The 144,179-nt window shown below is 43.2% G+C and overlaps 2 protein-coding genes across 4 annotated transcripts in view; both read left to right on the forward strand.

The window, feature by feature from the left end:
* The window catches only part of bco2l (beta-carotene 15, 15-dioxygenase 2, like), a 21,338-nt gene extending 2,144 nt beyond the window's left edge, over nt 1-19,194 (forward strand). For 2 of the 3 annotated variants that reach the window (XM_052461313.1, XM_052461312.1), the window contains exons 2-14: nt 2,749-2,841; nt 3,257-3,431; nt 3,694-3,905; nt 5,055-5,170; nt 5,368-5,470; nt 8,443-8,580; nt 10,963-11,123; nt 11,430-11,600; nt 15,104-15,189; nt 16,208-16,325; nt 17,122-17,304; nt 17,449-17,559; nt 17,671-19,194. In XM_052461313.1, coding sequence (XP_052317273.1) covers nt 2,799-2,841; nt 3,257-3,431; nt 3,694-3,905; nt 5,055-5,170; nt 5,368-5,470; nt 8,443-8,580; nt 10,963-11,123; nt 11,430-11,600; nt 15,104-15,189; nt 16,208-16,325; nt 17,122-17,304; nt 17,449-17,559; nt 17,671-17,787 — 1,734 coding nt within the window. In that variant the 5' untranslated portion in view covers nt 2,749-2,798 and the 3' untranslated portion in view covers nt 17,788-19,194. Of the gene's footprint in view, nt 1-2,748; nt 2,842-3,256; nt 3,432-3,693; nt 3,906-5,054; nt 5,171-5,367; nt 5,471-8,442; nt 8,581-10,962; nt 11,124-11,429; nt 11,601-15,103; nt 15,190-16,187; nt 16,326-17,121; nt 17,305-17,448; nt 17,560-17,670 lie in introns of all 3 variants that reach the window. The other variant, XM_035755683.2, reaches the window with a different exon arrangement.
* Nucleotides 19,195-23,516: 4,322 nt separating this feature from the next.
* Nucleotides 23,517-111,657, forward strand: LOC118394041 (GDNF family receptor alpha-2-like). The gene is made up of 9 exons (XM_052461314.1): nt 23,517-24,104; nt 25,364-25,672; nt 68,639-68,725; nt 76,173-76,536; nt 96,062-96,174; nt 97,812-97,952; nt 101,492-101,658; nt 104,728-104,778; nt 110,037-111,657. Exons 1-9 carry the CDS (start codon nt 24,068-24,070, stop codon nt 110,175-110,177), a joined length of 1,410 nt encoding a protein of 469 aa, XP_052317274.1. The 5' UTR covers nt 23,517-24,067; the 3' UTR covers nt 110,178-111,657.
* The last annotated feature ends 32,522 nt before the right edge of the window (nt 111,658-144,179 follow it).

Genomic DNA, 144,179 nt, shown 5'->3' on the forward strand with positions numbered 1-144,179 from the left:
CATTATTGGGATTTTACAATATTTATTATCATGAACTGATGAGCATCTTCATTTATTCATGTGTAATCATAGTGATACATACTGTATGTATACGAAAAACCATCAAAGATAACACAGCAGTTTATGTACCTCAATGCACCTAAGAATCTTTTCCAGAGGAGATCAATGTTATGAGGTCATTGTGTTTTGTCTTTGATCGTATTTGAAGGACTATACACATATTGCCTGTGAGAGGCAGTGTCTTTGTGATGATATGGTTGTATACTGTGTTGCATACTGTATACCGTTGTCTTCTGTTTGGTACCTAATAATCACTCGCTACTACTGTCCTCATTATCGATAGATTAAGGCCTCTGTACCTGTTGATAATCTCACACCTATATGTGTTAAATAAGACAACACAGATGGAGGAGTATGTCTCCACCACCAATATCACCGTCAGGGGATCACCTCACGATACCTGAAGACAGTTATGTAATGAGAACTCTTATGTAAAGACCTTTGTTACTTTCTCTTGGTTCTACAATCTCTTGTATAAGTAGCTCTACTACCTTTAGTAGGTCAAAGTGCCCATTTACACAGCCAGCTCAATTCAGATTATTTGGCAAATCAGATACAGATCCCTTCTTTTTTCCCAAACGTATAAACAACAAAACAACTACATTGAATCTGATCTTTGGAGTTTTAATTTGTAACATTAGTATTTGGTTCTAAAATCCAATACAATTACGGTGCTCTGCATGCGAGTCTGGACATCAGATCAGTTTGTTTCCATTGCTGGAGTCAACTTTTTTCCATTGCTAGCAAACTCACACACACACACACACACACACACACGCGCGCGCACACACGCACACACAACCTTCCGTTTCCATGACAACCACCCCTGAAATGTTATGCAAACTCCAGAATTACAACCGCACGTCGCCTTCTAAGCAAACCCATTACGACTGCTTATCGAATTCTAAGCAAAGCCCTCTAATACTTTGTTTTAAGAAGCCGCCGCCAATATCTTTCAAACTGTCACAATCTGCTGCAACCGAAGCACCCTTTTCACTCTTTATTTATTAAGTCTTCAAAATGATTACTTCTAGGACGCCAGGACCTTGAGGACATTCATTCATTATGGTTAAGGTTAGGGCAATGGTTAGGAATAAAACAGAAAAAACTCAACTTAAAAAAACAAGTGCCTACCCAGCAAATATTTAAAGGAACACTGACAGTAAATGATCATTGTGTCTGTGTGTTATTTCAGAGACAACATCAGTGTGAATACGCAACTCTGACATGGGTCTCATTTCAAACTGAGTGTGGACAGTCAGACATAAATCGGATTTAAGAAAAATGCTGTGTAAACATAGCCTAAATGTGTAACCCCAGCAGAGCATTCCTGTCTAGGGGGGTGCTAATGTTTCACATGCTTTTTGAACTATCATTATTGATTATTTTTTAATTTTTTATTTTAATTGTTTACCCCTTTTTCTCCCCAATTTCGTGGTATCCAATTGTTGTAGTAGCTACTATCTTGTCTCATCGCTACAACTCCCGTATGGGCTCGGGAGAGACGAAGGTTGAAAGTCATGCATCCTCCGATACACAACCCAGCCAGCCGTACTGCTTCTTAACACAGCGCGCATCCAACCCGGAAGCCAGCCGCACCAATGTGTCGGAGGCTACACCGTGCACCTGGCAACCTTGGTTAGCACGCACTGCACCCGGCCCGCCACAGGAGTCGCTGGTGCACGTGAGACAAGGACATCCATACAGACCAAGCCCTCCCTAACCCGGACGACGCTAGGCCAATTGTGCGTCGTCCCACAGACCTCCCGGTCGCGGACCTCCCGGTCACGGCCGGTTACGACAGAGCCACCCGGGAGGCCTATAATTGAATTGTTAACTTAAGCAATAAGGCCAGAGGAGATGTGGTATATTCAAGCAATAAGGCCCGAGGAGGTGTGGTATATGACCATATACCACTGCTAAGGGCTGTTCTTACGCATGACACAACACGGAGTGCCTGGACACAGCCCTTAGCCAAGGGGTGGCAGGGTAGCCTAGTGGTTAGAGCGTTGGACTAGTAACCGGAAGGTTGCAAGTTCAAATCCCCGAGCTGTCAAGGTACAAATCTGTTGTTCTGCCCCTGAACAGGCAATTAACCCACTGTTCCTAGGCCGTCATTGAAAATAAGAATGAACTGACTTGCCTAGTTAAAAAAATGGTATGTTGACCATATATCATTCCATATATATATATATATATATATCATTCCTTATTGCTATTACCAACGTAATTAGAGCAGTAAAAATAAATGTTTTGTCATACCCGTGGTATACGGTCAATCAGCATTCAGGGCTCGACCCACCCAGTTTATAACAAGTGATATGTAGCTGATATCCTGTCATTGTAAATTAGAATTTGTTCTTAACTGACTTGACTAGTTAAATAAAGGTTAAATCATTTAAAATATATATATATATATTTATGTTAGCCTTTTGGATTACCATGTCTGATATGAGTTCACAGTCATGATGTACTGTACAGCCACTACCGATGACAACCTTATATAATGATGTTCCCTGACCTATTTCTCAACTCGACGGATTCATACTCGTCCAAAGACCCATGTAGCCATAAAACATCAGATGACTCAACATCCTGTGTGTGTGTGTGTGTGTGTGTGTGTGTGTGTGTGTGTCCTATGTGTGAGCACAACTGTATAAATTCTGGTTGGTCTGTATCTTCCTCTAGCAAACTCAGGCTCAACACTGCACCACCAGGCTCAACACTGCAGCCCAGCCATGAGCAACACCAAACAACTCAACAACAGGAGCGGAGGCAATGGTGAGGTCACGTTCCCCTGTTCACACTATGCATGCACCAACCAATGGTTATGTGCCACATCATCGACTGCACAATCGGGCACTAGATTGGTATAACATATGATGTGGTTAGCTACTACGTAAAATACCTATCCAGGCGTTGTAGGATCTGCCATGTGTCAGCAACGTCTGAACAGAGGAACGTGCCCCTTGTGCTTGTGTATAGCATGTAATAACCCATCGTGCAATGACGTCACATTCTCTGAGACCTGAAGTGTCGACTTCAGGACGAAATGTTGATGTGAACGCAAGATCGAACCCTGTGTGTGTTGATTGACTGGGTGGATAACCTATCTCTTCCTCCAAACATGTAAAAATGCCATTTAGGATCTGTGATATCAGAAAGCTTGAACATTTGTCTTCTCACTCCATGGAAGCATCCAAGAAGAAGTGCCCCTTGGCCATGGGGCTGGAGGACATTGCCCCCCTGGTGCGCACTGTTGAGGAGATCCCTGAGCCCATCACCACGGTGGTCAAGGGGAACATCCCATCCTGGATCAATGGAAGCTTCCTGCGGAATGGGCCCGGAAAGTTTGAGTTCGGAAAAGACAAGTACAAAATAAAATAAATTAATACATTGTACACACCCACACCACTTATAATCAACACATACACACACACACAAAGAACATGCACACACTCATATGCACAGACACTCACTGTTACACCCATAGACTCAACCTTACACCCATAGACTCAACCTCACACCCATAGACTCACCCTTACACCCATAGACTCACCCTTGCACCCATAGACCCACTCATACACCCATTGACTTCCCCTTGCACCCATTTGTCTTTGTCTCTGTCCTCAGCTTCAACCACTGGTTTGACGGAATGGCCTTGATGCACCGCTTCTACATCCATGACGGTGAGGTGACCTACAGCAGTCGCTTCCTGCGCAGCGACTCCTACGTGCATAATTCTGAGAAAGACCGCATTGTGGTGTGTGAGTTTGGAACCATGGCCATGCCTGACCCCTGCAAGAACTTCTTTTCTCGATTCTTATCCCGCTTCAAGATTCCCAGTAAGTGTCTTCAGAGTTGTGCCCCTCTGTGTGCAGTACAGTACATTCCCCATTGTTCTGGTTGCGGCTGGTGGCATTGGCCAGGGCTGTTGACTGTATGCATTGTGTTGCTCACAATGTATGTATTGTGTTGAGATTATAAATATGATGGTTGAAACCTAGTGCATGTTTCTGAGTGTAGGAATGCTTAGAGATCAGGAGAGCAGATTGTTGTGTGGGCTACCTGAGCAGATAGAACGAGAAAGAGAGATAGACAGAGAAACTTCAGTATTCAACCATTTCTGTAACTAAACTGAAGAGCCTTAAACATTGATCTAGAGAAGTATTTTGCTGCTTCAAAGCATAACCGATTGTAAACCAGTACAGTGAGATTAGGGTCAATAGAAAAAATAGCATCATTGTAACACACCACATTTCTGAAGACTCAGATTGTTTGTGGCCCTCCCCTCAGCTCCCTCCACTAGCACTGCCCCAGTATCTGTGTGTTACAGATGTTGATGATGAGTATGACAGGTCTCCTCTCTAATGCCCAGAAAGCTTTGATTCAAACTCCTATTAGACAGCTCTGCAGGTGTTTTAATGTCAAAATACGTTAGTTACTCACCAAATATGGGGTTTCTTCATTTACTCCTCTTACAGCCGGTATGTACTTCCAGAAAAGGTCTATAAGAATTGAATGTCCATCTTGTCATTATTGTACTGCCGTATATTGTTCATATGGTCTGTCTTTAAGTTTAGTTGCTCAGCGAAACCCCATATTTGGTGAGTAACTAAACAATTTTGACAATAAAACACTTACATAGCTGTCTAATGGGAGTTAGAATCTGCACTTCCTGAGCATTAGAGAAATCTCCAACGCACAGATACTGGGGCAAGTCCACAGATACTTGTGCCACAACAAGTGACTTTAATAGTCATACAACGTCTGTGTCCACTCCTTCCTGTTTAGGTGAGTGTGATTTCTAGCCTGACCTAAAAGTAAATTGACATTGTCCTGTACTTACCAAAAAATAAACATATTGAAAAGTATTGGAAGGTGTTGCTGTATAGTTTCTCTACACATATTCTTGTGATCACTGAGAAAGAAACAACAGCTGATTGGCAACATGTTCTGTATGTTCCAGTCCTGATATCTGGATTTGTTAACAGAGGCCACAGACAATGCCAGTGTGAACTTTGTGAAGTACAAGGGTGACTATTACGTAAGCACGGAGACCAACTACATGCGGCGGGTGGATCCACAGAGCCTGGAGACCAAGGAGAAGGTACAGCTATTGTCTATGACAACTATCACACCAAGGATGGAGTTGAACATATTTTACAGAATTCAGGGGGGGGGAGAGATGCAGTTCCTTAGACCGCTGCGCCACTCGGGAGCCTGATCTTACTGTTATGAGGATGTTTGCAGTGATGATGATGAATATCGTGACTATAATGATGATGTGTGTCCTTATGTTCATAGGTGGACTGGTCTGAATACATTGCAGTAAACTCTGCCACAGCCCATCCTCATTATGACCGTGAAGGGGCCTCGTACAACATGGGCAACTCCTATGGCAAGGGCGGTATGTTCTCTACCTACTTACTTACGTACCTACCTAGCTACGTACCTACCTACAGTATCTACCCCTACTAACCAACTTACCTACCTCCCTCCCTACCTACCTACCCCTACCTACCAAATTAGCTGCTTACCTACATACCTACCTACCTACTTATCTACCTACTTACCTACCTACAGTTGAAGTTGGAAGTTTACATACACCTAAATATTCCTGATATTTAATCCTAGTAAAAATTCCCTGTCTTAGGTCAGTTAGGATCACCACTTTATTTTAAGAAGGTTAAATGTCAGAATAATAGTATAGAATAATTTATTTCAGCTTTAAATTCTTTCATCACATTCCCAGTGGGTCAGAAGTTTAAATACACTCAAATAGCATTTGGTAGAATTGCCTTTAAATTGTTTAACTTGGGTCAAATGTTTCGAGAAGCCTTCCACAAGCTTAGATGTTACTGAGTCAGGTTTGTAGGACTCCTTGCTCGAACACACTTTTTCAGGTCTGCCCATAAATTTTCAATAGAAGTGTGGTCAGGGCTTTTTGATGTTTGTTGTTCTTAAGCCATTTTGCCACAACTTTGGAAGTATGCTTGGGGTCATTGTCCATTTAGAAGACCCATTTGTGACCAAGCTTTAACTTCCTGACTGATGTCTTGAGATGTTGCTTCCTGCAGCAAAGCACCCCCACAACATCCTGCAGCAAAGCACCCCCACAACATGATGCTGCCACCCCTGTACCTCACGGTTGGGATGGTGTTCTTCGGCTTGCAAGCCTCCCCCTTTTTGCTCCAAACATAATGATGGTCATCATGGCCAAACAGTTCAATTTTTGTTTCATCAGACCAGAGGACATTTCTCCAAAACGCACAATCTTTGTCCCCATGTGCAGTTGCAAACCATAGTCTGGCTTTTTTATGGCTTCTTCCTTGCTCAGCGGCCTTTCAGGTTATGTCGATATAGGACTCGTTTTAATGTGGATATAGATACTTTTGTACCTGTTGCCTCCAGCATCTTCACAAGGCCCTTTGCTGTTATTCTGGGATTGATTTGCACTTTTCGCACCAAAGTACTTTCATCTCTAGGAGACAGAACACGTCACGTTCCTGAGCGGTATGACGGCTGCGTGGTCCCATGGTGTTTACACTTGTGTACTAGTGTTTGTACAGATTAACGTGGTACCTTCAGGGGTTTGGAAATTGCTCCCAAGGATGAACCAGACTTGTGGAGGTCCACAATTTTTTTCTGAGGTCTGGGCGGATTTCTTTTGATTTTCCCATCATGTCACGCAAAGAGGCACTGAGTTTGAAGATAGGCCTTGAAATACATCCACAGGTACACCTCCAATTGACTCAAATGATGTCACTTAGCATATCAGAAGCTTCTAAATCCAGTACATCATTTTCTGGAATTTTCCACGCTGTTTAAAGACACAGTCAACTTAGTGCATGTAAACTTCTGACCTACTGGAATTGTGATACAGTGAAATTATAAGTGAAATAATCTGTCTGTAAACAATTGTTGGAAAGATAACTTGTTTCATGCACAAAGTAGATGTCCTAACCGACTTGCCAAAACTATAGTTTGTTAACAAGAAATTTGTGGAGTGGTTGAAAAACGAGTTTTAATGACTCCAACCTACTGTAAGTGTATGGAAACTTCTGACTTCAACTGTACCGACCTACTTACCTACTTAATTACTGTCAGCTGGTCGGCTTATTATCACACCAAATTTGCACATTTTATACATGCTGATGAACTACGGTAATACAAACACAAATGTTTCACAATAATTTAATCACTTGATTTAATAATTATTATTGTTATTATTTAAAGCTGCAATCTATGATTGCTTAAGACATGTTTTACTTTGAAATGAATTATATATACTGTCAGGTTCAAAGTTATTGACACCCTTGATAAAAATGAGCAAAAAAGACTGTATAAAATAAATAATACAAATATTGAGCTATTACATTTTTTACAAAATTACATTATTTTATACTAATACATCTGCGCAGAGAAAGAGATGTTGCTTAACAAATTACACAAAAATACATCTAAAAAAGTTGTCAAAATTCTTGCCACCCCTGTCTTCAATACTCCGACACCCTCCCCTTGCGAGGATAGAGTTTCAGCCTCCTGGCAGCAGCAACCAGGTTTTTGGCTGACATGTCCTGGTGCTTGGTAGAATTCATGATGCCGTCGACCTTATTAACAAGGGCTGCAGAACCAGTGGAACCAAACAGCCCCATAACATCAAAGATCCACAAGCATATTTTACAGTAGAGATAAGGTACGTTTCTGCATATGCATCCCTAAATCGATGCCAAACCCCCCACTGGTGTGCGTGGCCAAATAGCTTTATTTTCGTGTCATCTGACCATAGCACCAGTTCCAATCCATGTGCCAATGCACTTAATGCAATCATTTTAGTACTTGTTAAACAAAATCATATGTTTTAGCAACTGTATTAGTATAAAATAATATAATTTCCCGATTTTGTTTAGCATACAAATAGCTCAGTGTTTGTATGATTTATTTATATATTTTTCTAATCTTTATCAAGGGTGCCAATAATTTTGGAACTGACTGTATATACCCATTGATTATTGAAGAATATAACGTATAAATGCCCAAAGATCTTAGTTCAACTGTCATGCCCCATCATTCCTCCAATGTCTGTAAACAAACACTGTGTTGCCTCTTATCCAGAGCAACCTACAGTAGTGACTGAATACATTTTAATACTTTTTTTGTAATTCATGTGCAAAAGAGACATTGGTCTCAGTATGACTCCCTGATAAAATAAAATCTATAGCCCCATCCCTCAACTGTTTACCAAATCAGTGGCAGGATGGCTGCTTTGGCCGATTAATGATAAACACTATTATCATGTATGATATGATGCTACCTCTGATATGTTGGTTGGTAATGTAAATTGACCCTCTATTGGCCCATCGTTGTGTCTCACCCCAGGCTTTTTCTACAACATCATCCGTGTGCCCCCGCCTGAGAAGGTAGCGGGGGAAGACAAGGCTGATTTCAGTGGAGCTCAGGTCCTCTGTTCCATCCCAGCCTCTGACTCCAGGAAACCATCCTACTACCACAGCTTCGGTCAGTATCCATCCATCTGTCTGTCTGTCTGTCTGTCTGTCTGTCTGTCTGTCTGTCTGTCTGTCTGTCTGTCTGTCTGTCTGTCTGTCTGTCTGTCTGTCTGTCTGTCTGTCTGTCTGTCTGTCTGTCTGTCTGTCTGTCTGTCTGTCTGTCTGTCCTGACTGTCGTCTGTCCTGACTGACTGGGAGTTAAACAGTCTGAGAAGGAAGGGAGTCACTGACGACCTTTGAAGCGTGGGACTGTGCTGAGGCCAGCCTCTGACACTGTTGCTGACACCCTCTTTGACATGCCCCGGCTCTCAAAACATGAAGCATGTTATTGGAGGTAAAATCTATTCGCTCACAATATGAAGTAGGTTGTTTGAAACAGTGGTGAATACATGTTGCTTGAAGGGCAGTAGACCAACATAGCTATAGTACTTTTGATGCTTTTCACCAGCCCTAATATAACTTAGCAAATTAAAACCTAGTTTTGGGGATTTAATAAAATACAGTATATTCAGAAAGTATTCATAAACCTTGACTTTTTCCACATAAGTCATTGTGTTACAGCTTGAATTCAAAATGGATTAAATATTATTTTTTTCACCCATCAACACACAATACCCCATAATAACAAAGTGAAAACAAGTTTTTAGACATTTTTGCAAAGGTAAATAAATATCTAATTTACATAAATATTCACACCCCTGAGTTAATAAATGTTAGAATCATCTTTGGCAACAATAACTGCTGTGAATATTTCTGGGTAAGTCTCTAAGCTTTGCACACCTGGATTGTACAATATTTGCACATTATTATTTTTTTAATTCTTGAAGCTCTGTCAAGTTGATTGTTGATCATTGCTAGACACCCATTTTCAAGTCTTGCCATAGATTTTCAAGCCGGCTGTAACACAGAAAATATGGAAAAAGTCAAGAGGTGTGAATACTTTCTGAAGGCACTGTATTGTATGTTACCTGCCCAGGAGACAATGTATGTTGCCAGTTGGAGGCCAGTATTTTTAGCTACACATAATACCCTCAGCTCTACCTCTATCCCTGTGTTGTGTGACTGCAGCCATAATACCCTCAGGTCTACCTCTATCCCTGTGTTGTGTGACTGCAGCCATAATACCCTCAGCTCTACCTCTATCCCTGTGTTGTGTGACTGCAGCCATAATACCCTCAGGTCTACCTCTATCCCTGTGTTGTGTGACTGCAGCCATAATACCCTCAGCTCTACCTCTATCCCTGTGTTGTGACTGCAGCCATAATACCCTCAGCTCTACCTCTATCCCTGTGTTGTGACTGCAGCCATAATACCCTCAGCTCTACCTCTATCCCTGTGTTGTGACTGCATCCATAATACCCTCAGCTCTACCTCTATACCTGTGATGTGTGACTGCAGCCATAATACCCTCAGCTCTACCTCTATCCCTGTGTTGTGTGACTGCAGCCATAATACCCTCAGGTCTACCTCTATCCCTGTGTTGTGACTGCAGCCATAATACCCTCAGCTCTACCTCTATCCCTGTGTTGTGACTGCAGCCATAATACCCTCAGCTCTACCTCTATCCCTGTGTTGTGACTGCATCCATAATACCCTCAGCTCTACCTCTATACCTGTGTTGTGTGACTGCGGCCATAATACCCTCAGCTCTACCTCTATCCCTGTGATGTGTGACTGCAGCCATAATACCCTCAGCTCTACCTCTATCCCTGTGTTGTGTGACTGCGGCCATAATACCCTCAGCTCTACCTCTATCCCTGTGTTGTGTGACTGCAGCCATAATACCCTCAGCTCTACCTCTATCCCTGTGTTGTGTGACTGCAGCCATAATACCCTCAGCTCTACCTCTATCCCTGTGTTGTGTGACTGCAGCCATAATACCCTCAGCTCTACCTCTATCCCTGTGTTGTGTGACTGCAGCCATAATACCCTCAGCTCTACCTCTATCCCTGTGTTGTGACTGCGGCCATAATACCCTCAGCTCTACCTCTATCCCTGTGTTGTGACTGCAGCCATAATACCCTCAGCTCTACCTCTATCCCTGTGTTGTGTGACTGCAGCCATAATACCCTCAGCTCTACCTCTATCCCTGTGTTGTGACTGCAGCCATAATACCCTCAGCTCTACCTTTATCCCTGTGATGTGTGACTGCAGCCATAATACCCTCAGCTCTACCTCTATACCTGTGTTGTGACTGCAGCCATAATACCCTCAGCTCTACCTCTATCCCTGTGTTGTGTGACTGCAGCCATAATACCCTCAGCTCTACCTCTATCCCTGTGTTGTGTGACTGCAGCCATAATACCCTCAGCTCTACCTCTATCCCTGTGTTGTGTGACTGCAGCCATAATACCCTCAGCTCTACCTCTATCCCTGTGTTGTGTGACTGCAGCCATGTCAGAGAACTATGTGGTGTTCATAGAGCAGCCCATCAAGCTGGACCTGCTCAAGTTTATGCTGTTCAGGATCCAGGGCAAGAGCTTCGACAAGGTCATGACCTGGGAGCCACAGTATGACACCATCTTCCACGTGGTGCACAGACACACAGGCGAGGTGTGTGTTAATGACCCAAACAATCTACGTGGTTACAGTAAATGTATAAAATATGGAAATCGATGCATTACCCAGGAAATCGTCTCAATCCCCAAAGCACTGGTAAATGTATAGATTCTGTGGAATATCTGTACATTAACCAGTGCGATGGGGAATGTATAGATTTATCGAGGAAATCCATAATTCTTTTCAGATTTTACACATTTCCAGGAGCATTTGAACATATAGGACCAGCCCATTTCATCTCTAATTGGCTTGTTTGTCACCAATATGTCTAAAGACTTTTTGGTCTGTTTCATCCAATAGCAAAGCAAGGTAAAGTACAGCGCCCCACCCATGTTCACCCTTCACCAGATCAACGCCTACGAGGACAAAGGGTTCCTTGTAATGGACATGTGCTGCGGGGACGATGGGGACGTCATTGGAGACTTCACACTAGAGAACCTTCGAAGGGGTCCAGGGGAGGAGATGGACAAGGTTTGTTGGTACAACGAACACACACACACAGTTGAGGTTACATACACCTTAGCCAACTACATTTAAACTCAATTATTCACAATTCCTGACTTTAATCCTAGTAAAAAAAATGCCCTGTTTTAGGTCAGTTAGGATCAGCACTTAATTTTTAGAATGTGAAATGTCAGAATAATAAAGAGAATGATTTATTTCAGCTTTTATTTCTTTCATCACATTCCCAGTGGGTCAGAAGTTTACATATACTCTATTAGTATTTGGTAGCATTGCCTTTAAATTGTTTAACTTGGGTCAAACGTTTCGGGTAGCCTTCCACGAGCTTCCCACAATAAGTTGGGTGAATTTTGGCCCATTCCTCCTGACAGAGCTGGTGTAACTGAGTCAGGTTTGTAGGCCTCCTTGCTCGCACACACTTTTTCAGTTCTGCCCACAAATGTTCTATAGTATTGAGGTAAGGGCTTTGTGATGGCCACTCCAATACCTTGACTTTGTTGCCCTTAAGCCATTTGCCACAACTTTGGAAGTATGTGTAACAGTATAACTTTAGACCGTCCCCTCGCCCATGACCGGGCGCGAACCAAGGACCCTCTGCACACATCAACAACAGTCACCCACGAAGCATCGTTACCCATCGCTCCACAAAAGCCGTGGCCCTTGCAGAGCAAGGGGAACTACTACTACAAGGTCTCAGAGCAAGTGACGTCACCGTTTGAAACACTATTTAGCGCGCACCACTGCTAACTAAGCTAGCGTTTCACATCCCTTACATCTGCTTGGGGTCATTGTCAATTTGGAAGACCCATGTGTGACCAAGCTTTAACTTCCTGACTGACATCTTGAGATGTTGCTTCAATATATCCACATAATTTCCCTACCTCATGACGCCATCTATTTTGTGAAGTGCACCAGTCCCTCCTGCAGCAAAGCACCCTCTGCAACATGATGCTGCCACCGCGTGCTTCATGGTGGGATGGTGTTCTTCGGCTTGCAAGCCTCCCCCTTTTTCCTCCAAACATAACGATGGTCATCATGGCCAAACAGTTCTGTTTTTGTTTCATCAGACGAGGACATTTCTCCAAAAAGTACGATCTTTGTCCCGATGTGCAGTTGCAAACCGTAGTCTGGCAGTGGATTCTTTCCTTGCTGAGCGGCCTTTCAGGTTATGTTGATATAGGACTTGTTTTGCTGTGGATATAGATACTTTTGTACCTGTTTCCTCCAGTATCTGATCCTTTGCTGTTGTTCTGGGATTGATGAGCACTTTTCGCACCAAAGTACTTTCATCTCTAGGAGACAGAACACGTCACGTTCCTGAGCGGTATGACGGCTACGTGGTCCCATGGTGTTTACACTTGCGTACTAGTGTTTGTACAGATGAACGTGGTACCCTCAGGCGTTTGGAAATTGCTCCCAAGGATGAACCAGACTTGTGGAGGTCCACAATATGTTTCTGAGGTCTTGGCTGATTTATTTTGATTTTCCCATCATGTCAAGCAAAGAGGCACTGAGTTTGAAGGTAAGCCTTGAAATACATCACAAGTACACCTCCAATTGACCCAAGTTATGTCAATTAGCCTATCAGAAGCTTCTAAAGCCATGACATCATTTTCTGGAATTGTACAAGCTGTTTAAAGGCACAGTCAACTTTGTGTATGTAAACTTCTGAACCTTAACCTAAGTGAAATAATCTGTCTCTAAACAATTGTTGGAGAAATTACTAATATCATGCACAAAGTAGATGTCCTAACCGACTTGCAAAAACTATAGTTTGTTAACAAGAAATTTGTGGAGTAGTTGAAAAACGAGTTTTAATGACTCCAACCTAAATGTGTGTAAAGTTCCGACTTCAACTGTACACAAACACACACAAATATACTATATTATACTGGTACTCTGTGTAAAAGTAGGTTGTTTGAAACAGTGGTGAATACATGTTGCTTGAAGGGCAGTAGACCAACATAGCTATAGTACTTTTGATGCTTTTCACCAGCCCTAATATAACTTAGCAAATTAAAACCTAGTTTTGGGGATTTAATAAATTACAGTGCCTTCAGAAAATAAATTGTCACATCCTGACCATAGAAAGCTTTTATTTTCTATGGTAGAGTAGGTCAAGGCGTGACTGGGGGATTGTTCTAGTTTATATTTTCTATGTGGGGTTCTAGGTTTATTTTCTATGTTGGTGATTTGTATGATTCCCAATTAGAGGTAGCTGGTTATCGTTGTCTCTAATTGGGGATCATACTTAAGTAGCATTTTTTCCACCTGTGGGTTATGGGATATTGATTATGTTTAGTTGTCTGTTAGTACTGCATTGTCGTCACGGTTAGTTTATTCTTTATTTGTTTTGTATTTGCTTAAGTTTCACTTTATTCATTAAAATTATGTGCAACTCGACGTACGCTGCGCCTTGGTCCGACCATCATTATTACGAGCAACGTGACAATAGTTTGCTATTTAGTTCGTAAAAATGTGTAAATTGTAACTCATTTTACACATAATGTTGCTGCTACCGTCTCTTATGACTGAAAAGAGCTTCAGGACATCAGAACAGCGATTACTCCCCATGAACTAGGGGAATATTTTTTCTTTCATGAGTCTGACGCGAATGATATATATTGCTTCCCGGAGAGCAGGCTCTCATCCAGTCATTCACTTGAAGAAAAGACGGAAATACAGAGGGCGGAAGCCTGGGTAACTTGTGAGAATTTGTCGGCGAGTGAGTAAACCACCACTACCCTCGGTATTATTGGTCAATGTGCAATCATTGGAAAACAAACTGGACTATTAAACTATTAAGAATATCCTACCACATCAACACCATCATGCCAGAAACCCTAGACCCACTCCAATTCGCATGCCGCCCCAACAGATCCACAGATGACACAATCTCAATCGCACTCCACACTGCCCTTTCCCACCTGGACAAGAACACCTATGTGAGAATGCTGTTCATTGACTACAGCTCAGCATTCAACACAATAGTGCCCACTAAGCTCATCACTAAGCTAAGGATCCTGGGACTAAACACCTCCCTCCCTCTGCAGCTGGATCCTGGACTTCCTGACGGGACGCCTCCAGGTGGTAAGGGTAGTCAACAGCACATCTGCCACGATGATCCTCAAAACTAGGGCCCCTCAGGGGTGCATGCTTGGTCCCCTCCTGCACTACCTGCTTGGCCACGCAGTCGTCGGTGAACACAATTCAAACACCATCAAGTTTGCTGATGACACAACTGATGTAGGCCTGGTCACCAAAACAATGAGACAGCCTACAGGGAGGAGGTCAGAGACCTGGCAGTGTGGTGCCAGGACAACAACCTCTCAATGTGAAACTGATCGTGGACTATAGGTAAAGGAAGGCCGAACAGGTCCTCATTAACATCAACGGGACTAAAGTGGAGAGGGCCAAGATTTCCTTGTTGTCCACATCACCAACAAACTATTATGGTCCAAACACACCAAGACAGTTGTAAAGAGGGCATGACAACCCCTTTTCCCCCTCAGGAGACTGAAACGATTTGGCATGGGTCCCCAGATCCTGAAAAAGCTGCACCATCGAGAGAATCCTGCCCGGGTTGCATTACCATCAGGTATGGGAACTGTTCAGCATCTTACCGGAAGGAAGTATAGAGGGTAGTGCATACAGCACAGTACATCACTGGGGCCAAGCTTCCTGACATCCAGGACCTATATTTTAGGCGGTGTCAGTGGAAGGCCCATAAAATTGTCAAAGACTCCAGTCACCCAAGTCATAGACTTGAGCCATAAGACTGCTGAACAGCTAAACTAATCAAATGACTATTTACATTGACTCCCCCCTTTTACACTGCTGCTACTAATATAATAATAATAATAATAATGCTACTCACTGTTTATTATCTATGCATAGTCACTTTACAAATGACCTCGACTAACCTGTACCCCTGCATATTGACTTGGTACCGGTACCCCCTGTACAGAGCCTCGTTATTGTTATGTACATTTCTTGTGTTAACTTGAGATTGATTGGAATGGTTTTACCTCAGTTGTTTTAGTAAATATTTTATTAACTCTATTTCTTAATCTGCATGGTTGGTTAAGGGCTTGTAAAGTAAGCATTTCACTGTAAGGTCTACACCTGTTCTATTCAGCCAATCTGACAAATAAAATTTGATTCAACTTTTTACTTAGCCAAGTTATCTTTACTGGTTGTGTATTTATTATTACTTTTATTATTACATGTTTTACTTCTCTATTATTTCTCTATTTTCTTTCTCTCTGCATTGTTGGGAAGTGCCCATAAGTAACCATTTCAATGATAGTTGACACCTGTTGTTTACGAAGCATGTGACAAATACAATTTGATTTGCTTTGATTTGCACTAGATCTCAACCACTGAGTAGTTATAAAACTACAAGAACAATTCACAATGATATCCTGCCCACTGCGATCATATGCAACAGATTAGTTGACATGCTGTTCACACATACTGTGGTTCGTTGTTACTTTAAGTTAATTTATCTTACTACAGCTGCTGACCGATAATGTGAAGAATAATAAGGCAATTGGTTTTGTTTTGTAAAATGTCTTTTGTTTTCTGCTATGTCAGTTTTATAACTCCATGTGCAGAAACCTTCCACGGAGATACGTCCTACCCCTGACCGTAACTGATGACACACCCAGTGACCAAAACCTTGTCACTCTGCCTTTCTGTCAAGCAACTGCGGTCAAGACTGGGTGTGGAAAGGTGTGTATACGTGTGTGTGTGTGTGTGTGTGTGTGTGTGTGTGTGTGTGTGTGTGTGTGTGTGTGTGTGTGTGTGTGTGTGTGTGTGTGTGTGTGTGTGTGTGTGTGTGTGTGTGTGTGTGTGTGTGTGTGTGTGTGTGTGTGTGTGTGTGTGTGTGTGTGTGTGTGTGCATGAATAAATGTGGGATATTTCCTGCTGTTCAATTAATTGTAATTTCAATTAATGATACACCCATTGATTCTTGAAGAATATAACATAAATTGATGAGCTTAGTACTTATCTTATAATGACACTATATATACTATTGTTTTACTCCATTGATTATGTTTTACTGAAATGTTCATACCAGTCTTTTTATAGCAAATTAAGGGCTATATTATTTTCTGTATTGCTGAAGCGTTTCAGTTGTATGATTGCAATATAAGAGCAATTTCCGATTAAGCCTAAATATGCAGTGTTTACTGTAAATGCAGTCTCCTCCAACATGGGAACATTGCCTTAAAATTTGAATTGGGCTTTAGTGTTGAACTTCCGCAATGCGGATTGAATAGGGCCCTAAGTGATGGGCTTGCTGTTTAGGCTGAAACACAAACTCTGTATTGTTGCTCCCAGAGGGGAAGCATAGCACTCAAGCACAATTGAACCAGCAACCCTTTACTCATAATTCTGTAAATGGCAACTGCGCCTGCTAATGCTAACCCCTGGCATTGTGACGCATGTGTTCTGGCTGATGAAAAGAAAATGTGTTTTTGTTGTCATGGCTACCTGACATGACTCTCTTTGGGGTGTGCTGCAGGTGCTTTGTACACACGAGGAACTATATGATGAAGAGCTGTTCCAGTACGGTGGCCTGGAGTTCCCACAGATCAACTATGCCCATTACAACGCGCGTCCTTACCGCTACTACTACGCATGCGGCTTCGGACACCTGTTCAGCGACTCCCTGCTGAAGATGGATCTGGAGACCAAGAAACTTAAGGTTTTTCTTTTTCCAAATCTCCAATTATCCACAGCTCAATAGCACCTTCAGAGTCAATGGTGAATCAGCTAGACTGCTAGGCCTGCTCTAGTGACCTACTGCTGTGTCCAATTTTAAGGACATATTGACATTTTCTCTGTGTAGGCATGGCGTCACCCTGGTCTCTTCCCATCTGAGCCTGTGTTTGTTCCTGCGCCCAACGCAACAGAGGAGGACGATGGTGTGGTCATGTCCATCATCATCACACCCAGAACTGTAAAAAAACACAATAACAACAACATAATCAACAACAAAAATGTATATTCACCATTGATTAATTACCTTTGACATAACATTGTATAACCATCTCTATATTTCTGTTTCCAGGAGAAAAGCACGTTCCTGCTGGTTCTGGATGCCAAGACTTTCACGGAGCTGGGCCGGGCAGAGGTTCCAGTCAACATTCCATTTGGAACTCATGGAGTGTTCAATGAGATGCAATGAAAATGCTAACGTCACAACCCCTTCAGCATTCTGCTTATGAAATGACTCCATCCATGGATGTCTTTTCTGATGCTGTTAAGATAACATCTCTAACTACTGCAGTACTCTTGGACCATTTTTGGTACAGCCAGAGGAGGAAGGCCCTCTCCTCTGAGTCTTGTTCCTCTTGAGGCTAAGACTCTCGAGGTTTGTTCCTTCTAGGGAGTTTTCCCCCGCCGCTCTACTTCTGCTGCTTGCTATTTGGGTTCTAGGCTCGGGTTCTATAATAATAATAACAATAATAATGAAGTAATACATTGGATTTTTATAGCACTATGAAGTATTTTGTACCAACTGCTAAGGCAGAAAGGCTTTATAAATACATCTAATTGATTTATTGATAACACAGAACTGAGGAGAACCAGTTCCTCAGATCCTTTTAAAATGTCAGTCTGTAGACACATCTATCTATGTCATATCCTTATCTAAAGGTGCCCTGCATTGTAAAGTAAATGTTGATGTTGGTGACTGATCTGGTGTTTTTTTCATGGACATTAACTGTAGACCTTAGACTAAAACTTGGGACGGTTTTTCACTACTTTGGTATTCACAATCAGTGTCAATATTTGATCAAATATTTCTGCGGCAACTAATTTTCTCTACAGCAAATTACAAGAAGTCAACTGAGGCTCTGAAGTGAAATGAGTTTTACTTGTTTAATTTCCGATCTTCAAAGTGTTTCATAACATGTACGCATTTGAAATACTATACTCCCATAGCCGTGCAGTGCACTTACAAAACATTAAAATGCCTCCAGGAAATGTAATTTCAGTTTAAGTAATGTGATATAAAATGGACATTGTCTAAAATGCCAGTAAAACAAATGGCTTTCAGCATTCAATAGCCACCACTGAGAGCCAAAGGAAGGTCACATTGACAACTCAGATTGCATTTCATCCCATTGGCATGGCCCACTGTAAGGGTGACTTACAAACACATTATTTTCATAGACTGAAACAGATTTAATTGTTACAATACAACTGTAGAATGCATTGCAAATGTATATTAGTTTCTCAATACTTTATAATTCTCATTGTCAATGTCATAATTTAGCTGCCAGCTGGATCACTGAAGGGAATGTAGTCCAGAGGGTTGCACACACATTAGTGGGAGCAGGAAGACTGAAAGAGCAGTGGAAGTAGCAAACGGCTGCCTATTTAATCATATTTTCCATTCAAGCCAGGTCTCCCTAGGTTACTTATTAATTACCCCATAATTCCTAATCTAATCAGTCATGCTTAACTACTCTTTATACTCAAATATTCAAATTAATTAGTGGTCTATCCAAAGGGCAGGAACATTGGTATGAGGGGAGGCCGCCAGGGACCGCCTGTATCGACATTTGAATAAATGTGGCACTAATTTGCATATTGTCAAATGGTTGGATTTTGTGAATAATATTTACGAAACACCGCATGTTCATTTTATATCACTCACACTTTGTGGTGGAGAAAAGTTTGAGAATAATTACTAATTCTCGTAATTAGATACATTTAATGCAGGGGTGTCAAACTAAATTTCTGGAAGGCCATGTGTCTCCTGGTTTTCGTTATTTCCTTTCAATTCGTGTGCCAATTTACCCTGCATTCATAACCAAGTGGGAAGGTGGTATTTACCACATACAGCTGAGAAAAATCCACTTGAGTGCCCCTCGAACTGATAATTACTAGTGTGAATCTCCTCTCTGAGCTCCAACTTCTCCCACATGCTGACCTCTGACATCACCTACTAAGGAAATGACCTCGAAAACAGCATTTTCAGCAGTTAAATGCAACAACAAAACATTGCTTTTAATAAATAATCTATTAATATGGTTTTTGAACACTTTAATTTGTTTGCGAGCATGATAGCTATGTTTAGCTTATTGTTGATGCAGCTTGTTTGCCATTAGCCAATAAGCGTTTCTCAATGAGTTCAAAGCAAATGAATGCATCCAACTCGTATTTACTACTTCACAACTGGAAATTAGCACCTTCCTTCTTGGTTATGAACACAGCATTAGACTTAGGAACTCCCCTTACCTGGTTGTCTAACTAATTAGTGACATTAATTGATCAATAATGTACAAGGGAGGAGTGAACTCACAGACCATCCACCCTTCAGTAGTTGAGTTTGATTTATGGCCTGTGTAGTAATGTTCCTGGTCGCGTTATGGGAAAGCTAGCCTATAAGTCTGGAAAACTAGGCAACATCTAGTATAACTCTGTTTTCTCTAATTGTACACACTGCAGATGTTTTGCGATGCTACAGTGGAGCAATTATATACCCATGGAGATAGCCATGGTGTACCATGTCAACAAGAACCAACTCCCACTAAGGAGTCTGATAGCCTGACAGAGCATTGCATGAAAAGGATTTGTGTGTGCAGCATTAGAAATTGATAATTTATGAGAGAAAAGATCATTCACAATTTTGGGGCTAAGTCACTGATTTGCATTGTGGGGCTAAGTCACTGATTTGCATTGTGGGGCTAAGTCACTGATTTGCATTGTGGGGCTAAATCACTGATTTGCATTGTGGGGCTAAATCACTGATTTGCATTGTGGGGCTAAGTCACTGATTTGCAATGTGGGGCTAAGTCACTGATTTGCAATGTGGGGCTAAGTCACTGATTTGCATTGTGGGGCTAAGTCACTGATTTGCATTGTGGGGCTAAGTCACTGATTTGCATTGTGGGGCTAAGTCACTGATTTGCATTGTGGGGCTAAATCACTGATTTGCATTGTGGGGCTAAATCACTGATTTGCAATGTGGGGCTAAGTCACTGATTTGCAATGTGAGGCTAATCCACATCACACCACTGGAAGTGGAATAAAGCTCTGAAAGGAGATCAGCCTTGCCAACAGGTCAAAATGAACCTGATTCTCAGATAACACACAAGCCTATTCTTTCTACATTTACATTACATTTAAGTCATTTAGCAGACGCTCTTATCCAGAGCGACTTACAAATTGGTGCATTCACCTTATGACATCCAGTGGAACAGCCACTTTACAATAGTGCATCTAAATCTTTTAGGGGGGGGGGGTGAGAAGGATTACTTTATCCTATCCTAGGTATTCCTTAAAGAGGTGGGGTTTCAGGTGTCTCCGGAAGGTGGTGATTGACTCCGCTGTCCTGGCGTCGTGAGGGAGTTTGTTCCACCATTGGGGGGCCAGAGCAGTGAACAGTTTTGACTGGGCTGAGCGGGAACTGTACTTCCTCAGTGGTAGGGAGGCGAGCAGGCCAGAGGTGGATGAACGCAGTGCCCTTGTTTGGGTGTAGGGCCTGATCAGAGCCTGGAGGTACTGAGGTGCCGTTCCCCTCACAGCTCCGTAGGCAAGCACCATGGTCTTGTAGCGGATGCGAGCTTCAACTGGAAGCCAGTGGAGAGAGCGGAGGAGCGGGGTGACGTGAGAGAACTTGGGAAGGTTGAACACCAGAAGGGCTGCGGCGTTCTGGATGAGTTGTAGGGGTTTAATGGCACAGGCAGGGAGCCCAGCCAACAGCGAGTTGCAGTAATCCAGACGGGAGATGACAAGTGCCTGGATTAGGACCTGCGCCGCTTCCTGTGTGAGGCAGGGTCGTACTCTGCGGATGTTGTAGAGCATGAACCTACAGGAACGGGCCACCGCCTTGATGTTAGTTGAGAACGACAGGGTGTTGTCCAGGATCACGCCAAGGTTCTTAGCGCTCTGGGAGGAGGACACAATGGAGTTGTCAACCGTGATGGCGAGATCATGGAACGGGCAGTCCTTCCCGGGAGGAAGAGCAGCTCCGTCTTGCCGAGGTTCAGCTTGAGGTGGTGATCCGTCATCCACACTGATATGTCTGCCAGACATGCAGAGATGCGATTCGCCACCTGGTCATCAGAAGGGGGAAAGGAGAAGATTAATTGTGTGTCGTCTGCATAGCAATGATAGGAGAGACCATGTGAGGTTATGACAGAGCCAAGTGACTTGGTGTATAGCGAGAATAGGAGAGGGCCTAGAACAGAGCCCTGGGGGACACCAGTGGTGAGAGCGCGTGGTGAGGAGACAGATTCTCGCCACGCCACCTGGTAGGAGCGACCTGTCAGGTAGGACGCAATCCAAGCGTGGGCCAACTCGGAGAGGGTGGAGAGGAGGATCTGATGGTTCACAGTATCGAAGGCAGCCGATAGGTCTAGAAGGATGAGAGCAGAGGAGAGAGAGTTAGCTTTAGCAGTGCGGAGCGCCTCCGTGATACAGAGAAGAGCAGTCTCAGTTGAATGACTAGTCTTGAAACCTGACTGATTTGGATCAAGAAGGTCATTCTGAGAGAGATAGCGGGAGAGCTGGCCAAGGACGGCACGTTCAAGAGTTTTGGAGAGAAAAGAAAGAAGGGATACTGGTCTGTAGTTGTTGACATCGGAGGGATCGAGTGTAGGTTTTTTCAGAAGGGGTGCAACTCTCGCTCTCTTGAAGACGGAAGGGACGTAGCCAGCGGTCAGGGATGAGTTGATGAGCGAGGTGAGGTAAGGGAGAAGGTCTCCGGAAATGGTCTGGAGAAGAGAGGAGGGGATAGGGTCAAGCGGGCAGGTTGTTGGGCGGCCGGCCGTCACAAGACGCGAGATTTCATCTGGAGAGAGAGGGGAGAAAGAGGTCAGAGCACAGGGTAGGGCAGTGTGAGCAGAACCAGCGGTGTCGTTTGACTTAGCAAACGAGGATCGGATGTCGTTGACCTTCTTTTCAAAATGGTTGACGAAGTCATCTGCAGAGAGGGAGGAGGGGGGGGAGGGGGAGGAGGATTCAGGAGGGAGGAGAAGGTGGCAAAGAGCTTCCTAGGGTTAGAGGCAGATGCTTTCTGGGATATTAGCCTGCCTGACAGTTTACCATTACTAGGCACTGGCTATGCAGTTTGTCAGTGTGCATGTCTCTAAATAGAGACTTTGTTTTCAAGATTTGTAAAAAAAAAAATACAAAAAAAATGGATGATGGCCAGGGCCTATTTAAGCAATGAAGCACAACCAAGTCATATCTTTGAAAGACTTGAAAATTCGAATATTTAGAAAAATGGAGCATCAACGTTTACTTCATGGCATCCTTGGCATTGGCACAATACAATACATTGTGTCCCTTAACCCTCTATGTTTGAGAGCAACATTCTAATGTGACATGAAATGAAATTATGGGATATAGCTGAAATGAATGACGCTTTTGTTATCATCTCTGCTATATGACAAGTCTGCATTTCATATATGTTTGACTGGTAGGCCTGCATTAGTTTCATGTGTAGCCCTACACGTTATGCGCTGGCATTGACATAGAAAACGTAGGGTAAAAATGTGATCTCATGAAAGTAGCTGACAAATAAATCAACATTTATTACGCATTTAGCGATGTGAAGGAAAAGGCACATGTCCTGCCTTGACTTTAAAAGAGGACATTCGTTTTATAGTGAATGAGCTAGCAGATTGTGGAAGCACAACATAAAATACTGATTCCCGAAATGTCACAATCCACTGAACATTATTTCCATGTGCAGACTATAAAAGAGTAGACCTAATCGAGCTGTGTCAACAGGAAGATGGACTCTCATAATAATTTGAGAGAAACCATTATTGCAAAGATAGCAGTGTTAATAGTTTTTCAGTAAACGAGTGAGTCAGCATCGCCCTCTTCTGGTTTTCCGAAGCTCATTAAATGAACTCCTGTGATTCCAGAACACTCAAAATGAAGCGCAGAGACTCGCACTAAAGTCAGACGCGCGCGGCTTTTGGAGAGTCAAGTCTGGTCAAGTCTGCATTCACCAGTGACCCTCCTGCGTAGGCTAGTAGCTGTAGTTTCCATAAACCTCCAGAGAAATGTCGATGTGAAAAGTTATTTGACATCAATATCGTTGCCGAATAATTTTCCTTGCATCTCGTTTCAAGCCAGGGAGCTCCGAACTGGATCAGTAGAGCTCTTGATGCGGAGAGATGCCACACTTCATCCGATATGTACAGTTTATACCTGAAATCATTTCTTAAAGGGATTTGAATTCCTTTTCCAAGAGGATTTTGACATTTTATTTTTTTGTGTTTTGAAATTGATGGATTATTGAGACGTGGAAATTGTAAAGCCGAGTTCGGTAATAACTGGAGTTTTTTCAGAGGATATTCAAATTCTCACACTTAGTTACGCCGGAATAAAACATTTGGAAAGGGATTTACAACACGTTTACAAGAGGAAAATAATTCAATTGGATCCCCGCTTTTACAGATTCTTGACTCTGAATCTAAAAAGGCTTTTAATTCGTCGTGATGTGGATTTATTTCTACTTCGTTCTTTTTCTATTAGGTGAGACATTCATATTTTTATGTTTCTTAAGTTTAAAATTAGATAAAACCATTAATTCCATAACATTACATGCGTGTGGATAGTTTAGTAATTGTTCTGAACATAATACATTCAGTAGCCTCTTTCATTTAATGCTATTTCGACTATAGCCTACTCATTATGAAATCAATCTTACATTTTAGCGTCATTAAATAAATTACATTGACATTATTTCCGTAATTACCCATAGAGTGCATGTTAGAGTTTATTAGGTGCAACATTTTACCTACTCCAAATAGTTTTTAGAGTAGATATGTATTGTCTCTTGGCATCTCATTCTCATCTGTTTATTTGATTAAGATTGAGATAGTCAAATAACCCACATAAAATGAATGAATAGCCTAAACATGATGATGATGATGAGGATGATGATGATGAGGATGATCTGTATGTGGTAGAAGATGTTCAATTTATCTGTTAGGATAATGGTTATTTGCATAATTTAGTTTTACTGCATACTCCCTCTACTTTATTGCAAAGTCTCTAGCAATATCCCCCCTCAGCAGTTTGCAGGTTTGAACGAACTGAAGGTTTTGCTCATATCATTCATTCCACCTATATTGGAGTTGGTGTTTGTCTACTCCATTCAAGAGATAAGCCTTTATTTTGCCTTCAATAGTTTGGTTTTATTGATTTGACTGTCATGTACAGTAACAATATGGTACAACGTTAATATTCCCAAGGTAAGTGCATTGAGATCAATGACCATGAAGCATAACAGATAATTGACTGAAGAATATCTCATAACTAGGGGATGTGCCAAATGTGTGTGTGCTATGAACTTATATTGACTTGTCAAACAAGTCTAACATATTTGGATCTGTTTCTGGCAGTGGAGGCTGCTGAAGGGTGGACGGCTCATAAAAATGGCTGAAACGGCGCGAATGGAATGGCATCAAACACATGGATGTATTGGATATCATTCCACTTATTCACACTCCAGCCATTACCACAAGCCCCCCACACACACAATTATGGTGCCACCAACTTGTGGATCCTGGGTGTAGTTGTCAAAAATCTTGCATGTGCTAATTCTGTAATATATTAAACACATGGAACAGCTGGGGGTACTCATGGAGAGGTTTTGGAAACACTACCTTACACCATATGAAATGTTTATACAGCACCAGTGGTATCTACAGCAAATCCATCAAATATGTCCATGCATGTGTAACTCTATTCAGTTAGACGAATGAGAGAGCCTCCTTTCTCTCCCTCAGACGGAGTTGCGTACTCCTCGGGCGGTTCCTATTCGGGCCTGGCTGGGATGGGTGCCCATGGCTGGGTGGATTGCGTGAGGGCCAGTGACATGTGCAACCAGAACCCCCAGTGCAGCTCCCGCTACCGGGTGATGCGGCAGTGCCTGGTGGGCAGAGAAAGGGACACCATGCTGGCCAACAGGGAGTGCCAGGCTGCCCTGGAGGTGCTGCTGGTCAGCCCGCTGTATGACTGTCGCTGTAAAAGGGGCATGAAGAAAGAGCTGCAGTGTCTGCAGAGCTACTGGAGCATCCACATGGGCCTGACTGAAGGTGAGACTGAAATCAATTAATTCCTGTTTGTGTCTGGTGCAACACACTCAGCTAGAGAGATACTTACAAATTGAGAACTGCTGTTATGTACAAAGATGACTCTGCTATTATGAATTGTACCTATATCACATTGATAAAAAACAAACATCATCAGATAGTTATCATGCAGGTCTTTGTACAATATGCAGAACATATGGAAAGAATTTCTCATGCATTCTATGCTGTATCTGCTACAGGATATAGTGATACCCTGAAACCCCTGATGAAAAATATATGCTTTCCATTCTCTGTGAAATAATGGAGCAATAATGAAATTACAGCAGCGAGACCTGTTATGAGAGCACTATTGGTTTTCACCACAAGAGTTCCATATTATCATATTATTAGGTTATAAACCCACCGTTCAATGACCTGGAGCCGGCCACTTGCACTGTACAGTGCAAGAGGTAATGTTTCACTTCAACCTTAACCCTTCAAAAGGCTACTTTACATTGTCATAAACGTGGTATGATGAATATCTTAAAACATCCCTGCAGCTGATGTCAAATCAGATCATAAGATCTAATGTAGTCAAAACGTTTGACATTTCATATGCTATTGGGCAGCAGGTAGCCTAGTGGTTAGAGCATTGGACTTGTAACCGAAAAGCTGCAAGATGAAATCCCAGAGCTGACAAGGTAAAAACCTGTTGTTCTGCCCCTGAACAAGGCAGTTAACCCACTGTTCCTAGGCCGTCACTGAAAATAAGAATTTGTTCTTAACTGACTTGCTTAGTTAAATAAAGGTAAAATAAAAATGTCAACCGCAGTTGGAGATGTCAGTCTCTAAGCCTATGCTTTATGATAGAAGGTTAAAGTGGAATGTTAGAACACTGAAGCAGACCTTCTTGAACAGAGTTAACATTTTATGATACATTACGCCTCAGTAAGTTGTTTGGACAAATACAGACCTCCCGTGTGTCCTTCACTGAGGATACTTAACCGAAGAATGCAACTGTCCCATTTAGGCACTGTCCAGGGAGATAAAACGGGCCTTAATGGATGCCAGAGTTCTTACAGTGCAGCTTTAATCTAATCACGATCCATTGTGCAGTCATCCAGGCTTTTGTTAACTGGAAAAAAATCTGTGTATAACATTGTTTTTTTGGAAACAAACACAAGGGCTGATTCCCCACAGACCCTCAAAAACGCTGAAACCCACTTAAAAAATTGTTGTGGACAAAAACCGGAAAAGTTGGGATATTGTAGGAAGAGCACCAGCTGTGAAAGGTTTTCTCAGCAGATAGGGAGATGTCTACGGGCTATGTAGATAAATCCTAAGAGCCCGCCTGTGTTGCTGTTGACTAAAGTGGCAAGTCAATAAGGGACTTTGAGGCAGATTTATTAAAGGCCCATCGCAACCCATTTTTTTCAATATCAAATCATGTCTGGGTAACAATTATGTGCCTTACTGTAATAATTTCCCATTAAAATGCCATACAGTGCATTCGGAAAGTATTCAGACCTTTTCCCTTTTCCACATGTTGTTACGGTACAGCCTTATTCTGAAATGGATTAAATCACATTTTAATTATTTTTTTAATTATTATTTTTTTGATAAATTTGTAAAAATGTCAATCTGTATTTGCTTTGTCATTATGGGGTACTGTGTGTAGATGAGGATAAAAATGGGGCTGTATAACGTAACAAAAATGCAAGGGGTCTGTCTACTTTCCGAATGCACTGTATATATTTTTTCATTGCTTTTCAGCAAAAATAATTTCTCAAATGTATTTTGCTAGGAGTGGTCTGAATGAGGCACCTAATTGGAGAGGCCTAATGTAATGAATGATATGTAACCTTAACTAGCTGTTATTGGCAGAGGTTTGGAACTCTTTGTTATTGGTCAAAACTGAATTTTGACTGCAAGGCCCTTTTAAAGGTTTGTATGTGCTTAATTGCAACAATTGCAGTTCTAGGCATTTTGCATAATGTATTGTAGGCAGGTTTAAGAGTTGAGCACCAAATATGGTTGGAGTATAGTGAAAGAGACAGGAGCAACAGGTATAAATTTCATGCAAGTATAGAATTTAAATATGACAAAACAAAAGCGAAGGTAAAAATCGTTTGTAAGTAGCCTACATGTCCTTGTATGATATTCATCTTCTATTTTGATACAGTATGTGAATTTTCAATAATGAAATGTTCTGAGTGTAATGTAGGGATAAGGGCGTACACTCCTTGTGCAAGGATAATCACACATCCAACCCAGTAGGAGCCTTCACATTGCTAATGAATTTGCTCTTATTTTTGGAATGGGCACTTTGCAATAAGCCGGCCAATTTGCTGTTTTCCAAGGTAATTTGGTGAGTGCTTAGACTGTTTCGCTGTGCATAGGATAGTTTAGGTGGCACACTCAAGGGTGGTGCCGCTGTGAAAAGGACAAGCTTTTGTTGGGCTACTCACGCTCCGTCTTTGGCAGTCGTAAATGTGACCCGTTAATTGAAGTTTTAAAATAAATGCCAGCTGAATTCAATGTGTCAATGTACCTGTCTTTGGCGGGTAATGGCTCGCCTTTTGAATAGGTCCTTCTCACTGTCGGACAACTGGGGTTAAGAGTCTGAATCTACAAAAGGCATGTGTGGGAGCATGCTCTTTACAAACATAAAGGCAGCTGCATTTCTCTTTCGATTGGGCCTTAAACCTCATGGGTTTGAGGCAGTTCCAACCAGTCAGTTAACAGTAAGTCCCATTCCTCACATATCGCTGGTTTGTTCTTTAAATTGAAAGTGATTTGAGCAGATAGCAAAGAGAATTGAAAGACTTTATGTGGGCGGTTTCCTTGCAGTTTAATTAGTAGAACAGACTTCTACAGCAGGAAGAATACGTGAGTCTGTCTCAGGCCATTGGGAGATCTTACATGAAATAACCAAAGAATCCATTTTTTTAAAAATTAATTATTCCCCTCCATTTTTATGAATGCCAGCATTCTTAAAGGTCAGGAGCCGAATTTGTCAGTATTCTATGATAATATCGCTAGGCAGCTAATTTAGAGAGGGGGAAATAGGAACCCTATGCCAGCTTGAGTATGTTATACTGAGGACCCAAGCAGAGTTAAAAGGAGAACACATATTGGGTTACAGAGGTACACAGTGTTCCTCAGTGAACCCATCATTACCATGAGCTATGGTAGTAGTCACTGGCCATTACCTAAGCCATCCACTGTCCTCTGAGGCAATGGGAGTTTGCCTCTGCATGCTGAATGTGTCCTCTATTTTTCCTCATCTGACCACGCTCACTAGGTGGGTGCTTCATCATCCAAGGAAGAAGACCTGTCAATATTTTTCTGGAACAGATCAAAACCTTTTCAGGCCCCCCAAAACTTGTGAAAAGGATCAGTGAAATATGATGACAGTGATGGTTCTCTATGTCCTTTCAAATCCCTCTAATGATTTCCTTTACTATATCTGAAGATCCACCAAACAGTTTTCAATATGACTAAAATGACACCCAGTGTGGCAGCTATTGTTGGGAAATTCTCCACTCTTACCCAGGCAGGAAGAGACAGCCTGTTTTGCCTTCTTAATACGGGCATGTTGGGATTTGGATTTGTCCTGCCACGAAGGTTTTAGGATGATTGAATGTGCATTATTGAAATCATGGGAGTGGACTAGCTATCATAGCCTGTGCAATTTTCTTCTCCACAGATAGTCCTCAACTAACGAGAAATACGGAATCAATATTCTACATTTATGCAAATAGACTAGGCCACCTTTAAACAAATAAGATGAATGACAGCTATTAAAATTGACTTTGCTTCAAGCCATAAGCTGTTTACCAAGACCGGAAAATCCATAGGACGCTTCCATCACCTCAGGAATGTACTCCTATTGATAATGAATACGTTATGGATTTGAGATTCTGTACAGTTTAAAACCCTGAGGCAGTCATCCCCGAATCCACTGAAGAGCAGAATCCCCTACAAGGGAGGCCTGATTGTCTGTGCCACTCTCGCCATGCGCAACACTGTCAGAACAAAGAAAGTCAAATAGTCCTAATTACCACAATAAGTTGTTGCCCTCTGGCAAACAATCGTACACTAAACAGCTGGGTTAGAATTTGTATTACTTGATTAATGCATAATTGATTGGGTGACTGTCAAATAGCATATTTCTTGAAAAACAGAGTGGCATGGCGAATGTGTTGCCAGTGTGAATCTTTTAACCCCCAAGCGAGAGTACAATTACGCTGTATTTGTGCAGTTCTAATTCTGTATGGCATGTGATAACATTGTAAAACACTTTCAAAATTAATTCACTACCTTTGTTCACGCTATCGTTTTATGTTTGACAATATTATTGTTAATTAAGTATTACTTCCTCTTTGACTTACATTAAGATGCACTGTTATTACTACACAACAGTAGAAGGCTTGATCACCAACAATGACGAGACAGCCTGTAGGGAGGAGGTGAGGGCACTCGGAGTGTGGTGTCAGGAAAACAACTTCTCAATCACCGTCAACAAAACAAAGGAGATGATTGGGGACTTCAGGAAACAGCAGAATTCCTCTGAGCACACATCACGGACAAAGTGAACTGTTCCACCCACACAGACAGTGTGGTGAAGAAGGTGCAACAGCACTTCTTCAACCTCAGGAGGCTGAAGAAATTCGAGCTTGTCACCAAAAACCCTCACAAACTTTTACAGATGCAAAATTGAGAGAATCCTGTCGGGCTGTATCACTGCCTGGTACGGCAACCGTATACGCCAACAACCTCCGCACACTGCATCACCGGGGACAAACTACCTGCCCTCCAGGACACCTACAGCACCCATAGTCACAGGAAGGCCAAAAAGATAATCAAGGACAACAACCACCCGAGCCACTGCCTGTTCACCCCGCTATCATCCAGAAGGCGAGGTCAGTACAGGTGCATCAAAGCTGGGACCGAGAGACTGACAAATAGCTTCTATCTCAAGGCCATCAGACTGTTAAACAGCTGTCACTAACACAGACAGGCTGCTGCCTACATATAGACTTGAAATCATTGCCCACTTTAACAAATACGGTTGGGCAAAAAAAGTATTTAGTCAGCCACCAATTGTGCAAGTTCTCCCACTTAAAAAGATTAGAGAGGCCTGTAATTTTCATCATAGGTACAGTTCAACTATGACAGACCAAATGAGAAAAAAATCCAGAACATCACATTGTAGGATTTTTTATGAATTTATTTGCAAATTATGGACCTTGCACAATTGGTGGCTGACTAAATACTTTTTTTGCCCCACTGTAGATTAGTCACTATAATAATGACACTTTAATAATGATGTATACATATCTTGCATTACTCATCCCTTATGTAAATACCCTCTATTGTATCTTGCCTATGCTGCTCGGTCATCGCTCATCCATATATTTATATCTATATATTATTAATCCATCCCTTTAATTAGATTTGTGTGTTTTAGGTAGTTGTTTTAGAATTGTTAGATTACTTGTTAGATATTATTGCACTGTCAGAACTATAAGCACAAGCATTTTGCTACACTCACAATAACATCTGCTAACCATGTGTATGTGACCTATACAATTTTATTTTATTTTATTACTATATGGGGATGAGGCTACATGATTTTTCTACTTGAATGAGAGGCAGGTACACTTTTTTTCTCGGCCACTTGGGTTAAACTGAAACAGTTTGGATCCATCAACTTCCCCACAACTTCTCCACAGTCCCCACAGACACAGAATAGAGCTTCATCATCCATGTAAGATGTCCCGGAGACTGGCCACAACACTTTCGATGCTAGAACATTTGGCTTTGTTTGAAGATTACACTATTTTACAATGTCCAGTTAGGATGGATAAACAGACTTCATGGCAAGTCTCTGGGAAAAATAACCTTTCTCAGTAGTATCAACAGTTTTCAGCTGTGCTAAGATACTTGCTAAAGGGTTTTCTAATGATCAATTAGCCTTTTAAAATTATTAACTTGGATTAGCTAACACAATGTGCATTGGAACACAGGAGTGATGGTTGCTGATAATGGGCCTCTGTATGCCTATGTAGATATTCCATTAAAAATCATCAGTTTCCAGCTACAATAGACATTTACAACATTAACAATGTCTACACTGTATTTCTGATCAATTTGATGTTATTTTAATGGACAAAAACAAGGACATTTCTAAGTGACCCCAAACCCAATGAATGGTAATGTATGTTATACTTGAGCTTTCTTGAATAAGTTCCTCCTGTTGGTACAGTTTTTGTTGCTATCGATCTGTACTGTTAGTCCTTCCATTTCCTTTGTTAATATGGACTCTTTTGACCTAAATTGCTTTTGTTTTAGAAATGACTACTAAATTGTGTGATTTAAAAGTGTCCCATACAATAAGGGGATCTGCTGTACCTATGTTAATTTTTCTGTCCTAGTTAAAAACATGTTATCATCCAATAGGATTTGATTGAATTTCCACCATGAGCCTCCACCATGTATATCTCACTAAGTCAGGATATTTAAGCCTCCATATATCCACTAGTGTCAATATATCCATGATATCCTAGAGGGGTTGAATGAGTCATTTGGAAGCTAGGGATGATAAGGTGGCCACACTTTAGTATGAGAAGCTAGAATTTAGCCCGGATACTGGGGTTAACCCCCCTATTATCTTGTACTGGGGTAGCCTCCTACTAGCCTGGACCCTGGGGTTAACCTTTTAGTAGCCCAGACATTGGGGTTAACCTTCTACTACCCATTGAGGCAGATGGCTTGTTCATAACAAAACCCTTTGATATTGCCAAACACTTTAATAACTTTTCTGTTGACAAGATTAGCTAATTTTGGCATGACATGCAAACAACAAACGCTGAGCCTTCATATTCATGCATATCGGACCAAGTAATGAAACACAAGCACTGTACTTTTGAGTGAAAAACAGAGTTTAAATGTATTTGGCTAAGGTTTACGTAAACTTCTGACTTCAACTCTATTCATTCCTTCTGTCCAGGTGGGTGAGGGCAGTTTGCATTGTGAGGGCAGTTTGCAGTGCAATGGCGATTGCGTTGTCATTGGATCTGTCGGGTGGTAGGCGATTTGAAGAGGGTTGAGTGTGTCGGGGAGGGAGGAGGGGATGTGGTCTTTGACTAGCCTGTCAAAGAACTTCATGGTGACGGATGTGAGTGCTACGGGTCAGTGGTTATTCAGTTCAGTTACTTTCCCATTTTTGAGCACGGGATGATAGTGGACATCTTGAAGCAGGTGGGGATAACACAATGTTAGAAAACACAGCAGCTAGCTGGTCTGCACATGCTCTGAGGGTGCGGCTAGGGATGCCGTCTTGGCCAGCAGCCGCGCGAGGGTTAACATGATTGAATGAAATACATACGTCCTCCGTGGAGACCATAAGCACATAGCCCTTGTTATCTTCAGAACCTTTCCTCTGCAGCTCAGTGTCGTTATGCTCAACCCTTGAAAAAAAGGGCTTTAGCTCATCCAGTAGGGCAGCGTACTGTACTGTTTAACCATACAATTGTCCCTGGTCTCCTTGTCGTGTTTATAAGCAGCATCTCGCTCCTTCAGTTTCCCGACAAGGCTTCCATGAAACCACTGTTTTTGATTTGTGTAAGTTTTGAAAGACACCATCGGTATCACATCATCTATACATTTTTTTATGAATACGGTGACTGAGTCGGTGTATTCATTGATGTTATCCCCAGAGGTGCCCCAGAACATATTCCAGTCCACATGGTCAAAACATTCTTGGAATTCTAATTCGTCAGACCAGCATTGTACTGACCTGACCACCGAAATTTCCCCCTTGAATCTTTGTTTATAGGCAAGGCTGAGAAAAATGGAGTCAGGAGTCGTGGTCAAATTTGCCGAAAGGAGGACCTTATACCCTTGTTAAAAAGGTGTGTAGCAGTGGTCAAGAGTGGAATTTTCATGAGTTGGACAGTCAGTGTTTTAACTTTAATTTAACCATGCATGTCACTTAAGAACACATTCTTATTTTACGATGACGGCCTACCCCAGCCAAACGACGCTGTGCGCCACCCTTTTGGACTCCCGATCACAGCCAGTTGTGATACAACTCGGGATTGAACCAGGGTGTATAATGACACCTCTAGCGCTGAGATGCAGTGGCTTAAACCGCTGCGCCACTTGTAAGCTGCATGTTTATAGTAATTCGGGAGCATGGACCTTTTGTTACAAGTACCCCGCAACAATTAATGCCACCCTCAGGTGCGCAGTCTCCAGTTTGTTCAGGGTCCAATGAAGATCATTGAGAGCATTTTTGATGTTGACTTGGGGAGGGATGTACACAGCTGTGGTGATAATCCCTGAGAACTCTTGGAATGTAAAAAAGGCGATCATTGATGACAAAGTATTCCAAGTCGGAACAGGAGAAGCTCGCAAATTGTGTATCCCCGATTGTACCACTTAGTATTGGTCATGGAGCAGACACCACCACCTTTGTTCTTGACAGAAAGAGCCCGCTTCCTATTCGCTCGATGAACTGTAAAACCCGCTGCTTGTACACCATCAGTTTAGATGTTGAGATAAATCATGTCTCAGAAAAACAGAGTGTGTTGCAGAATCTGATGTCCCTCTGGAAGCCCAGACACTGGAGTTAATATTCTACGAGCCCAGACACTGGAGTTAATATTCTACTAGCCCAGCCACTGGGGTTGACCTTTTACTAGCCCAGACACTGGGGTTAACCTCCTACTAGCCCAGACACTGGGGTTAACCTCCAACTAGCCAAGACACTGGGGTTAGCCTACTACTGTCCCAGACACTGGAGTGCATATTCTACTAACCCAGACACTGGGGTTAATATTCTACTAGGCCAGACACTGGAGTTAATATTCTACTAGCCCAGACACTGGAGTTAATATTCTACTAGCCCAGACACTGGGGTTAATATTCTACTAGCCCAGACACTGGAGTTAATATTCTACTAGCCCAGACACTGGAGTTAATATTCTACTAGCCCAGACACTGGGGTTAATATTCTACTAGCCCAGACACTGGGATTAATATTCTACTAGCCCAGACACTGGAGTTAATATTCTACTAGCCCAGACACTGGGGTTAATATTCTACTAGCCCAGACACTGGAGTTAATATTCTACTAGCCCAGACACTGGGGTTAATATTCTACTAGCCCAGACACTGGAGTTAATATTCTACTAGCCCAGACACTGGAGTTAATATTCTACTAGCCCAGACACTGGGGTTAATATTCTACTAGCCCAGACACCAGACACTGGAGTTAATATTCTACTAGCCCAGACACTGGGGTTAATATTCTACTAGCCCAGACACTGGGGTTAATATTCTACTAGACCAGATACTGGGGTTAATATTCTACTAGCCCAGACACTGGGGTAATATTCTACTAGCCCAGACACTGGGATTAATATTCTACTAGCCCAGACACTGGGGTTAATATTCTACTAGCCCAGACACTGGGGTTAATATTCTACTAGCCCAGACACTGGGGTTAATATTCTACTAGACCAGATACTGGGGTTAATATTCTACTAGCCCAGACACTGGGGTAATATTCTACTAGCCCAGACACTGGGGTTAATATTCTACTAGCCCAGACACTGGGGTTAATATTCTACTAGCCCAGACACTGGGGTTAATATTCTACTAGCCCAGACACTGGGGTTAACCTTCTCCTAGCCCAGACACTGGGGTTAACCTTCTACTAGCACAGCCACTGGGGTTAACCTTCCGCTAGCCCAGACACTTCGGTAAACGTCCTACTAGCCCAGACACTGGGGTTAGCCTCCTAATAGCCCAGACACTGGGGTTAACCTCCTACTAGCCCAGAAACTGGGGTTAGCCTCCTCCTGGCCCAGACACTGGGGTTAGCCTCCTACTGGCCCAGACACTGGAGATAATATTCTACTAGCCCAGACACTGGGGTTAATATTATACTAGCCCAGACACTGGGGTTAATATTCTACTAGCCCAGACACTGGAGTTAATATTCTACTAGCCCAGACACTTCGGTTAACCTCCTACTAGCCCAGACACTGGGGTTAACCTCCTACTAGCCCAGACACTGGGGTTAACCTCCAACTAGCCAAGACACTGGGGTTAGCCTCCTACTGTCCCAGACACTGGAGTGCATATTCTACTAACCCAGACACTGGAGTTAATATTCTACTAGCCCAGACACTGGAGTTAATATTCTACTAGCCCAGACACTGGGGTTAATATTCTACTAGCCCAGACACTGGGATTAATATTCTACTAGCCCAGACACTGGAGTTAATATTCTACTAGCCCAGACACTGGGGTTAATATTCTACTAGCCCAGACACTGGGGTTAATATTCTACTAGACCAGATACTGGGGTTAATATTCTACTAGCCCAGACACTGGGGTAATATTCTACTAGCCCAGACACTGGGGTTAATATTCTACTAGCCCAGACACTGGGGTTAATATTCTACTAGCCCAGACACTGGGGTTAATATTCTACTAGCCCAGACACTGGGGTAATATTCTACTAGCCCAGACACTGGGGTTAATATTCTACTAGCCCAGACACTGGAGTTAATATTCTACTAGCCCAGACACTGGAGTTAATATTCTACTAGCCCAGACACTGTGGTTAATATTTACTAGTCCAGACACTGGAGTTAATATTCTACTAGCCCAGACACTGGGGTTAATATTCTACTAGCCCAGACACTGGAGTTAATATTCTACTAGCCCAGACACTGGGGTTAATATTCTACTAGCCCAGACACTGGGGTTAATATTCTACTAGCCCAGCCACTGTTAATATTCTACTAGCTCAAACACTGGGGTTAACCTTCTCCTAGCCCAGCCACTGGGGTTAACCTTCTCCAAGTCCAGCCACTGGGGTTAAACTTTTACTAGCCCAGCCACTGCGGTTAGCCTCCTACTAGCCCAGACACTGGGGTTAGCCTCCTACTAGCCCAGACACTGGGGTTAACCCCCGACTAGCCAAGACACTGGAGATAGCCTCCTACTGGCCCAGACACTGGGGTTAACCTCCTACTAGCCCAGAAACTGGGGTTAGCCTCCTTCTGGCCCAGACACTAGGGTTAGCCTCCTACTGGCCCAGACACTGGAGATAATATTCTTCTAGCCCAGACACTGGGGTTAATATTCTACTAGCCCAGCCACTGTTAATATTCTACTAGCCCAGACACTGGGGTTAATATTCTACTAGCCCAGACACTGGGGTTAATATTCTACTAGCCCAGACACTGGGGTTAATATTCTACTAGCCCAGACACTGGGGTTAATATTCTACTAGCCCATACACTGGGGTTAATATTCTACTAGCCCAGACACTGGGGTTAATATTCTACTAGCCCTGACACTGGAGTTAATATTCTACTAGCCCAGACACTGGAGTTAAGATTCTACGAGCCCAGACACTGGAGATAATATTCTACAAGCCCAGACACTGGGGTTAACCTTCTACTAGCCCAGACACTGGGGTTAATATTATCCTAGCCCAGCCACTGGGGTTAATATTCTACTAGCCCAGACACTGGAGTTAATATACTACTAGCCCAGACACTGGGGTTAATATTATACTAGCCCTGACACTGGAGTTAATATTCTACTAGCCCAGACACTGGGGTTAATATTCTACTAGCCCAGACACTGGAGATAATATTCTACTAGCCCAGACACTGGGGTTAATATTCTACTAGCCCAGCTACTGGGGTTAACCTTCTACTAGCCCAGACACTGGGGTTAACCTTCTCCTAGCCCAGCCACTGGGGTTAACCTTTTACTAGCCCAGACACTGGGGTTAACCTTCTCCTAGCCTAGCCACTGGGGTTAACCTTCTCCTAGCCCAGCCACTGGGGTTAGCCTCCTACTAGCCCAGACACTGGGGTTAACCCCCGACTAGCCAAGACACTGGGGATAGCCTCCTACTGGCCCAGACACTGGGGCTAACCTCCTACTAGCCCAGAAACTGGGGTTAGCCTCCTACTAGCCCAGACACTGGGGTTAATATTCTACTAGCCCAGACACTGGAGTTAATATTCTACTAGCCCAGACACTGGAGTTAATATTCTACTAACCCAGCCACTGTTAATATTCTACTAGCCCAGACACTGGGGTTAATATTCTACTAGCCCAGACACTGGAGTTAATATTCTACTAGCCCAGACACTGGAATTAAGATTCTACGAGCCCAGACACTGGAGATAATATTCTACTAGCCGAGACACTGGGGTTAATATTCTACTAGCCCAGCTACTGGGGTTAATATTCTACAAACCCAGACACTGGGGTTAACCTTCTACTAGCCCAGACACTGGGGTTAATATTATCCTAGCCCAGCCACTGGGGTTAATATTCTACTAGCCCAGACACTGGAGTTAATATACTACTAGCCCAGACACTGGGGTTAATATTATACTAGCCCTGACACTGGAGTTAATATTCTACTAGCCCAGACACTGGAGTTAATATTCTACGAGCCCAGACACTGGAGATAATATTCTACTAGCCCAGACACTGGGGTTAATATTCTACTAGCCCAGCTACTGGGGTTAACCTTCTACTAGCCCAGACACTGGGGTTAACCTTCTCCTAGCACAGCCACAGGGGTTAACATTTTACTAGCCCAGACACTGGGGTTAACCTTCTCCTAGCCCAGCCACTGGGGTTAACCTTTTACTAGCCCAGCCACTGGGGTTAACCTTCTCCTAGCCCAGCCACTGGGGTTAACCTTCTACTCGCCCAGCCACTGGGGTTAACCTTCAGCTTGCCCAGACACTTCGGTTAACCTCCTACTGGCCCAGACACTGGAGATAATATTCTACTAGCCCAGACACTGGGGTTAATATTCTACTAGCCCAGACACTGGAGTTAATATTCTACTAGCCCAGACACTGGGGTTAACCTCCTACTAGCCCAGACACTGGGGTTAACCTCCAACTAGCCAAGACACTGGGGTTAGCCTCCTACTGTCCCAGACACTGGAGTGCATATTCTACTAACCCAGACACTGGAGTTAATATTCTACTAGCCCAGACACTGGAGTTAATATTCTACTAGCCCAGACACTGGGGTTAATATTCTACTAGCCCAGACACTGGGATTAATATTCTACTAGCCCAGACACTGGAGTTAATATTCTACTAGCCCAGACACTGGGGTTAATATTCTACTAGCCCAGACACTGGGGTTAATATTCTACTAGACCAGATACTGGGGTTAATATTCTACTAGCCCAGACACTGGGGTAATATTCTACTAGCCCAGACACTGGGGTTTAAATTCTACTAGCCCAGACACTGGGGTTAATATTCTACTAGCCCAGACACTGGGGTTAATATTCTACTAGCCCAGACACTGGGGTAATATTCTACTAGCCCAGACACTGGGGTTAATATTCTACTAGCCCAGACACTGGAGTTAATATTCTACTAGCCCAGACACTGGAGTTAATATTCTACTAGCCCAGACACTGTGGTTAATATTTACTAGTCCAGACACTGGAGTTAATATTTTACTAGCCCAGACACTGGGGTTAATATTCTACTAGCCCAGACACTGGAGTTAATATTCTACTAGCCCAGACACTGGGGTTAATATTCTACTAGCCCAGACACTGGGGTTAATATTCTACTAGCCCAGCCACTGTTAATATTCTACTAGCTCAAACACTGGGGTTAACCTTCTCCTAGCCCAGCCACTGGGGTTAACCTTCTCCAAGTCCAGCCACTGGGGTTAAACTTTTACTAGCCCAGCCACTGCGGTTAGCCTCCTACTAGCCCAGACACTGGGGTTAGCCTCCTACTAGCCCAGACACTGGGGTTAACCCCGACTAGCCAAGACACTGGAGATAGCCTCCTACTGGCCCAGACACTGGGGTTAACCTCCTACTAGCCCAGAAACTGGGATTAGCCTAATTCTGGCCCAGACACTAGGGTTAGCCTCCTACTGGCCCAGACACTGGAGATAATATTCTACTAGCCCAGACACTGGGGTTAATATTCTACTAGCCCAGCCACTGTTAATATTCTACTAGCCCAGACACTGGGGTTAATATTCTACTAGCCCAGACACTGGGGTTAATATTCTACTAGCCCAGACACTGGGGTTAATATTCTACTAGCCCAGACACTGGGGTTAATATTCTACTAGCCCATACACTGGGGTTAATATTCTACTAGCCCAGACACTGGGGTTAATATTCTACTAGCCCTGACACTGGAGTTAATATTCTACTAGCCCAGACACTGGAGTTAAGATTCTACGAGCCCAGACACTGGAGATAATATTCTACAAGCCCAGACACTGGGGTTAACCTTCTACTAGCCCAGACACTGGGGTTAATATTATCCTAGCCCAGCCACTGGGGTTAATATTCTACTAGCCCAGACACTGGAGTTAATATACTACTAGCCCAGACACTGGGGTTAATATTATACTAGCCCTGACACTGGAGTTAATATTCTACTAGCCCAGACACTGGAGTTAATATTCTACGAGCCCAGACACTGGAGATAATATTCTACTAGCCCAGACACTGGGGTTAATATTCTACTAGCCCAGCTACTGGGGTTAACCTTCTACTAGCCCAGACACTGGGGTTAACCTTCTCCTAGCCCAGCCACTGGGGTTAACCTTTTACTAGCCCAGACACTGGGGTTAACCTTCTCCTAGCCTAGCCACTGGGGTTAACCTTCTCCTAGCCCAGCCACTGGGGTTAGCCTCCTACTAGCCCAGACACTGGGGTTAACCCCCGACTAGCCAAGACACTGGGGATAGCCTCCTACTGGCCCAGACACTGGGGCTAACCTCCTACTAGCCCAGAAACTGGGGTTAGCCTCCTACTAGCCCAGACACTGGGGTTAATATTCTACTAGCCCAGACACTGGAGTTAATATTCTACTAGCCCAGACACTGGAGTTAATATTCTACTAACCCAGCCACTGTTAATATTCTACTAGCCCAGACACTGGGGTTAATATTCTACTAGCCCAGACACTGGAGTTAATATTCTACTAGCCCAGACACTGGAATTAAGATTCTACGAGCCCAGACACTGGAGATAATATTCTACTAGCCGAGACACTGGGGTTAATATTCTACTAGCCCAGCTACTGGGGTTAATATTCTACTAACCCAGACACTGGGGTTAACCTTCTACTAGCCCAGACACTGGGGTTAATATTATCCTAGCCCAGCCACTGGGGTTAATATTCTACTAGCCCAGACACTGGAGTTAATATACTACTAGCCCAGACACTGGGGTTAATATTATACTAGCCCTGACACTGGAGTTAATATTCTACTAGCCCAGACACTGGAGTTAACATTCTACGAGCCCAGACACTGGAGATAATTTTCTACTAGCCCAGACACTGGGGTTAATATTCTACTAGCCCAGCTACTGGGGTTAACCTTCTACTAGCCCAGACACTGGGGTTAACCTTCTCCTAGCACAGCCACAGGGGTTAACCTTTTACTAGCCCAGACACTGGGGTTAACCTTCTCCTAGCCCAGCCACTGGGGTTAACCTTTTACTAGCCCAGCCACTGGGGTTAACCTTCTCCTAGCCCAGCCACTGGGGTTAACCTTCTACTCGCCCAGCCACTGGGGTTAACCTTCAGCTTGCCCAGACACTTCAGTTAACCTCCTACTGGCCCAGACACTGGAGATAATATTCTACTAGCCCAGACACTGGGGTTAATATTCTACTAGCCCAGACACTGGAGTTAATATTCTACTAGCCCAGACACTGGAGTTAATATTCTACTAGCCCAGCCACTGTTAATATTCTACTAGCCCAGACACTGGGGTTAATATTCTACTAGCCCAGACACTGGAGTTAATATTCTACTAGCCCAGACACTGGAGTTAAGATTCTACGAGCCCAGACACTGGAGATAATATTCTACTAGCCGAGACACTGGGGTTAATATTCTACTAGCCCAGCTACTGGGGTTAATATTCTACTAACCCAGACACTGGGGTTAACCTTCTACTAGCCCAGACACTGGGGTTAATATTATCCTAGCCCAGCCACTGGGGTTAATATTCTACTAGCCCAGACACTGGAGTTAATATACTACTAGCCCAGACACTGAGTTAATATTATACTAGCCCTAACACTGGAGTTAATATTCTACTAGCCCAGACACTGGAGTTAATATTCTACGAGCCCAGACACTGGAGATAATATTCTACTAGCCCAGACACTGAGGTTAATATTCTACTAGCCCAGCTACTGGGGTTAACCTTCTACTAGCCCAGACACTGGGGTTAACCTTCTCCTAGCCCAGCCACTGGGGTTAACCTTTTACTAGCCCAGACACTGGGGTTAACCTTCTCCTAGCCCAGCCACTGGGGTTAACCTTTTACTAGCCCAGCCACTGGGGTTAACCTTCTCCTAGCCCAGCCACTGGGGTTAACCTTCTCCTAGCCCAGACACTGGGGTTAACCTTCTACTCGCCCAGCCACTGGGGTTAACCTTCAGCTTGCCCAGACACTTCGGTTAACCTCCTACTAGCCCAGACACTGGGGTTAGCCCCCTACTAGCCAAGACACTGGGGATAGCCTCCTACTGGCCCAGACACTGGGGTTAACCTCCTACTAGCCCAGAAACTGGGGTTAGCCTCCTTCTGGCCCAGACACTGGGGTTAATATTCTACTAGCCCAGACACTGGAGTTAATATTCTACTAGCCCAGACACTGGAGTTAATATTCTACTAGCCCAGACACTGTGGTTAATATTCTACTAGTCCAGACACTGGAGTTAATATTCTACTAGCCCCGACACTGGGGTTAATATTCTACTAGCCCAGCCACTGTTAATATTCTACTAGCCCAGACACTGGGGTTAACCTTCTCCTAGCCCAGCCACTAGGGTTAACCTTCTCCAAGTACAGCCACTGGGGTTAACCTTTTACTAGCCCAGACACTGGGGTTAACCCCCGACTAGCCAAGACACTGGGGTTAGCCTCCTTCTGGCCCAGACACTAGGGTTAGCCTCCTACTGGCCCAGACACTGGAGATAATATTCTACTAGCCCAGACACTGGGGTTAATATTCTACTAGCCCAGACACTGGAGTTAATGTTCTACTAGCCCAGAGACTAGAGTTAATAATCTACTAGCCCAGACACTGGAGTTAATATTCTACTAGCCCAGACACTGGAGTTAATATTCTACTAGCCCAGACACTGGGGTTAATATTCTACTAGCCCAGACACTGGAGTTAATATTCTACTAGCCCAGCCACTGGGGTTAATATTCTACTAGCCCAGCCACTGGGGTTAATATTCTACTAGCCCAGCCACTGGGGTTAATATTCTACTAGCCCAGACACTGGGGTTAATATTCTACTAGCCCAGACACTGGGGTTAATATTCTACTAGCCCAGACACTGAGGTTAATATTCTACTAGCCCAGACACTGGGGTTAATATTCTACTAGCCCAGACACTGGGGTTAACCTTCTCCTAGCCCAGCCACTGGGGTTAACATTCTCCTAGCCCAGCCACTGGGGTTAACCTTTACTAGCCCAGACACTGGGGTTAACCCCTACTAGCCAAGACACTGGGGATAGCCTCCTACTGGCCCAGACACTGGGGTTAACCTCCTACTAGCCCAGAAACTGGGGTTATCCTCCTTCTGGCCCAGACACTGGGGTTAGCCTCCTACTGGCCCAGACACTGGAGATACTATTCTACTAGCCCAGACACTGGGGTTAATATTCTACTAGCCCAGACACTGGAGTTAATATTCTACTAGCCCAGACACTGGAGTTAATATTCTACTAGCCCAGACACTGGAGTTAATATTCTACTAGCCCAGACACTGGGGTTAATATTCTACTAGCCCAGACACTGGGGTTAATATTCTACTAGCCCCACTGGGGTTAATAGAGCCCAGACACTGGGGTTAATATTCTACTAGCCCAGCCACTGTTAATATTCCACTAGCCCAGACACTGGGGTTAATATTCGACAAGCCCAGACACTGGGGTTAATATTCTACTAGCCCAGACACTGGAGATAATATTCTACTAGCCCAGCCACTGTTAATATTCCACTAGCCCAGACACTGGGGTTAATATTCGACAAGCCCAGACACTGGGGTTAATATTCTACTAGCCCAGACACTGGGGTTAATATTCTACTAGCCCAGCCACTGTTAATATTCCACTAGCCCAGACACTGGGGTTAATATTCGACAAGCCCAGACACTGGGGTTAATATTCTACTAGCCCAGACACTGGAGATAATATTCTACTAGCCCAGACACTGGGGTTAATATTCTACTAGCCCAGACACTGGGGTTAATATTCTACTAGCCCAGACACTGGGGTTAACCTTCTCCTAGCCCAGCCACTGGGGTTAACCTTCTCCTAGCCCAGACACTGGGGTTAACCTTCTACTAGCCCAGCCACTGGGGTTAACCTTCCGCTAGCCCAGACACTGCGGTTAACCTCCTACTAGCCCAGACACTGGAGTTAATATTCTACTAGCCCAGACACTGGGGTTAATATTCTACTAGCCCAGACACTGGGGTTAATATTCTACTAGCCCAGACACTGGAGTTAATATTCTACTAGCCCAGACACTGGGGTTAATATTCTACTAGCCCAGACACTGGGGTTAATATTCTACTAGACCAGATACTGGGGTTAATATTCTACTAGCCCAGACACTGGAGTTAATATTCTACTAGCCCAGACACTGGGGTTAATATTCTACTAGCCCAGACACTGGGGTTAATATTCTACTAGACCAGATACTGGGGTTAATATTCTACTAGCCCAGACACTGGGGTAATATTCTACTAGCCCAGACACTGGGGTTAATATTCTACTAGCCCAGACACTGGGGTTAATATTCTACTAGCCCAGACACTGGGGTTAACCTCCTACTAGCCCAGACACTGGGGTTAACCTCCAACTAGCCAAGACACTGGGGTTAGCCTCCTACTGTCCCAGACACTGGAGTGCATATTCTACTAACCCAGACACTGGAGTTAATATTCTACTAGCCCAGACACTGGAGTTAATATTCTACTAGCCCAGACACTGGGGTTAATATTCTACTAGCCCAGACACTGGGATTAATATTCTACTAGCCCAGACACTGGAGTTAATATTCTACTAGCCCAGACACTGGGGTTAATATTCTACTAGCCCAGACACTGGGGTTAATATTCTACTAGACCAGATACTGGGGTTAATATTCTACTAGCCCAGACACTGGGGTAATATTCTACTAGCCCAGACACTGGGGTTAATATTCTACTAGCCCAGACACTGGGGTTAATATTCTACTAGCCCAGACACTGGGGTTAATATTCTACTAGCCCAGACACTGGGGTAATATTCTACTAGCCCAGACACTGGGGTTAATATTCTACTAGCCCAGACACTGGAGTTAATATTCTACTAGCCCAGACACTGGAGTTAATATTCTACTAGCCCAGACACTGTGGTTAATATTTACTAGTCCAGACACTGGAGTTAATATTCTACTAGCCCAGACACTGGGGTTAATATTCTACTAGCCCAGACACTGGAGTTAATATTCTACTAGCCCAGACACTGGGGTTAATATTCTACTAGCCCAGACACTGGGGTTAATATTCTACTAGCCCAGCCACTGTTAATATTCTACTAGTTCAAACACTGGGGTTAACCTTCTCCTAGCCCAGCCACTGGGGTTAACCTTCTCCAAGTCCAGCCACTGGGGTTAAACTTTTACTAGCCCAGCCACTGCGGTTAGCCTCCTACTAGCCCAGACACTGGGGTTAGCCTCCTACTAGCCCAGACACTGGGGTTAACCCCGACTAGCCAAGACACTGGAGATAGCCTCCTACTGGCCCAGACACTGGGGTTAACCTCCTACTAGCCCAGAAACTGGGGTTAGCCTCCTTCTGGCCCAGACACTAGGGTTAGCCTCCTACTGGCCCAGACACTGGAGATAATATTCTACTAGCCCAGACACTGGCGTTAATATTCTACTAGCCCAGCCACTGTTAATATTCTACTAGCCCAGACACTGGGGCTAATATTCTACTAGCCCAGACACTGGGGTTAATATTCTACTAGCCCAGACACTGGGGTTAATATTCTACTAGCCCAGACACTGGGGTTAATATTCTACTAGCCCAGACACTGGAGTTAATATTCTACTAGCCCAGACACTGGAATTAAGATTCTACGAGCCCAGACACTGGAGATAATATTCTACTAGCCGAGACACTGGGGTTAATATTCTACTAGCCCAGCTACTGGGGTTAATATTCTACTAACCCAGACACTGGGGTTAACCTTCTACTAGCCCAGACACTGGGGTTAATATTATCCTAGCCCAGCCACTGGGGTTAATATTCTACTAGCCCAGACACTGGAGTTAATATACTACTAGCCCAGACACTGGGGTTAATATTATACTAGCCCTGACACTGGAGTTAATATTCTACTAGCCCAGACACTGGAGTTAATATTCTACGAGCCCAGACACTGGAGATAATATTCTACTAGCCCAGACACTGGGGTTAATATTCTACTAGCCCAGCTACTGGGGTTAACCTTCTACTAGCCCAGACACTGGGGTTAACCTTCTCCTAGCACAGCCACAGGGGTTAACCTTTTACTAGCCCAGACACTGGGGTTAACCTTCTCCTAGCCCAGCCACTGGGGTTAACCTTTTACTAGCCCAGCCACTGGGGTTAACCTTCTCCTAGCCCAGCCACTGGGGTTAACCTTCTACTCGCCCAGCCACTGGGGTTAACCTTCAGCTTGCCCAGACACTTCGGTTAACCTCCTACTGGCCCAGACACTGGAGATAATATTCTACTAGCCCAGACACTGGGGTTAATATTCTACTAGCCCAGACACTGGAGTTAATATTCTACTAGCCCAGACACTGGAGTTAATATTCTACTAGCCCAGCCACTGTTAATATTCTACTAGCCCAGACACTGGGGTTAATATTCTACTAGCCCAGACACTGGAGTTAATATTCTACTAGCCCAGACACTGGAGTTAAGATTCTACGAGCCCAGACACTGGAGATAATATTCTACTAGCCCAGACACTGGGGTTAATATTCTACTAGCCCAGCTACTGGGGTTAATATTCTACTAACCCAGACACTGGGGTTAACCTTCTACTAGCCCAGCCACTGGGGTTAATATTATCCTAGCCCAGCCACTGGGGTTAATATTCTACTAGCCCAGACACTGGAGTTAATATACTACTAGCCCAGACACTGAGTTAATATTATACTAGCCCTGACACTGGAGTTAATATTCTACTAGCCCAGACACTGGAGTTAATATTCTACGAGCCCAGACACTGGAGATAATATTCTACTAGCCCAGACACTGAGGTTAATATTCTACTAGCCCAGCTACTGGGGTTAACCTTCTACTAGCCCAGACACTGGGGTTAACCTTCTCCTAGCCCAGCCACTGGGGTTAACCTTTTACTAGCCCAGACACTGGGGTTAACCTTCTCCTAGCCCAGCCACTGGGGTTAACCTTTTACTAGCCCAGCCACTGGGGTTAACCTTCTCCTAGCCCAGCCACTGGGGTTAACCTTCTCCTAGCCCAGACACTGGGGTTAACCTTCTACTCGCCCAGCCACTGGGGTTAACCTTCAGCTTGCCCAGACACTTCGGTTAACCTCCTACTAGCCCAGACACTGGGGTTAGCCCCTACTAGCCAAGACACTGGGGATAGCCTCCTACTGGCCCAGACACTGGGGTTAACCTCCTACTAGCCCAGAAACTGGGGTTAGCCTCCTTCTGGCCCAGACACTGGGGTTAATATTCTACTAGCCCAGACACTGGAGTTAATATTCTACTAGCCCAGACACTGGAGTTAATATTCTACTAGCCCAGACACTGTGGTTAATATTCTACTAGTCCAGACACTGGAGTTAATATTCTACTAGCCCCGACACTGGGGTTAATATTCTACTAGCCCAGCCACTGTTAATATTCTACTAGCCCAGACACTGGGGTTAACCTTCTCCTAGCCCAGCCACTAGGGTTAACCTTCTCCAAGTACAGCCACTGGGGTTAACCTTTTACTAGCCCAGACACTGGGGTTAACCCCCGACTAGCCAAGACACTGGGGTTAGCCTCCTTCTGGCCCAGACACTAGGGTTAGCCTCCTACTGGCCCAGACACTGGAGATAATATTCTACTAGCCCAGACACTGGGGTTAATATTCTACTAGCCCAGACACTGGAGTTAATGTTCTACTAGCCCAGAGACTAGAGTTAATAATCTACTAGCCCAGACACTGGAGTTAATATTCTACTAGCCCAGACACTGGAGTTAATATTCTACTAGCCCAGACACTGTGGTTAATATTCTACTAGTCCAGACACTGGAGTTAATATTCTACTAGCCCCGACACTGGGGTTAATATTCTACTAGCCCAGCCACTGTTAATATTCTACTAGCCCAGACACTGGGGTTAACACTTCTCCTAGCCCAGCCACTAGGGTTAACCTTCTCCAAGTACAGCCACTGGGGTTAACCTTTACTAGCCCAGACACTGGGGTTAACCCCGACTAGCCAAGACACTGGGGTTAGCCTCCTTCTGGCCCAGACACTAGGGTTAGCCTCCTACTGGCCCAGACACTGGAGATAATATTCTACTAGCCCAGACACTGGGGTTAATATTCTACTAGCCCAGACACTGGAGTTAATGTTCTACTAGCCCAGAGACTAGAGTTAATAATCTACTAGCCCAGACACTGGAGTTAATATTCTACTAGCCCAGACACTGGAGTTAATATTCTACTAGCCCAGACACTGGGGTTAATATTCTACTAGCCCAGACACTGGAGTTAATATTCTACTAGCCCAGCCACTGGGGTTAATATTCTACTAGCCCAGCCACTGGGGTTAATATTCTACTAGCCCAGCCACTGGGGTTAATATTCTACTAGCCCAGACACTGGGGTTAATATTCTACTAGCCCAGACACTGGGGTTAATATTCTACTAGCCCAGACACTGAGGTTAATATTCTACTAGCCCAGACACTGGGGTTAATATTCTACTAGCCCAGACACTGGGGTTAACCTTCTCCTAGCCCAGCCACTGGGGTTAACATTCTCCTAGCCCAGCCACTGGGGTTAACCTTTTACTAGCCCAGACACTGGGGTTAACCCCCTACTAGCCAAGACACTGGGGATAGCCTCCTACTGGCCCAGACACTGGGGTTAACCTCCTACTAGCCCAGAAACTGGGGTTATCCTCCTTCTGGCCCAGACACTGGGGTTAGCCTCCTACTGGCCCAGACACTGGAGATACTATTCTACTAGCCCAGACACTGGGGTTAATATTCTACTAGCCCAGACACTGGAGTTAATATTCTACTAGCCCAGACACTAGAGTTAATATTCTACTACCCCAGACACTGGAGTTAATATTCTACTAGCCCAGACACTGGAGTTAATATTCTACTAGCCCAGACACTGGGGTTAATATTCTACTAGCCCAGACACTGGGGTTAATATTCTACGAGCCCAGACACTGGGGTTAATATTCTACTAGCCCAGCCACTGTTAATATTCCACTAGCCCAGACACTGGGGTTAATATTCGACAAGCCCAGACACTGGGGTTAATATTCTACTAGCCCAGACACTGGAGATAATATTCTACTAGCCCAGACACTGGGGTTAATATTCTACTAGCCCGACACTGGAAATAATATTCTACTTGCCCAGACACTGGGGTTAATATTCTACTAGCCCAGACACTGGGGTTAATATTATACTAGCCCAGACACTGGGGTTAATATTCTACTAGCCCAGACACTGGGGTTAACCTTCTCCTAGCCCAGCCACTGGGGTTAACCTTCTCCTAGCCCAGACACTGGGGTTAACCTTCTACTAGCCCAGCCACTGGGGTTAACCTTCCGCTAGCCCAGACACTTCGGTTAACCTCCTACTAGCCCAGACACTGGAGTTAATATTCTACTAGCCCAGACACTGGGGTTAATATTCTACTAGCCCAGACACTGGGGTTAATATTCTACTAGCCCAGACACTGGGGTTAATATTCTACTAGCCCAGACACTGGGGTTAATATTCTACTAGCCCAGACACTGGGGTTAATATTCTACTAGCCCAGACACTGGGGTTAATATTCTACTAGCCCAGACACTGGGGTTAATATTCTACTAGCCCAGACACTGGGGTTAATATTCTACTAGCCCAGACACTGGGGTTAACCTTCTACTAGCCCAGAGACTGGGGTTAACCTTCTACTAGCCCAAACACTGGGGTTAACCTTTTACTAGCCCAGCCACTGGGGTTAACCTTCTCCTAGCCCAGCCACTGGGGTTAACCTTCTCCTACCCCAGACACTGGGGTTAACCTTCTACTAGCCCAGCCACTGGGGTTAACCTTCCGCTAGCCCATACACTTCGGTTAACCTCCTACTAGCCCAGACACTGGGGTTAATATTCTACTAGCCCAGACACTGGGGTTAATATTCTACTAGCCCAGACACTGGAGTTAATATTCTACTAGCCCAGACACTGGGGTTAATATTCTACTAGCCCAGACACTGGAGTTAATATTCTACTAGCCCAGACACTGGGGTTAATATTCTACTAGCCCAGACACTGGGGTTAATATTCTACTAGCCCAGACACTGGGGTTAATATTCTACTAGCCCAGACACTGGGGTTAATATTCTACTAGCCCAGACACTGGGGTTAACCTTCTACTAGCCCAGAGACTGGGGTTAACCTTCTACTAGCCCAAACACTGGGGTTAACATTCTACTAGCCCAGCCACTGGGGTTAATATTCTACGAGCCCAGACACTTTGGTTAATATTCTACTAGCCCAGACACTGGAGTTAATATTCTACTAGCCCAGACACTGGGGTTAATATTCTACTAGCCCAGACACTGGAGTTAATATTCTACTAGCCCAGACACTGGGGTTAATATTCTACTAGCCCAGCCACTGGGGTTAACCTTTTACTAGCCCAGACACTGGGGTTAACCCCCTACTAGCCAAGACACTGGGGATAGCCTCCTACTGGCCCAGACACTGGGGTTAACCTCCTACTAGCCCAGAAACTGAGGTTGTCTTCCTTCTGGCCCAGACACTGGGGTTAGCCTCCTACTGGCCCAGACACTGGAGATAATATTCTACTAGCCCAGACACTGGGGTTAGTATTCTACTAGCCCAGACACTGGAGTTAATATTCTACTAGCCCAGACACTAGAGTTAATATTCTACTAGCCCAGACACTGGAGTTAATATTCTACTAGCCCAGACACTGGGGTTAATATTCTACTAGCCCAGACACTGGAGTTAATATTCTACTAGCCCAGCCACTGGGGTTAATATTCTACAAGCCCAGACACTGGGGTTAATATTCTACTAGCCCAGCCACTGTTAATATTCTACTAGCCCAGACACTGGGGTTAATATTCTACTAGCCCAGACACTGGAGTTAATATTCTACTAGCCCAGACACTGGGGTTAATATTCTACTAGCCCAGCCACTGGGGTTAATATTCTACTAGCCCAGACACTTCGGTTAATATTCTACTAGCCCAGCCACTGTTAATATTCTACTAGCCCAGACACTGGGGTTAATATTCTACTAGCCCAGACACTAGGGTTAACCTTCTCCTAGCCCAGCCACTGGGGTTAACCTTCTCCTAGCCCAGCCACTGGGGTTAACCTTTTACTAGCCCAGACACTGGGGTTAACCCCCTACTAGCCAAGACACTGGGGATAGCCTCCTACTGGCCCAGACACTGGGGTTAACCTCCTACTAGCCCAGAAACTGGGGTTGTCTTCCTTCTGGCCCAGACACTGGGGTTAGCCTCCTACTGGCCCAGACACTGGAGATAATATTCTACTAGCCCAGACACTGGGGTTAATATTCTACTAGCCCAGACACTGGAGTTAATATTCTACTAGCCCAGACACTAGAGTTAATATTCTACTAGCCCAGACACTGGAGTTAATATTCTACTAGCCCAGACACTGGAGTTAATATTCTACTAGCCCAGACACTGGGGTTAATATTCTACTAGCCCAGACACTGGGGTTAATATTCTACGAGCCCAGACACTGGGGTTAATATTCTACTAGCCCAGCCACTGTTAATATTCTACTAGCCCAGACACTGGGGTTAATATTCGACTAGCCCAGACACTGGGGTTAATATTCTACTAGGCCAGACACTGGAGTTAATATTCTACTAGCACAAACACTGGAGTTAATATTCTACTAGCCCAGACACTGGAGTTAATATTCTACTAGCCCAGACACTGGGGTTAATATTCTACTAGCCCAGACACTGGAGTTAATATTCTACTAGCCCAGACACTGGGGTTAATATTCTACTAGCCCAGCCACTGGGGTTAATATTCTACTAGCCCAGACACTGGGTTTAATATTCTACTAGCCCAGACACTGGAGTTAATATTCTATGAGCCCAGACCCTGGAGATAATATTCTACTAGCCCAGACACTGGGGTTAATATTCTACTAGCCCGACACTGGAAATAATATTCTACTTGCCCAGACACTGGGGTTAATATTCTACTAGCCCAGACACTGGGGTTAATATTCTACTAGCCCATACACTGGGGTTAATATTCTACTAGCCCAGACACTGGGGTTAATATTCTACTAGCCCAGACACTGGGGTTAACCTTCTACTAGCCCAGAGACTGGGGTTAACCTTCTACTAGCCCAAACACTGGGGTTAACATTCTACTTGCCCAGACACTGGGGTTAACCTTCACCTAGCCCAGCCACTGGGGTTAACCTTCTCCTAGCCCAGACACTTCGGTTAACCTCCTACTAGCCCAGACACTGGAGTTAATATTCTACTAGCCCAGACACAGGGGTTAATATTCTACTAGCCCAGACACTGGGGTTAATATTCTACTAGCCCAGACACTGGGGTTAATATTCTACTAGCCCAGACACTGGGGTTAATATTCTACTAGCCCAGACACTGGGGTTAACCTTCTACTAGCCCAGAGACTGGGGTTAACCTTCTACTAGCCCAAACACTGGGGTTAACCTTTTACTAGCCCAGCCACTGGGGTTAACCTTCTCCTAGCCCAGCCACTGGGGTTAACCTTCTCCTACCCCAGACACTGGGGTTAACCTTCTACTAGCCCAGCCACTGGGGTTAACCTTCCGCTAGCCCAGACACTTCGGTTAACCTCCTACTAGCCCAGACACTGGGGTTAATATTCTACTAGCCCAGACACTGGAGTTAATATTCTACGAGCCCAGACACTGGGGTTAATATTCTACTAGCCCAGCTACTGTTAATATTCTACTAGCCCAGACACTGGAGTTAATATTCTACTAGCCCAGATACTGTTAATATTCTACTAGCCCAGCCACTGGGGTTAATATTCTACTAGCCCAGACACTGGAGTTAATATTCTACTAGCCCAGACACTGGGGTTAATATTCTACTAGCCCAGACACTGGGGTTAATATTCTACTAGCCCAGACACTAGGGTTAACCTTCTCCTAGCCCAGCCACTGGGGTTAACCTTCTCCTAGCCCAGCCACTGGGGTTAACCTTTACTAGCCCAGACACTGGGGTTAACCCCTACTAGCCAAGACACTGGGGATAGCCTCCTACTGGCCCAGACACTGGGGTTAACCTCCTACTAGCCCAGAAACTGGGGTTGTCTTCGTTCTGGCCCAGACACTGGGGTTAGCCTCCTACTGGCCCAGACACTGGAGATAATATTCTACTAGCCCAGACACTGGGGTTAATATTCTACTAGTTAATATTCTACCCAGACACTGGAGTTAATATTCTACTAGCCCAGACACTAGAGTTAATATTCTACTAGCCCAGACACTGGAGTTAATATTCTACTAGCCCAGACACTGGGGTTAATATTCTACTAGCCCAGACACTGGGGTTAATATTCTACTAGCCCAGACACTGGGGTTAATATTCTACGAGCCCAGACACTGGGGTTAATATTCTACTGGCCCAGCCACTGTTAATATTCTACTAGCCCAGACACTGGGGTTAATATTCTACTAGGCCAGACACTGGAGTTAATATTCTACTAGCACAAACACTGGAGTTAATATTATACTAGCCCAGACACTGGGGTTAATATTCTACTAGCCCAGCCACTGGGGTTAATATTCTACGAGCCCAGACATTTCGGTTAATATTCTACTAGCCCAGCCACTGTTAATATTCTACTAGCCCAGACACTGGGGTTAATATTCTACTAGCCCAGACACTAGGGTTAACCTTCTCCTAGCCCAGCCACTGGGGTTAACCTTCTCCTAGCCCAGCCACTGGGGTTAACCTTTTACTAGCCCAGACACTGGGGTTAACCCCCTACTAGCCAAGACACTGGGGATAGCCTCCTACTGGCCCAGACACTGGGGTTAACCTCCTACTAGCCCAGAAACTGGGGTTGTCTTCCTTCTGGCCCAGACACTGGGGTTAGCCTCCTACTGGCCCAGACACTGGAGATAATATTCTACTAGCCCAGACACTGGGGTTAATATTCTACTAGCCCAGACACTGGAGTTAATATTCTACTAGCCCAGACACTAGAGTTAATATTCTACTAGCCCAGACACTGGAGTTAATATTCTACTAGCCCAAACACTGGAGTTAATATTCTACTAGCCCAGACACTGGGGTTAATATTCTACTAGCCCAGACACTGGGGTTAATATTCTACGAGCCCAGACACTGGGGTTAATATTCTACTGGCCCAGCCACTGTTAATATTCTACTAGCCCAGACACTGGGGTTAATATTCTACTAGGCCAGACACTGGAGTTAATATTCTACTAGCACAAACACTGGAGTTAATATTCTACTAGCCCAGACACTGGAGTTAATATTCTACTAGCCCAGACACTGGGGTTAATATTCTACTAGCCCAGACACTGGAGTTAATATTCTACTAGCCCAGACACTGGGGTTAATATTCTACTAGCCCAGCCACTGGGGTTAATATTCTACTAGCCCAGACACTGGGTTTAATATTCTACTAGCCCAGACACTGAAGTTAATATTCTATGAGCCCAGACACTGGAGATAATATTCTACTAGCCCAGACACTGGGGTTAATATTCTACTAGCCCAGACACTGGGGTTAATATTCTACTAGCCCAGACACTGGGGTTAATATTCTACTAGCCCAGACACTGGGGTTAACCTTCTACTAGCCCAGAGACTGGGGTTAACCTTCTACTAGCCCAAACACTGGGGTTAACATTCTACTTGCCCAGACACTGGGGTTAACCTTCTCCTAGCCCAGCCACTGGGGTTAACCTTCTCCTAGCCCAGACACTGGGGTTAACCTTCTACTAGCCCAGCCACTGGGGTTAACCTTCCGCTAGCCCAGACACTTCGGTTAACCTCCTACTAGCCCAGACACTGGAGTTAATATTCTACTAGCCCAGACACAGGGGTTAATATTCTACTAGCCCAGACACTGGGGTTAATATTCTACTAGCCCAGACACTGGGGTTAATATTCTACTAGCCCAGACACTGGGGTTAATATTCTACTAGCCCAAACACTGGGGTTAACCTTCTACTAGCCCAGAGACTGGGGTTAACCTTCTACTAGCCCAAACACTGGGGTTAACCTTTTACTAGCCCAGCCACTGGGGTTAACCTTCTCCTAGCCCAGCCACTGGGGTTAACCTTCTCCTACCCCAGACACTGGGGTTAACCTTCTACTAGCCCAGCCACTGGGGTTAACCTTCCGCTAGCCCAGACACTTCGGTTAACCTCCTACTAGCCCAGACACTGGGGTTAATATTCTACTAGCCCAGACACTGGAGTTAATATTCTACTAGCCCAGACACTGGGGTTAATATTCTACTAGCCCAGAAACTGGAGTTAATATTCTACTAGCCCAGACACTGGGGTTAATATTCTACTAGCCCAGACACTGGAGTTAATATTCTACTAGCCCAGCCACTGGGGTTAATATTCTACGAGCCCAGACACTGGGGTTAATATTCTACTAGCCCAGCCACTGTTAATATTCTACTAGCCCAGACACTGGGGTTAATATTCTACTAGCCCAGACACTGGAGTTAATATTCTACTAGCCCAGACACTGGGGTTAATATTATACTAGCCTAGCCACTGGGGTTAATATTCTACGAGCCCAGACACTTCGGTTAATATTCTACTAGCCCAGCCACTGTTAATATTCTACTAGCCCAGACACTGGGGTTAATATTCTACTAGCCCAGACACTGGGTTTAATATTCTACTAGCCCAGACACTGGAGTTAATATTCTATGAGCCCAGACACTGGGTTTAATATTCTACTAGCCCAGACACTGGAGTTAATATTCTACTAGCCCAGACACTGGGTTTAATATTCTACTAGCCCAGACACTGGAGTTAATATTCTATGAGCCCAGACACTGGAGATAATATTCTACTAGCCCAGACACTGGGGTTAATATTCTACTAGCCCAGACACTGGGGTTAATATTCTACTAGCCCAGACACTGGGGTTAATATTCTACTAGCCCAGACACTGGGGTTAACCTTCTACTAGCCCAGAGACTGGGGTTAACCTTCTACTAGCCCAAACACTGGGGTTAACATTCTACTTGCCCAGACACTGGGGTTAACCTTCTCCTAGCCCAGCCACTGGGGTTAACCTTCTCCTAGCCCAGACACTGGGGTTAACCTTCTACTAGCCCAGCCACTGGGGTTAACCTTCCGCTAGCCCAGACACTTCGGTTAACCTCCTACTAGCCCAGACACTGGAGTTAATATTCTACTAGCCCAGACACAGGGGTTAATATTCTACTAGCCCAGACACTGGGGTTAATATTCTACTAGCCCAGACACTGGGGTTAATATTCTACTAGCCCAGACACTGGGGTTAATATTCTACTAGCCCAAACACTGGGGTTAACCTTCTACTAGCCCAGAGACTGGGGTTAACCTTCTACTAGCCCAAACACTGGGGTTAACCTTTTACTAGCCCAGCCACTGGGGTTAACCTTCTCCTAGCCCAGCCACTGGGGTTAACCTTCTCCTACCCCAGACACTGGGGTTAACCTTCTACTAGCCCAGCCACTGGGGTTAACCTTCCGCTAGCCCAGACACTTCGGTTAACCTCCTACTAGCCCAGACACTGGGGTTAATATTCTACTAGCCCAGACACTGGAGTTAATATTCTACTAGCCCAGACACTGGGGTTAATATTCTACTAGCCCAGAAACTGGAGTTAATATTCTACTAGCCCAGACACTGGGGTTAATATTCTACTAGCCCAGACACTGGAGTTAATATTCTACTAGCCCAGCCACTGGGGTTAATATTATACTAGCCTAGCCACTGGGGTTAATATTCTACGAGCCCAGACACTTCGGTTAATATTCTACTAGCCCAGCCACTGTTAATATTCTACTAGCCCAGACACTGGGGTTAATATTCTACTAGCCCAGACACTGGGTTTAATATTCTACTAGCCCAGACACTGGAGTTAATATTCTATGAGCCCAGACACTGGGTTTAATATTCTACTAGCCCAGACACTGGAGTTAATATTCTACTAGCCCAGACACTGGGTTTAATATTCTACTAGCCCAGACACTGGAGTTAATATTCTATGAGCCCAGACACTGGAGATAATATTCTACTAGCCCAGACACTGGGGTTAATATTCTACTAGCCCAGACACTGGGGTTAATATTCTACTAGCCCAGACACTGGGGTTAATATTCTACTAGCCCAGACACTGGGGTTAACCTTCTACTAGCCCAGAGACTGGGGTTAACCTTCTACTAGCCCAAACACTGGGGTTAACATTCTACTTGCCCAGACACTGGGGTTAACCTTCTCCTAGCCCAGCCACTGGGGTTAACCTTCTCCTAGCCCAGACACTGGGGTTAACCTTCTACTAGCCCAGCCACTGGGGTTAACCTTCCGCTAGCCCAGACACTTCGGTTAACCTCCTACTAGCCCAGACACTGGAGTTAATATTCTACTAGCCCAGACACAGGGGTTAATATTCTACTAGCCCAGACACTGGGGTTAATATTCTACTAGCCCAGACACTGGGGTTAATATTCTACTAGCCCAGACACTGGGGTTAATATTCTACTAGCCCAAACACTGGGGTTAACCTTCTACTAGCCCAGAGACTGGGGTTAACCTTCTACTAGCCCAAACACTGGGGTTAACCTTTTACTAGCCCAGCCACTGGGGTTAACCTTCTCCTAGCCCAGCCACTGGGGTTAACCTTCTCCTACCCCAGACACTGGGGTTAACCTTCTACTAGCCCAGCCACTGGGGTTAACCTTCCGCTAGCCCAGACACTTCGGTTAACCTCCTACTAGCCCAGACACTGGGGTTAATATTCTACTAGCCCAGACACTGGAGTTAATATTCTACTAGCCCAGACACTGGGGTTAATATTCTACTAGCCCAGAAACTGGAGTTAATATTCTACTAGCCCAGACACTGGGGTTAATATTCTACTAGCCCAGACACTGGAGTTAATATTCTACTAGCCCAGCCACTGGGGTTAATATTCTACGAGCCCAGACACTGGGGTTAATATTCTACTAGCCCAGCCACTGTTAATATTCTACTAGCCCAGACACTGGGGTTAATATTCTACTAGCCCAGACACTGGAGTTAATATTCTACTAGCCCAGACACTGGGGTTAATATTCTACTAGCCCAGCCACTGGGGTTAATATTCTACGAGCCCAGACACTTCGGTTAATATTCTACTAGCCCAGCCACTGTTAATATTCTACTAGCCCAGACACTGGGGTTAATATTCGACTAGCCCAGACACTGGGGTTAATATTCTACTAGCCCAGCCACTGGGGTTAATATTCTACTAGCCCAGACACTGGGGTTAATATTCGACTAGCCCAGACACTGGGGTTAATATTCTACTAGCCCAGACACTGGAGTTAATATTCTACGAGCCCAGACACGGGGGTTAACCTTCTACTAGCCCAGAGACTGGGGTTAACCTTCTACTAGCCCAGACACTGGGGTTAACATTCTACTGGCCCAGACCCTGGGGTTAACCTTTTTCTAGCCAAGACACTGGGGTTAACTTTCTACCTGCCCAGACACTGGGGTTAATCTTTTACTAGCCCAGACACTAGGGTTAACCTCCCAATAGCTCAGACACTGGGGTTAACCTCCTACTTTTGTGACAAATGCCATGGCTATTTTAATGATCACAGAGATTCAGGGCATCCCATTTAATGTCTCATCTGAAGCAGGGCAGCTTATGCTGTGTAGTTTCATCAAGAACTCCCTTTCCCAAAGGGACAAGTACCGTATTATGGCCCTCCAACATCACATTTAGCATATTCTATTCTTAGAAAGCATGAAAGTCTGAAAGAAAGTCTGTCTGTCTGCGCTCTTTAACGCCGTTTATACCAAATAGTGTTGTTCCAGGTACGCCAGTATCACAACTGGCAATACTGGAAGAGATTGAGACGCGCACACTGGGTCTCCGTCTCATCCAGCATATTCTAGTCTCCCATCCAAGTATTGACCAGGCTTAGTTTCAGGGAGAAGCAAGCAATGGGATGTAGGGTGGTATGACTGCTGGCACCCCTCTGCAACACCTTACAACAGGTTGACTACTTTCCCAAAGCAATGTACACTACATGACCAAAGGTATGTGGACACCTTCTCATCGAACATCTCATTCCAAAATCATGGGTATTCATATGGAGTTGGTCCCCCCTTTGCTGCTATAACAGCCTCAAATATTCTGGGAAGGCTACCCATTAGATGTTGGAACATTGCTGTAGGGACTTGCTTCGATTCACCCACAAGAGCATTAGTGAGGTCGGGCACTGATGTTGGGCGATTAGGTCTGGCTCGCAGTTGGCTATCCTATTCATCCAAAATGTGTTCGATGGGGTTGAGGTCAGGGCTCTGTGCAAGTCAGTCAAGTTCACCGATCTCAACAGAACATTTCTGTATGGACCTCGCTTTGTGCACATGGGCATTGTCATGCTGAAACAGGAAAGGGCCTTCCCAAACTATTGCTACAAAGTTGGAAGCACAGAATTTTCTAGAACGTCATTGTATGCTGTCGCGTTAAGATTTCCCTTCACTGGAACTAAGGGGCCTAGTCTGAACCATGAAAAACAGCCCCAGACCATTATTCCTCATCCACCAAACTTTACAGTTGCCACTATGCATTGGGGCAGATAGCGTTCTCCTGGCATCCGCCAAACCCAAATTTGTCTGTCGGACTGCCAGATGGTGAAGCATGATTAATGCCTCCAGAGAACGCGTTTCCACTGCTCCAGAGTTCAACGGCGGCGAGCTTTACACCATGGTGATTTTAGGATTGTGTGCGGCTGCTCGGCCATGGAAATCCATTTCATGAAGCTCCTGATGAACAGTTATTGTGCTTACTTTGCTTCCAGAGGTAGTTTGGACCTCGGTAGTGAGTGTTGCAACCAAGGACAACATTTTTTACATGCTACACGCTTCAGCACTCGGCAGTCCCATTCTGTGAGATTGTCTGGCCTACCACTTTGCGGCTGAGCCGTTGCTGCTCCTAGACGTTTCCACTTCACAATTACAGCACTTACAGTTTACCGGGGTAGCTCTAGAAGGGCAGAAATTTGACCAACTGATTTGTTGGAAAGGTGGCATCCTATAGTATGACTGTGCCACGTTGAAAGTCACTGAGCTCTTCAAATCAAATTTGATTTGTCACATACACATGGTTAGCAGATGTTAATGCGAGTGTAGCGAAATGCTTGTGCTTCAAGTTCCAACAATGCAGTAATAACCAACGAGTAATCTAACCTAACAATTTCACAACAACTACCTTATACACACAAGTGTAAAGGGATGAAGAATATGTACATAAAAATATATGAATGAGTGATGGTACAGAACGGCATAGGCAAGATGCAGTAGATGGTATCGAGTACAGTATATACATATGAGATGAGTAATGTTGTCACGTCCTGACCTTAGTTACTTTTTATTGTCTCTATTTTAGTTTGGTCAGGGCGTGAGTTGGGGTGGGCATTCTATGTTTTGTGTTCTATGTTTTCTATTTCTATGTGTTTGGCCTGGTATGGTTCCCAATCAGAGGCAGCTGGCAAATGTTGTCTCTGATTGAGAACCATACTTAGGCAGCCTGTTTTTCCACTATGGGGGTGGGTAGTTATTTTCTGTTTAGTGTTTTTGTTGCACCTTGCAGAACTGTTTGTTTGTTGTTTTTGTTCCAATATTCATCTTTATTAAAATATCATTATGAATACGTACCACGCTGCTCTTTGGTCCTATTCTCCTTCTCCCGACGACAACCGTTACAAATGTAGGGTATGTAAACATTATATGAAGTGGCATTGTTAAAAGTGGCTAGTGATACATTTTTCATCCATTTTTACACTATTGAAGTGGCTGGAGTTGAGTCAGTATGTTGGCAGCAGCCACTCAATGTTAGTGGTGGCTGTTTAACAGTCTGATGGCCTTGAGATAGAAGCTGTTTTTCAGTCTCTCGGTCCCTGCTTTGATGCACCTGTACTGACCTCGCCTTCTGGATGATAGCGGGGTGAACAGGCAGTGGCTCGGGTGGTTGTTGTCCTTGATGATCTTTATGGCCTTCCTGTGACATCGTGTGTATGTGTCCAGGATGCTCTCGATTGTGCATCTGTAAAAGTTTGTGTGATTTTGGTGACAAGCCAAATTTCTTCAGCCTCCTGAGGTTGAAGAGGTGCTGCTGCGCCTTCTTCACCATGCTGTATGTGTGGGTGGACCATTTCAGTTGGTCCGTGATGTGTACGCCAAGGAACTTAACTTACTACGCTCTCCACTACTGTCCCGTCAATGTGGATAAGGGAGTAGCGGGGACCTATTGGGGCGATAAGCAACTTGGAGTGGGTCTAGGGTGTCAGGTAGGGTGGAGGTAATATGGTCCTTGATTAGCCTCTCAAAGCACTTCATGATGACGGAAGTGAGTGCTACGGGGCGGTAGTCGTTTAGCTCAGTTACTTTAGCTTTCTTGGGAACAGGAACAATGGTGGCCTTCTTGAAGCATGTGGGAACAGCAGACTGGGATAAGAATTGATTGAATATGTCAATAAACACACCAGCCAGCTGGTCTGCGCATGCGCTGAGGACGCGGCTGGGGATGCCGTCTGGGCCTGCAGCCTTGCGAGGGTTAACACGTTTAAATGTTTTACTCACATCGGCTGCAGTGAAGGAGAGTCCGCCGGTTTTGGTAGCGGGCCGTGTCAGTGGCACTGTATTGTCCTCAAAGCGAGCAACGAAGTTGTTTAGTCTGTCTGGGAGCAAGACATCCTGGTCCGCGACGGGGCTGATTTTCTTTTTGTAATCCGTGATTGACTGTAGATCTGCCACGTACCTCGTGTCTGAGTCATCGTTGAATTGAGACTCTACTTTGTCTCAATACTGACGCTAGCTTGTTTGATTGCATTGCGGAGGGAATAGCTACACTGTTTGTATTCTGTCATGTTTCCGGTCACCCTGCCCTGATTAAAAGGCTAATATTATTATATTATTATATATAAAAGCAGTGGTTCGCGCTTTCATTTTTAACCGGATGCTGCCATCAATCCGCAGTTTTTGGTTTGGGAATGTTTTAACAGTTGCTGTGTGTACGACATCGCCAATGCTCTTGCTAATAAACTCGCTCACCGAATCAGCGTATTCATCTATGTTGTTTGACGCAATGCGGAACATATCCCAGTCCACGTGATCGAAGCAATCTTGAAGAGTGGAATCAGATTGGTCGGACCAGGTTTGAACAGACCTGAGCGCGTGACCTTCCTTTTTTAGTTTCTGTCTATAGGCTGGGAGCAACAAAATGGAGTCGTGGTCAGCTTTTCCGAAAGGAAGGCGGGGGAGGGCCTTATATGTGTCGCGGAAGTTAGAATAACAATGATCCAGGATTTTACCAGCCCTGGTTGCACAATCGATATGCTGATAGAATTTAGGGAGTCTTGTTTTCAGATTAGTATTGTTAAAATCCCCAGCTACAATGAATGCAGCCTCAGGATATGTGGTTTACAGTTTACATAGAGTCAAATTAAGTTTGTTCAGGGCCATCGATGTGTCTGCGTGGGGGGGAATATATGCAGCTGAGATTATAATCGCCCTTCTTCTTACCGGAAAGATGCTTGTTTCTGTCGGCGCAATGCGGCGCAATGCGTGAAGATAGCATGTCTCGAGTGAGCCATGTTTCCGTGAAGCAAAGAACGTTAGTCTCTTATGTCTCTCTGGAATGCAACCCTTGCTCGGATTTCATCTACCTTGTTGTCAAGAGACTGGACATTGGCGAGTAGTATGCTCGGGAGCAGTGCGCGATGTGCCCGTCTACGGAGCCTGACCAGAAGACCACTTCGTCTGCCCCTTTTACGTAGTTTTGGTTCGCCGGCTGGGATCCGATCCATTGTGGATTGGCAAAACAGAGGATCAGCTTCAGGTAAATTGTATTCCTGGTCGTAATGATGGTGAGTTGACGTTGCTCTTATATCCAATAGTTCCTCCCGACTGTATGTAATGAAACCTAAGATTACCTGTGGTACCAATATAAAAACTAAATACTGCATAGTTTCCTAGGAACGCGAAGCGAGGCAGCCATCTCTGTCGGCGCCGGAAGTGAGGCCATTCTGCTGACAATGTTTATTTTTGGAGATTGCATGGCGGAGTGCTCGATTTTTATACACCTATCAGCAACGGGTGTGGCTAAAATAGCCAAATCCAGTCATTTGAATGTCTATCCACATACTTTTGTCTGATGTCCTGGTCAGGTTCCATGGTCAGGTCCAAACCCCTGTTGAGTGTGAGAAACCCAGCAGCATTGCAGTTCTTGACACACTGAAATTGGTGTACCTGACAACTACTACCATACCCCGTTTAAAGGCACTTAAAGCTTTTGTCTTGCCAATTCAACCTCTGAATGGCATACATACACAATCCATGTCTCAAGGCTTAAATCTTCTCCCCTTCATCTACACTGATTGAAATGGATTTAACAAGTGACATCAATAAGTGCTCACTGCATTCACAAAGATTCACCTGGTCAGTCCATGTCATGGAAAGAGCAGGTGTTTCAGGTAAGACCCAAGTGCAGACGCTGTAGAAGTAACAATGTTTATTGTAACAGGGGCAGGCAAACGATAGGTCAAGGCAGACATGGGTCGGTAATCCAGGCTCGGGGTCAGGCAGGATGGTCAGGCAGGCGGGCTCAGAGTCAGGACAGGCAGAGCTCAAAACCAAGAGGGCGAGAAAAGAGACTGGAAAAAGCAGGAGCTGAGACACAAAACGCTGGTAGGCTTGAACAAACAAGGCAAACCGGCACAGACAGAAAACAGGTATAAATACCCAGGGGATAAGTGGGGAAGATGGGCGACACCTGGAGGGGGGTGGAGAGAAGCACAAGGACAGGTGAAACAGATCAGGGCGTGACGGTACCACCCCTCTAGGGACGTCACCTGGCATCCTACTTGGGCGCATACCTGGTTGAGCAGGGTGCCGGCGCTGGAACTCAGAGATGAGGCCTGGGTCCAGGATGTACCTAACAGAGACTCAGCACCTCTCCTCTCTCTGGGCCATAACCCTCCCAGTCAACCAGGTACTGGAATCCCCTGCCCCAAGGTCGAACCCTCAGGAGACATCTCACCATGTGCTCCGGTCGTCCGTCAATGAGATGGGGGAGAGGAGTGGGCCTGGAAACCGAAGACAAGGGGCATTCAGTCATGGGAATGGAGAGGGGTTGAGTGGGGATGCCCAGTTCTGATGCCAGGGTAAGGTCCATGAGACTCACTTCGGCCCCAAGTCGATGAGTACCTGGAGAGACTTGGACTGATCGCCCCACGGCAGTATGGCATGGAGAGGGGGGTGAGCAAGGGGAGATGAGAAATGATCTGTGATGCCCACCAGAGTACTCACTCCAACGAATGAGCCAGGTCTGTTGAAGGGACAGGCAGACACATAGTGACTGGCAGTACTGCAGTATAGACAACTCTGGGTCTCAAGTCTGCGTACCCGTTTGGCTGGAGACAGCCTAGCCCTGCTGAGCTGCATCGGCTTAGGAAGAGCTGAAACGGCAGTCTCCGGAGGCTCTTGGAGGGACTTGGGTAAGCTCGGATCCTCTCGGGGACGTAGACGCCATGGACTTCCTTATTTCAGATGCAAGGTGGGATCCTTGAGTGAGCGATTGGGACCACAATCGGACCTCTTCTCCCTCCTACGTTCCCATAGCCAACCATCGATCCGGATGGTTAAAGTGATGAGTGAGTCGAGATCAGTCGGAAGTTCTCGGGCTGCCAGCTCATCCTTTACCTCCTCCGATAATCCATGCAGGAACGCGTTGAACAGCGCTTCCGGGTTCCAAGCACCATCCTCTGCTAGCGTGCGGAACTCCACCACATAGTCTGCCACACTGAGGGAGTCCTGCCAAAGCTGGAGTATCTTCCAGGCAGCCTCTCTCCCGGACACCGGAGCTTCAAACTTCTCACCTCCGCCACGAATATCTCCAAACTGAGGCAGATGGCAGATTGCTGCTCCCACACCGCCATGGCCCAGGTGAGTGTCCTCCCAGACATCAGCGTGATAATGTACGCTATCTTCGAGCAGTCCGAGGGGAATGAAGAAGGATGCAGCTCGAAAACGAGGGAGCACTAGGAGAGAAAGGCCAGGCAGGTTATGGAATCACCATTGTAAGCGCTCCGAGGGAGGTAAGCAGAGTTCCCGGAAAACCGGGGTGATGGCGCTGCTCCCAGTTGGGTTACTGAGGGGCTGGGAGGTTTCAGTCGTGGTAGGCTGCCTTGTAGGAAACACACAGAATTTCTCCCACAATGCGTCCAATGCTACGTCGTGACGTTTGGCCACATCCTGGAACCCTTCTATCAGACCGCGAAGCAACTCCTCGTGTCTACTAACGATGGCTCCTTGGGAGGAGATGGCGTTGCGTGACTTCCACCCCTGTCTTTTAGACATTTGGCATTATTGTAAACCATCTTTAGTTTGACTTCTATAAAGTGGTGTATTTCCATAGCTGTTTTACTGTAGTTTCTCCCTTTGTTCTTTAGGATACTAAGATAACGTATCGTAATACAATGCCTCGGTTTTGCTTTCAACAAACGTACTGTGAACCCACATAAGACTGTGTTATTAATTGGGGTGGCAGGGTAGCTTCGTGTTTGACTAGTAACCGGAAGGTTGCAAATTCAAACCCCTGAGCTGACAAGGTACAAATCTGTCGTTCTGCCCCTGAACAGGCAGTTATCCCACTGTTCCTAGGCCGTCATTAAAAATAAGAATTTGTTCTTAACTGACTTGCCAAAATAAAGGTAAAATAAAACATTTCAGTGAAATTTTCAAGGCTTTGTTTTTTATTCCGCCTGATCCGCAGCCTGATAATGAAAAATGCACCGTAGTGTACAACATGATCAACACATTATACATTTACATTAGTCATTTCGCAGACACTCTTATCCAGAGCAACTTACAGTAGTGCATGCAAACATAAGTGAAGCACACACTACCTTCCATTGAAGTAGCATCAGCACGGAGCAGTGTGATAAACAAAATGGTGATATCTATTGATTGGAGGGTTATCCACTGAGCTTCACATCTCCCCACAGATTTAGGATTTTCTCATTTGCTGCGGTGGGCTCCCTGTCTGTCCCACAACAGCCTTGCTGTGTTTCTGTTAAGATCAAAATGCAAAAGCTATTACACACTGGAGGGTTTGTCTGAATCACACCGAATGGCTGTGAATTTTAAACGCAGGATTAGGGGCTTCTGAGAGAGAGTCACAGGGGAGTAGTGCAGTCAGTTGAGTGCTAATTTGACATTTTTTACAAACATAGCCCTGGCAGTTCAGCGTTGGAGGCTGCCTTACCCAAACCACAGAACACCATGGCCAAATGTTCTTTCCAAAAGGAAATTATCTGACCGTGGTGAACGATCTGCTTTGCATATCACAAAATTAGCCAACTGTTCACACTATTGAAATCTTTAGGGTGTAAAATGTGTTATTGGTCAGACAGACCAATTAAGAGCCAAAAACCAAAGTTGACAACATCTGTAGAATTCAACCTTCACTGGTTTCTGTTATTAACATTTTAGGTACACTATACAGTAGATAATTGCTCATTGCTATAGCACAAAAAAACTGGTATTATCCTGTGCAATGATTCTAAAACCATGACTCCTTGCCTTAGAAACATGTGAAGGTCAACAACTTTTTATATATTTTGAGATCATACTGTGTCTGCATGTGTGTATTCCTTTATTTAATGCACCTCTACACATACCCTGTAATTCATGTGCCACTATATTATGTGGGTGTGAGCATACTTTCATTTTCAGTGTTATCAAAAACTTTTTCATCATACTGTATATTATTATTTTATTTTAAAAATATATCCGGCTTCTTGTCACTTTCTCCTAATCCCTGCCTACATGAACATATCTACCTCAAATACTCCAGTGTCCCTGCACATTGTACATTTGGTACTGGCACTGACCCTACAGTGAATTCGGAAAGTATTCAGACCCCTTGACATTTTCCACATTTTGTTACATTACAGCCTTATTCTAAAATTGATTCAATTGTTTTTTTTACCTCATCAATCTACACACAATACCCCATGATGACAAAGCAAAAACAGGTTTTTAGAAATGTTTGCAAAAAAATGTGTATGTCACATTTATATAAGTGTTCAGATCCTTTACTCAGTACTTTGTTTAAGCACCTTTGGCAGCGATTACAGCCTCAAGTCTTCTTGGGTATGATGCTACAAGGTTGGCACACCTGTATTTGGGGAGTTTCTCCCATTCTTCTCTGCAGATCCTCTCAAGCTCTGAAAGGTTGGATAGGGAACGTCGCTGCACAGCTATTTTCAGGTCTCTCCGGAGATGTTCGATTGGGTTCAAGTCCGGGCTCTGGCTGGGCCACTCAAGGACATTCAGAGACTTGTCCTGAAGTCACTCCTGCATTGTCTTGGCTGTGTGCTTAGGGTCGAGGAACTCTAGAGCTCTGTCAGAATGACCATCGGGTTCTTGGTCACCTCCCTGACCAACGTCCTTCTCCCCTGATTACTAAGTTTGGCCGGGCTACCAGCTTTAGGAAGAGTGTTAGTGATTCCAAACTTCTTCCATTTAAGAATGATGGAGGCCACTGTATTCTTGGGGACCTTCAATGCTGCAGAAATATTTTGGTATCCTTCCCCAGATCTGTGCCTCGACAAAAACCTGTCTCTGAGCTCTAAGGACAATTCCTTCAACCTCATGGCTTGGTTTTTGCTCTGACATGCACTGTCAACTGTGGGACCTTATATAGACAGGTGTCCAAATCATGTCCAATCAATTACATTTACCACAGGTGGACTCCAATCAAGTTGTAGAAACATCTCAAGGAGGGTCAATAGAAATAGGATGCACCTGAGCTCAATGTCGAGTCTCATACCAAAGGGTCTGAATACTTATGTAAATTAGGTTTATCTGTTTTTTATCTTTAATAAATTTGCAAACATTTCTAAAAATAATTGTTTGCTTCATCGTTAGGGGGTATTGTGTGTAGATTGAGGATTTTTTTCTTACATTTTAGAATAAGGCTGTAACGTAACAAAATGTAGAAAAGTGAAGGGGTCTCAATACTTTCTGAATGCACTCCGTTCATCTTTCCCTGATCCTGACTAGTCTCCCAGTCCCTGCTGCTGAAAAACATCCCCACAGCATGATGCTGCCACCACCATGCTTCACCGTAGGGATGGTATAAGCCAGGTCATGAGCAGTGGCTGGTTTCCTCTCTTATTTCTCCTTTTTTAATTTCTTATTTTTATTAGTTATAATATTTTATATTGAATACTTCACTGTTGGATAGGGCTTGCAAGTTAAGCAGTTCACTGTAGTTATGCATGTGACAAATTAAACTTGAACTTGACTGTTTTCCCAGGTCGAGAGTTTTATGAAACATCCCCTTATGAACCTGTGATGCCTGTTCGCCACCCTGATGCATTCCGTCTCGCTTCCATTATCTCAGGTAAGAGCGACCATTTTTATGTAAAACTAAATGACTATGCCATTTGAAAAGACTATAAAAATACAATGACATGTAATAAGTATAATTACAACACTAATACTCTTAAAGATACAAGATAGAACAGGAAGGATTTCTTATTTCATGAAAAAAAAAAAAAATGCTCATGGCTGAGGGAAGCGGTTTGCCCGTTTCTCTCCAATGAGGTAATTTATGGATAATATTTTTTGTCCATTTGGGCGACTCCTTTTGGCTCAACAGCCCCAAAGCCAAAAGTTCCATTCAGCCTCTTTAAGGCTTTTATTAAGTAAATATTATGGATTCCTCTTTATATTCCTTGGTTCTCCAAGGGGGGGTCTTGCTTACATAAACCCATGTATTTGCCTCCATATTCCCATCTATAGATTTTCCTTTCAGTTTGATTTCCTATTTGGTTTACTAATTACAAAGCAATTATTCAGCATGGGAACTATGGCTCACATTTAATTAACTGGTTGTTACTGAGAGGGCATTACTAATCAATGCAGATCTTATTATAAGACATGGCAAAAAAAATGAAGGTTAGATTGGAGGATCGCAGGGCCATTGCCACAGCTATAGGAGATATAGGCTATAGTCACTTGAAAATCCAATCATTTTCTTTCATCCAGTTCCTACAGAAATTGCCGGAGGATGATCCAGCCTCATTTGCCAAAAGCAGTATACAGCAGAGATGCCACATTTGCTTTTCCTGGCCGATGCCTCATGCTTTGTTTCATATCTTGGAGGTACAAGAAAGACATGCTTTTTGCATAATCCCTTTAGCTTGAAGTCAGCAAATGACATGGTTGTTTGAAAATATACTGGTTTGATATATCAAAAAAGGAGAGCACCAGACAAAATATAAATTGGAAGTTGCTTTGAATACCTTGGCGTTTTAGATTGTTAAGAAGGCCATCTGCCTTTCTTTACTCTATAGCACTAAAATTGTTGGAGCTCAGGTAGCTTACGTCTTGGTTATTTTTCAGCTCATTTGAAACATGTTAAAATTTGTCTGAGACTCATTAATATGTCCATTTTTGTTAAAAATGTTTCCTACACTCTTTCAAAGGTGAAAAATCTGATTTGCTCTCCTAAATCCATTTAGCCTCTAGCCCTAGGTTACTTATTATTTATCATTTCAGAGGACAGAATCATTGATTGTGGTAGTGAGAAAAGCCCACAGGCAAACATATAAGTAATTACACAGTTGTTCTCTGAAATAATTTTCCCTTTGATTTCAACTGCACAAAAGTGTGCTTAATCACTTATAAAACGGTAAACTGAACCGAAGCTCAGGGAATGTGATATCTTGCTGTGTTGATGAGGATAGCGAAAAACACTCTCCAGGAGGAAGGTTAGAAAATTGAAAAATAATCTCTACAACTTCAAGAGTTTATAGTGAGAGAGATAAGGGGGGGAAAACATTGATGAGAAAAAAAAACACTCCACTGTATCTCCAAATGAACACAGGGCAAAGCAACAAAGCAACTGACAGAGAGGAGAATGCCAGCCTGCTTTACCAAGTCAACTCTCACAAGTCCACCATTTTCTTACTTCGAGTTGTACAAGAACATAGTCTTACTCTTGGGCATTGTGATGGATATTGGGTAGCACTCGTATCATTTTTCCACCTCAACCGGTTGGCCCCTAATCAAAGCCCAGATGAAAATGATTGTCGTATTACGAAATATCCCATAGCATACAAGTATATAATTGACTGTAATTTCTATTTTATTTTACACAAATTATTCTGTCCTTGTGACCCAATTTTGAGTTAATTCACTTATTATCTATGCAGATTCCAGGATTTTTTAAAAACCAGCCCATACCGGCCCTCCAGAAGTTGAGTTTGACTCCCCTTAGTTAGACCTTACTCAGCCTAATAATCCTCTCACCTCTCTGTTCCACATGCCCATCAACTAATTCATTTCAGAAACCTATTTCTACAGCTGGGGAAAAGGGATCAGCATGCAGCCCAATGCTAGACGTCCTCACCTTACCCTCATAACAATGACTGTTTCATTGTCAAAGACAATGTTGCCCTGATGTGTGCTAGAGTACTGTTGTTGTTCAGCTGATGTACTATGTGTAGTTATAATCCGTTTACATTTACAATTAGCTCACAGTTGCCTCTTTGTTTTCTCCATGGACACTTAATGAGTGTTGGGGGTCTAAGGGTAACGTATTAGTTGTTTGTGCAGTCAGCTTTATTCTAAGAAGGTGGTATTAAATAGAATACTGAATAATCCTCCAAACATGGGCCTGGCAACCCTCATTAGTCGGTTTTGTTGGTACAATTAGACATTCTACACTAATGTTTGGGGAATACGTGAATCGACTCACTTGCATATTTCTGCTGCAATGATATTTGTCTCCGGTTTTATATGAATGATTGTCAAATTTGGAAAACATTTCTGAACTGGTAAAGCAGCCATTATCTTCTTAGAGCACATAATACATATTCTAAAACAGCTTTCCTACTGATACCATAGCAGATCCCAAACATGGGCAGTCAGGCATTCTGTAGGCAAATGTAGTAGCGTGTAGTCAAGGCATTCCCTGGCCACTGGAAACCTTGCTGTGACACAAGCCTGAGCTAAAAAAACGATGAATCCTTTGACATGGAAATGCTTGACATGCTCCCAGGGGTATGGACTAAAGACTTTCTAGCAAGCCCCTGCACACTCACCTAGGGCTATATTAAATCCAAACGTTGGCACCCATCCTAATTACAGTGAGCATACCTGAAGCCAAGAGCCCCACTCTAACCTGTACTGAACTCCTGCTCCCCGGAGTCCAGGATGATATATGAAATGCAGGTTTCAAATAATGGAGAGAGAGAGCAATTACTGTGGAAGGAAGATCCCTTACTCTGGAAAATGTGTAAATCCAGATCCCTTGACTGGGCTGTACTTACTGCACTGTGCTTTTCAGGAGATGGCCATCACATAGTTTTAATTTATGAGCACTGTGGACGAACGCCCTATTATAACCCTGTTTATAGCCCAGTCAAAGAGCGCGGATATCATAAAAGAAATTCAGTGTATTTTTTGTGCGAGCCAAAAACCAATTAAGGTCACACATGTTGCTACATAGCGTGCACTGCATGATAAACATGCCTCTGACTTGCATGCAAAGATGCCTCAACAGAGCCACAATGTAACAGTCACCACCAAAAAAATGTTTATTTCAATGCAGCAACATGCAGATAAACAGTTGTTGTCCCACAGTGAACATCTTCGATGAACTGGAATAATCAGGACACAGCACTCTATTTCCAGGATGACTTAATACAGCAGAAGTCTCTGGGTATTGTGATGGTAAGGCCATTCCAAGAGGTTTCCCAAGACTGGCTGTATCAGCTATGTGCAGCAATGGGACTACACCGAAAGAGATATCAGAATTGTGTGTTCATTAGAGCTCGTGTGAAGGGCTGATCGTGATGATGATTGGCCGGGTTAATTGAAAACACTTGAGCAGGTATACGTAAGTGGTGGTCCAATCATTTGGCAGGAGACGGCACATTGTTCCCTTTGTCAGTGATGACCTGCTGTGATCAACAAGCCTTCCATTTTTGCAAGTTGCCCATCACCCTTCTTGCATTACTGAAAGGTGTAGAGCGTCTGCTAAATGACTTAAATGTAAATGTAAATGTGTATAGGCAAAACCTTTCATAATGCACTAGAAATGTTTTAGTTTTCTGTAACAATATATCTTCCATCCAGCTACTCTCTCTGATTATATGTAGAGGGCCTTTGTGTCAGGATATCTCTCTGCTTTGAGTACCCAATTCAATCTCTTCTCCACAATCAGAAAAAGTAAAACCTCACTGTTTGGTCAGATAAATAAATAAATATTTGTGCCTCTTCCTTCTCTTATTTAGTTTTTATCCTGGAACCCCTTTTGCCCCACATTACAGGCTGCAGATGGCCAGAGGAGATTTAGGTGCTGCAATCCATCACTGTTATGTGTAGCGCCTTTGGACAGCACCCCCAAACCACCCCTCCAGCTGGACTGGCCTGGTTCTGGACCGCTTTGGCCAGGTTTGGCCCAGTTTGGCCTCATTCCCTGCTGCTAATATCAGCATTTCTTTGGAGTCCAATTTAGTATTAGTATATTATTAGGATCCCTATTAGCTGTTGCCAAGGTAGCAGCTACTCTTCCTGGGGTCCAAAAAGAGATAAAACATTATACAAAACATTGTGCATTATACAAATGTACATTGCTCCATTCTTACATTTCAATACTACATTACATTACTAAGAATAATGTGTGGGTGTGTGTAGAGTGGGTGTTTTAGAGTGTGTGTGTTAGTGTGTGTGTGTGGGTGCGTGCTTGTAGAGTGGGTGTTTTAGAGTGTGTGTGTTAGTGTGTGTCTCTCACAGTCCGCATTGTGCTGTGAGGTGTTGTTTTATCTGTTTTTTTTTATTCTGATTTTACTGCTAGCTTGAATTACCTGAGGTGGAAGACAGTTACATATAGTCATGGCTCTATATTACGGTGTGCTTCCTAGCCTCTGTTCTGGACTTGGGGACTGTGAAGAGACCTCTGGTGGCAAGTCTTGTGGGTTATGTATGTGTGTCTGAGCTGCGATTGAACAGACAGTTCGGTACGTCAATACCTCTTACAAAGACCTGCAGTGATGCAGTCAATCTCTACTCTAGTTTGAGCCAGAATAAATTGATATGCATGTTGTTGATATTAGCCCCCCGTGCTCTGTTCTGGGCCAACTGTAATTTGCCTATGTCCTTTGTTGCAGCACTTGACCATATAAGTGGGCAGTAGTCCAGCCTATGGGACTTGTTTGGTTGATTGTGAGGTCAAGAAAGCAGAGCAGCACATTATCTTGGACAGATCTCTCCATATTTTAGCAACTGTTGAATAAATATGTTTTTGACAATGTCAGCTTACAATTGAGAGTTACACACCAAGCAGTTTATTCTCCTCAACTTTCTCAATCGGAACATTATACTTTACTAGATTTAGATGAGGTTTAGGGTTTAACTAATGATTTGTCCCAAATACAATGCTTTTAGTTTTTTATTTATCACTTATTACTAATAATCCATTCTAAAACTGACAGTAGCTCTTTGTTAAGTGTTGCAGTGATATCACTTGCTGTGGTAGCTGATGTGTATGATGTAGATTCATGGGCGTACATAAAGATCATCACAGATCATCCCACAGCCCTTGACCTAGCATGTTCTCCTCCTGGAGGCAGCCTTGGTGAATGAGGGATAAAGACAAAGCTAACAAAGCAAAAATGTTTTCCAATCTTTACTAAATGGAATCCACTTTTTCATTTTCCCCCTATCGACAGGAAGTTGCGTCTATGTGTCCATGTGGTTGAAAAAGAGATAATTCGCTTTTTTGGGGTTCTGTTGTTGCTCTTTTGACTGTAACACCTGTTCCACTAGTGTATACACCCTATACACATCGAGAGCATCCTGACTGGTTGCATCACTGCCTGGTATGGCAACTGCTCGACCTCCGACTGCAAGTCACTACAGAGGGTAGTGCGAATGGCCCAGTACATCACCGGGACCAAGCTTCCTGCCATCCAGGACCTCTATAACAGGCGGTGTCAGAGGAAGGCTCTAAAAATTGTCAAAGACTCCAGCCACCCAAGTCATAGACTGTTCTCTCTAGTACCACACGGCAAGCGGTACCAGAGCGCCAAGTCTAGGTCCAAGAGGCTTCGAAACAGCTTCTACCGCCAAGCCATAAGACTGCTGAAAATCTAGTCAAATGGCTACCCTGACTATTTGTAGTGAACCCCCCTCCCCCACTCACCCTTGTTGTCATCTATGCATAGTCACTTTAATAACTCTACCTCCATGTACATACTACTTCCAATAACCGGTGCCCCCTTCACATTGACTCTGTATCGGTACCCCCATCTATATAGTCTCATATTGTTATTTCACTGCTGCTCTTTAATTGTTTCTTTTATCTCTTATTCTTATCTGTATTTTTTTTAAACTGCATTGTTGGATAGGGGCTCGTAAGTAAGCATTTCACTGTAATGTCTACTACACCTGTTGTACTCTGCGCATGTGACTAATAAAATTTGATTTGATGTTATATGTTATATGTTATACTAATGAAATTGTGTTTCCATAGCTAGGGGTGACAACAACCTCTGCATAATCAAAATGGTTGCTTTGTGAGAAGGCGTTAAAGTTAGCCATTGTTATGTAAATGCTGGCTGGAATGTACCAGCGGCCTGGCGTTGGCCCCAGGTGAGAGCAGGTCCAGTGAGACACGGGTGCCAGCCTGCTTAGATGGAAACAGAAAAACCTGAGCCTTTTGGGTAAAACATGTGGTTTATTCTGGACAGAAATGCTCCGTGTTTGTGTGATGTCCATTCTGTGTATGGCATTTCTAGGATTGATCATCTGTGATTCACCACTTACAGACAGTACAGCTGCTCATGCAGTCCATCGGAAAGGTTTTTCCTCATTGCTGCGTGATAGACACAGACTGAGATTGGTTCTGTTGAATAAGTGATGAATCTCCCTGGATGTCGCCAAGCCAGCGCACCCTCTGAAATACCATCATCTACAGGAAGAGGGAGGTTATGTTCTCTGATACAGTCTAAGTACAAGGGAAGCGGAATGTGAGTGAGTGTGATACTCTTTTATTAGTGATATCTCAAAAGCAGATGGGCATGTACCACCACCACCAGTCCAAACTGCTCTCAGACTATGCACATTTATTGACTTCTGTTTTCTACAATATCTAGATGACATGGTGTGATCACAGTAAGTAAAGGAAATGGTTCATCTGCCACTTAAACTGTCCAATAGGCCACAATACTGCAGCACAGTGAGCCTTTCCCATGTCCTTGAGCTCCTGTGTTTAATATTCCATACTCACAAACCAATTACACATGTCAATAAGCAACAAGACATCTAATTCACATGTTGTAAACAGTATCACGGTCTGTGTCATGGTGTTTAGTTACAGTGGTACATCATGTTCTTTCTTAGTGGTGGGAAGAATCCAGGGAGACATGAAGCAATCACATGAGCAGAATCAACTTTATTCATTCACATTTCACTCAAGGCCTCTCCAAATCAATTATTCAGTAAGAATGGATATAGGCGAGCTATCCAAGTCTCAGATGGCTTGGTGTTGGCTTGGAAAAAATATATGATATTGAATAACCCCTAGCATAGGGAGAGCACTAAGACCATCATCATGAAGCCCACTTTCAGCACTCACAAACTTGACAACATAAATGGTCATAAGTAGTCAGAGCACATCAATTTAACTTGTGTTATGTGTTATCATGATGGTGTCAAATAATTTTGTCACGAGCCAGTTAACAAATGCTATAGGTCAGACCCATAATAACAACACAGCTTTGCAATAGATGTTAAGTGCATATTATTTTTCCAATGCTCCCCTTCCCCCTTCTCTGCAGGGATGCACACTATCACCCCTAAAGCCAACACCTGCTCTGACCCCAGCAAGACTTGTAACCCGTGCCTGGACGCAGCGAAGGCCTGCAACCTCAACAACACCTGTAAGAAACAGCGCTCCACCTACATTGCCACTTGCAGCAAAGGGGAACCGTGTAACCGTAAGCGCTGCCACAAGGCCCTGAGGCAGTTCCTGGACCGTGTGCCCACAGACTACAGCCACCAGCTGCTCTTCTGCCCCTGCCAGGACCTGGGCTGTGCTGAACGGAGGAGGCAGACCATCGTGCCCTTCTGCTCCTTTGAGGATAAAGTCAAACCCTACTGCCTGGAGCTAAGGAAGAACTGCCGCCAAGACCCCCTCTGCAGGTAAGAGTTTTACGAGTGGGGATTTGTCTGTGTGTGTGTCCATACTTCCATATAAAAAAAGTAGTGACTCAGAGGGTTGAATACTGTTGTAATCAAAATATATTAGTGTTTTATTTTTCATATATATATTTTTTTACAAACATTTGAATTTTTCTTCCACTTTGACATTACAGAGTATTTTGTGTAGATCGTTGACAAAAAAAATGACAATTAAATATGTTTTAATCCCACCTTGTAACAAAACAAAACAAAACAACACAAAAAAAGTAAAGGGGTGTGAATACTTTCTGAAGGCACTGTATCTTAACGTGTAACATCAACACATTTTAACACACTGGTACAACTTTTTTGTCCATAAAAACTGAAAGGTTTATTTTTGTTCTTTAATTGCCAATCGTCCAGACACGACATATGACACACAAGGCTGAAAGAAGCATAGGAGCAGCCGAAGAGCAGCGCCTCTGGAGCAGGTTAGGGGTTAAGTAACTTGTTCAAGGGTGCAGCCGTTAGCCTAGCTTTTTGAACGGGCAACCCTCTGGTTACTGGCCTGCTCCACAACAGTATAAACTAGCAGCGCACATGCCCCACCCACCGGAGGATCTGTCTTTTTCAGCCATCTATTTAATGTGTTTGAGGGGTGCAGCATCCACTTATCAAAAAATATGTTTTCATTGTCACACACCAAATAGTAATACAGCACCCCTGAAGCAAATTAGGGTTAAGTGCATTCCTCACTGGCACATTGTCAGGTTTTTCACTTTGTCGATTCAGGTATTTGAACTAGTGACCTTTTGTTTGACAAGCCCAACGCTCTAACCACTAGGCTATCTGCTCCCCTACATGCATGTGTGCGTACGTGCCTCAGTGAGCGAGCTATTGGCCAAATGCAGGTATTGCTGAAATGAATTATCATACTCTTATACACCCTTATATATGGTAAATAGGAAAAGAAGATCAGATAAAGAATGTTGGACTGCAATCTCCTCCTGTGACATCCTAAAGTTTAGATTTCAGTGTTCAGCATCGCCTCAAGTTGATGTTGAGACTGGTGTTTTGTGGGTACTATTTAATGAAGCTGCCAGTTGAGGACTTATGAGGCATCTGTTTCTAAAACTAGACACTCTAATGTACTTGTCCTCTTGCTCAGTTATGCACCGGGGCCTCCCACTCCTCTTTCTATTCTGGTTAGGGCCAGTTTGCGCTGTTCTGTGAAGGGTGTAGTACACAGCGGTGTACGAGATCTTCAGTTTCTTGGCGATTTCCTGCATGGAATGGCCTTCATTTCTGAGAGCAGAAATAGGCTGACGATTTTCAGAAGAAAGGTATTTGTTTCTGGACATTTTGAGCCTGTAATCGAACCTACAAATGCTGATGCTCCAGATACTCAACTAGTCTAAAGAAGGACAGTTTTATTGCATCTTAGACCTGCTGCAAGGAGGCATGAGGACTGCAAATCTGGCCAGGGCAATAAATTGCAATGTCTGTACGTGAGATGCCTAAGACAGCGCTACAGGGAGACAGGACGGAAACCTGATCATCCTCACAGTGGCAGACCACGTGTAACGACACCTGCACAGGATCGGCACATCCGAACATCACACCTGCGGGACAGGTACAGGATGGCAACAACTGCCTGAGTTAATACCAGGAGCACACAATCCCTCCATCAGTGCTCAGACTGTCCGCAATAGGCAAGGAGAGGCTGGACTGAGGGCTTGTAGGCCTGTTGTAAGGCAGGTCTTCACCAGACATCACCGGCAACAATGTCATCTATGGGCACAAACCCACCGTCGCTGGACAAGACAGGACTGGCAAAAAGTGCTCTTCACTGACGAGTGGCGGTTTTCTCTCACCAGGGGTGATGGTCAGATTCGCGTTTATCATTGAAGGAATGAGCGTTACACCGAGGCCTGTACTCTGGAGCGGGATCGATTTGGAGGTGGAGGGTCCGTCATGGTCTGGGACGGTGTGTCACAGCATCATCGGACTGGGCTTGTTGTCATTGCAGGCTATCTTAATGCTGTGTGTTACAGGGAAGACATCCTCCTCCCTCATGTTGTACCCTTCCTGCAGGCTCATCCTGACATGACCCTTGACAGAACTTGACAGAGCTCCTCTCCCCTCCAACTCTTCTCGGGGTCCTTAGTGTACAAGAGAAAGTAGTGCACTATGGTTTTTCTTTTCCCAAATTATGTTCTCAGTTTTATTTTTCTTGGTTTGAAGTTTGTACAATTGTTCATAGAGAAACAACAAAATTGGATGTTCTGAGTCCATGTCAATGATTAAATCACATCAGAATACCTTATTTGGGGGGGTCTGGAAGAAAACAAACACATTTATTTTTCTTCGACATGGGTCCCATTATGCCAGGCGAAAACCAAAAACTGTATTCCACAATAATACCTCATACCAACAGTCAAGCATGGTGGTGTGATGGGTTGGGGCTGCTTTGCTGCCTCAGGACCTGGACAACTTGCCTTAATAGAAGGAACCATGAATTCTGCTCTGTATCAGAGAATTTTACAGGAGAATGTCAGGCCATCTGTCTGTGAGCTGAAGCTGGGTCATGCAGCAAGACAATGATCCAAAACACACAATCAAATCTACATGAAAATGGCAAAAAATTAACCAATTTTATGTTTTGGAAGTCAAGACCTAATCCCAAATGAGATGTTGTGGCAGGACTTGCAACCAGCAGTTCATGCTTGAAAATCCACACATTTTGCTGAGTTACAGCTGTTCTGCATGGAAGAGTCGGCCAAAATTCCTCCCCAGCGACATGAGACACTGATCAACAACTACAGGAAGTGTTTGGTTTGAGTCATTGCAGCAAAATGTGGCAATTGCTTTTTCACACAGGGACATTGGGTGTTGTATAATTTTGTTAATGAAATAAATATGTAATTGTGTTATTTTTTCACTCAGGTACCCATTATCTAATATTAGGTTTTAGTTGAAAATCGGAAGATCTGAACATTCAGTATAAAAAATATGCAAAAGTAGAGAACATTAGAAAGGGGGCAAATACTTTTTCACAGCACTTAACTCATGAAACCACACAATCCTTGACCATATAGAGTACCAGTCAAAAGTTTGGACACACAAAGTGTTAAACAAATCCAAATATATTTTATATTTGAGATTCTTCAAAGAAGAATGACAGCTTTGCACACTCTTGGCATTCTTTCAACCACTTTCATGAGGTAGTCACCTGGAATTTATTTCAATGAACAATTATGCCTTGATATAAGTTAAATAGTGGAATTTCTTTGAGCCAATGAATTGTGTTGTGACAGGGTAGGGGTGGTATACAGAAGATAGCCCTATTTGGTAAAAGACCAAGTCCAAATTATGGCAAAAACAACTCAAATAAGCAAAGAGAAATGACAGCCCATCAGTACTTTAAGACATGAAGATCAGTCAATCCAGAAAATGTCAAGAACTTTAAGTGTCTTCAAGTGCTGGAGGAAACGGGTACAAAAGTATCTATATCCACAGTAAAACGAGTCCTATATCGACATATTCTGAAAGGCCACTCAGCAAGGAAGATGTCACAAATTTGTGGGCAGAACTGAAAATTTGTGTGCGAGCAAGGAGGCCAGCTTTGTCAGGAGGAATGGGCCAAAATTCAACCAATTTATTGTGGGAAGCTTGTGGAAGTGTCAAACGTTCCGGGTAGCCAAGTTAACAGTTTAAAGGCAATGCTACCAAATGCTAATTGAGTGTATGTAAACTTCTGACCCACTGGGAATGTGATGAAAGAAATAAAAGCCAAAAGAAATAAATCTCTCTACTATTATTTTGACATTTCACATTCATAAAATGAATGGTGATCCTAACTGAACGAAGACGGGCAATTTTTACTAGGATTAAATGTCAGGAATTGTTTAAAACTGAGTTTAAATGTACACTGCTCAAAAAAATAAAGGGAACACTTAAACAACACAATGTAACTCCAAGTCAATCACACTTCTGTGGATTCAAACTGTCCACTTAGGAAGCAACACTGATTGACAATACATTTCACATGCTGTTGTACAAATGGAATAAACAACAGGTGAAAATTATAGGCAATTAGCAAGACACCCCCAATAACGGAGTGGTTCTGCAGGTGGTGACTACAGACCACTTCTCAGTTCCTATGCTTCCTGGCTGATGTTTTGGTCACTTTTGAATGCTGGCGGTGCTTTCACTCTAGTGGTAGCATGAGACGGAGTCTACAACCCACACAAGTGGCTCAGGTAGTGCAGCTCATCCAGGAAGGCACATCAATGCGAGCTGTGGCAAGAAGGTTTGCTGTGTCTGTCAGCGTAGTGTCCAGAGCATGGAGGCGCTACCAGGAGACAGGCCAGTACATCAGGAGACGTGGAGGAGGCCGTAGGAGGGCAACAACCCAGCAGCAGGACCGCTACCTCCGCCTTTGTGCAAGGAGGAGCAGGAGCAGCACTGCCAGAGCCCTGCAAAATGACCTCCAGCAGGCCACAAATGGGCATGTGTCTGCTCAAACGGTCAGAAACAGACTCCATGAAGGTGGTATGAGGGTCCGACGTCCACAGGTGGGGGTTGTGCTTACAGCCCAACACCGTGCCGGACGTTTGACATTTGCCAGAGAACACCAAGATTGGCAAATTCGCCACTGGCGCCCTGTGCTCTTCACAGATGAAAGCCGGTTCACACTGAGCACATGTGACAGACGTGACAGTCTGGAGACGCCGTGGAGAACGTTCTGCTGCCTGCAACATCCTCCAGCATGACCGGTTTGGCGGTGGGTCAGTCATGGTGTGGGGTGGCATGTCTTTGGGGGGCCGCACAGCCCTCCATGTGCTCGCCAGAGGTAGCCTGACTGCCATTAGGTACCGAGATGAGATCCTCAGACCCCTTGTGAGACCATATGCTGGTGTGGTTGGCCCTGGGTTCCTCCTAATGCAAGACAATGCTAGACCTCATGTGGCTGGAGTGTGTCAGCAGTTCCTGCAAGAGGAAGGCATTGATGCTATGGACTGGCCCGCCCGTTCCCCAGACCTGAATCCAATTGAGCACATTTGGGACATCATGTCTCGCTCCATCCACCAACGCCACGTTGCACCACAGACTGTCTAGGAGTTGGCGGATGCTTTAGTCCAGGTCTGGGAGGAGATCCCTCAGGAGACCATCCACCACCTCATCAGGAGCTTGCCCAGGCGTTGTAGGGAGGTCATACAGGCACGTGGAGGCCACACACACACTACTGAGCCTCATTTTGACTTGTTTTAAGGACATTACATCAAAGTTGGATCAGCCTGTAGTTTGGTTTTCCACTTTAATTTTGAGTGTGACTCCAAATCCAGACCTCCATGACTTGATAAATTTGATTTCCATTGATCATTTTTGTGTGATTTTGTTGTCAGCACATTCAACTATGTAAAGAAAAAAAGTATTTAATAAGAATATTTCATTCATTCAGATCTAGGATGTGTTATTTTAGTGTTCCCTTTATTTTTTGAGCATTGTATTTGGCTAAGGTGTATGTAAACTTCTGACTTCAACTGTATATAAAGCATAACAATCATACTTTACCAAACATAATCTCTTTAATCCCAACTGTCAGCCACTCTCGGCCCATCCCATCTATCACCATAGACCACCCTCGTTTGGTTTCCATGTGCCATACATGGTTCAATTGTATTGTGATGTTTTACATAATTTTCCATCCTTTCTGATCGTATAGTATCCACAGATTGTGAGCTAATGATGAAAACCTTTCCTACTAGTATTTTTATATTATATATTGACTGACTATGTCTTTCCAAATTGCCCAACACTGCTATTTGTAAAGTTAATTTTAAGTGCATGTTGTGTTTTTCTTTTTTAACCATTCGTGAACCTGTGACCAGAAACAAGCTACATAGGGGCAATACCAGAACAAATTATCTATTGATTCTGTCTCTTCGCAGCAAAATTTACAGAGCTGAGATTGTTGTATGCTCCATATATAGCATTCTGTTGATTGGAAGAATTGTATATAATAATTTAAACAGAATAACTCTAAGTGTTGAATCAAGTGTAGTTTTTTTGTACCAGTTCATTAACCAAGTGCCATGGAATTGGCATTTATCCCATTTATTTTGCAACTGTCTGCAACTGCAGCTGTCAACATTTTTGTCCTCAAATGAAACTGGTAAATTTTTATATTTAGGACAGTTCCATTCAGCCAATTTGTATCTTTAATACATTGCAGGTAAACAAGTTCCCTACCTTCCCCTTTTCCACTTGCCTCCTCCATTTTTGTGGTAGTGCTGCAATCAGTTGGTTGTCAAGTTGGATTGAGCAGATATTCCCATATATTTTCAATAACTGCATATGTGACACAACTCCTCCATTTCTATTCATAATATCATTAACAAATATAATACAATTTTTAAACACTTTTACCATAAAGAATGTTTTTGTATTAATCAGTATATTTGAGTTTAACCATAACATTAATTATAATATTTGTTCTATCTTTTCTGGAGGATTAAACTGAAATTGTAACCAGCTTGTATGGCTTGTAAGAAAGGGCGATCCTTTAAACAACATTCCATGCCTTCCTCCTGGCTACTCCAACTTCGGCCAACAGCTCCGCCCCCACCGCAGCTACTCGCCCAAGCCTCTCCAGGTTCTCCTTTACCCAAATCGAGAAAGCAGATGTTCTGAAAGCGCTGCAAAACCTGGACCCGTACAAATCAGCTGGGCTTGACATTCTGGACCCTCTATTTCTGAAACTATCCGCCGCCATTGTCACAACCCCTATTACCAGCCTGTTCAACCTTTCTTTCATATCATCTGAGATCCCCCAAGGATTGGAAAACTGCCGCAGTCATCCCCCTCTTCAAAGGGGGAGACACCCTGGACCCAAACTGTTACAGACCTATATCCATCCTGCCCTGCCTATCTAAGGTCTTTCGAAAGCCAAGGCAACAAACAGGTCACTGACCATCTCGAATCCCACCGTACCTTCTCCGCTGTGCAATCTGGTTTCCGAGCCGGTCACGGGTGCACCTCAGCCACGCTCATGGTACTAAACAATATCATAACCGCCATCGATAAAAGACAGTACTGTGCAGCCGTCTTCATCGACCTTGCCAAGGCTTTCGACTCTGTAAATCACCATATTCTTATCGGCAGACTCAGTAGCCTCGGTTTTTCTGATGACTGCCTTGCCTGGTTCACCAACTACTTTGCAGACAGAGTTCAGTGTGTCAAATCGGAGGGCATGCTGTCCGGTCCTCTGGCATTCTCTATGGGGGTGCCACAGGGTTCAATTCTCGGGCCGACTCTTTTCTCTGTATATGTCAATGATGTTGCTCTTGCTGCGGGCGATTCCCTGATCCACCTCCACGCAGACGACACCATTCTGTATACTTCCGGCCCGTCCTTGGACACTGTGCTATCTAACCGCCAAACGAGCTTCAATGCCATACAACACTCCTTCCGTGGCCTCCAACTGCTCTTAAACGCTAGTAAAACCAAATGCATGCTTTTCAACCGTTCGCTGCCTGCATCCGCACGTCCGACTAGCATCACCACCCTGGATGGTTCCGACCTAGAATATGTGGACATCTATAAGTACCTAGTTGTCTGGCTAGACTGTAAACTCTCCTTCCAGACTCATATCAAACATCTCCAATCTAAAATCAAATCTAGAATCGGCTTTCTATTCCACAACAAAGCCTCCTTCACTCACGCCGCCAAACTTTCCCTTGTAAAACTGACTATCCTACCGATCCTCGACTTCGGTGATGTCATCTACAAAATAGCTTCCAATACTCTACTCAGCAAACTGGATGCAGTTTATCACAGTGCCATCCGTTTTGTTACTAAAGCACCTTATACCACCCACCACTGCGACCTGTATGCTCTAGTCGGCTGGCCCTCGCTACATATTCGTCGCCAGACCCACTGGCTCCAGGTCATCTACAAGTCCATGCTAGGTAAAGCTCCGCCTTATCTCAGTTCACCGGTCACGATGGCAGCACCCACCCGTAGCACGCGCTCCAGCAGGTGTATCTCACTGATCATCCCTAAAGCCAACACCTCATTTGGCCGCCTTTCGTTCCAGTTCTCTGCTGCCTGTGACTGGAACAAATTGCAAAAATCGCTGAAGCTGGAGAATTTTATCTCCTTCACCAACTTCAAACATCTGCTATCTGAGCAGCTAACCGATCGCTGCAGTTGTACATAGTCTATCGATAAATAGCCCACCCAATTTGATCATTTATCACTCCAGTGTTAATCTGCAAAATTGTAATTATTCGCCTACCTCCTCATGCCTTTTGCACACAATGTATATAGACTCTCTTTTTTTTCTATTTTTTCTATTGTGTTATTGACTTGTTAATTGTTTACTCCATGTGTAACTCTGTGTTGTCTGTTCACACCGCTATGCTTTATCTTGGCCAGGTCGCAGTTGCAAATGAGAACTTGTTCTCAACTAGCCTACCTGGTTAAATAAAGGTGAAATAAAAAAATAAAAAAATTAACATTTTCAATTAGTCGGAAATGAGAAGTCATACAAAGTATGAGCCTTTCTTAATAATCTACCGCAGAATGGTTTTGGGTTCAAGTATAACTTATGTATGAGTGAAGATTTTAGTGAGAGGTTTAAAGCTTTAATATGTAATCGTTTTAGCCCCCCAAACTCATATTCATTATATAAAAAGGCACATTTAAATTTTTCTGGCTTTACACTCCAAATAAAATGAAATATGTTTTGCTAATATGATTTTTTTTTAAGAGTCATCTGGAGTAGGCAGTGTAAGTAAGTAAACTGTGAACAGACCAGAGAGTTAATTAATCAATGTGATTTTTCCATAAATAGACATGTTTGCAGAACCTCTCCATGGTTGCAGAATATTATCTATTTTTGCCAACTTTATATTGAAATTAATTGTGGTAAGTTAGTTCATATTTTTTGAGATGTGAATACCAAGTATGTCTACTTCACCATCCGCCCATTTTATAGGTAAACTACAAGGTAATGTAAACACTATTTTTTTAACAATACAATATATAATATAGTACACTTGTCGTAATTAGGCAAGAAAAGTGATCAAGATCTTCAATGAGACTGTGTAGGGATCCACAGATTGTGGATCCCTACACAAAAACTAGAGTCATCGGCATACATTTGTTGTTGTTTTTACCCCCTTTTTCTCCCCAATTTCATGGTAACCAATTGTTTTAGTAGCTACTATCTTGTCTCATCGCTACAACTCCCATATGGGCTCGGGAGAGATGAAGGTGCACTGCTTCTAAACACAACGCGCATCCAACGCACATCCAACCCAGAAGCCAGCCACACCAATGTGTCAGAGGAAACACCATGCAGCCTTGGCTAGCGCGCACTGCACCCAGCCCTCCACAGGAGTCGCTGGTGCGCGATGAGACAAGGATTTCCCTTCCAGCCAAACCATCCCTAACCTGGAAGACGCTAGGCCAATTGTGCATTGCCCCACAGACCTCCCGGTCACGACAGAGCCTGGGTGCGAACCCAGTACAGCGCCCTTAACCACTGCGCCACCCAGGAGGTGACACTTTTGTTTTTATCCCCAGGATTTCTAACACCTTAATGTTCTTGTTGAATGTAATTTTAATAGCGAGCATTTCAATGGCCATAATAAATAGATATGCAGACAACGGATAGCCTTGTTTTACTCCTCTTAAAAGCTCAATACTTTCTGAGAAGTAACCATTATTTACTATTTTACATCTGGGGTTGCTGTACATAACTTTAACCCATTGTATAAGAGATTCACCTAAATTAAAGTAATCCAGGCATTTATATATAAATTCCAGTTGTACTTTATCAAAAGCCTTTTCTAAATTTGCTATGAAGTCCAGATCTGGTATCTTCAGTGTTTCATAATGTTCAATTGTTTCAAGTAATTGTCGTATATTATCTCCAATATATTGTCCATGTGAAAAACCTGTCTGATCAGGATGAATAACATCTGGTAAAAACATTTTTTTCATTCTATGTGCTATGAATTCTGCCAGGATTTTCGCATCAAAACATTGAAGTGTTAGAGGCCTCCAGTTTTTTAAATGGACTGGATATTTATGCTTACCGCCTGAGTCCTGTTTTAGTAGTAATGAAATCAGACCTTCTTGTTGAGTACCTGAAAGTCTAGAATATTTGTGTTAGATTCATAGTTTGGCATGCTGTTTAACTCTTTAGTGTTCGTTCGCATGATGCCTCTGTGTTTAGCTCAAGTTTACTGTTTCAAACTATTCCTGCAGTGTCCAATTTTGAAATGTCACTTTACATTCATTCTACTTGAATAGAGGTTCCTGGCCTCCCAGGCTCAGTCGTAATAGAAAAAAACTCCCAATCCCTTTTCTTACAGTAAATCCATGCAGTGTGTTATTAGTGTGTGGAAGGTCCATCGTCTCTCCTCCAATTTATGATTGTCTTCATAATTGCTTTTCGTCAGCTTTGTGTAATCTATGGTCAGGTGAAGTTGCTCTGGGTGACCTTTTCACCCCCCATGTGTCTGCTGTGCACTTCCTTATTGTGACGCGTATGAAATAGTCTGTTAGAGGTTATTATCTTCCCCTGTTGTACGCCCTATGGAGGTCAATAGTGCAATGTGTGGAAATAAGATAGGAGTGGGTCAGTGTGACCGTAATAAGATACTGGACAAGGGTGCAATGCCCCTACTAAGAAAAATATGTCTGAAATGCAAGAGCATGACACTAAGATGCTCATTCAATTAGTCAGTCTTACTGAATATTCCCATTGTTTATTTCAACCTTGTGTCCATAAAAATTGACCACACAGTAAGGCATTCTGGTAGTGGCAGATCTGTCACCTCTATCTCTACCCACCTACCCATCTGTACTATGCCTGTGTTTTGATCCATCTAATTTGCACATGACCTGTTTGTGCTCGGTTTAGGATCTTAGACTCAAATTTTTCAAATCAGCTTTGATATCTGCTGACAATATTGGCTTCAGACTGCTGAAGGTACAAGGACCAAGGACAGGGATTGTTGCTGTTATTTTATCGTGTGACTTCCTGATGCTGTGAGATTCTCTCTGGTGTTTACAGAATACTGGAGCTCAGGGCCAGATCAGGGCCAGCTTAGATAAAGCATTGGGGAAGTAAATGGCTGTAGTATTGCCTTTAACATTGATGATGATTATGAGTGTATGATGCATGGAACTTTATGGTGTAAACATTTGAATGTGTGTATTATTATTTTAAATGTATGCACTTCTGTCCTTTGAGATGTTATTGTTTATTAATGTTCTGTATTATGTCATGTTTTATGTTTTGTGTAGACCCCAGGAAGAGTACCTGCTGCTTTAGCAGTAGCTAATGGGGTTCCTAATAAAATAGTACTAATACATTAAATAAAGAAAATAGTGGCTAATAAAATAGTAGCTAATGGGGTTCCTAATAAAAATAGATAATATGCCTTAATCTGCAAGTAAAGACAGTTGTAAAGCAGCCCTGCCTTCGCACTCGTCCTAGCCTCTTTACATCATTGAATATCTCAGGTCCTCTTCACTTTGAACAAGAACTAGGTATTGGCTGTTTCCTGCCTCCCCATACCAAGGATGGGTGGATACAGGATGGAAGAAGTGTATCATTGAACTACAGGCTTCCAAGAGTGCTGCCTGATTCCAAACAGGCCGATACATGAGCAGCCCCATTTCATCTGAAAGTTGACGGGTGGGGATAGAGAATCAATCCTGCTGTAGCTATGGCAGGAGAGGCCAGTGGTTTGGCCACAGTGGTATAGATCTCCAGCCATGTCTTCAGAGGCTAATCTGGAGGTGAAAGAAATGCACACATGTGTAGGTGAGGTGCTGGCTAGAGGAGTAGAACACTTGAAAAAGAAAAGGAGAGCCACACTCTAGGAGCTCAGATGCAATAATTGTCTAACCTGTCTTCAGAGGCCAACAGACATCCAGTACCAGCATAGTCGGATCTTTGGGGGAGCTACGTAGAGCTGAAGAGCTTTGTACAAGAACTAGGCATTGACTGTTTCCTGCTCTCACACCTGGCTTTAGTTCCGTTGCGGATGTTTTTTCATCAGTCTGCACAAACAGAGCATTCCTCCTGTGTTGCCTCGGCCTTGCTGATGGATACAGTGTTTACTCTGCCGTGTCTGCTGAGTGACGATAGTTATATTTGGATGTGCGCTGTGTACACTAGGTCCAGAACAGTAGGCCCTGCAGAGCTCAGTGAGTCTTGTATGTACACTATTGATTGGCCAAACAATCAATGCAACACTTCTATATTTGATTTATTTCCTCTGTTCCTCTTGCTTTACTGTGTGCTCTTTGATTGAGTTATTTGGCCAATAGGTTTCAAAGCAGGGAGCTGAGAGATTATCGATCACTGAACAGTTAGCCTGACCCAGATACTGTACATCTCGGGACTTTGCTTACAATACATCAGGCCCCCACCCCACCTCAACATCCAACTGAAAAGGCCAGCTCTGCTTTATAGGACAACAGAGGTTTCCACTGAGGGGGAATCAAAACCAGGAAAGTGATTGGCCCAGATGGCATTTCAGAAGACTGTTCAGGACAGAGGCAGCATTTTTCTTAGTTCTCCACTAGCCTTAAAGGCCTTTGTGTATTGCTTGGACACATTTCTATCTTTGCCTTACCTAAAATGAGACAAGTGATGAAAGCAATCAAAGTACACCTACTTGTAATACTGTAAATGTTGGCTTGCACAAGCACGGCAAACAAATGACTCATATACAGCAGTACACTGCTTTAATCAGATCTCTGCAAAAGCTAGGACGTGCTCTGCTTGTTGGCTGTACATAAGAGCAGGAATTGGAGAGAGGGCAGGAGAGAGCTGTGCAGATCATTTCAATACATGGATTACCGTATTCCCAGTTAGTGTACTGTAATCGCTGAGGGAACGGATAGAGGAAGCTACAATCATTACAGGCCAAGCCACCCCCATAGTCTCATCGTCATGGTAGAAATGTTATATAATATTTATGCTTCCAAAACTTATCATGTAAATAGTACACGTGGGGAATAAGGTGATTAAGCCTGACTCAAAGTACCTCTCCTATAAGGGCCAAATTCTGAATTTGAATTTGACACCTTTCTTAAGCACGACTCTTACTTCATGCAGGTGTGTAACGTGCTTTGCAGGCGTGGTTCCCTTGCGTGCTCTGAATAAATGTAATTCAACTGCTGAAAACCCTCCCATTTGCTGGCCAAAAGATTTTCTTGTGGAGTTTTCATTCAGTAGGGTTTTCAGTACATTTTATCTTAAGTCATTCCTTTAAATACAGTGTACCTTTTTAGTTGGAATTTTGGCAAGACTCACTAGAATATATATATATATATTTTAACTAGGCAAGTCCGTTAAGAACAAATTCTTATTTTCAATGAAGGCCTAGGAACAATGGGTTAAATGCCTGTTCAGGGGCAGAACGACAGATTTGTACCTTGTCAACTCGGGGGTTTGAACTTGCAACCTTCCAGTTACTAGTCCAACACTCTAACCACTAGGCTACCCTGCCGCGAGAGAACGGGTTCAGAATATTAGGGCTCAATGAAAGGAATACATCTCAATATATGCTCATTCGTCTCCGTTTCACCACCAATTGGTAGATTAATAAATACTCTGATTTTGTAGATTATTTAGGTTTAGGAAAGTATTTATGAATCATAAAAAAACAGTTTTGAAACCTTTATCCATGAAAGAATGAAAACGGTGGTTTGATTCATTCTGAATATTTCAACATTCAGTTCTTTAACCATGGTAATGTTGGAAGATTAATGTAGATAGAATAGTGTACAATAGTTGGCTATATCCTCCTCTATTGCCTGCACTAACCATGGAGCTGTGATGACACAGCCAAGTATTGTACCATTAGTCGGGTTCAAACTCTTATGGCTTGGTCTGCGCTCCACTCCAGAACAATTTAATTAGACGAATAAAATAAGAATAATTTTGTACGCCCAATTTTTCAGTTTTTGATTTGTTAAAAAAGTTTGAAATATCCAATAAATGTCTTTCCACTTCATGATTGTGTCCCACTTGTTGTTGATTCTTCACAAAAAAATACAGTTTTATATCTTTATGTTTGAAGCCCGAAATGTGGCAAAAGGTCGCAAAGTTCAAGGGGGCCGAATACTTTCGCAAGGCACAGTAGCTCTTATCAATAGCTGTTGTAAATTACAGTGCCCGGAGAATGCTGTTATTTCTATCAGAAAAAAAGAAAGTAGATGCTTTTTCCACTTGGAACCGGTACTGTAGGTTCACTAGACCTTATTCATGGTTTCCTTACACATGAAAGTGGTTGAATTATTAGGGAATGAAGTTAAGGTCAGAATACGGGGTATCTGTAAACACACATCCGCCACACCTTCTGTCAGAATCTCCCGAGGAGAGGTGGGTGTGGAGTCAGACGCAGGAGAGCAAGAATTCCAAGAAGGGCGTTTTATTTACTGGTCCACCAACACAACAGATACAGGACCACAAAAGGAGCCAGAAGAAAACAGCAACGCGGTCCAGTAAAGAACAGAGGAGAAACACTCCTCTTACTAAACTAACGTGCGGGAAAAACAGTCCCGAAAATAAACCTGCTTAACAGTAAAAGAAACGCAACCCAAACCAACGATAGTAACACAAACAATCCCGCACAAAACCTAGCGGGTAGGGCAAGATTAAATACCCCACTGATCAGCCAAACTAGACACAGGTGAACACAAGACAGACAGTGGCAGCTAGTAAGCCGGCGACGACCACCGAGTGCCGCCCAAACAGGGAGAGGAGCCACCTTCGTTGAAAGTTGTGACACCTTCATTTATTCAATCTCCACCCAAAACGAATAGCAGATGAATAGCATACTATTCTCATGCTTAAGTTCAAGGTCAGAATACGCATAGAGAGAAAAGTGCATGAAAAGTGAATTCCATTCCATTTACGTGCTCATAACTCGGGTCGGAATCGGGCCCTAACTGAGGAATGTTGTTAAAGTGTTGGATAATTATTTAATTATTCATAATCATTATTCTGTGTAACTCCCTTTTGTATTTCAGGGACAGTTCATATATTAATAGATTTGTTTACCCAAGTTTAAGTGTTTTGTTTACCTTGTTTGGAGACTATTAGTGCCAATAACCTTGAGTAATCTATTTACCCTCACCAAATAGCTTAGCCGTTGCTGCGTTTTGTGACAGTTAATTTAGCATTCATTCATGACATCACAATATATGGGGGTTGCAGGATGTCAGTAACGAACAGAGGGAGAAGGAAAACAAAGGTTGAACAGCCTGTGATTTCCTGGTCACCACAAAATAAATGTTTCATCAGACTTGAAGAAGAGCACCAAATTAAAAAGGATTAATGAAATAAAATAAAATCAAATGGTTAGCCTCATTACTTTGATTTCTCTGCAAGCAGTACTTATAGTGCACAGGCAACTTAAGTGAACTGCAGCAACACAGCAGTGCCTTTGACTGAAAGCCACATGCCCAAATGCCCTTTTAGGCTTGAGAACTTGTCCCAATGAATGTGTAGTCAAATAGCCTTGTGTTTCCAAATAAATGGGCCCTCTTGATGTTCCATCAAAGGACAATTGCCCGAAGGTGAAACTGTCCACTGACACTGATTAAATAGAGAAGGCCAGGGACAACAGCAACCAGCTAAAAGGCAATGCAAGAATGGCTTGTAAACACAGGACTTTGAGACGATGACATATATTTTTGAAGAAGCTTATTTTACTGAGAAGAAAATGGACAGTTATGATATGGTTGAAATGCTTTATTTTTGTACTTTTCTATCATTGTAGATGTGCATGCTTCATCCTTTTCTAGGTTGAATAGTCCATATGCAGTACACCAGATAAAGAAAAAATGGAATGGAGAACAACCCATCTATTGTCAGCTTCTATTATTTCAATCAGCATTTAACACCGATGAATTGACAAAAGACCAATGACCTTTGCCATTGATAAAGTTTAGGTCAAATTTCCTAACTGTGAGTTTGCACAAAGGCACAGAGCAAGTTTATCACCCTGTTTCTATGACTCAGCAAAGACACATCTGCAATCATGTGCCCATTCAATGTCAAATTGTTTGATTTATCGTCGCTAGACCTAAATGAAGGCTAGAGCCAGTATGGGAGAGTTATCTATGAGCAATACACCTCAAATGAGTGTTATATCAAGGTATGTAAAATGATAATGGTAGTTCTTATCCAGGAAATCAGAAATGATATGTCCAATATCACTGAAATGGTCAAACATGTCAGCAAATGTAGAGAGGATGTTTCCCAAAGATATCATTTCCCCAAGATATTCGCTGTTGAGAGGCTATTATAGCCACCACGTCTTAGCAGTTGATCATTTACATTTTCCCTTCCTTCATGAGGAAATGGTTTTTAGACATTCATCTGATTTGACTCAATGTTAGTCATCGGTGGCGATAAGGAATACAATTCCATGTTAAAAGCCATTAGTTTTCTATTACGGTTGAGCAAGATGGATAGGCACTCAACACTGACTAAATTACTGTGTTTAAAGCGTCAAATCTTTTTCAAAGGAGTCTACCTCTACGGGAGCTCCCTTTGCCACTTCCCAGGGCTGAGTGTCTGAAATGGCCATAACACTCTGAGAGGCAGACAGCCTGTCATTTCAGTAGTGAGCTGTCTGCCAAGGTATAATGGAAAAGCTGTGGCAGCCATAAAATGTGCTGCATCTCGATGTTGGAACACTATTGTCCAAACACTCCGGACACCTTTCTAAACTTGAAATGACTGTTTTTAAAATAAAAACATGCAGTCCGTCTCCACAGCCTCTACACCTGGTGCAGAAACATATTATTGTCCAAAGTGTTTTTGAGCAATGAACAGGTTGTCCATGGAAACATCCACATGGAATGTGTTAGTGATGACTGTTCGTTTTTGCAGATGTAGAACAGAGAGGATGCGTTATGGCTGAGAAGTCCCTCAGTCTCCACACACCTCAGTTTCTCTTTATCAAAGGCTGTGATGGGATGTTATAGGGAACAAGCAATTTGTTCCAGACAGAGAGGAAGAAGATGAGAGGCTTTCTGTAGAGAAGAGGGGGGAAGAGGTGCACAAAGCCCTTGTCCCTGAAACAAGGCTTAGATGTGATGTTCGCAACATGTCACTTTGAGAGCCACTCTGCGTGATTTGATAGGGAGCGGAAGGAGATGGAGCCAGAGTAATGAAGTGAGGAAGAGTGGGTTTGCTCGTTGGCCTATTCTGTGCATCCAGGCTGCAGAGAGTGTTACCTGATCATTTCCTCCAGACAAATCCTCAGCCTCTGCACTTCTCATTGAGATGTGGAGGATAGAATATAATAAGCATGGGACTGTTGTTGTCCTGTATTCTTTGATTATTCATTAACAGGGATATGAGATGGATTCCAACACCCCTCAACCATCTCAAGTCCCAGAAACATCTCACCTTCTGCTTAAGATTCTGCAGTAAACAGTATTCTGAAACAACTTTATTATGCTGTAAGGGTGTGGAGCAAGGGCTGCATAGTCAAAATCATTGGGGCGGCAGGTATCCTAGTGGTTAGTGTTGGGCCAGTAACCGAAAGGTTGCTGGATCGAATCCCTGAGCTGACAAGGTAAAAACCTGTTGTTCTGCCCCTGAACAAGGCAGTTAACCCACTGTTCCTAGGCCAGTTAACCCACTGTTTCCTGGAAGGCTGTTCTTGTAAATAATAATTTCTTCTTAACTGACTTGCCTGGTTAAATAAATAAAATTACCTTTGACCTTCAAGCCATTATTGTGTTATTGACTGTATGTTTGTTTACTCCATGTGTAACTCTGTGTTGTTTTTGTCGCACTGCTTTGCTTTATCTTGGCCAGGTCGCAGTTGTAAATGAGAACTTGTTCTCAACTGGCCAACCTGGTTAAATAAAGGTGAAATAAAAAAAAGAATGAAAAAAGAAGGGTCGGGGCAGGGTAACATGAATAAGTCCATGTTAGATAGAGAGGGCATGAGGGCTAGTGAATCACACCATCTTAGTGGGTGTCAGTGATTTGGAAATACAGGACAACTGTGCACACGCTTCTCCAATAAACCTACTTAACTGGATTAGTGATGCCACCCTCCAGGTATGAATACATTTAAGCTTTTATCATAAACACACATAAACAAAAACACAATATTTTTATCAGTTAAGAACCAAGTTGGGTAAATTACCCTTAAAAGCTGCATTGTCGACAATGTATTGAATCACAGGTTAAAATACATTACTATTTGACTATTTGTTATTTATATACTTACAGTGACTTTTTTTTACACCCCTTGACTTTTTCCACATTTTCTTGTGTTACAAAGTGGGATTCAAATGGATTTAAGTACCTTGCTGCAAACAGGATGCATGTTTTGGAATATTTCTATTCTGTACAGGCTTCCGTCTTTTCATTCAGTCATTTAAGTTAGTATTGTGGAGTAACTGCAATGTTGTTGATCCATCCATTATTTTTGTAGTGACTGGGTTTATTTATACACCACCCAAAGCCTAATTAATAACTTCACCATGCTCAGAGGGATATTCAGTCACGTTTGTTTTTACACATCCATCAATCAGTGCCCTTCTTTGTGAGGCATTGGAAACCTCCCTGGTCTTTGTGGTTAAATCTGTGCTTGACATTCACTACTTGATTGAGGGACCTTACAATTATCTGTATGTGTAGGGTACAGAGATGGGGTAACATTTTTATCACTATTATTGGAAACAGAATGAGTCCATGCAACTTATTATGTGATTTGTTAAGCACATTTGTACTCCTGGATATATTTAGGCTTGCCATAATAAAGGGATTGAATGTCTGAAGACCTTTCAGCTTTTCAAATTCCACTTGGAGATTATGGGGTGTTGTGTGTGTATCAGAGACACAAAATCTAAATGTAATCCATTTTAAATTCACTTTAACACAAACAAAATGTGGAAAAGGTTATCTGAAGGCACTGTATTTTCTCTGTATTTGAGTATTTTCTAATAATGTGGCCCGAATCAGCTTCGATTGGAAGTATTTAAAATTATTTTCAAATAAATTCCTATGAAAATATTTAATTCCAAATAAATGATTTTAAATATCAAACAGACCTGGGTTCAAATGTATTGGAGTATTTATTTTTATTTGAAAATACAGTGTGTGTTTAAGTATTTTCAAATACATGCCAACTCTTTCCAAGTGTATTTCCAAATACATTCCAATAGTGTTTTCAAATAAGAAATATCCAAATACTTAATTCCAATGTCTTTGAAAGTAGTTTAAATACCTCAAATAGCATTTGAACCCAGGTCTGATGTTGTGTGCCAACAATGTGAATGATGCACCCTCATGTGGGGATAAGTGAAAATGTGACATTTATTAGATGTTTCTTTAGCTAATTGGACATTTATTCAGCATATATGCTCAAATGTACACGTAGTAGTCTGCTGTTGAACTATGAGTGAATCAGTTCATTGGAAATATCACACTTCCAGGGTGTGTGTTGTTGATGTAGTCAACTGTGTTTGTGCGCAGGTCTAGACTGGCAGATTTCCACATGAACTGTATGGTGTCTCAGCATACGGTCAGCAGCTGCCCAAATGAGGACAACTACCAGGCCTGTCTGGCCTCCTACGCCGGCCTCATTGGTGAGTGCATGGGACTTTTATCTATACATACCCCGTGGAGGCATAGTGCTTTATTAGTATTATAAGCATGTATGAGCTTGTATAGTGGATTATTTTAAGGCTTAAGACATAAGACATTTTAGGGTGTTAAAACATGCTCATGGCTAGTCTAATAATTCATTATAACCACATTATAATGCACTATACCTGCATACTTTAGGTAAAGTGATACCCATACCGCTCCTCTTATTCTCCCCCCAAACACATTGCAGATCAATGGCTAAATGGAGGTGATGATCTAGTGTTTAGTTCATTTAAACATTTGATGACACATGTTCTTCAAATAGAACAAGAAAAATTGGTGCAGCAAAGACATTCTTCCATACCAGTAGACATTTGATAGCACCTTGGAAATGAGTTTACACTATTCAGTACGATCAATGAGGTAGACAAAAGGAGTTCTTTTTTGACTACTTTGAGTGAACCTACAATACCGTTTAGATACAGCATAGCGATAACTTTACCACTACCACCTGTCTGTAATTGAATTGTTGATAATTAATATAAATGTGTCAAACATCCTGTATCTCTAGAGTAAACTCCCTGGGTTTGTTTCCGAGTGGGTCAGCGGTCTAAGGCGCTGGCCAAGCATTGTCCGGCTTGGACTGGTTAGGCCGTCATTGTAAATAAGAATTAGTTCTTAACTGACTTGCTTAGTTAATTAAAGGTTAAATAAATAAGTAAATAAACGGACATTCCATTACCCTTGCCAGTGCTTCAGGACTACACAGTATGAGGTGTCTTTCCACAAATAAAGCACTCCTCTCCTGAAGGCATTATCGAACAGAATTGCTGTTTTTGGTTCCATCTTTCTAAACTAATATGACTAGCTCATTCCAGATGGACACTCCACGTCTGAAACAAGAATCAATCAGCATACTACTGTTAGCTGGCTTCATCTTACCTCTGCCTCCATGGTACAATAGTCCCTGTTGCCATGAGTAACATACTGTAAGCGTTACTCTTTATAGTAAATGTAGTCCATTATTATCCATTAGTGGCCTGTGAATGATCTGTAACTGTAGTGTTACTCTTTATAGTAAATGTAGTCCATTATTATCCATTGGTGGCCTGTGAATGATCTGTAACTGTAGTGTTACTCTTTATAGTAAATGTAGTCCATTATTATCCATTGGTGGCCTGTGAATGATCTGTAACTGTAGTGTTACTCTTTATAGTAAATGTAGTCCATTATTATCCATTAGTGGCCTGTGAATGATCTGTAACTGTAGTGTTACTCTTTATAGTAAATGTAGTCCATTATTATCCATTGGTGGCCTGTGAATGATCTGTAACTGTAGTGTTACTCTTTATAGTAAATGTAGTCCATTATTATCCATTAGTGGCCTGTGAATGATCTGTAACTGTAGTGTTACTCTTTATAGTAAATGTAGTCCATTATTATCCATTAGTGGCCTGTGAATGATCTGTAACTGTAGTGTTACTCTTTATAGTAAATGTAGTCCATTATTATCCATTGGTGGCCTGTGAATGATCTGTAACTGTAGTGTTACTCTTTATAGTAAATGTAGTCCATTATTATCCATTGGTGGCCTGTGAATGATCTGCAACTGTAGCGTTATTCTCACCTTTTATAGGGACAGATATGACTCCCAATTACGTGGACGGCAGTTTCACCAACTGGACTGTCTCCCCATGGTGCACCTGTAAAGGAAGTGGGAACCAGGAAGAGGAGTGTCAGAGCTTTCTGAAGGACTTCACAGAGAACATGTGCTTGAGTGAGTCACACTTTGCATTTCAAAAAAAAATTGTAACACATACGAGACGGCAGTGTGTTTCCCTCGAAACTGAAAGTGAACTGTCACATCTGATGTATTTGAATTTTTCTGAGTTATATTTCAGATTTGGGGTCTGTGTTTTTTTTTTAAAGGCGATGTCTCGCGGCACTCTGTGAGGTGTGTGGTGTATGGGTAATATTGACTGGCTGGTCTTGTAGCAGTTATTTCATTCACATTAGATCAATGTTCCTTTCTTTCCACAGCTCATTGTTAGAATCAATCTCTATGTCTGATAACAAACCAACCAAACCTCTTTGACCATTTATTGTGTTTGGTTTGAAATAACAAGATACCTCTAAAGCCAGTACACCTCAATACCCCAACATTTGGATACAAATTGTTCTACAGATTATGGGATAAGGCCATTATTTTAATGTCATTTCCACATTTTCTGTTAGATATTAGTGTTTATCAGTCTATGACAAAAATATAATCTAATGAAAAAACTTGTCATGGGAATGCGAAAGAATAGGAAATGCATCCTAACGGCACAATTTAGTAGTCAAATGGCAGGTGTACCGCCTCACCATTATGATGTACCATACAATGTCATCAGAATTACAAGATACCATTGCTTTTAACATGTTCCATTGTGTGGATAATGCTTTCAGACCATTTCAATAGATTGCCATGGTGCACTTTTAGCTGAGTCTGCAAGATGAGGGATGAGGCTTGTTGTTGAGGAGGCGTCTTGGAAAATAATACAACATGCAGCATCTCCTCTTTGCATTAAAAAGGAACTGAAGAAGATAAAGTGAAATAGATTAAGCGTTGCTCTTATACACTAAGTGGGGGGACATAACAGTCCACAGAGACGGTACGTATTATGTAAAATTAGATAACAAGCTAATCGTATTCAGCCTCCTCCCTGCAGGCAATAGCAATAGGGTTAAAACAACGTATCTGAAGTCATTAAAACATTGAATTGCTGTCGGCAGTGAGCTTAATCACTCGGTGGAACATTTGGGTGCAGTAAAGCATCCGCTGAAGGAGCCCTCTAGCCAACTTTGGTGATTTATATTTTTATTCCACCAGCACCTCTCTGGGTGATCTTACCACCCCAGCAAACAGATGCATGAAAACAACACTCTTCTCTTGACTTGACCAGCATCTTATTACAGACCTTAAGATACTTTACTAGACTTTCAGAAATCACAAGCATTATATTCTTCACAGATTTGCCATTCCTCCTAGATTTGTATTGTAACCGACCCAAGGCCAAGATATCCGAGCACCCATGGAGTGTCTTCTGAAGTCAATATGTCTTTACAACATGCTGTGTGTGTACACTATGTGTGCATGTGTGTCAGGTGAGTGTGTGTGTGTGTGTGTCGGGGGTGTGTGTGTGTGTGTGTGTGTGTGTGTGTGTGTGTGTGTGTGTGTGTGTGTGTGTGTGTGTGTGTGTGTGTGTGTGTGTGTGTGTGTGTGTGTGTGTGTGTGTGTGTGTGTGTGTGTGTGTGTGGGGTGTATGTCAGGGTGCGCGTGAGGGTATATGTGTCGGGGTGTGTGTGAGGGTGTATGTGTCGGGGTGTGTGTGCAGTATTTGCTTTGTATGAGAATGTTCTGAGTCTGATCAGTCACAAATCTATTCAAAGTCATCTCTGTGTGGTGACCTTATAATGGAGGTGGTTGCCAAGCAATTACATGGTTTGCCTTCTTTCTGCCTGAACAGAAATAAACACGTGGTCTGTTAAAATGGACAAGCAGAGTGAAAAGGTACTTTGTCCTGGTTTACCCATCAGAAAAGCTGACTGGAGATGTATTTGTCTCCCTCCCCCTGAAAGTATTTTGTGTTCATTAATTTGCTTTTAAAAGACTCCATCTCATGGTGTGTCTTTCTGCTGGACATTACTGACAAACAAACACAGGACTAGTAGGTCATGTTGTTGTTGTAAATTGGTAAAAAAAAGGTTCAAGTGAGTTCCCTTATGAGTCAAGGGCTTTGGCCGTGGTGTCTGTGGATGAACATCCTGCATGTGGCTGATATTTTCTCTCCGCTCTAAAATAAAGATTTTTGTTATCCAAAATGATACAGTGAAAATCAGATGATGTAGATTGTTGTAGAGAGATGTAGGTAAGCTCCAATAAAAAACAAAGCCAGCTAAATACTTAGCTTTGGCACTCTCAAAAAACAAAGCCAGCTAAATACTTAGCTTTGGCACTCTCAAAAAACAAAGCCAGCTAAATACTTAGCTTTGGCACTCTCAAAAAACAAAGCCAGCTAAATACTTAGCTTTGGCACTCTCAAAAAACAAAGCCAGCTAAATACTTAGCTTTGGCACTCTCAAAAAACAAAGCCAGCTAAATACTTAGCTTTGGCACTCTCAAAAAACAAAGCCAGCTAAATACTTAGCTTTGGCACTCTCAAAAAAACAAAGCCAGCTAAATACTTAGCTTTGGCACTCTCAAAAAACAAAGCCAGCTAAATACTTAGCTTTGGCACTCTCAAAAAACAAAGCCAGCTAAATACTTAGCTTTGGCACTCTCAAAAAACAAAGCCAGTTAAATACCTTATACCACCCACCACTGCGACTTGTATGCTCTAGTCGGCTGGCCCTCACTACATATTCGTCGCCAGACCCACTGGCTCCAGGTCATCTACAAGTCCATGCTAGGTAAAGCTCCGCCTTATCTCAGTTCACTGGTCACGATGGCAACACCCATCCGTAGCACGCGCTCCAGCAGGTGTATCTCACTGATCATCCCTAAAGCCAACACCTCATTTGGCCGCCTTTCGTTCCAGTACTCTGCTGCCTGTGACTGGAACGAATTGCAAAATCGCTGAAGTTGGAGACTTTTATCTCCCTCACCAACTTCAAACATCAGCTATCCGAGCAGCTAACCGATCGCTGCAGCTGTACATAGTCTATTGGTAAATAGCTCACCCTTTTCACCTACCTCATTCCCATACTGTTTTTATACTGTTTTTATTTATTTACTTTTCTGCTCTTTTGCACACCAATATCTCTACCTGTACATGCCCATCTGATCATTTATCACCAGTGTTAATCTGCAAAATTGTATTATTCGCCTACCTCCTCATGCCTTTTGCACACATTGTATATAGACTGCCCATTTTTTCTACTGTGTTATTGACTTGCTAAATTGTTTACTCCATGTGTAACTCTGTGTTGTCTGTTCACACTGCTATGCTTTATCTTGGCCAGGTCGCAGTTGCAAATGAGAACTTGTTCTCAACTAGCCTACCTGGTTAAATAAAGGTGAAATAAAAAATAAAAAAAAACTTAGCTTTGGCACTCTCAAAAAAACAAAGTTAAGCTAAATAGTCAACTGACAAAACACTGTTACCTTGCTTGTTAAGGAACTGCACATGGACTAACTGACCAAAAAATAGGTAGATCAACGCCCACACCCAAAATTGGGCAAAGGACCAAAAAGTTGACTTCGAGCTGACTGTTATCTGCCCCAACAATGGGAAGACAGTCAAGACAAATTACTTTATCTCTTTGTCTCCACAGGAAATGCCATTCAAGCATTTGGTTATGGAACAGACAGTCTCTCCCACAAAGCTGAGTCGGTCCCATCGACCCCCTCCATGAAGCCTGGATTAGAGACCTCAATCAGCACCTCAGAGCCTCTAGATAACCCCAATGATGTCCAGCCTGAGGATGAGGCCAACGGGAAGGTACATTACCAGCTACTATAGCACCTGCTGCCACATTCCAATTACCAGGGTCATGTTCATTATTAGGGCATGCGATGGAAAACGTTTAAAAGCGTTTTGTAGCTGAAAACGAATTCATGTTTTTTAATGGACAATACCAGGATGTCTCTCCCTGTTCAGTAAAAAAAAATCCTTTAGGTGCCTAATGAACGTGACCCATTCATCACCTTGCTATAGATTCAATGAAAACTGGTAAACATGGGTATATTCAGTGGGGTGAAATATTTTGAATGTTGCAGATATTTCATAGAGCTGACAATAATTGCTGTTCTACATTAAACAGAATCATGTCAGTCATATATGCGGTGGAGTATATAAATCCAAATGTGCGTATGAAGATGTTTTTGACCTATCCCATAGACCCAGTTACTGTGTTTGATCGAATACTGAATTGGGACCTTGGTATGGCTTTAAACAAGAACAGTAATTGGTTTTATTACATGAGTTATATATAATTCCATGTTTCATGCATGGCTGAGAAACAACATAGTTTTGGCATCATTATTATATATGGAAAGACTCCTATAAAGATGTTGAATGCTGAGCAATTTCAGGCTTTCAAATCCATTAAATGGTCATCTCTTACACTGTTCTGTACATAACCCACATTGTGATAAAGACAGCAAATTAATACCTTAAAAATGGTGTGAGGGAGAGAATGAATGAATAAGCCACACCGATAACATTAACAGTAGGAGGTAGAGGGGAGCAGTTGAATTGCTTTCTCCAAAGGTTCTGTATGTATGTCAGTATTGATGCACCGCTCTGTGCCTCTCTCGCTGCAGTGCAATGCTTAATTTATTGTAAAAATGGTAATTAGGAAACAATAAGACGTGTGATTACTCAAGCAGGAAGTTTATAATTAGAGAGGGAGCCGGTGGGGACATTTTGGGTGGCCCTTCATTCTGCAGCAACTATGCTTGGCAATTAAAACTTGTCAAACTTCCATCGTAGATTAGCTGGGGGAATGCTGATATGACTCCTCTTGGAAAAAGACTGGCTGTCTCGCCTTGTAAATCTCATGTGTGCTCAGGACCACACGCATGCTGGTGTCCAGTTAGTGGAATTGTTATGCAAAGGAAATTGCGTAGTCTGCTGTCTGTTTGATGGCTGGACAGGCTTTCCCAGACACTTGATAAGTAATCTGAAGTTTTGATTGATAAATGAGGCCCATGGAGAATTACACCCAATTGGGCTGTGCTGCTCAAGCTTAATTCCCTCTCAAGTCAATTTCCCTGTATTCGGTATCACCAGTAACAGGTCAATTGTGCTAGTTTGTTGACTTGTAAAGCTTTATTCTTCCTTGAATAATGTTAGCTATGGCCTAATGTCCTGGAAATTCTACCTTATTCAGTCAATATCTATGTGCTCAAAATGTGTTCTCAAAAGATCGAAGGAGAGGAGATATCTAGGTGACATATCACTTTGTCTTATCGCTGTTAACAACTTTTGTATTTTCAACCCTCTGGAAAGTTTCAGGAAGTGAAACTGTTGAGGGCTGTTGAATGTATAGGGGAATGAATAATGTGGATAAGACGCCATTTTCCCTACCAATCAGGATTTCAATTAATTCAGTGGACAGGCCTTAAGAGTGGTGCTAACATTTATTAATGGAGAGGTTTGGGAAGAAGCATTTCACTAAATTAAACTTAATTTAGTTTAGGAAAATAATTCCATTTAGCCTACAGAGGAAGTAGGATAAGCAAAAAAACATTTCCCATTGAACATGTTATTATATGAATTACTATATTGATTCTACTAACGTTCTCTACTTCTGTATTTTTCCACAACATTTTTGTAAGCATTTCAGTGTATTCAGATCTATTTAAGAATCCATTGTGCCGTAACCATTGGGATAAATGTGTGGTCCAATAGTTGTAAATACTATGTTGGTGCAGCCTTTGCATAGATATGTGCAAGCACTTTAACACGACCTGAAAATACCAACTCTGTCGTTGCCCTTGTCATTGCTCACTGCCTGGCGGTGCTGTGTGTAGAATAGAGCCCCTAATGTCACTGCCATTTCAGCTGTTTGTAAATGGGGATCAAAAGGTATTTTAAATGTTCCATTGTAATTGTCTGCCTATGTACAAGTGACTCAGAAAATGACAAACTCACTATGATGTCTTTGTAGCACTCACAGTATGGGAGTTCCACATATTGTCTTTCTGTGTCTATGTTCCTGCAGAAACCTGATTGGAATTTAAATGACACATCTTAACAGGTTTTTTAAATCAGGAAAATAATGCCTTTTTGTATTCTTTTTGGATAGTCGTGTTATGTAAGTGGACCATTGTATAAGTGAGAATTAGCCCCCTCTTCAGAGTCAATTTCAGCTTTTGTGCCCTTGACTGTACAGTACATTGTGTTGATTTTCAACTCAATTGAATGTAATTGATTGTGGACCAACCCTGGGTTACCTAATAACCAGCCCTGAAAAACACATCTGAACATTACTGTTCGACAAAGCTCTGATCAATTGTAAAACGTACTCCTGCTACATGTTTAGCTACTTTTTCAAAACAAAATTAATAATATCCTGTTATCCCCAAAAACATGTTGTGTGTGGCTGTGTGAGTATCTGTGTGTGCATGCGTGTTTGTGTGCATGTCTATGTGTGTCTGTGTGTGTGTAAAAATATTGGCTGCAGACAAAGATCTGGACCGATGTCAACAGACTGCTGCCACACATCACTGCACCTGCTAATTAATTGGCTTTTAGTTGCGGATGTGTTTGCTGCATTGTCAAGCAAAGATTGCTTTTTTGGCAACTGTCGTTTAACCATTTCTCTGTACAGTCACACATCTGAAACCAAGCTCTTCCTTAATAAATAAAGCCTTTCTTTTCACCTAAAGCCCACACAAAAACATCTCTCAGTGCTTATATAACTTGACCGTTTACTATTTATTATCATTATTGTATTTTTCTAAAACAGTTTGGCCATGTTGTGTTACCTTGTTTTGTATATACTGCTGTTAGAACATGAGGAGTTGGAAGATAATATCTGACTGTGTTTTTCTCTGTGTACAGGGAAATGTACCAAAGTGGAATCTCTCAAAAGGCTACATTGGTGGAGATGAGGTAAGTAAGGAGGGAATATTTCATGTTTCTGTTGATGTGCTATGGTTTTTCAGGGGGAAATGGCGCCTCTGTAAACCGAGGAAGCTGCACTTACTGAGCCTTCATTAAGTATTCACACCCCTTGACTTATTCCACATTTTGTTGTGTTACAGGCAGATTTTTTTTGTCACCGTTCTATACACAATACCCCATAATGTTGAAGTGAAATTGTTTTTCAAAATCTTTACAAATGAAAACTATCTAGTTAGTAAGGGAGAAAGGGGGATACCAAGTCAGTTGTAGTGCTGAATGCATTCAACTGAAATGTGTCTTCTGCATTTAACCCAACCCCTCTGAATCTGAGAGGTGCGGGGGGCTGCCATAATCGACATCCACGTCTTCGGCGCCCGGGGAACAGTGGGTTAACTGCCTTGCTCAGGGGCAGAACGACAGATTTTTACCTTGTCAGCTTGGGGATTAGATCCAGCAACATTTCAGTTACTGGCCCTTGAACCACTCGTATTCAATCCCTTTGTTATAGCAAACCTAAATCAGCTCAGGAGTAAAAATGTGCTTAACAAAACAGACAATAAGTTGCATTGACCAGGGAGGTAAAAAAAAAAGCAGACACTGAATTTGCCTTTGAGCATGGTGAAGTTATTAATTACACTTTAATTGGTATATCAATACACCCAGTCACCACAAAGATACAGGCATTCTTCCTAACTCAGTTACCGGAGAGGAAGGAAACCACTCAGGGATTTCACCATGAGGCCAGTGGTGACTTTAAAAGAGTTACAGAGCTTAATGGCTGTGACAGGAGAAAACTGATGATGGATCATCAACATTGTAGTCCACAATACTCCACAATACTAACCTATTTGAGTGAAAAAAGGAAGCCTTTAGAGAATAAAACTATTCCAAAACATGCATCCTGTTTGAAACAAGGCACTCAAGTAATACTGCAAAAATATTGGCAAAGCAATTCATTTTTTGTCTTGAATACCAAGTGTTATATTTGGGGCAAATCCATTACAACACATTACTGAGTACCACTCTCCATATTTTCAAGCATAGTGGTGGCTGCATCATGTTATGGGTATGGTTGTAATAAGGGATGCACGATATATCGGTAAGCATAGCGAAATCGGCCGATATTAGCTGCAAATTCCAACATCGGCCCGATGTCTAGTTTACCGCCGATGTGCAAAACCGATGTCAAAGCTGATGTGCATACCTATATAACGTAGGTAGATGACGTGCATACCTATATAACGTAGGTAGATGACGTGCATACCTATATAACGTAGGTAGATGACGTGCATACCTATATAACGTAGGTAGATGACGTGCATACCTATATAACGTAGGTAGATGACGTGCATACCTATATAACGTAGGTAGATGATGTGCATACCTATATAACGTAGGTAGATGACGTGCATACCTATATAACGTAGGTAGATGACGTGCATACCTATATAACGTAGGTAGATGACGTGCATACCTATATAACATAGGTAGATGATGTGCATACCTATATAACGTAGGTAGATGACCTGCATACCTATGTAATGTAGGTAGATGATGTGCATGCCTATATAACGTAGGTAGATGACGTGCCATACCTATATAACGTAAGTAGATGATGTGCATACCTATATAACGTAGGTAGATGATGTGCATACCTAAATATATATTTAGGTAGGTGAATAATTACAATTTTGCAGATTAACACTGGAGTGATACATGATCAGATGGTCATGTACAGGTAGAGATATTGGTGTGCAAAAGAGCAGAAAAGTAAATAAATAAAAACAGTATGGGGATGAGGTAGGTAAAAATGGGTGGGCTATTTACCGATAGTCTATGTACAGCTGCAGCGATCGGTTAGCTGCTCAGATAGCAGATGTTTGAAGTTGGTGAGGGAGATAAAAGTCTCCAACTTCAGCGATTTTTGCAATTCGTTCCAGTCACAGGCAGCAGAGAACTGGAACGAAAGGCGGCCAAATGAGGTGTTGGATTTAGGGATGATCAGTGAGATACACCTGCTGGAGCGCGTGCTACGGATGGGTATTGCCATCGTGACCAGTGAACTGAGATAAGGCGGAGCTTTACCTAGCATGGACTTGTAGATGACCTGGAGCCAGTTGGTCTGGCGACGAATATGTAGCGAGGGCCAGCCGACTAGAGCATACAGGTCACAGTGGTGAGTGGTATAAGGTGCTTTAGTGACAAAACGGATGGCACTGTGATAAACTGCATCCAGTTTGCTGAGTAGAGTGTTGGAAGCAATTTTGTAGATGACATCGCCGAAGTCGAGGATCGGTAGGATAGTCAGTTTTACTAGGGTAAGTTTGGCGGCGTGAGTGAAGGAGGCTTTGTTGCGGAATACAAAGCCGACTCTAGATTTGATTTTCGATCTTCTGGAAGGAGAGTTTACAGTCTAGCCAGACACCTAGGTACTTATAGATGTCCATATATTCAAGGTCGGAACCATCCAGGGTGGTGATGCTGGTCAGGCGTGCGAGTGCAGGCAGCGAACGGTTGAAAAGCATGCATTTGGTTTTACTAGCGTTTAAGAGCAGTTGGAGGCCACGGAAGGAGTGTTGTATGGCATTGAAGCTCGTTTGGAGGTTAGATAGGACAGTGTCCAAGGACGGGCCGGAAGTATATAGAATGGTTTCGCCAGGGAATCGCCCGCAGCAAGAGCAACATCATTGATATATACAGAGAAAATTGTCGGCCCGATGATTGAACCCTGTGGCTCCCCCATAGAGACTGCCAGAGGACCGGACAGCATGCCCTCCGATTTGACACACTGAACTCTGTCTGCAAAGTAGTTAGTGAACCAGGCAAGGCAGTCATCCAAAAAACCGAGGTTACTGAGTCTGCCGATAAGAATATGGTGATTGACAGAGTCGAAAGCCTTGGCAAGGTCGATGAAGACGGCTGCCCATACTGTCTTTTATCGATGGCGGTTATGATATTGTTTAGTACCTTGAGCGTGGCTGAGGTGCACCCGTGACCGGCTCGGAAACCATGATTGCACAGCGGAGAAGGTACGGTGGGATTCGAGATGGTCAGTGACCTGTTTGTTGACTTGGCTTTCGAAGACCTTAGATAGGCAGGGCAGGATGGATATAGGTCTGTAACAGTTTGGGTCCAGGGTGTCTCCCCCTTTGAAGAGGGGGATGACTGAGGCAGCTTTCCAATCCTTGGGGATCTCAGACGATATGAAAGAGAGGTTGAACAGGCTGGTAATAGGGGTTGCGACAATGGCGGCGGATAGTTTCAGAAATAGAGGGTCCAGATTGTCAAGCCCAGCTGATTTGTACGGGTCCACGTTTTGCAGATCTTTCAGAACATCTGCTATCTGGATTTGGGTAAAGGAGAACCTGGAGAGGCTTGGGCGAGTCGCTGCGGGGGGCGCGGAGCTGTTGGCCGAGGTTGGAGTAGCCAGGCGGAAGGCATAGCCAGCCGTTGAGAAATGCTTGTTGAAGTTTTCGATAGTCATGGCTTTATCGGTGGTGACCGTGTGACCGTGTTACCTAGCCTCAGTGCAGTGGGCAGCTGGGAGGAGGTGCTCTTGTTCTCCATGGACTTCACATATAACGTAGGTAGATGACGTGCATACCTATATAACGTAGGTAGATGATGTGCATACCTATATAATGTAGGTAGATTACGTGCATACCTATATAACGTAGGTAGATGACGTGCATACCTGTATAACGTAGGTAGATGACGTAATGACACCGCGAAAAATATAGAGCTACACGTGCAACACAGCATTCCTAACCTAGCCAACAATGTCTGCTGTGTGGATCGAGCAGTCAACAAATTGAGCAGTCATTTGAAAGAGTAAGAAAATTTCAGCGAGACAACTCAAAGGCGAAATCCATTAACACCAAAATAAGGGAATTAATTGCCCTTTGACAATCAGCCATTCTCTGTCGTGGATGATGTTGGCTTTCGCTGACTGGTCGAGCACCTCAAGCCCTGGTACAGTACACACTACCAAGTAGGCACTATTTTCACTACCAAGTAGACACTATCATCCCTAGTTGTAATTGTTAAGGACTGGCTAGTGTTTTTGGATAAAAAGAAACAGAATAGAGCTAAGCACAGGCAGAGGAAAACCTGGCTCAGTCTGCTTTCCACCAAACACCGGGAGATAAATTCACCTTTCAGCAGGACAATAACCTAAAACACAAGGCCAAATCTACACTGGAGTTGGTTACCAAGAAGACAGTGAATGTTCCTGAGTGGCCAAATTACAGTTTTGACTTAAATCTACTTGAAAATCTATGGCAAGACCTGAAAATGGTTGTCTAGCAAAGATCAACAATCAATTTGACAGAGCTTGAAGAATTTAGAAAATAATAAATGGGCAAATTTAACGCAATCCAGGTGGGTGTGGAAAGCTCTTAGAGACTTAGCCAGAAAAAGGTGCTTCTACAAGGTATTGAGTCAGGGGTGTGATACTGTATTTCTGTATTTGACTTTCTATAAATTTGCCAACATTTCTAAAAACATGTTTTCACTTTGTCATTATGGGATATTGTGTGTAGATGGGTGAGAAAAAAAATGGGGAATATATCAAGGGGTATGAATACTTTCTGATGGCACTGTACTTGAAGGCAAAGGGTTTGCTACAGTAGGTGTTGCAGGAATGAGAGCAAATTGAAAACACATTCAAAATGCTTACAATGTTATGGAAAAGCACATAATAAGGCCATAGTAGAATGGGCATTACTGAGTAACTCTCTGGGGTGTACAATATCTAGAACATGTTGCTTCTATACTTTCTTCTAATGTACTGTACAACATACTGTAGTTGCCTTTCGCATTGCTTGCTGTTGTCCATGGTGAAATGACTGAATGTCCTGTCTTCACGTAGCGAAGTGACTAATAAACAAAATAAACATATCCAAATAGCTAAGTGTCAGATTAGTAACCCATATGTGCTATGCCTGTACTATAGCTTGTGCTTTCCTTGAAAGTAATGTTTAAAACGTTTAAGCTGGCGTTACCTAAAGGGGATTGAGAGGGAAGCCTTAGCTCTGCACTGTGCCAATACATGGAAAAGCAGAGAGTGCACCCAAAAGACTGCAACAGCAGTCACTTTCAACATATTTCATATGTGCCTCAAATGTGTTCATGTTTTTATTCAGTTGGAGTGGCTGTGGTTCAGTGTTTTACCCGTTCTATGTAAAACACAACACTTGGACTCACTGAGTCATTTCTAACCTTTCCACATGTTGTCCTCCACTCAGCCATTACTGGAGCCCAGCAGTGGTTACGATGGCCTGACCAGACCCAAGGGTCCTCCTGAAGACGGGTCACCCTGTGTCTGTGCCAGTGTCTGGGCGCTGCTGCTCAGCCTGACCGCCGCCGTGGCCAACTATGCCCTATAAACCTCCCCGTGGGTGGTCGGTGACCAACAAGCTGATCCCCAACACAGAAGCTTGTTTGAGGATGTTTTTTTCTTTCTCCCAGGCATTGTCATGCTATTTCAAAAAGGAGAGGCAGAGAGAACACAATCTGAGATAAACTGAAATATTATTTATTTGATGTAACATTTTGGGTTTTGAGGACAACCATGATCAAGAAAATGGCTTATGGACCCTTATCGTGGTGAAGCCTCAGTGGCCGTTGGCAGTGGCTGTCTTCCCATCAGTAACACTGACAAAGACTCAAAGTATCATGTCAAAGACTTCTGCACTGCTGTCGTGACAAAGAGGAGAGCGAGAAAGACAGAGCAAGAGAGTGAAAGAGAGAGAGTGTGAGAGATGGAAATAGAGGGAGAGAGCTATGCTGTCTGTCACACGTTTTCCTCTTGAAACAGTGCTTGCCTTTTTAAAGGGACAAATCTCAAACTTTGTTTCCATTACTTGCAGACACAGAAGAATTATGATATTTGTGTCTTTTCAAAAGTGTAAGGCCTAGATTCAATCAGATCAAGCATTAACCAGTGATAGCACAGCTGTGGTTTTGGCCATGTTGGAGGTAGAACTGCGTTGGAGCTCTTGTGATCATGGTCACGAAATCACACCTGTCCCACTCATGTTAGAAGTTCAGAACGAGAAAGTGTAGGTTATATAGATATATTTACTCTCAAATTGAAAATCATTCAACTAAATACTGAGGATTTCTATCAGCCTAATGAAGATGTAAATTACATCTCACATTCCAGTGTTCCAACTTAGAAACAAGGCTGCATGTGATTTATATTAACGTGACTCTGTGCAGCCAATGGCAATGACAGTTGTAACACAGTTCCACCTCTGACACCATCAAAACATCAGCCATGCGGATGTCGGCTGAAGCGGATCTGATTGAATCGGCCCTAAATCAAAATTCAACTCAGTGTTTCCATGTTGGTATAGTAACGGTGAACATTATCTATTTTTTCAGCAGACAAAAAAATGAAACACAATGTTAACTGGTTCTTATTGTTGATAATGAGTTAGAGTAAATATCCACACCGTCTGTGTATATAACAAACTGTTTTCTTTCAATCAACCAATATAAAATAAACTGTTTTCTTTCAATTAACCTGTATAAAATGAACGGTTTTCTTTCAATCAACCAAGATAAAATAAACTGCTTTCTTTCAATCGACCTGTAAAAAATAAACTGTTTTCTTTCAATCAACCAATTTGACCTTTTGGTATTACCTTATGGTCAAGGCGATATGACGGCACTGTATTGTTGAGTACACAGAACCAATTTTGAGGGCAAAGTTGGCACTGTCTATGAAGAAAAAGTTGCCAATGATACTGGTTGTATGCCTTTGTTATTTGTATTTATTTTTGTCTATACAGGTTCAGATCATAGTCAAATATAATGTATAGAGGGATGAAATTAAATTAGCTCCATTTGCTTGGAAAGTCATTGCCTGTGTGTATTGTAGTGTCCTTTGTACAGTGCAAATACATGTGGCCTTGCCTATTGTACCACATTCTCCAGCTCATGGGACATTGCAACACATAGTGACACTTTACCAAAGGAATCATTCAAATGGATTTATGTCGAAACAACACAAGCCATCAGATCAATATTTGACTACATAAATGCCTGGGATTGAACCCTTCTGTTTCCATTGGACTGTTCCAACAGAGGTGTCTATAAATACTCACAGTTTATAGCTGCTGCACATTCTGCTGTGTTGAGTTTTTTCCCCAATGAATCTTTTTTTTGGATTGGTCAGTTTGTAGCTGAGTCTTGCAAATGACATCATGACGCGCGGTCTATAATTGATTACAATATTGGCTCTGGCCTCCTATGATGCCAATCAAATGCATGAGATAAATTAAGAGTTTTGACATGTAGTAATGTAAAGATATAACTGATCACAATTCACCCCTCACGCAGTGTAGGTCCGGGGATAAGGGTAAATTGGGGTTTCAGCATTTCTTATACAGTTAACTTAAATTTATGCTGAAAGATTCACACAAAACTGAACAATTTTTAAAATTATTACTGCAAACATGACCACTCAATAGAAGTGAAGACTGAAAACCCTGAAAACAAAGACTGCACACAAAGTAGTTCCTAACAATAAATATATCACGTGTGGCAGCTTAAATAAGGAGAGAGGTGGAGAGTGCTCAAAGATGGGATGTCATGGTTACCTGTGTGTATGAGTGTATAAGTGATTGAAAGAGTGAGAAGGAAAATTGTGTGAGAGGCAAAATTGTGTGTGTGCATGTGTGTTTGTGCATGTGTGTTTGTGTGCATGTCTGTGTGTGCGAGATCTCAAAGCAGGAATGTGCTAGAGGTGCGGTTTTATAAAGATGCGGCTGGAGTCAGGGAAAATAAGAAAGCGGCAGGTTGGTGTGCGTTCACACTTGATTGATGAGCCAGTGGGATGATGTTTCTTATCAACACTCTGCACATGTCGGTGAGAGCAGTAAGGTTTACCAGACTGGGGATCCTCCAATCAGAGACAGCTCCACTTCCTTCCCATAATTCCACTTGTTTCAGTGACACCTGCCTGTGTGACTGTTTTCTCTTTGGCATTGTGAAATACTGAACATCATGAAGATGTAGGATCTTAATTTGAGCTAGTTTGCTACAGGAGGAAAATAATCCTGCATAAAAAACAAATGTGAATTATTGTGAGTGTTACAATTAATGGACATTTGTGTAGGGGTTGACATACAGTTGAAGTCATAAGTTTACAAACACTTAGGTTGGAGTCAATAAAACACGTTTTCAACCACTCCACAAATTTCTTGTTAAAAACTATAGTTTTGACAAGTCGGTTAGGACATCTACTATGTGCATGACACAAGTCATTTTTCCAACAATTGTTTACAGACAGATTATTTAACTTATAATTCACTGTATCACAATTCCAGTGGGTCAGAAGTTTATATACATTAAGTTGACTGTGCCTTTTAAACAGCTTGGAAATTTCCAGAAAATGATGTAATGGCTTTAGAAGCTTCTGATAGGCTAATTTACATAATTTGAGTCAATTGGAGGTGTACATGTGGATGTATTTCAAGGACTACCTTCAAACTCAATGCTCTTTGCTTGACATCATGGGAAAATCAAAAGAAATCAGCCAAGACCTCAGAAAAATAATTGTAGACCTCCACAAGTGTAGTTCATCCTTGGGAGCAATTTCCAAACGCCTAAAGGTACCACATTCATCTGTACAAACAATAGTACGGAAGTATAAACACTATGGGACCACTCAGCCGTCATACTGCTCAGGAAGGAGATGCGTTCTGTCTCCTAAAGATGAACGTACTTTGGTGTGAAAAGTGCAAATCAATCCCAGAACAACAGCAAAGGACCTTGTGAAGATGCTGGAGGAAACAGGTACAAAGTATCTATATCCACAGTAAAACGAGTCCTATATCGACATAACCTGAAAGGCCGCTCAGCAAGGAAGAAGCCACTGCTCCAAAACCGCCATAAAAAAGCAAGACTACGGTTTGGAACTGCACATGGGGACAAAGATCGTACTTTTTGGAGAAATGTCCTCTGGTCTGATGAAACAAAAATAGAACTGTGAAACAGGTGGGTGGCAGCATCATGTTGTGGGGGTGCTTTGCTGCTTGAGGGACTGGTGCACTTCACAAAATAGATGGCATCATGAGGCAGGGCAATTATGTGGATATATTGAAGCAACATCTCATGACATCAGTCAGGAAGTTAAAACTTGGTCGCAAATGGGTCTTCCAAATGGATAATGACCCCAAGCATACTTCCAAAGTTGTAGCAAAATGGCTTAAGGACAACATAGTCAAGGTATTGGAGTGGCCATCACAAAGCCCTGACCTCAATCCTCTAGAAAATCTGTGGGCAGAACTGAAAAAATGTGTGCGAACAAGGAGGCCTACAAACCTGACTCAGTAATGCCAGCTCTCTCAGGAGGAATGGGCCACAATTCACCCAACTTATTGTGGGAAGCTTGTGGAAGGCTACTCAAACCATTTGACCCAAGTTAATCAATTTAAAGGCAATGCTACCAAATACTAATAGAGTGTATGTAAACTTCTGACCCACTGGGAATGTGATGAAAGAAATAAAGCTGAAATAAATAATTCTCTCTACTATTATTCTGACATTTTACATTCTTCAAATAAAGCGGTGATCCTAACTGATCTAAGACAGGGACTTTTTACTAGGATTAAATGTCAGGAGTTGTGAAAACCTGAGTTTAAATGTATTTGGCTAAGGTGTATGTAAACTTCCGACTTCAACTGTAAGGTCCCACAGTTGACAGTGCATGTCAAAGCAAAAACCAAGCCATAAGGTTGAAGGAATTGTCCGTAGAGCTCAGAAACAGGATTGTATCGAGGCACAGATCTGGGGAAGGGTACCAAAAAATGTCTGCAGCATTGTTGGTCCACAAGAACACAGTGGCCTCCATGATTCTTAAATGAAAATAAGTTTTGAACCATCGAGATTCTTCCTAGAGCTGGCCGCCTGGCCAAACTGAACAATCAGGGGAGATGAGCCTTTATCAGGGAGGCGAACAAAGCTTTAGAGTTCCTCTTTGGAGATGGGAGAACCTTCCAGAAGGACAACCATCTCTGCAGCACTCCACCAATCAGGCCTTTATGGTAGAGTAGCCAGACGGAAGCCACTCCTCGGTAAAAGGCACATGACAGCCTGCTTGGAGTTTGCTAAAAGGCACCTAAAGACTCTCAGACCATGACAAATAAGATTCTCTGGTCTGATGAAACCAAGATTAAACTCTTTGGCCTGAATGCCAAGCATCACTTCTGGAGGAAACCTGGCACCATCCCTACGTTAAAGCATGGTGGTAGCATTATCATGCTGGGGGGGATGTTTTTCAGTGGCAGGGAATAGGAGACGAGTCAGGATTAAGGGAAAGGACCTCAGACGGGGACGAAGGTTCACCTTCCTACAGGACAACGACCCTAAGCACACAGCCAAAACAACGCAGGAGTGGCTTCTGAGACATGTCTCTGAAAGTGCTTAAGTGGTTCAGCCAGAGCCTGGACTCGAACCCAGTCGAACATCTCTGGAGAGACCTGTAAATAGCTGTGCAGCAAATGCTCCCCATCCAACCTGATATTTTATTTTTATTTTTTATTTCACCTTTATTTAACCAGGTAGGCCAGTTGAGAAAAATGTCTCATTTACAACTGCGACCTGGCCATGATAAAGCATAGCAGTGTAACAAAAACAACAACACAGAGTTACACATAAACAAATGTACAGTCAATAACACAAAATAAAATAAAAATAGACAAATCTATGTACAGTGTGTACAAATGTAGAAGAGTAGGGAGGATGGCAATAAATTGGCCCTAGATGTGAAAATAATTCACATTTAGCATTAACACTGGAGTGATAGATGTGCAGATGATGATGTGCAAGTAGAGCTACTGGGGTGCAAAAGAGCAAGACGGTAAGTAATACTTTGAGGATGAGGTAGTCGGTGTGCTATTTACAGTTACAGTATATTGGTAAGCTGCTCAGACAGCTGATGCTTAAAGTTAGAGATGGAGATATAAGACTCCAGCTCCAGAGATTTTTGCAATTCGTTCCAGACATTGGCAGCAGAGAACTGTAAGGAAAGGTGGCCAAAGTAAGTGTTGGCTTTGGGGATGACCAGTGCAATATACCTGCTGGAGCGCGTGCTACAGGAGGGTGTTGCTATGGTGACCAGTGAGCTGAGATAAGGCGCCGCTTTACCTAGCAAAGACTTATAGATGACCTGGAGCCAGTGGGTTTGGTGACGGATATGTAGTGAGGGCCAGCCAATGAGAGCATACAGGTCGCAGTAGTGGGTAATATATGGGGCTTTGGTGACAAAACGGATGACACTGTGATAGACTACATCCAGTTTGCTGAGTAGAGTGTTGGGGGTTCTTTTGTAAATGAGATCACTGAAGTCAAGGATCTGTAGGATATTCAGTTTTACAAGGGTATGTTGTGCGGCATGATAGAGCGTGAGAGGATCTGCAGAGAAGAATGGGAGAAACCCCCCAAATACAGGTGTGCCAAGCTTGTAGCGTCATCAATCAATCAATCAATCAATCAATCAAATGTTTTTATAATGGCCTTTTTACATCAGCCGAAGTCACAAAGTGTTATACAGAAACCCAGCCTAAAACTCCAAACAGCAAGTAAGGCAGATGTAGAAGCATGATGGCTAGGAAAAACTCCCTTGAAAGGAACCTAGATACCCAATAAGAATCGAGGCTGTAATCGCTGCCATAGGTACTTCAACAAAGTACTGAGTAAAGGGTCTGAATACTTATGTAAATGTTATATTTTAGTTTAGTTTATAAATTAGTTTATAAATTAACACTTCTTAAAACCTGGTTTTGCTTTGTCATTAATGGGTATTGTGTGTAGATTGATGAGGGGGGAAAAAATATTAAATACATTTTAGAATAAGGCTGTAACCTAACAAAATGTGAAAAAGTCAAGGTGTCTGAATACTTTCCGAAGGCACTGTATAGACTATAGAGAGAGTTAGGCCAACTTAGAAATATTCCCCATGTAATGCTAATAGGGAGCTAACATGGCTGCCATAGAATATTGAAGTGTCATGTAAATGCATCATAATGCAGAAAATCTGCATTGGCCCAATTCTCTATATACAGTATATGGCTCTTGCAGAGCCACAGTGGAAATGCAAGGCAGGTTATTGGAAAGGAGGAAATGAAGCACGATTTCCCAAAGGTACTGTTGATACTCTATATTCCACACATATTGAGCACTGCATATGCATATGCACATTCATTTTTGTAATTTTACCCTTGATCTTTATTTAATTTAATTTTTAACTGCCTGCCTCATAAGTCAAGAACAGTCTGGCTTTTTTTGTAAAGGGTTAAATTTGTAAATTGAGTATAGTTGGGTAAGAGAAAAAAGTAATAGAAAATCAAAAACCCTCTGAGCCTTTTCTTAAAGGATAGTTCATGCAAAATCTATGTTTTTGTCAAATTACCCTTACCTTGAGCTGTGTCTGAAGGCCCACGATGACAGAATCCACAATAATTGATTATTTACTCCTGGCTACAGCCTGCATCGTCAGATTTCATGAATGGAAACAGCTTAACTAATGTTTTCAAAGCCGCACTGCAAGCCGAAAAGTCCTTAAACACTTCAAACTAAGTTTGGTAGCGTTGATACCTGTCCATGTTTTCTTCCCCGCGAGAATGTTGTCATTTTTGCAATAAAATTCAAATGTTCTAACGCTCTGATACTTCCTATTTTTACCGGTCAGTTTTGATCACACCTGAAAAGCAATCCACGTCTAAGTGCCTGCCCCAGGGAGATGACAATATCACTGCAAGACGCATACAGCTGCCCTGTGGTGTGGCTACGTGAAGTAATAGTTCCAGTTCTGAGTAACCATATTCCGGAAATTATTTCAGCCGTTTACACGATAAAAATATTCCCCAATAACTCCACCAACAATTTAGTTTTAAGTGTTTTTCAGGAAGTGCAGCTTTACTAATATTGCTGTTATCTTTCATTAAATCTGACAGTGCTAATATGCTAACTCCAGGCTGTAGCCAAAAGTAAATCATGGATTATTGTGGATTCTGTTAACATGGGCCATTAGACACAACTCAAAGTAAGGGTAATTGTACCCAAATATAGATTTTGCATGAACTATCCCTTTAAGTAAGCAACTGTGTTGTCAGGGGAGTGGACAGAGCTATTGAACCACCCTACTTGAGATGTAATTCCCTGCTCCGTTGAAGAAAGTCTGGACATTTCTATTGGAAAGAGAAGCTCTAAAGCAATTATATAGATTCTGCTATGCCGTCTGAGTTTGACTGCGTCATCGCCACTCCCTGACTTTCACATCGGGGATGGTTATTGATGGAGCCATCATCTCCAAAGCTGAACATCTGAAACAAAATTGTACTCTTTTGGTGATGGGATCTTGGTCTCTCACAGCTGTTGTGGTTTTATTACACACTGCTGTTGTGGCTTTGTCTCTGTAACCAGTGGAGGGCTTCCCCTAAAGTGCTGGCTGCTAGGGAATCTTTTGATATTTCATTTGTACACACAGTGTTTCCTAATATTTTATACGTTTTTTCCAGAAGAACATTCCAATTGAATCAAATCAACCTAAAGTGTATTTGTACAGTGCTCTTTACAAACGCAATTACTACAAGGTATTGAAGAACAACCTGGGTAATTAACTTCCCAAAGATCAAGCCAAGGTGACAGAGGCAAGAACCGGGCATATGGATGTGTAGCTGTTAGTTAGGCCAGAACTTGCTCCACACCTTCTCATTCAAGGGATTTTCTTTATTATTACTCATTTCTACATTGTAGAATAATAGTGAAGACATCAAAGATAAAGGCATTTCTACCCAAAAATGCATTTTGATTAAAATTATATATTTTTTATGTTCAAACGACTGTGAAGTCGTGACTTGTGACACATGCCTAGTTTCCTGAATCGGGTCACATATGTGATAATAATATAAGCTTTCTTCTCCGTCGGCACCATCTGTTCTACGCTTTTCTTTTCAACATTATTAGTCAAATAATGATCATTTTGCACACACAAAAAAACAAGTGAGACAGTCCCACTGGGCTAAAAAAGGATTTGCCCGAAATGCCAGATGGCCATTCCGCCCTTGAACCTCCACATTCAGCAGGAAACAACCCAAAAGGATAAACAATGAAGCACAGAGATAGAATACATCAGGAGGACAGAGTTTATTTTGTATTTAAAGGGAAGAGAATCTAAACCAGCTCACCCAAAGTGTATCTTAATAAGTAATCTTAATAAGTAAATATTAAATATATTGGAATTCTGAACACAATACAGATTGGAATTCTATGTGCCATAGCCATGAGAATAGCTTTCATCTCTAATGGAGAGAGAAAGAGGGCGCACAAAGGAGACAGTGGAGAAAATCCACATGACAGGTCTAGTTATCTTGAATGCAAAAGCTTGCCATGTGTTTGCAAGAATGAGACATTTGCTATTTATTGATCAATGGAGGACCACATGCTATAATGCTCCCATCTTACTTTGAGAGACCAGGCAAAGATCCACTCTAATCATTCAGATGGTGACAGAATGTGTTGACACTCATTATTAAGCTCCTTGCCCAGCACTTGGACTGCTCATGGTGTAAACATAGTTAAACATTAATTATGCCAACTGCCAGTGGTGATATCTACAGTGGGATTTGGGTTATAGGTATCCAGGATTTATTTTGTATTTTTTTTCGCATGAACATTCCAAACTGTATTAGATGACCCAAGCCCTCTTCATAGTGAAACAGACCAACAAAAAACTCAAATATATACAGTATATATTTTTTTTTTAATGTTTTTTTTTTTATTAATGATAATGGTTATCCTCATACAGTGGTTCCTCCTTTCAAAATTGTGAGCTTACGCTGCAGGACTTAAGAAGTAATTTGTGGTTTAGTACGGTACCCTATGTCACCAATTCATTGCTCCAGACCAGCGCAAGGGGAGTTAGATCACTGGTTATGCTTTTAGGTCCCACTGTGTCCCTAACTGACAATGAATGGGTGGCATAAACCTAAATAGAAACTGATAATTGTGCACGACTTCAGTATTACTTACATGTAATAAAACTGTTGTTATACTAAGGTTTTAATTATTTTATTTTGCTCTTACTGTAGTACTGTAGAACACTCCTGACCAGTAACATTGTACAGTGCCTGACTGGTGCAACGGTCTAAGACACTGCATCGCAGTGCAAGCTGTGTTGCTACAGATGCTGGTTCAATACCCGTGTTGTCCTTGACTTGGAGACCCATGAGATGACTAGGTTTTTCTCCCTCTAAAAACAGAAGTAAATCATTCTAAATAACAAACTGCCTTTATTTACAAATTAGTAACAATGTCTCACCCCATGTTCAAGAATGGTATTTTTCTTGCTAATTTTACGTTATTTGAAAACGAAATCTTCTTTAAGGGGCATTGCACTAATAATGGCACTGACTGGGGAAACGTTCTCGCTGCTCTGTTCTTAGTGCCAGTCTCTCACGTTCACGCTAAAACAATGTATTTAATAATGGCATCTTTATGCTTTCATTAATAAAAGAATGATAAAAATACTCTTTGACAAAATGCCAATGTTTATTTAGTTATGGATCCATAACGATTTACTATGGGAATAAATATCACTGAATTACAGAAATATCCTCCAATCGTCCAATCCTCAATATGTAATTATTGGCGGAGAGTCATGTCATATTTTTCAATATACTGTAGGCCTACCGTAGGCAACATGAGTCTCACTAGTGTTGAGTAATGTGCTGTTAAAAGTGGTGTAGGTCTTATTTATTTAAAGAGCATATTGAAGTTAGAAGCAATAGCCTCCAACTATTTTAGCACCTTTTCACGCTGCTCTGAGACAAGCATGGGGGCTGGTCTTGATAAATCAATGAGATTTTTATTTTCACTGAATCTTCGTTTGGGTATTGACGCCAGGACAGCGGAGTCAATCACCACCTTCCGGAGACACCTGAAACCCCACCTCTTCAAGGAATACCTAGGATAGGGTAAGTAATCCTTCTCACCCCCTAAAAAAGATTTAGATGCACTATTGTAAAGTGGCTGTTCCACTGGATGTCATAAGGTGTATGCACCAATTTGTAAGTCGCTCTGGATAAGAGCGTCTGCTAAATGACTTAAATGTAAATGTATTGGTTAGATTAGAATTAAAAAATTATGGTGTAGAAATGTTATGCTCTTAGTTAACCTTTATTTAACAAGGCAAGTAATAATAATAAAATAATAATAATAATAAGTCAGTTAAGAACAAATTCTTATTTACAAGGACAGCCTATTCCTTCCTCCCCATCAGGGAATTGAACCCGGTCTCCCGCAGAACACTGGATTGTTTAGCTAAATAGCCCAGTACTGTACTCCCGACTGTCACGTTGTACAGCGCCATATTTTCCTAACCATCCTAATGGAAACCCAGAGTTTTTTTCCCCCTTGGAATAGAAAGGGGGGTAATAAAGTAAGAGAGTGGTCTCTACATTATCTCTGTGGATATATACATACTGTACAAAACCTCCTGCATCAGAGACACTTCAGAAATATCTAATCATATTTACAGCCTTTACATATTCCAGGAGGACTGCAGCATTGGGGTAATGACTGAGAAGTCTTTGAAGGCCAACCTCAATAAACTGCATCACTAATGCAAAGCCTCATGCAAGCAAGTAGTTCATCAAGTCTTTTAAAAAGCAAGCAAAACCTTTCCATGAAAAACAGTAAGTAGCTTTTGGATTCACACAACTACGTATGTTTTTAAGTCAAACTAAGACCAATGCACTAATGAGTAAGAGTTTCCTTCTGAACATGCTACAGGCCGTAGCTTTAATAGCCGACCTCTCGACCAATTAGAAAATTACCCAGGATATGAAATACTGTACACTGGTGCTTCATCAATTACTGTAAAATTTAGTATTTTGCTGCTTCAGCAAACTTGCACTGTCGGGGGTCGTTATTTATGTCCTGCTGTTAAAAGTCAGATCATAACCATGGCTGCAAATAATATTAATGAACTTTGAGAAAATATTAAAGTGGTCTGCAAAACCAAAATACTGGAAAAAAATATGTCATCCAGAATTGACGCGACCACTAACTGACTGACTGACTGACTGACTGATATTGCCTGACATTGACAGACTGACTGACTGACTGATATTGCCTGACATTGACTGACATTGACTGGCTGACATTGACTATTGACTGACAGACTGACAGACTGACATTGACTGACTGACAGACTGACATTGACTGACTGACTGACATATTGACAGACTGACATTGACTGACTGACTGACTGACTGACTGACTGACTGACTGACAGATTGACAGACTGACATTGACTGACTCACATTGACTGACTGCCATTGACTACTGACTGACTGTCATGGACTGACTGACTGACAGATTGACAGACTGACATTGGCTGACTGACTGACTGACTGACCGACTGATATTGACTGACTGACTGACAGATTGACTGACATTGACTGACTGACTGACTGACTGATTGACTGACATTGGCGAACATCAACTGACTGACTGACTGACTGACATTGACTGACTGACTGACTGACAGATTGACTGACATTGACTGACTGACTGACATATTGACAGTCTGACATTGACATACTGACATTGACCGACTGACGTTGACTACTGAATGACTAACTGATTGACATTGACTGAATGACTGACTGAATGACTGACATTGCCTCACTGACTGACATTGACTACTTTCTGACTGATTGACTGTCATTGACTGATGCTGACGGACATTGAATGACTGACTGAATGACTGACATTGACTGACTGACTGACATTGACTGGCATTGACTGACTGACAGATTGACAGACTGACATTGGCGAACATTGACTGACTGACTGACATTGCCTCACTGACTGACATTAACGACTGACTGATTGACTGTCACTGACTGACGCTGACGGACATTGAATGACTGCCTGACTGACTGACATTCACTACTGACTGATATTGACTGCCATTGACTGACTGACTGACTGACAGATTGACTGACATTGACTGAATGACTGACTGACATTGACATTGACTGACTGAATGACATTGACATTGACTGACCTACTGACAGATTGACAGACTGACATTGATGGACATTGACTGACTGACATTAACTGACTAACTGACATTGACTACTGACTGACTGACTGCCTGACTGACTGACTGACATTGATTACTGACTGACTGACGGATTGACTGACATTGACTGACTGACTGACTGGCAGATTGACAGACTGACATTTCCGAACATTGACTGACTAACTAACTGACATTGACTGACACTGACGAACATTGACAGACTGACTGACATTGACTGACTGACAATGACTACTGACTGACTGACATTGACTGATTGACTGACTGACTGACTGACTGACTGACTGACAATGACTGACTGACATATTGACAGTCTGACATTGACTGACTGACTGACTAACTGACTGACTGACTGACTGACTGACTGACTGACATTCACTACTGACTGATATTGACTGCCATTGACTGACAGATTGACTGACATTGACTGAATGACTGACTGACATTGACATTGACTGACTGAATGACATTGACATTGACTGACCTACTGACAGACTGACAGACTGACATTGACAAACATTGACTGACTGACTGACTGACAGATTGACAGACTGACATTGATGGACATTGACTGACTGACATTAACTGACTAACTGACATTGACTACTGACTGACTGACTGCCTGACTGACTGACTGACATTGACTACTGACTGACTGACGGATTGACTGACATTGACTGACTGACTGACTGGCAGCTTGACAGACTGACATTGCCGAACATTGACTGACTAACTAACTGACATTGACTGACACTGACGAACATTGACAGACTGACTGACATTGACTGACTGACAATGACTACTGACTGACTGACATTGACTGATTGACTGACTGACTGACTGACTGACTGACTGACTGACAATGACTGACTGACATATTGACAGTCTGACATTGACTGACTGACTGACTAACTGACTGACTGACTGACTGACATTGACTGACTGACATTGCCTACTGTCTGACTGACATTGACTGACATTGACTGACTGACTGACATTGACTGACTGACTCATATTGACTACTGAATGACTAACTGATGGACATTGTCATGTCTTTACTATCATTAAATGTAGACTTTACATTACACAATTTTACAAACAGTATCATACTCACTCATTCATCTTATACAACAATTAGATGCTAACCTCATATCTGAGGCTATTATATAAACAGCACTATGGTAATGTGGCCGCACCGTCTCCCATGAGCCTCACCAAAATGTAACAAGTAGCTGGCTTCTTCACCGATCTTTTATACATTCTCCGAAACATAAATGTTGTTCGGACCTCAAGTTCTGTGAGGTGGAAGAAATTCCTTTGTTCTCTATGAAAATTCACTCGGTCGGTATACTGTGTGGCCATGAGGCAGGGTCTTCGCTAGGAATTTACGACCTCTCTGACTACAGCAGCCTAGTTGAAGGAAGCAAGGGGGAGGAAGGGAGAGGGGGATGGGGCTTGCTGTACCCAAAGAGGGAAACGTCATGACATACCCCCCCTGGTGGTTTGGATCTAAAATCATGAACACGTGATGTCCTGTTTGTAGATCATCAATGCAGTCCTCTCTGGTGGTTGAACTTGGTAGGCTTCTCTGAAAACGGAGTAGTCCACAACAAGGATGGCAGTTGATGTCCGGTTGGTGATCGCCGTTGCGGTCCCCTCTAGTGATGTACCTTGGTAGGTTCCCTGGAAGCTGAAAAGTACCCCAGGAAGGGCCAGGGGATGTCCTGGTTGGTGATCGCCGTTGCGGCCCCACCCTCTGGTTGTTTACCTTGGTAGGCTCTCCTTCACAAGGATGGGCCGTGTGTGTCCGGATTTGGGGTCGCCGTTCCGGACCCGTCGTCTGGTCGTCGTCCAGACTGGATGATCTGGGCAGTAACTTAGGCAGATGTCAACAACGCACACACACTCATGAAATATATGTAATTACATTCATTCCCCAATGAGCGGCGCTGTGGCAGTAAGTGATGGTTGTATGGGGACTGTTTATGGCTCTATCTCTTCCTAAATGTCTAAGGAACTGAACCGAAAAGGAATGAAAGCATAAACAAAAGATATACCAAAATATAGTTCTCACACAAAAATCATCTAATCGGACTGTATTCTATATACGTCCAATGTTCTGGCAAAATGACTATCATGGCATTGTCTCTAATGCCATATCTAGGGTTTTCCTACTTGGTGTGTTGCTTAGGCACTATCCTAAGTTGATAACTATATAATACGTTTTGGTATCGAGGGAGTCTGTCGTAGTTTTTACTACAAGTCACTGTGTCTTCCACTATGTTATCCACGGAGAAGCTAACCTCACAATGGAAGTATTGGACCAGTCGTACGTGGTGTGATCATGGTTAATGATTCTTTTGATTCCTTCCTGAATGGAGGATTCTATTTATTAGTGACATGTGTCTTTGCTGTCTTCGTATCCAAGATATCCAAGATAATTGTGTAGTCTTAGAGTGATTATCTTAATTTACCGAGGTTAGCCAGCTATTTGTCGTCCTTAACGTAGGAGACACTGCTAGCTAGCCAACAGCTAGCCAACGTCTTCTGAATAGAACTCAACAACCCGGTCGCATTCCGCTTCGCTCCACAGGTAGTATCACATTTTCATTTAATTTCATTACAGTACAACGGTTTGATTTGTTTGATCGTAGCTAGCTACATAGCTAGCTACATAGCCGTCTTTGTATCAAAGATAATTGTGTAGTCTAGAGCGATTTTCTAGGTTAGCTAGCCAGCTATTGTCGTTCTTTTAACGCAACGTAACGTAATCAACACTGCTAGCTAGCCAGCTAGCCCCGAATAGCAGCACTGTAGAAACTATTACACTCAACGGAACGACTTGATTAGTGTAGTGTCAACAACGCAGCCACTGCCAGCTAGCCTACAAAGTCAACAACGCAGCCACTGCCAGCTAGCCTACTTCAGCAGTACTGTATCATTTTAATCATTTTAGTCAATAAGATTCTTGCTACGTAAGCTTAACTTTCTGAACATTCGAGACGTGTAGTCCACTTGTCATTCCAATCTCCTTTGCATTAGCGTAACCTCTTCTGTAGCCTGTCAACTATGTGTCTGTCTATCCCTGTTCTCTCCTCTCTGCACAGACCATACAAACGCTCCACACCGCGTGGCCGCGGCCACCCTAATCTGGTGGTCCCAGTGCGCACGACCCACGTGGAGTTCCAGGTCTCCGGTAGCCTCTGGAACTGCCGATCTGCGGCCAACAAGGCAGAGTTCATCTCAGCCTATGCCTCCCTCCAGTCCCTCAACTTCGTGGCACTGACGGAAACATGGATCACCACAGATAACACTGCCACTCCTACTGCTCTCTCTTCATCCGCCCACGTGTTCTCGCACACCCCGAGAGCTTCTGGTCAGCGGGGTGGTGGCACCGGGATCCTCATCTCTCCCAAGTGGTCATTCTCTCTTTCTCCCCTTACCCATCTGTCTATCGCCTCCTTTGAATTCCATGCTGTCACAGTTACCAGCCCTTTCAAGCTTAACATCCTTATCATTTATCGCCCTCCAGGTTCCCTCGGAGAGTTCATCAATGAGCTTGATGCCTTGATAAGCTCCTTTCCTGAGGACGGCTCACCTCTCACAGTTCTGGGCGACTTTAACTTCCCCACGTCTACCTTTGACTCATTCCTCTCTGCCTCCTTCTTTCCACTCCTCTCCTCTTTTGACCTCACCCTCTCACCTTCCCCCCCTACTCACAAGGCAGGCAATACGCTCGACCTCATCTTTACTAGATGCTGTTATTCCACTAACCTCATTGCAACTCCCCTCCAAGTCTCCGACCACTACCTTGTATCCTTTTCCCTCTCGCTCTCATCCAACACTTCCCACACTGCCCCTACTCGGATGGTATCGCGCCGTCCCAACCTTTGCTCTCTCTCCCCCGCTACTCTCTCCTCTTCCATCCTATCATCTCTTCCCTCTGCTCAAACCTTCTCCAACCTATCTCCTGATTCTGCCTCCTCAACCCTCCTCTCCTCACTTTCTGCATCCTTTGACTCTCTATGCCCCCTATCCTCCAGGCCGGCTCGGTCCTCCCCTCCCGCTCCGTGGCTCGATGACTCATTGCGAGCTCACAGAACAGGGCTCCGGGCAGCCGAGCGGAAATGGAGGAAAACTCGCCTCCCTGCGGACCTGGCATCCTTTCGCTCCCTCCTCTCTACATTTTCCTCTTCTGTCTCTGCTGCTAAAGCCACTTTCTACCACTCTAAATTCCAAGCTTCTGCCTCTAACCCTAGGAAGCTCTTTGCCACCTTCTCCTCCCTCCTGAATCCCCCTCCCCCTCCCCCCTCCTCCCTCTCTGCAGATGACTTCGTCAACCATTTTGAAAAGAAGGTCGACGACATCCGATCCTCGTTTGCTAAGTCAAACGACACCGCTGGTTCTGCTCACACTCCCCTACCCTGTGCTCTGACCTCTTTCTCCCCTCTCTCTCCAGATGAAATCTCGCGTCTTGTGACGGCCGGCCGCCCAACAACCTGCCCGCTTGACCCTATCCCCTCCTCTCTTCTCCAGACCATTTCCGGAGACCTTCTCCCTTACCTCACCTCGCTCATCAACTCATCCCTGACCACTGGCTACGTCCCTTCCGTCTTCAAGAGAGCGAGAGTTGCACCCCTTCTGAAAAAACCTACACTCGACCCCTCCGATGTCAACAACTACAGACCAGTATCCCTTCTTTCTTTTCTCTCCAAAACTCTTGAACGTGCCGTCCTTGCCCAGCTCTCCCGCTATCTCTCTCAGAATGACCTTCTTGATCCAAATCAGTCAGGTTTCAAGACTAGTCATTCAACTGAGACTGCTCTTCTCTGTATCACGGAGGCGCTCCGCACCGCTAAAGCTAACTCTCTCTCCTCTGCTCTCATCCTTCTAGACCTATCGGCTGCCTTCGATACTGTGAACCATCAGATCCTCCTCTCCACCCTCTCCGAGTTGGGCATCTCCGGCGCGGCCCACGCTTGGATTGCGTCCTACCTGACAGGTCGCTCCTACCAGGTGGCGTGGCGAGAATCTGTCTCCTTACCACGCGCTCTCACCACTGGTGTCCCCCAGGGCTCTGTTCTAGGCCCTCTCCTATTCTCGATATACACCAAGTCACTTGGCTCTGTCATAACCTCACATGGTCTCTCCTATCATTGCTATGCAGACGACACACAATTAATCTTCTCCTTTCCCCTTCTGATGACCAGGTGGCGAATCGCATCTCTGCATGTCTGGCAGACATATCAGTGTGGATGACGGATCACCACCTCAAGCTGAACCTCTGCAAGACGGAGCTGCTCTTCCTCCCGGGGAAGGACTGCCCGTTCCATGATCTCGCCATCACGGTTGACAACTCCATTGTGTCCTCCTCCCAGAGCGCTAAGAACCTTGGTGTGATCCTGGACAACACCCTGTCGTTCTCAACTAACATCAAGGCGGTAGCCCGTTCCTGTAGGTTCATGCTCTACAACATCCGTAGAGTACGACCCTGCCTCACACAGGAAGCGGCGCAGGTCCTAATCCAGGCACTTGTCATCTCCCGTCTGGATTACTGCAACTCGCTGTTGGCTGGGCTCCCTGCCTGTGCCATTAAACCCCTACAACTCATCCAGAACGCCGCAGCCCGTCTGGTGTTCAACCTTCCCAAGTTCTCCCACGTCACCCCGCTCCTCCGCTCTCTCCACTGGCTTCCAGTTGAAGCTCGCATCCGCTACAAGACCATGGTGCTTGCCTACGGAGCTGTGAGGGGAACGGCACCTCAGTACCTCCAGGCTCTGATCAGGCCCTACACCCAAACAAGGGCACTGCGTTCATCCACCTCTGGCCTGCTCGCCTCCCTACCACTGAGGAAGTACAGTTCCCGCTCAGCCCAGTCAAAACTGTTCGCTGCTCTGGCCCCCCAATGGTGGAACAAACTCCCTCACGACGCCAGGACAGCGGAGTCAATCACCACCTTCCGGAGACACCTGAAACCCAACCTCTTTAAGGAATACCTAGGATAGGATAAGTAATCCTTCTCACCCCCCTTTTAAGATTTAGATGCACTATTGTAAAGTGACTGTTCCACTGGATGTCATAAGGTGAATGCACCAATTTGTAAGTCGCTCTGTATAAGAGCGTCTGCTAAATGACTTAAATGTAATGTAAATGTAATGTGTGTTAACCATTGGAAGAGTGCACTGGAGATTCTCTTTCACGTGTTGCACTCTGAGTGACTCAGATGTCGCTGTTGTCAAGGGTAATTTGATTGGTTACATCTCTAACCTTCTTACTGATTGTAGCTGGACGGACTGTTGCTGGTATTGGTACTGGTACTCAAAGGGACCAGTTAAATATTATAATACCGGAACACATGATTGGAGCATTTTACTACTTGTATCGTAGTTGTTGGAGGTGGACAAGTCCACTGGACTTCCTTTACGACCAGTGTGGTACACCTCAGTACTATCTTAGATGTGTTCTAAGGTAATCCTCGTCTAGGGGCTTGTCTGCTCTTCACTGTTCTCATAGGGGAGTTTACAAATAGATTTAATTTATGCTCTGGCGGCCTCGTACGGTGTTGTCCGTAGTCTCGACCCCCCCAACCTGCCTCGATGAGGCTCATCATGGGTCTGGGTTACTATTCCCCCCCTTTGTGTCTCGGGACCCCCCCACCAGCGGGTGGTGTTGGTGTCTGAGGAGCAAACGAAATGGTCGGACCCTATGTACGAGTTGTCAGCGGCCGCGTTGTTATGAGAATGGCTGTAACCTTTCAACCAAATCTCCTGGTGTTTGTGCTTCAACACCCTCAGTGCTGTCAAGGCCTGTCAGTCACCACCGCGTCCGCGTGTGGCAACCTCTTCAGTACCTGCGAACTGAGACGACGATATCGGGTCTGTGATATCGCAAAGTGTTTCGCCAGTGGGAGTCATTGGGTCAGTTGCTGGACTGATGCCATTAGTGTCATTGTAAGGGGTGACAGTTCCCAACAAAGCAGAAGGTGTATCATCGGAAGCAGAGTATACTCTGCGCATCAATGTTTTTCTTGCTGAGATGGCCGCAGTGCTTGTGGAAGTGTCAGAAGGGCAAGAGGAGTTCATCTCAACTACCGTATTGCATGACTGCAAGGAGGAGGGAAGTTGCGTATTCACAGAGACAGCTGGCTCGAAATCATGAAAAGAATGGTCAATCAGGTTGGCTGATGGAATGTGTCAAGATACCGATATATCTCCTTGGATCAGATTCTGCCCCAAGAGGTTTTTAAACATCTTTTTCCCAAGGGGTGCTTTTGACAGATAACCCTCGTGAATGACTGCGTTGCAACTAGCGTTAGGGGAAGACAGTGTGGTCAGTGGAGAAGGCACTGTGGCCTGTGACCATACCTGGTTGATTTTCCAATCCATCAATGGCAGTAACCGATCCATCAAGTCTGCTCCAAGTAGCAGGGTTACAGTTTCGAGGCTGGTAACATACACAGGGTGAACGATCGATACGTCCTTGAAGTGTAGTTTCAGTATGACTCTCAATGTGAGAGGCGAGGTAGTTTGAGTGACCCCTCGAAGTGTAGTGTCGCATTGTTCCACTTTTAACCAACGTTTAGTTGGCTTCCAAAGCCCTTTTGAGATCATCAAAGAATTTTTGACAGATGACTGATATTGTCGCATCCGAATCAATTAGCGCATGTCAAGTAAAGCAGTCTTCCAGGACTGTTTCCAGGTATGGCCGTTTAGATTTCGTGGTTAGTGGACATATTCCCCACAAAGTGGAGTGGTCGTTCGCAATGACGTGATGTGCCATTTCTGTTCAAGGTGGAAGCAGATTGACTTTTCCGATTTTGAGTGGTCTTGGCTTTAACGAAGCGTGTGACTTTTTTCTTCGCCATCTTTGTATCAGAGTCTATAGACAAAGCCCCGGGGCTTGTATCTTGATCAAGTGGGCCCTGGATAGGGTCTTGAATGAGAGCGGGAGAAATTAGAACTTTAACATCCTTGCTATGGGTGTTAATTCCTGCGGACCTGGTGTCCGGTAATTCCCCGTCTTATCTTTTACCCTTTTCTCAAATTGTTCTCGCTTTAGTTCTTCCCGTAGTGGAACTTCTGGAGAACATTGGTCTACGTTTTGATCATCCTTCAACCCTTTGTTACCCTTGTGCTCTGACACTTTTTGTGGGATGGGTGCAGGAACGTAGCGAACAGGTCAATTGTAGCGGTAGTCATGTTGATGGCGACGTACTTTACAGTCATTTCGACCGCAGAGGTTATTGGAATCATGGTTTCGTGGTAGAAACTGTTGTTGTGCATCATCTCTCAACGCTCCAATACCTTATAATGCACCCTCTAACTGGAGTGAGTGCTCCTGGTCAAACTTCAAAACCGAGTGGTCAGGGCTCATAGCATTGTGAACTCTTGATTCTTCAAAAACTGTGCTCGCAAGCTCTCTGAGTTGTAAGATAGGCAAGCCAACGTGGGCGGCAGGGCTCAAGTAGGTAATGAAGGTAGGATACATGTTCGACAGGAACATTTGTTTAAAAGGTAACAGGTCTTCCATGCCTGTTTCAGTGAGTAGGCCAAAGTAAGCTGAACGAAACCTATGATAGTAAGCTTGTGGGTGTTTGTTCCGAGCTTGTTTGACGATAGTGAGCTATCATGTTTGCGAGTTGCAGAACCACTGAATTCTCATTTCAAAGCTGTGGCAGGTTTAGTGTAGTCATTTAGCACGTGTTGCTGTTGTAGACGAATGAACCTTGTCAAGTGTTCGATGTTCGCTTCAACAGATAAACCCTGTCAGAACCCGTAGCGTTCGGGTAGCCATCTAACGCATCCTCTATGTCAGATAGGAACATCTCAGTATCGTTTGGCTGACCTGGAATGGGATCAAAGGTGGGGAAATTCTTGATGAGTTTGTCAAGGTATTCCGTGCCAAGCGGGCGGAGAGGGTTGGCTTCATCCTGTGGAGAGATTGGGGCCGAAAGTCCAAGAGGAGAATCCAAGCCTTGTTGTTGGCCAAGAGGCGAATTATTACTCAGTGCCGAATGGCCAAGAGGAGAAGACTGAGGGACACATGAGGGAGACAAGGTCTGAAACCTATCGTATTTACTCCTGTGAGTATAGGGCTCCGGTTGCTTGGATTGGTAGTCACACTGTAGAGTGTGACCATTCTGGACTTCCTCCAGATGGTACCTAAGGGTGGTATTATGCTGCATTGCAGAGTCCACTTGAGAGCTTAGAGTACTGATTTTGGACACGTGAGTGTCACACTTGCTCCTTTCGGTCTCAAACTTATCTGTCATGGTTTGCAGATAGAGTTCTTGAGTACGGAGCGAGAGATTCAGTAATGAGATTTTCTACGCTTGCTTAGAAATCAATATTTCCAGCTTCATCACCTGAGTTCTCTCATCATTCATTTGGTCAGCGACTTCAATGAGTTCTGCTGATTTGTCATCCAACTTTGTTATTGTGTTCATTAACTGATCGTCTTTGGTCTGCAGCGTTTTAAGTAGAACCGTGTTACTTTGATTAACGTTCAACAAAACTGCATGCATGTTATCAAGTTGAGCGCTCCTGTTTGTAGATAACGCTTCAGATTTATCTAGTTTGGCGTGGACATCATCGTATTTAGTTTTTGCTAAATCGAGTTGTTCCTGTAGCATATGATATTGTTCCTGTAGAAGACGATTTTGTTGAAGAGCTTGTGCTTGTTCATCGTCATACGGTTTTGCAATTACATTTAATTGTTCAGTTTTCAAGCGCAGTTCCATAGCATAGCTTTCCCTTTTCTGCATTTGTCATTGGTTTCCCGGTTCTCTCCAGCTGTCCCTTTATGTCTACCATTACCTGCTCATGCTTCAGCTGGGCAGTGCTGTATTGGACAGATGCCAATCTCGGGTGGCAAGACATCAGGGTTAGACTGGAGAGAACCTTTACGAGGCCTGCGCCCAATGGTTGATTTTGGAAAGCGTTATTGTCTGCTTTTCCACTAATGGCATAATTAGGATTGGCATCGCTGCTGAGTTCAGCGATAAATCCATTTGTGGGTGGAAGTTCACTAATTAGAGGGCGAGTGGGGACTACCCCCTCTGATAGCTTGCACATTATTAGAACATTTGAAAGGAAAAATGTTTTTCCTAATTTTCCAAAATTTGGTTTTGGAATATATTGGGAGCTGCAGAGACGAGTGTAATCTATTTATAGACGTTACTGGACAGTACTGTGGAAAATGGACATGAATGAATTTGCAAAAGCAAATTGAATTAATCAATGATAATGATTAATCATACCTGGATAGGCTATCTTGGAATGACATTTTAAATTAACCTGGGAAGTTGGTTAATCTAGGTTACTATTGCAAAGTTTAAGGTGTCTCTTTTAACTGGAAGAACCTAGAAAGGTATGTTCGACAAATTAAATAAATAAATTGAATGAGACGATGGTACCCAAGCAATTGAGATTGCTGGATTATCATAAAGGTAATGTTAGGTACATTTACCATTATGATACACTTTCCCCTCAGGCCAAAGCCATATGGGATTCCCACTGGAGGCGGGACTGATTGATTGTGCTTTGCAGAAGCAGATTTTACTGATTGATCAAATTTAATTAATAATAAACCCTGTATAGGCTATCTGGGAATGAAACTTTAAATTAACCTGGGAAGATCGTTCATCTAGGTTACTATTGCAAAGTTTAAGGTGTCTCATTTAATTGGAAGAACCTAGAAAGATATGTCTGACCATTTTAATAAATAAATTGAATGAGACCCAAGAAATTGAGATTGCTGGATTATATTAACGTGATCCACATTTGGATTTCCAACACTTCTCTTAACTTCTTGCGTCGAGCCATCCCGGATCCGGTATCGTGACTACAGCCTCAAGCTCATTACCATAACGCAACGTTAACTATTCATGAAAATCCCAAATGAAATTAAATTAATCTATTTGCTCTCAAGCTTAGCCTTTTGTTAACAACACTGTCATCTCAGATTTTCAAAATATGCTTCTCAACCATTGCAAAACAAGCATTTGTGTAACAGTATTGATAGCTAATGTAACATTTAGCGTAGCATTTAGCTTTCGCATTCAGCAGGCAACATTTACACAAAAAAACAGAAAAGCATTCAAATAAAATAATTTACCTTTGAAGAACTTCAGATGTTTTCAATGAGGAGACTCTCAGATAGCAAATGTTCAGTTTTTCCTGAAAGATTATTTGTTTAGGACAAATCGCTCCGTTTTCTGCGTCACGTTTAGCTTCGAAAAAAAATCTGTATCCAGGATTGTATAAATCTATCCGCAAGCTCATTAGCATAACACAACGTTAACTATTCATGAAAATCGCAAATGAAATGAAATTAATCTATTTGCTCTCAAGCTTAGCCTTTTGTTAACAACACTGTCATCTCAGATTTTCAAAATATGCTTCTCAACCATTGCAAAACAAGCATTTGTGTAACAGTATTGATGGCTAACGTACCATTTAGCGTTAGCATTTAGCATGCAACATTTTCCACAAAAACCAGAAAAGAATTCAAATAAAATCATTTACCTTTGAAGAACTTCAGATGTTTTCAATGAGGAGACTCTGTTAGATAGCAAATGTTCCGTTTTTACAAAAATATTATTTGTGTCATCACATTTGGGGAGGGAAAAAATATATATATATTAAGTCATTAAAACGCGATTTTTTTCCCAAATTAAATCCATAATATCGACAGAAACATGGCAAACCAATGTTTAGAATCAATCCTCAAGGTGTTTTTCACATATCTATCGATGATAAAATCCATCGTGGCATTTTACTTTCTCTTCTGAAGAAATGGAACGCGCATGGACCTACAGATTACGCACACAGGACACCAGGCGGGACACCAGGTAAATGTAGTCTCTTATGGTCAATCTTACAATGATATGCCTACAAACACGTCACAATGCTGCAGACACCTCGGGGAATAGACAGAAACCGCAGGCTCATTCCTGGCGCATTCACAGCCATATAAGGAGACATTGGAACACAGCGCCATCAGAATCTGGGGCATTTCCTGTATGAAACTTCATCTTGGTTTCGCCTGTTGCATTAGTTTTGGGGCACTCACAGATAATATCTTTGCAGTTTTGGAGACGTCAGAGTTTTGTCTTTCCAAGGCTGTCAATTCCATGCATAGTCGAGCATCTTTTCGTGACAGGATATTGCGCTTAAAACGGGCACGTCTTTTTATCCAATAATGACATAGCGCCCCCATAGGTTGAACAGGTTAAGAGATGTACTTGCGATTCTTCACCACCAGTGATGCAGAATGCTGAAATCAAACGGAAGTACAAAGGGCGGGACTTCCGTTGCGCAAGACGGAGGAATTTAAACGGAACACAGGAAGTGAAAAATGTTCCCTCTCTGTTAGCTTAGCATCCCGTACAAGCAGATCCTACGTTGTTCAGAAATATCACTTCCAAGCACAAAATAGGGTCCCTTTTACCCTGGATAGGGTGGATTTACTAGTGGCGTCTCACATTAAACCATTCGGCATACTTTGCTAGCGTTATGTTGACCGGAGCGATACGGTACATAAATACAGATATACCTGTAGTCAGTCTACACTGATTTAGTACGGTAGGCGGACAAAATACTTCAGCTCGAACGCAGAAGATCTATCCTGTAATTCCGAACCTTACTGGCTCTATGAATTAATATTGACTGACAGAAGTAGTACCGTTTGGCCTAACGGACTAAATCTGGAATTTGTCACTCATTGCTATCGACACAGGACCGGAGGCGCTATCAAAATACCTTGTTCCAATGGGAACACACACATACAACCAATTTGTTTGTACACAAAGCAGTCTGTTTGTACAATTCTGTTTGCACAATTGATATATAGAATTCCACAGCAAAGTCTAATTCTAGTTTAGATTCCTCACAGGGGGCACCATAAATGTAGTGTCTTTACTATCATTAATGAAGACTTCTAGTTTTTATCAAAGATTCTCTGTAGTTAGTATTACGTGATTAAACTGATTAATCATGTAACTGTAATTAACTAGGAAGTCGGGGCACCAAGGAAAATATTCAGATTACAAAGTTATAATTTCCTAATATAACCTTTCAGATATTTTCATGTCTGATCAATAGTCTTCTGATTAATGAATGATTTACTTTACCTCACGTTAGTCTCATTCCAAACGTCGTAAATTGTTGGTTATCTGCATGAACCCAGTCTTCACTATGAGTCATCCATACATCAATTGTCTAAAATCATTTATTTACTAACTAAGTAATTCACAGAAATGCGTAAACAAACAAATAAACAAAGTAAATATGGTTACAAGAAATGATAGGCGGGGGCCTCCCGGGTGGCGCAGTGGTTAAGGGCTGTGCCACCAGTGGCTGTGCCACCAGAGATTAGAGGTTAGCGCCCAGGCTCCGTCGCAACCGGGAACCATGGTTAAAAGGATTCAGCAATGGTCTACAACCTTTGTCCCCTCGTAATGGAGAAAAACATGGTCTACTGAGAACTTCTCAAAGTTGGGGTTTTATTCGGAATGGCAGAAAAGGGGCGGTCCCAGGATGCCTGACCTTAACTATGCTCATCGGCGGTCCTCTGATTTAGTTCAACTCAAAAGGGATTTGGAGTTTCCTTCATTAAACAGTCCAAAATCACATTACACAATTTTACAAACATACTCACTCATTCATCTTATACAACAATTAGATGTACACCTCATATCTGGTGCTATTATATAAACAGCGTTATGGTAATGTGGCCACACCGTCTCCCATGAGCCTCACCAAAATGTAACAAACAGACCAGTTCATAGCTGGCTTCTTCACCGATCTTTTATACATTCTCCGGAACATAAATGTTGTTCGGACCTCAAGTTCTGTGAGGTGGAAGAAATTCCTTTGTTCTCTATGAAAATTCACTCTGTTGTTATACTGTGTGGCCATGAGGCAGGGTCTTCTCCTCAGGAATTTACGACCTCTCTCTGACCACAGCAGCCAGGTTGAAGGAGGCAAGGGGGAGGCAGGGAGAGGGGGATGGGGCTTGCTGTACCCAAAGAGGGTAATGTCATGACAACATTGATTGAATGACTCACTGAATGACTGTCGTTGACTGACTGACTGACAGATTGACATACTGACATTGGCGAACATTGACTGACTGCCATTGACTGACTGACTGACTGACTGACTGACTGACTGACTCACTGACTCACTGACTGACTGACTGATATTGCCTGACATTGACTGACTGACATTGACATTGACAGACTGACAGACTGACATTGATAAACATTGACTGATTGACATTGACTGAATAACTGACTGACAGACTGACATTGACTGACTGACTGACTCACTGACTCACTGACTGACTGATTGATATTGACTGACTGACTTATATTGCCTGACATTGACTGACTGACATTGACATTGACATCGACATTGACATTAACATTGACTGACTGAATGACATTGACATTGACTGACCTACTGACAGATTGACAGACTGACATTGATGAACATTGACTGACTGACATTGACTGACTGACTGACTGACATTGACTGACTGACTGACGTTGACTACTGACTGACCGACTGACATTGACTGAATGACTGACTGACATTGACTGACTGACTGACATTGACTGACTGACTGACGTTGACTACTGACTGACTGACTGACATTGACTACTGACTGACAGATTGACAGACATTGACTGACTGACTGACATTGACTACTGACTGACTGACAGACTGACTCACTGTCATTGACTGACTGACTGATTGACAGACTGTCATTGACTGACATTGACTGACATTGACTGTCATTGACTAACGGACTGACTGACATTAATTTCTGACTGACTGACTGACATTGACTATTGACTGACATTAACTGACTGAAATTGAATTTTGACTGACATTGACTGACATTGACTGACTGACATTGACTACTGACTGACATTGACTGACTTACTGACTGACAGACATTGACTACTGATTCAGAAGAGTGGGTGAGCCATGACGTTCTGAGAGGTGACAGACATATCGATAATGTAATATCATAATAAAATGATATTTAACAGTATCAGCAGGTTATATACTGTTTTAATAACTCAAAGTGAGTTGTTGCCCGGGGCACTCGCTCTCCCCTCAGCCCATGTATGCACTCCGGCATATGGAGGTATAGAGGAGCGGCCGAGTGGGGGGCAGGCCCTTCCAAAGCTGAACTCCAGGTTTGTATTCAAACACAGCTCCACTATCAACAACTTCAACCCCAGAAGAGGTCTCCAGCACAGAGGTGGACATGCCCGACAAACAAAATGTCACATCAAAGTAACACCAACCGCCCCCTTCTCGAACTCAGCCAGGGGTTTGCTGATTGTATCGAGATAAAGTTGAACCATTCTATGTCCCATTTTCTGAAAAGTGCTGTTCACATACTATGCAGTCTGGAAATCAAATTGCAAATGTCATGACATTTTCAACTGAATGGTTTGGCATTGGTAACCCAAAATGCTGTTTTTATTATGAAACCTTTTGTTTTACATTGTTGTTTTGTTTGTTGTTGTTTTTATTTGTTCTTGTCTCTTTTTCTCAGTTTTACATTTTCTGTTGGTCGTTCGCACATCGGGTGGGTAGTTGTTTGGTTAGGTTGGATGGGGATGGTGGCTCGGAGGGGGTGGAGAATGGGGGTGTGGGTTTGGAGAGGAGGGAGGGATGGAGTAGGAGGTCCTCGGAGGGGACTGTGGGGGGGGGTTCTATAAAATTCTATAATATATATTTATTTATATATAATGCGTTCCTGTAGGAGGAAGAAAATGGATTGACAAGGTGAAGTGTGCATCACTGAGAAAAATGATGCCTTTTGATGTTTGCCGTTAATGGAGGATGATGGTAACTGTCAGAAGCAATAATGGCCAAACACAAGGCTCATAGAAGGCATTTGTTTTTATTGAATTGCCTCCTCCAACTTTTTCCTGACAGTTTTCCTGTTTGAAAATATATGTTCTCCTTTGATAGACTTCTCTCCTCTGTTGACATCTTTGTCCTCTGTTGATGTCTCTCTCTGTGTAGCTGAATGTCCATATTTTGAATCACATAAATACTTCATCCAAGGCCATGGCATGAAGCCTTCACCTCCCTTTTCTACTGATCTAAACTATTAAATTGTATTAAAGATGTTGATATGGTGAATAGTTACAGCTGGAGGTGGGTTTAGCATAATCAGCCATTCCCGGGGAGCAGCTTTGAGAGACTGTGACATGTGGTACAGCTGCATTCCTCTCCACTCAGGTCTGATGAATTCAGGCAAAGGGGAGGCCAATTTCTGACGTAAGTTCATAATCATTAGCTTGGACCAGGCACCAGGCAGATCTACTTATCATCTACATTTCCAGACAGTATAAGCAATTATATGGTTACAGCAGTGCCACATTGCCACCGGTTCATATTCCAATGGTCTTGCTCTCTGCAGCACCATGCAGTCAGGTCGCTGCCTTAGACCTGAGTCATGCTGGAGTAGAGGGCCGGTTTTGATGGAAGGGCAGAGGGGATATTAGCCTTCTGAGCCTCACAGAGAGATGTTGACACATTTAAGTTACAGTGAGTCTCTCTATGGTATGATGAATCAAAGCTTGGCAGCGGAAGACGATCTTAATAACCATACAGTGCGTTCGGAAAGTATTCAAACCCCTGGACTTTTCAACATTTTGTTACGTCACAGCCTTATTCTAAAATGTATTTAATTGTTTATTCCCCCCTCATTCATCTACACACAATACCCCATAAGGACAAAGCAAAAACAGGTTTTTAGACATTTTTGCAAATTTGTAAAAAATAAATAAATAATGAAATATGACATTTACATAAGTATTCAGACACTTTAGTCAGTACTTTGTTGAAGCACCAATTACAGCCTCGAGTCTTCTTGGGTATGAAGCTACAAGCTTGGCACACCTGTATTTGGGGAGTTTCTTCCATTCTTCTCTGTAGATCCTGTCAAGCGCTGTCCGGTTGGATGGGAGCGTTGCTGCACAGTTATTTTCAGTTCTCTCCAGAGATGTTAGATCGGGTTCAAGTCCGGGCTCTGGTTGGGCCACTCAACGACATTCAGAGACTTGTCCAAAGCCATTCTTGGTTGTCTTGGCTGTATGCTTAGGGTCGTGGTCCTGTTGGAAGGTGAACATTCGCCCCAGTCCGAGGTCCTGAGCACGCTGAAGCATGTTTTCATCAAGGACCTCTCTGTACTTTTCTCCATTCATCTTTCCCTCGATCCTAACAAATCTCCTAGTCCCTGTCGCTGAAAAACATCCCCACAGCATAATGCTGTCACCACCATGCTTCACCATAGGGATGGTGCCAGGTTTCCTCCAGACATGAGTTTAATCTTGGTTTTATCAGACCAGAGAATCTTGTTTCTCATGGTCTGAGAGTCCTTTAGGTGCCTTTTGGCAAACTCCAAGTGGGCTTCCGTCTGGTCACTATACCATAAAGGCCTGATTGGTGGAGTGCTGCAAAGATGGTTGTCTTTCTGGAAGGTTCTCATATCTCCACAAAGGAACTCTGGAGTCTTCTCAGTCTGATATTGGGTTCTTGGTCACCTCCCTGACAAAGGCCCTTCTCCCCAGATTGCTCAGTTTGGCCGAGCGGCCTGGTCTAGGAAGAGTCTTGGTGGTTCCAAACGTCTTCCATTTAAGACTGATGGAGGCCACTGTGTTCTTGGGGACTTTCAATGCTGCATAAATTGTTTGGTACCTTTCCCCAGATCTGTGCCTCAACACAATCCAGTCTCGGAGCTCTACGGACGATTCCTTCGACCTTATGGCTTGGTTTTTGCTCTGACACGCGCTGTCAACTGTGGAACCTTATATATCTTGTCCAATCAATTAAATTAACCACAGGTGGATTCAAATCAAGTTGGAGAAACATCTCAATGATGATCAATCGAAACAGGATGCAACTGAGCTCAATTTCGAGTCTCAGAGCAAAGGGTCTGAATACTTATGTAAATTAGGCACTACTTTTTTGTTGTTATTCAAAATCCTTTTTTAAATTAATACATTTTAGAATAAGGCTGTAATGTTACAACATGTGGAAAAGGGGAAGGGGTCTGAATACTTTCCGAAGACACTGATCTCTCTGTTTCTTAGTCAAAACGTCACATTTCCTGCACTGAAATTCCCTTATTTTCTTCCTTTGATGTTGCAGATGACTTTATCTTCACTACAGACTACTTTGCCATAAGCTGCTTTGAAACCAAAGTAGTAATTACCAACAATAATTAATTGTGACTACCAGCCATCACACTCTGACTGCAGTCAGACATTCTCATTGCATTTAGCCAAGTATGAGCCTCACAAAGGATTTTCCATGTAATTGCTCTGTTCAGCAATCTCATTTTTAACCAGTATGGCAAACCCCAAAAAACGATCAAGTTGAATTTGAACTGTTTTTTGGAGGGAACCAAAATCACCACTGCTGTTTTGGAAAGATGACAGAACATGTAATAACAGTGTCTAACTGCTGTTTTGGAAAGATGACAGAACATGTAATAACAGTGTCTAACTGCTGTTTTGGAAAGATGACAGAACATGTAATAACAGTGTCTAACTGCTATTTTGGAAAGATGACAGAACATGTAGTAGCAGTGTCTAACTGCTGTTTTGGAAAGATGACAGAACATGTAGTAGCAGTGTCTAACTGCTGTTTTGGAAAGATGACAGAACATGTAGTAGCAGTGTCTAACTGCTGTTTTGGAAAGATGACAGAACATGTAATAACAGTCTCTAACTGCTGTTTTGGAAAGATGACAGAACATGTAGTAGCAGTGTCTAACTGCTGTTTTGGAAAGATGACAGAACATGTAATAACAGTGTCTGCTGTTTTGGAAAGATGACAGAACATGTAATAACAGTGTCTAACTGCTGTTTTGGAAAGATGACAGAACATGTAGTAGCAGTGTCTAACTGCTGTTTTGGAAAGATGACAGAACATGTAGTAGCAGTGTCTAACTGCTGTTTTGGAAAGATGACAGAACATGTAGTAGCAGTGTCTAACTGCTGTTTGTGTTTTGGTGCATTTTGCCCACAGCATTATTTTCTCCTCTGTTTGAAATCCTTCCCTGGAGAATGAACCATTGTAGATGCCCATTCTCAGATAATGAATGCCTTACCACTGAGCTATGAAATTAACAGCCCATTATACGCTAAAACACACACAGAGACAATAAATGATTCCCCATACCATGGTGCTAAATTCAACCAAGGAATAGGAATAAACATATTGTCATTTTGTGTCAAATATTATCTGGGGGAAAAATCATGAAAATGTAGCAAAAGATTTCTGCTTGAGGAGCAAAGGACAACAGTGCCCCCCTGTGGACTAAAGTGGCTCCTCATCCAGTTGACAGCTAAATCCTGAAGCCAGTTGTCACGCTACCAAGCTTTGACATGGTTGTACTCCTTTCATGCTAAATGAACATACAGGCCTTGCGTTTTTAGCTCCATTTCACTCTATATCTATATCTAATAGCCATTAACAGCTGCTTAAGTCTCCTTCACATAATTCACTGTAATTTGATATTTAAACAGTGAGACATGAGAAATGGCTTTAGTTGTGAAAGTCAGAGGAGCAAAAGTACAGCTCTCAAGAGTTGTATTTCTCAGAGCACCCATGTTGGTATAGACCAGCAGGGTTCAAAACAAAGAAACGGAACCTGTTATCACCAGTGGGGGCCAGTGTCAGACAAATACCCAGAGCCATACAGTATATACTGCTAGAGGAAGGAGTTTTAGGGGAGAGCAAATTGCCTCTTTACACAGAGAGAGGCGGCGGTCACACTGCTTTTATGCGTTAGTATAGGCACTCACTCTTGGCATCTAGCACATCGTAACTAAATCCAGGCACAAGACTCTCTATTTTTTTCTGTTGTCCTTGTCTGGAAGTAAGTGTCAATTTGTCACCACAGAGTGTAGCTGTCTGTGATGTCTTGGCCCTTTTTCAGATCCAATTTTGTAAAATGAAAACAAATCCTAGCATGTCCCAGCCATCTTCTCTAGGGTCATGGTGTAGTAGGAGGTGATCCTGACATGTCTCTGTTCTCTCCAGGGTCATGGTGTAGTAGGAGGTGACCCTGACATGTCTCTGTTCTCTCCAGGGTCATGGTGTAGTAGGAGGTGATCCTGACATGTCTCTGTTCTCTCCAGGGTCATGGTGTAGTAGGAGGTGACCCTGACATGTCTCTGTTCTCTCCAGGGTCATGGTGTAGTAGGAGGTGATCCTGACATGTCTCTGTTCTCTCCAGGGTCATGGTGTAGTAGGAGGTGACCCTGACATGTCTCTGTTCTCTCCAGGGTCATGGTGTAGTAGGAGGTGATCCTGACATGTCTCTGTTCTCTCCAGGGTCATGGTGTAGTAGGAGGTGATCCTGACATGTCTCTGTTCTCTCCAGGGTCATGGTGTAGTAGGAGGTGATCCTGACATGTCTCTGTTCTCTCCAGGGTCATGGTGTAGTAGGAGGTGACCCTGACATGTCTCTGTTCTCTCCAGGGTCATGGTGTAGTAGGAGGTGATCCTGACATGTCTCTATTCTCTCCAGGGTCATGGTGTAGTAGGAGGTGATCCTGACATGTCTCTGTTCTCTCCAGGGTCATGGTGTAGTAGGGGGGTGATCCTGACATGTCTCTGTTCTCTCCAGGGTCATGGTGTAGTAGGAGGTGACCCTGACATGTCTCTGTTCTCTCCAGGGTCATGGTGTAGTAGGAGGTGATCCTGACATGTCTCTATTCTCTCCAGGGTCATGGTGTAGTAGGAGGTGATCCTGACATGTCTCTGTTCTCTCCAGGGTCATGGTGTAGTAGGAGGTGACCCTGACATGTCTCTGTTCTCTCCAGGGTCATGGTGTAGTAGGAGGTGATCCTGACATGTCTCTGTTCTCTCCAGGGTCATGGTGTAGTAGGAGGTGATCCTGACATGTCTCTGTTCTCTCCAGGGTCATGGTGTAGTAGGAGGTGATCCTGACATGTCTCTGTTCTCTCCAGGGTCATGGTGTAGTAGGAGGTGACCCTGACATGTCTCTGTTCTCTCCAGGGTCATGGTGTAGTAGGAGGTGATCCTGACATGTCTCTATTCTCTCCAGGGTCATGGTGTAGTAGGAGGTGATCCTGACATGTCTCTGTTCTCTCCAGGGTCATGGTGTAGTAGGGGGGTGATCCTGACATGTCTCTGTTCTCTCCAGGGTCATGGTGTAGTAGGAGGTGACCCTGACATGTCTCTGTTCTCTCCAGGGTCAT

This window comes from Oncorhynchus keta, chromosome 14, assembly GCF_023373465.1.
Source record: "Oncorhynchus keta strain PuntledgeMale-10-30-2019 chromosome 14, Oket_V2, whole genome shotgun sequence".
NCBI classification, from domain to species: domain Eukaryota; kingdom Metazoa; phylum Chordata; class Actinopteri; order Salmoniformes; family Salmonidae; genus Oncorhynchus; species Oncorhynchus keta.

Excerpts from the sequence above, each read along its gene's own strand:
- LOC118394041 (XM_052461314.1), top strand. The coding sequence starts at position 24,068 with ATGTGGATTTATTTCTACTTCGTTCTTTTTCTATTAG. Across the intron at positions 68,726-76,172 it reads TCTCGCTTCCATTATCTCAG|GGATGCACACTATCACCCCT; the intron begins GTAAGAGCGACC and ends CCTTCTCTGCAG. Across the intron at positions 104,779-110,036 it reads GCTACATTGGTGGAGATGAG|CCATTACTGGAGCCCAGCAG; the intron begins GTAAGTAAGGAG and ends TCCTCCACTCAG.